We start from the raw sequence: 144,179 nt of genomic DNA, 5'->3' as shown, positions 1-144,179 counted from the left end.
TAATCGCATGTTACTATGCTGATGGGAAAGATCCAGTAGAGAGGGATTCAGGAGTGAGAGAGGACGATTACTAAAGCAATGTCTCAGTGAGTGCAAAGGGATGGGATCCAGAGCCCATGTGAACAGGCTGGATTGAGATGGGAGACCAGAGAAGAGAGAAGGAAGAACATAAGGACACAGGGGCAGATGGATTTTTACATGTGGTAGAAAAGCAAGTAGAAGGTCTCTTTATTGCTTCAATTTTCTTAGTGAAATAGGAATCAAGGTCCTTAGCAGAGAATTAGGATGAGGAAGGATGTGCTGGAGGTTTGAGGAAAAAGGAGGAGGTGGTGTGAAATATTCATCTAGGGAAGAGGGAGAGGGCAGAGACCAGGGAAACGCAGTAGAACTTCTGGGCAGCATTTAAGGGCTCTCTTAGGTTAGGGAACCTGAGTTTACAATGAGAGGAGTCAGCACACTTTACTGTTTTGTTCCAGCCCCATTCCACTGTGTGGGCGTAGGCAGATTGTAGGCAAAGTTGGATTTAATCTAGGGCTCGGCTTTGCCAGGTGACTGCAACAACGGACAAAGAGGTAAAAGACCTGAGTATGTATGGCAGGGCGTGAGTATAGTAGTTAGTAAGGGCATCCAGGGCAAGGGGGAATGTAAGAATGACAGGGGTGGAGACAGTGGATAGAGGGTAAAAATCAATTGACTGAAGGGGGTGGTAGTGTCAGAGATCGAGAGAGTGAACTGGAAAGACAGTGTTGGTCAGAGCTTGCAATCAAGATTATGGTGTACAATTCTTGGTAATGACAAAGTTTGGGGTGGAAAATGTGATCTCTGGAAGAGAAAAGGTATTGGGTTTTGGAAAGACCATTTAGTTCAATGTGAAACCACAAAAACTATGCAGGGAGTAGCACTGGAGGCAGTGAGAGTGAGCTGATAATAAAATCTTCAAAAAATGAGAGGGAGTGGTATTGGGAGTCTAAGGGCTGATAGCATGAGTTTCAAAACCAGGGGTTATTAGGGGAGAGAAGGAGATAAAGATCTGGAAGTATCAATGAGGAGCAGAAGGGACACTTTCTCCACCTCCAGCTGCCAGACTGTGTATAGGCTGGAGCTCAAGATACCCCATATCTTCAGTACTATCTGGGGAGCAGGCCTGGGCTGGGCCATGAGCGTGGAGTTTTTCCTTGGTCTGCACTTTGGAAAATTATGTCGGGGGCATTCAGAAACCCATGGTTGGTCTTTGGGCTGCTATTTCTTAAACTATGTGTACTCTGTCAACATCTAAGTAGTCTGCAAACTTTTATAATTCTACTGTTTGGCCCTACTAGTCTGATTCCTAGTCCAAAGCATTTGTTTTCATTGTTTTGTTTGGAAGGGGAAGGGACTTACAGCTAATTTAATTGAGTTCTTCTGAGACCTTCCTAAAATATCTCAGAAACTTCCATATAGGATTGCTGTCATGGAACAAGCTCTCTCTCAAATAAGGAGACCCAAAATATCTGGGGTTCCTTAGGTTAATGTATTCCCTCTAGGAATCTGCTCTGATTTCCTAGAGCTGCTTTGTTCCCAATGTCTGGAGTCACTGGATGTGACTGGGACCAGACCACAATTGCTCTAGGCCACCGTGTCATTTGCTGCATGTTCCATCACAGGGACAGCACTGAAAAATGACACTTTTTCTCTAGGCAAAGATGCTATTCTGCACCTGGCACTCCTATCTTTTAGAGTTAATTCCTTAGCAAGGGCAATTTTGATTTCTGGGGGTACACCCACATTAGCCTGTTAGAGGAAAATGAGTATTGGGGTAAGTGATGATGCAGAGTCTCTTATGTGGCTGGTAAATGGTCCTGGAAGTCATTTCCAAAAGAGGCTTTCCAAAAATTTTTGAGCAATCATTTCAATAAGATATAGGATCCCAAGGTAACTTCATTGAGGGACAACTCTCATTTGAATAAATAACATCTGGTATATTAAAAATATATCAGCCCCATTACTTTGTACTCAGCTTTTAATCCTTTAATTCTTTGAAATTTCTTAACTGATCAAAGAAAAGAGCTCTGCCTTAGTGGCAGTTGCTATTCACCATTATGAGATAATAGACAGCGTGTGTAGCTAGGATAGAAAATACTTCTGATTTGGTGGGTTTAGGATCAAATCCAATATGGCCTGTCTTGTAATTTAGCCGATGTTCAATTCAACTATTTGAGGCTTTTTTACATGCTAAATCAGAAATGTAAAGAGGAATGAAAGAATGAACTATTCATTTCTAACAATGCCAACATTTAAAATATTTGCATACTGTGCTTTACATCTAGGTGCAGGGTGCTAGCTAATGAAATGGCAATTCAAGAAAGCAGAAGTCTTTCTGTTTGGAAAGCTAGGACTTGATCTCCAGTCCCTATTTTTGCCACGGGGAAATTTTCAATGAAAAATATTAAAAAGAGGGGAAAACAGGAAGCTCCTTGAATGTGTGTTCTATGGCTTCTTTATTTCATAGTCTGACATAGGCACATAAGCCTAAGTGATGCCTTGGCTCCTATGGGAAAATCTAATTGATTGGCATACCTATTTCAAAGATATAACCTTTTGTAAGACTATACTAAGGGTGGCTCTTCCCCGGCTCTCTTTACCTAAATAACATGCATTTATATGGGAGGCTATCATGGATGTGCTTTGAATAAGGCCAAACTTACTAGCACCCAAGTAGGTAGAACATTTGTGATGATCTCATTGGTAACCCACACAAACCTACTGAGCTAACCAGTCATCTTAGCTTACAACAGAGCAGCTAGAAAAGCTATACAGGGGGCCAACATGGAGAGTGATTCTCAGCTCAACTCACCTACTTCTCTATGCTTTCATACCCTAATGTGGGAAGGTGGGGAAGGAAAGGTGTTAGTTCTGAAGAAGATTTGGGCAGGAGAAGACATGACCCAATCAAAAGAGGAGTCTGGACAGAAACTTCCCTACTCCTGGACCACTATTGCCTATCCACAGGGTTCCAGGCTACTACTCAAAAGGATAGCTGCACATTAAATTTCCCTGAATATGTTCTGTCTTAAGCTGAGTCATCTCCTTCGCCATACTCTAAGATGATTGGTCAACGTACTCTGCAATATGCAAGACATCAAGACATTGTACATAATGAAAGTATTAACATTGTAAAACGGTATGCTACAGTTTGGTTGGGTAGACAATACTTACACCCATTAAATATATTCACTTACAATATAGAAGAAACTGTCTTGCTTTTTAGGACATATTAGCTAAGAAATGGATCGTGGAGGGGTTTTTAACTGAATGGAATTAAACATCCAATCCTTTTTGTGCTCTTTTGCTTTATAATTCTCGAACATTCAGTCAATAAATTTTATTGAGTGCTGCCTGTTATGAGCAAGGCACTGTATTGGGCACAGGGAAAACATGGTAAGTGTGATGACATATCAAAGATATTAATATGATCAATAAATGCCCTCTCCCTGAAAAATATGATTTGGTGTGGAGCATTCTAAACAAATGGTTTTTAAAACATTTTTGGTTATTATCTTCCCTTTCTCTCCCTGCTGTGCTTTTTCAATCCTAGTATAAAAGTACTGAAAGTATTTTGGTGGAGTGGAGTACCAAAAAACCAAGTTTGTGGTGCAAAAGAATAAATGGAATTGGCACACTCTTCTGCCCCTGGAAACATGAGGACTCTCTGCCTGCTCTGGGTGTTCCTGTTCTTTTGCAAGCCCTCAGCTGGTCTTTAGCAGCAATGATGACATCAAGGAAAATTATATTCTGATGCAGAATTCAGTCCCTTCATCTTTCTCCTTTCTCTACAGCATGAAGCTAGGGGCCCATAGAGGATCTAATATCAAAAGGAAGAGGGTAATACCACTACATGGAGAGAAAAAAATAATAATTACCAAATTTCCTGAATAGTAAACAGCTTAAAAAAAGAAGAAAAAGCTGAAGCCTTTGATAGCTTGGCCCTTGGTCTGCCCGTGAATGCCTTAAGGATTATATCATCAGACTGACTCCAGCAGCCTGTGCTATTGTTTCAGAAAGAGGAAACTAGGAAGAAAGGGGGGAGGTGGAGGAGGAGGAGAGGAGGAGGAGGAGAGGAGGAGGAGGAGGACGAAGAGGAAAATGGAATGGGTGGGTGGGAGCATGTCTGCCTCTTGGGGAGGCGAGTTTGATTTTGAAAGTGCAGTTATCAAACGTTAATGGTAGTAAGGCTAGAAAGACAAATCGAACAAGTTCTCAGCGTCTATGGGCAGCAGGTTTCTCGGGGCCATTTCTCCTTTTCTTGTGGGATTAACGTAAACGTTTGGATTCAATAACTTTTCTACCACAGATGACATTGGCTCAAAGAGATAAAGCGACCTAAAAATGCCCAGAAATGTTATTGCTGAAAACCATCACCTGGGGGCAGTCTTGTGACTGCTAAATTTTCTCTGCCTCACTCTAGTACAGATTTTACTCCTTTTTTTTAAATCGATGTGCTCAGTTTCTTTATGTGCGGTTGAGGGGTGAGAAAAACGGGCAAAGGGGGAAGCCAGCTTAGGAACAGCCTTACACCCTCCTTCATCAGCTAGAGGCGATACCACGTGAATTCAAAGGAGGGTGTTGAACGGTCACAAAAGTTTTCCTTTGGATCTTTGAAATATGGAAAGCCTCGAAAGCTGAGTGGTCGTAGTCGGCAGGGTGGGGAGATGAGACGCCGGGGTTCCCTGAACCGGGCACTTACGGAGCCTCCTACCCTGAACCATGGCCCACACACGCCCCGGCCTCCCTGCCCCGCCGCGCAGGCCCAGCCCCTCCTGTCCCGGGACCCCCGGCTCCTGCCGGCGACCCCGCGGAGTCTTGTTAGCAAAGGGAGGAGGGGCTGTGGACCCTACGAGGCTGAGGACACGTCGGCCCTGGCTTCCAGGCCTGCCCCTAAAGTCTAGCCGCGGCCACGGAGACTTACATGTCTCGTTCACACGCGAGCGCGCTGCTTGGTTCGCTCCGGGTGCGTTTCCCGGCCCGAACCTGTCATCCAGGGCGGCCGTCTACCCTCAGGGCCCGGCCCGGGGCCGTGCCGCGCGCTGGGTCCCGCTCACCGACGCACCCGGCCCCGTCTGGGCCTGGAGACTATCCGAACCTTCCATGCTGTTTCCGATCCAAAGGGGTTAATGTCTTAGCATTAAGAGCCCGGGAGGCCTTCAAGTGCCAGACGACAAGCGCTGTGAGCGGGAAGCAGACAGTGGCTCTCGCTGGGCCGTGCGCGTGTGCGCAGCACGAGAACCGGCTGGGCGCGAGTGCGCCGGCCGTGCGAGCTCCACAGGGCCGGGGAACACCCCAGAGCACCGAGACCGAAACGAGGCCAGGTCCTCGCTCCACCAAAGCGGAGGTGGGAGCTCGCTCCTGACTCTGGGTTTGTGAGGGAAGACTTCTTGGAGGCCTTCCCGCTGCCCCCACAGGTCCGCCAGGTAAAAGAGGGCACCCTGAAAGTCAGGAAGAGGGCAGGTTTCCTGAGGGAGAAAATGTCAGACAGAGAGCTCAGAGCTCTTCAGAGGACTTAGCCGCGACCTTCCCCACCACCGCGTCCCGCAGGCCTCCTCGGGCCCGGCTCCGCACGCGCAGTCGGCAGGCTGCAGGCAACCCTCACGCGCCCGCCCGTTCCTCGGACGTGGTGCCCCGCGGGGTAGGTCCTTCCGGGAAGGAAGGGAAAGACGGTCGCCTTTCAAACTAGGGGAAAAATAGTAAAGTTCAAAACGGCATTCCCCGTCCCCCAGAAGACGGAGCAGAGGGCAATACTCAGGGTGGGATAGCCGGGGACAGACAGCCGTTCTTTATCTGTGAGCCCCTAGAAATAGGGCGAGGGCGCCGTTCTGCGCCCTCGCGGCCCGCTCACGTGGGGGGAGCGCGGCGGGGTTACGGAGGGGACGAGCCCGCGTTCGGAATCCTCGAGACAGGCCACCGGGCGCGGGGGCGTCCATCATCGAAGGCTCCTATGCACCCCCGAGCTTGTGAAATCGCTGGAAGCGGCGCGTCGGAAATAGCCCGCGGACGGAGCAGCGCGTCTGGGCGCGGAGCGAGCTTCTTAGAGGGCCCTGGCCCGGGGCTCGGCCCCGCCGCCCCGCGCCCCCAGCCCCACCGGGGCTCCGCGCGGAGGCTGCCCGCCCGGGACAAAGGCGGGCGCAGCAGCCTGATCTGCGTCTGAGGGTCGCGGCCGCGCGGCGGTAGCGTCTGGTGTCCTCCGCTTCGCTGGGTGCGGACGGAGCCTGACAGGTTCTACTGTCCTCCGAGACCGCTGCAAAGCGCAGAGCTGCGAAGTGTTCGCTTGGCACCGCGCGCTTCCTGTGCCGCACCGGCCGGCGGCCGGACTCCCTTTCCCTCCTAGCTCCGGCGCCGGCGCCGGGGGTGCGGCTCGAGCCAGCCAGCAGCCTTCCTGCCTCCCCACTGCGGGCCCTGCTGCTGACCTCTGGCCGGGGAGGGAAGCTTGCGGCCAGAGCTCTCGCTGAGTCGTAGCCTCCCGGATAGGTAATTTAGCGATCCGACGCTGCAGCTCTATGAGCCTGTCTCACCTGAACAGGTGCTTTGGAAATGATCGTACGCGTTTAAGTCCGAGGCTGCATTCCCAAAGGCTAGATGGAAAAATAGGAGCGATATTCAGAAAAGGAAAACCCGTTTGTTTCTCTAGTTTAAGGTGAAAGTGAAAATGTGTTCGGCTTGATAGAGGTGATGGTTTTTCTCAATCTACTTCACTAGACATAGGTAGGATGAAGGGACCATTAGATAGGTCATGTGCAGTTTATCATGTCCTCTTAATCCCTAAAAGGAAAATCTCCAGTTCTCAGTGCCCTCTCCTTTCTGCCTTCGCATTAGGAGAATTGTGTCTACTCGGCCGCTGGGGTGGGGTATACTTGAGTGCAGAGGCATCTGGATGAGTCTGGGTGACATTCAATCCCCACCCTCAACTTTGCCCTCAATCCCTCTAGTGGCACTATTTCCATTGCAGTTTGTAGCTGGCTTTCCTATCTTCTGGGTCGTTTTACCTTCCTTTCCACTCGTTTGCCCCCCCCCCCCCCCAATTAGACCAAACAATGCACTTTCAGACTGAATCCCTGTGTTGGTAGCTCTCTTTGCTTGGCTTGGGTCATAGAATTCAAAGTCACTGCCCAGGAATATGCTTGCACTTCCAGATGCCTATACCAAGGCTGCTGTGTCTTCTCCACTAGGCAGAAGGTCTGATCATTCCATACCAGGGAGTGTGGATTGGATTTTACTGACTATTCCATTAAGCCGCAGGCAACTGGCTCGTTTGCTGCTACAAGTGCAGGGGGATATCTGCTGGCCTGATTATGCACTGATAAAGCAGATAAATTGGTAAAGTTATACAAAAATAACTCTTAAAAAGCTAAGTGATTGGTCGAAGGATACTGATTTCAGTTACACAGGAGGAATACGTTTAAGAAATCTTTTGTACAAGTATTTTCACCACAAAAAATAAGTATGTGCGGTAATGTATGCTGATTAACTCAATTTAGCTATTCCACAATACACACATTTTCAAAAACAACATGTTGTACACAATAAGTATATACAATTTGTATTTGTCAAATAAATAAATAAAAGCTAAGTAGTATGTTGAGCCTATTTGTGGAGTTTCTGAATTTGAAAAGCAGAGAAAACTGAATCTATTCTCCTCCCATTTTGTATGGTTATGTGTGTACTCCTATGTACATGTGCCTGTGTGTACGTGCATGCTTTTGAAGTGTACACTTATGGAAATTGCTCTAGATCAATCTTTTCCCTTTGCCATATGCATTGAAAAGAAATTCATTGGTTGCAGGGTTTGTGATTCCCAAGCTCCTTAGAATGTTCCTGGAAGAGAAATGGAAGGCATCGTTTGAAAGGGATTCAACATATTCTGCTTCTCTGCATTACCCTGAAAGGTAGTAGGACTGGAAGTTGGAGCTCAGTGCTGTCCGTCCCCCACTTCTACAACTGCACAGGAGGGAAAGTGTGAACTCCTAGGGCACCAACAGACTTGTTACCACCTCTGGCAATGACCCAAAGTGTGTGTGTATCCTCAAATCTGAGCCCAATCAGTCTGAGATTTCAGAGCTGAAAATCTCACACACTTTCCATGAAGCCAAATATGAATTTGTTGGATAAATTTGTACACACACACATGCATACACATCTTTACAAAGGAGAACCTAGCCAAATGTCCTGTTCATGGTAGATATTCAATGATTATTTTGTTGAGTAAATGAAATACCTATTTTGTTGAAGGCAAGTTTGTTTTTTCTTTTAAAAACTAAATAAGCTTATATATTTATATGTAATATATATGTGACAAAGAATCATGTGCACAGAACACAGGAGGTTTTTTTTTTTTTTTTTTTTTTTTTATCTGTCCCTTTATGCTTTCCAGTTCTCCTGAAGAGTCCCTTTCCCAATTTCCCTGCCAGGGATGCAGGTCTCTGCAACCAGTTGGTAAACTTATCTGACCCCAGCCAAAACCTGTCAGTCAGCCAGTAGAAGCAAATACATTACTTTGCTCACGTCCTTACTTTCCTCACAGATTACACTCATGTTTCTGTAAAGGTTTTTCAGCTAATTTCATCCTGCACACCCCCACATTCCTTTACACTCTCCCTAGGAGGTAAACTGCTTGGGTTTCACAAGCCTGCATACAGGCAGGTCTCCTCTGTTAGCTGACCCCAGCCTCAGTCAGCATTTTCAGAGTGACTGAAGTTCTCAGGAAAGCTTAGGGTCTTAATTTGGGAGACAACTGCTAATTCCAGGAAGGAAAGAAGTGACTGTTCCCACTCTAGCTGAAACTAGTCTCATACTCTAAGTTTGTTTTACAGAAGCATGTATTTAATCATTATAGTGTGTGCCTTCAGAATTTACAAACCCAGCACCTTAGAGAAGAGAGCCCAGTGCCAGGACTTTAGAGTTCAGTGGGTCTCACTCTTGCCGTCCAGTGGATCCCAAGTCTTCATGCCTCTGAGGGAGCTGAAAGATCCTCTTCTATACCCCAACCGGGCCTGCTGCTATCTACAGGATGTTGATACCCTCTTCTTCCCACCTTCCCCAAAGCCTTTCTGAGGGATAGCAGACCAGATGGAGCAGCCAATCAGTACCCCAGTCACCCAGTCACTGAAGGGTAGGGAACGAGTTCATTTTTGCTCCCCTCAGAGCAGAATTATTCTGCCACAGCCTGAAGACCCAGGAAAACAAGTATAAAGACTCTTCCCTTTCCCTTTTCCCTCTCCTTTCCTTTCTTTTCCTTATCTCCCACTTCTCCTTATCTCCCACCTCAACTCTCATATTCTCCCTAGCATTTTAGAGTCCCCAGATGTCCATGAAGGGAGTTGTCTCCAAAGGCATTGACCTCAGAGAAGCTGCTGACTTAATTAGGAGGGTGGGGAATAGGAAAACTACACTTTAAAAAAAACTCCACTTAAAGCCAAAACTGCCAAAGAAACAGTGGCAGCTGTTGGGGCAACCTGGAATGCTTCAGACCCTATCCCCAGCCCCTGAGGAGGAACAATATGCCTTCTCTAAATGAGTTGAAACAATGATCAAGACTCAAAGTGGAGTTTAACGGTGGAGGGCAGTCTAACTTGTTTCTAACAGTAACAAAAATGTCAAAGTATGGTCAACTCTGGAGAAGCTTTGTGGTAAGCATCTTCTCTCCTCCCCAGAACAGTCCCTGTTAACCCCCAGGAAAGTGTTTCCGATGATCCACACAGGAAACAAGCTAGACCCAGAGCACAGCTCTCCCAGTGAGGCCCCCGATTTAGGGCAAGAAACCTGTGAGCCTAAAATTCCTCACCTGCTTGCCCCACTCACACCAGAGGCTAAGGCCCAGAGGGGCTTTGCCATTTGCTAGCATTTTACTATTTATAAAGAATGAAAGTGGTGACAACTTAAAGACGTCTATCGCAGGGACCTTGCAGCCTGCAGCCTGTTGCCTTCTTGAAGTTCCCCGGAGGCTGCTTTCTGAGTTGCCTTTAAAAAACGAAACCAAACCCCAACTCAACAATGTTGAATCAGCTGCTCACTCTACCTGGCCCGCCCCGATGTGATCTACAGCCGTGATTGCTAACAGTCATCTAGGGACAAATTATGGAATTGAAAATGCTGAGCTTGAGAAGTTGAATTCCTTACACTATCTGGGGTCGTTAATCACCCAGCAGAAGCAGCAAGTAGCGAAATAGCTGGAGGGACAGAAAGACAGTGTAGGTCTGTGCGCTGGTGTTAGCGGGGCTCACGTGGTGGGATTCAAATGTAGATGTGCACATTTGTCAGATGCGCGGAATGAGCGCCCAGGCTCACAGTCGATGGATTCCAGGAACCATTAGGCTGACCCCCTAGCCCCAATTTTACAAATGAGGAATGTGGACTCGGTAATCAAGAGACATGTGCAAGGTTAACTCGCAACTCAATGGTCCAATGGGTCTACACTCACACGTAGCTGTTTCCTAAAGGAAGGCAGCCGGATTCCTGTCCAGGATGATGAGATGAATAGAAGATTCGCGTTCAGAGAGTCCCTAATCCTCTCCAGAATCCATCCCCCTAAGCAGGGTAGGGTTAAGGGTGGTACCCACTGTTGGAAGTCGCCTACCAGGAAAAGTGGAACCCGTGATTTGCAGAGAGATAGGAAGGCAAATACGAGAGAGAGAGAGAGAGAGAGAGAGAGAGAGAGAGAGAGAGAGAGAGAGAGAGAGAGAGAGAGAGAGAGAGAGAGAGAGACTTTTGTGAGTGCAGACCCGGAAGGGGGAAGCTTCATCACTGGCCACCCTCTAGGGTGGGTGTTGTGACAAATTCAATCTCCTTGAAAGACAGGGAAACTTGGCGCTTGGGGAGGATAGGCTAGCATGGACCGTCCAAGGCAGACGCGCTCGTGCAGGTACCGGCCCCGGCCTGACTCCAACCCCTTCCACATTCAGAACCCAAGAGTCCAGGCCTGGACCCTCTGCTCCCAAGGCCTCGATGCGGGGTGCTCAGCTTTCTGACCTCTGCGCAGAGAGGCCCTAGGGCGCTGTGCTCATGCCTCCTCGTGGAGTCCTGACTGTGGAAGGCTTCCGGTCACACCTCGCGCAGGCAGGCTCCAGGCACAGGGCTCCACCAGAGCTTACCCAGGCCCGTTCTTCCCCGCAGCCCTATAGTTGTAAGGACAATTTGTTTAGTGAAGCTCCTCAGACAATGGAAAGTTCCAAGGTTTCCTGGACGTTGTGCTCGGGGAGGCGGGGCCGGGACCCGCTGACGGCTGTTCCCCCTCCCTGCCCCCTCAGCCACTGGGCAGCAGAAGGAGGCGGCCAGCCTACTCCTGCCTCTCGGCCGGACGACCTGCGGCTGCCGCGCCTGCCTCCGCTGCACCTGCCTGGCTGAGGTGAGCTGCCTGGCGCGCACGGTGAGGACGGTGCGCACAGGCCCGCGCCCGCCGAGCCGCTCGGGCTGTCCCGGATCGAAGATTTCGAATGACTGGCGGGAGAAGGGAGTGGGAGGCGAGCAGAATGATCCCTGGAGGGGGTCATTTAGGTGACCTAGGTAGGGGTCCTAACTTTCCAGCGCAGCAACCTGGGACTGTCGACAAAGTTGTAGGGACCTTGGATTGCTTATCTAGAAGCGAGAATAACACCATGTTTTCCCTTCTCTCCCAAGGGAGTGACAACTCTCTGGTCCGAGGTGCAGTCTGGTGGGAGGCTGGGGAGACATGGAACCCAGGACACGAGAGAGCAGACGTGCTCTCGGCTGTTTTAACCAATCCTGCTTTAGTGAAAAATCTAAAAGTTAAAACATCAGGAACGGCCACACAGGGACAATTCAGATCAAGTGCAATCGGGCTGACATTGCACAGTTGGTCTTTTAGGAAAGATTGCCGTGCGCTTTGGGAGAAGCCGAGTCCTCCCGCTCGCCCCAGGGCCCGCCCCAACGGGCGCAGGGAGCTCTGTAGGGACGTGGCGGTCCCCCTACGCGTCTTGCTCAGGAGGCCGTTTCCACAGAACGCAAGAGAAAGAGCCCTCATTTCTGCGCTTGGTTCCAACATAATCTCCCGGTGAAAGCGGAGAGGCGGCCGGCCCCTCCTGGGGACTCAGCCCAGCCTGGACTGAGCTTATTCCGCCGCCGTAGAAAACTCCCAAGCCCTTCGAAGTCGCCGCGCGTCTCTCACGGCTTCCGGCGCGGGCGCCTGGGCAGACTTCCGAGCCCTCCGCGTGGCCCGCGCCTACAATTAAGGAAAGCGAGTAGGGGCCCGACGGAACTCCGGCCTCATCGATCAGGCCCGCATAGACGCCCAATTAGCCGGGTCACATAAAAACAAATCCACAATCCAGAGCCCCTGGAGAGTCTAGGACTGACCCGGGTCCCCCGAATAATCCGAATCCTAACCTAGATCTCCCAGTCCTTCAAGTGGAGCAGCCAGCCTGAATGCAGGGAAAGCTGGCAAAGCCTCCAGCCTCTGGATGAGTAGGGACATGGCGACTTTGCGGCTTCTCCATGGTTTATTCAAGTGTTTGGTGATCGACAGTCTGGGACCATCCCTCCGCCCCCTTTCTCACCCTCACCACGCCCCCAGCGCCCTGGGAGAGTCAGTATCTCTCTGCAGAAGCCTCAGGGCCCTGAGTCCCAAGGGAGCACGCCGAGTTGGTCGGGGCAAGTGTTCTTAGGGGACCCAGAACCAGCGCAGCTAAGCGCTCCCCCGCTGCGCACCCTGTGAAGTTGAAGGGAAAGGGAATTTAAAATACAGTGGCCAAAATTCACTGTTGAGAACACTTTGAAGTCAGGCAACCCTGATTGCACTACTCCTCTCCCCACCTCCTCCCTCCCCATCTGCGCCCTCCTCCAGATGCACCAGAAAGCAGCACTTTGATCTTGCAAAGCAGCAATTTATATTTCTTTATTTCTTTTTCTATGAAAAGTTGATTGGACCGGGGAGAAAATAATGTAATTCCGCGGGCACAGGGCTGAGGAGCGGCTTTCTGAGCCGGGGGCGGTCGGGGGTGCCAAGCACATCTGTTTGCCGGGGTTTGCAGTGCATTCCTCTTCGCCAGAGCTTTTTCTTCCCCTCCCGGGGAGGACCGGTCGCCGTGATTCACCCCAGGCAGGAAACTTGGCTTTATTTGTCTTTGACCAAGAGATGCTGGGAAGGAAGGTGTGGAGAGGAGGAGGGAGTGCAGGAGGAAAATCTAAGTCTGAGGCTCCAGTTTGGGGAAGTGAATTGGAAGAGAAGGGAGGAGGAGTTCAGAGAGAAAACCACCTCCTGCCATCCAGAGAACTCGATGCCCACCATACTCTTCCTCAACGGTGCAGGGGTGGGGGCAGCTGCAGACTCAAGGGTGGAGGGCCAATATCAGCCAGATCTCATCTGTCTTCCCCACCAACCACTGAAAGCCTAGGGATTTACTGAAATAAGATCGACATGCAACCTTTCCCAGCACTTTGCCTAATAACCTCAAATTGGATTGAGTCAGGAAAGTATTAAACCATGTAAAGCATCAAATACCAGTGGCTTTCCACTTCACACCCAGCCCAAGGTTCTTTCCCCTTCTGCCTAGGCTAACCTAGCCAAACTTCTAGGTTCCGGGGCTGGGTCTGTCTAGGTTTCCCAATCCCTGGGGCCTTCAGCCCCTCAGCCCTTTTTCACCATAACTGCTTTTTATTTCTATTTTCCAACGGGGATCTCTTTCCTCTTCTGCTGCCCTTGATACAGGAGATTCTGAATCCAAAATATCAGTGTTTGAGGAAGGAGGGCAGGAGACCCGCCCATACCTGCCCTTCACTCTGCACACTGGTTCCCCTAGGCCACTCTGGATTCTGCAGGAGTCTACTTCTGCTAAGAACTCTTAGCCAAGGGCTTCAAAACCCAGGTCGTGGGCAACCCTGGCTCTGCTCTATATGGTATGACATGCTTGCTCAAAAGACAGGTTTCAGGACTCCTGGTCCTCTGCCCTTACACAACCCAAATCCTGACAGTGCCCTGCTGCCTGAGGAAGCTGGGTCAGGGTTGGAGGCACCAATGTTATGCCCCTGGTGTGGGTGGGGCTGGGGTCTCAGTAGTTGAGAGGCAGATCTGGCTTCTTTCCTTCTATTTTCCATTTCCTTTGCTTCCTTTTTCTTTTCTTTTTACTATTTTTCCTTTCCTCTATTTTCTTTCTTAAGTTCTGCCTTTTCTTTCCATTCCTTCTCATGCTTTTCTAGCTTTTACTTTCTTGAGCCTCTCAGCCCTAAAAGGCCACAATCCACGTTCCTCAGGCTCCAAAGAGTCGGCTTGTGGACCTGCCTTCTGCCACTAGACCAGGGGAGAACCCTCTAGGAGCAAAACAGAAGCTGCCTGGTGTTAGAGCCCTCAGGGGTATCCTCGGGCCCCAGGCCCAGGTGAGGGGCTAGAAAAGCCTCCCTGTCCCTGCATTTTTCTCTCCTTTGCTCATACTCACTTACCTCCCACCCACAGTCTTCCCCAGGAGATGCATGAGAGCTAGGCTTCCGGTCATACGGAAAAATTCAGGAAGAATAGATGGAAAGACGGCAAGCGGGAGTCCTGGGCTGGTAGGAAAGCTGGCGCAGTCGCTGGTTGTGTGAAACAATGCGTCGGCAGCACCGACAGAAGCTCCCCGGTGGGGAGGACACGGGCGACGCTTACGAGTGAGGGAACGAGGGGGTCGAGAAGCAGCAGGGAGCTCACGCGCGGGCGACACCCACATGAGGAAACCTGCACAACACTGCATGACCTCCACAGGAGTCTTCATGCAGCATTCGCGCAGAGCATGTCCGCCAGAGAGACTGGATTTGCTATCAAGGGGAGAGAAGTATAGCCCCCAAAGAGGCTGTCAACATTCCACTAAGAAAACCAAAATGAGAAAAAGGGGAAAAGAAGAGGGAGGTCTTTCTACCTTTCACTCTCCTTCTGGATGCCGTGGGAAGTGGCCGGTTGGGGCCAGGGCCCAGGGCCCAGGGCCATCCTAGGCACTGGCTTCGTCCGCCACCCCCTCATTCCCCAGTTTCCTTCACACCCGCAGCCCGGCCCCCCAGGCCAGCCCTCGCTGGGGATGTGGATGGGGTGGGAAGAGTTAGGCCTGCAGTTTCCGCGAAAGGAGCCAACCAGGCGTCCAAACAAGTCCAAACTCAGAGCCCCAACCAGAGCCCCCTCAGAGCCCTGAGGCCGCGCGGGACAGTGCGGCGTCGCTGCCGAGGTGCGCCCTTTGAGGGGTGGAGACTAGAGTGGCGAGTCTGTGTCCCCAGCGGCTGTCCTTGGACTGGTCTGTGGCTTCACAGGAGCCCTCCTTGGGCGCCGGGGTCTCCACTTTACTCCCCTTCATGCCAAAATAAGCCAACAGCTTTCTCTCCCTCCCGAGATTTTTCTTAGGAACTCCGGGGTTCTGCTCCCTTAAGCTCGGTCACAAGGACCTGAGGGTTTCTTTCCCTGTCCTCTCTCTCGCGACAAATCTGATACCTGAGTCCTCAGCCACTCTGAGAAATAAACAACCGATACGTTTAAGTGCCCAGAGACTCCAGACCCGTTCCTTACTTGCATTTCAAGTGAATCTGAGCTGGAAGAATGACGATTAAAATATACGGAGGACCCCCGAGTTGAACCCTTTGTATGTGTGCTGGGGGGAGGTGGCGGGAGGAGAGCTCAGTTTGAAAATATTTTAGGACCCATCATAGGCAGCAGTATCTCGCTAGTCCATGGTCTATGGAGTAGCGAGTATGGAGATAACAACTATGCCGGATTAACACACCTTGTCCTCAAGAAGCTACCAAACTGATGGCAGAGACGGCACTGGCTACCGTCCACTGTAGCGTGGACGAATTCCACTGGAGGCTGGCAGGTGCTTCGAACTGAGCTGGGGGCGCGGAAGATTTCCCGTGGCTTCCTAATCGCTCAGTTCCCAGCCCACAAGTGTGTAGGGGACCCGCAGCCCAGAGATTACTGGTGTGTGGGGCAGGGGGTCAGGAAGCCTTCAGGGAATAGGTGGCTTTGTGGTTGAGCCAATGGAGGGTCAGAGCCTTGGAAGGCAGAAGCTTCTAAGGTGAAAGCCCAGACCGGCTGGTTCCAGCGCTGCAAGGGGAGGCCAGGCGCAGATCTGAGGCGGGCGCCGCCGCAGAACCGAAGAAGAGCTTGGCGACACGATCTTAGTTGACTGAGCCCAACCAAGGCAACTGCCCCGGGGTTTCCTTCTCAGAAGCAACTGTGGCTCGTGCGTGACATCCGATATCCGTTCTGCTGACCAGCTTAGAGTAAAGATGGGTTGGAAGCCGCTGACCCCCTTTTTCCCTTGCTCGCAAGGATGCTTCATTAAAAGGTGGGAAGGCCTACCCTGTGTATTTTAGATCCGGACGGACATCCCCCCCCCCCCCCCCGGCCTGTATAAGACAATTCCATCTGTGCCCCCCATTCCCCGGAGACTTTGCCGGGGCCACCTGCAGCCAAACAGAACCTAGCTATGCAAGTTGCATGTGTGTACCTGTGCACAGAGAAAGGCTGGGAGGTTAGGGGTCAAGAATTCTGGCTCTAGAGCCAGATTACTTGCCCTAAAAGCTGTGAGAGCTCTGACAAGTTGAATAACTCCCCTAAACCTCAGTTTTCTGTGTGTAAAATGGGGCCAATAATAATAGTTTTGGGTTCATAGAACTTGAAGTGCGTGAAATAAACTGGTTCATGTAAAGCACTTAGCACAGAGCCTGGCACAGAATAAAAGCCTCAATAAATATTAGCTCTTCATAAGTGGTGCAGACCAGAAAGAGAGGAGATACAGAATAAGACTCAGTGGTAAGGGAGAAAAGCTATGGAAGTAAACACTAAGCTTTTTTCTCTCTGCTTTTCTTGCAAGGAGAAGGCCTCTGGATAGCATTGCCTTCTGCTGTTTTTGAGCTGGGTCAAGAGTTCTTGTTTCCAGTGCTAAAGGCAGCTAAGGGTACTGATATTGGGTGTTGGTGCAGTTCCACCCCACCCTAGTGCCATTGGCCCTTGATCCTCAGAGTACTCAAACCTCCTAGGCTTCTGGTGCCGCAGACACCATTGAGAAGTAGGAGAACATGGATTCATGGATTATTCCGTTTTGGGAATGCCTTCATTTGTCTGGATTTGTTGGCTGTCCTATGAAGTCCTTGGAAAGTATGTGAATTAAGTGAATATTTTTCCTGGTTAGGTATAGATAACTTTCCTCGCTCCTGGCTTTCTGGGCTGTGGGCCAGAGTGCCATGCCTCCTGTGGCTGAATGTGACCAGCTGCTGGACTGCCCTGCTTCCACCTCTTCCCCAGCAGCAGGACCGAGGACCGTCAATGTCTGCCTCTCCACAGATAGCCACATGTGTGTCTCTGATCTGAAAGGCTGTCCTGGTTATAAAACATTTAACAATTACATATATCAATCTATATATCAATATCTATCTATCTGCATCAACCATTTAGAGGGCTCATTTGTGCAGTGCAACCAGCCTCCTGATGCTGGTAATCATTCCCTTATCTTGGCTAGTTTTGGTGTCACCAGGGACACTATGCACATCACCAAAGAATTCCTTCCCACCCCCTTATTTGTTTTGCAGTCAAAGAGGTAGGCTGTGAATTACGGGAATTATGGTCAAAAGCCACAGAAAAGCCTCCCACGACCTAGCCCATACCCCTAGCTCCCCTACTTCCACCTGAGTCCCAGGGAAGAAGCTAGCACAAGACTGGCCACCCCAGCTGCCCTGACCTCCTCAGGTTGGAAGATCTAATTCCCCAGGCTCTCCTTGCAGCTGCAGGGTCGCTCCAGTATGGAGAGTTCTTTTCCATTCTCCTTGAATAATGAATAGTTCATTTTCCACTGATGAAGAGGGGGAGATTAATTGTAAGGAGGCTGTAAAAATCTATATGTCCACCTTTGCGGGTAATGGCTCAGGGCTGGTAGGCTCCCACAGTTCCACTGAGAAAATTTTGCTCCTAGATAGCTATTTTATTAGTGACGGTGAAATCCAACCACTCAGGCAAAAAGAAAAAAAAAAAAAAGAAGTCGTCATTACATCCAGGTAATGCCTCTAATCTATCGCCTTTAGCTGCTGGTCTGCTGGTCCCCTTGCCCTGCCAGGTTTCAGTGCTTGGTGCCCCTCTCCCCTGCCTCATTTCTGCCATCCTCAGCCTCCGCCCACCCCACAGGCACGCCGGGTACCCTCTTTATTTCCCAGGGTTGCTGCAGGGTAAGACTGCAGGGCCTGGCGCTTCGTCTCCTCGTCTCCCCTCTCTGCCTCCCATAAACTTTGGATAATTCTTCCCCTTAATGGAAAAACCAAAGGGAACTCTTTGCTTAGCCAAGCACCTGCAAACCCAGCAGGAATAGGGAAAGGGAGTCACATTTATACAGAGAACCTGGAAGAGCTGGGGATCCTGGGACCAGAAAGAACCCGAAGGAATTCTCTGTCTGGCTCCCGCGGTTTGGCTTTCTGGCCCAAGGCCCGCTGGCTGAAAGGCGGAAGGGGCTGCACGTGATTAAAAACGAAACAAGACAAAGCCCTGCTGCTCTCCCTTGGCCACACCATTTCTCTCTGTCCGGTTTGTCAGTCCCCACTGGGGATCCTGAGGCTTTGGGAAAAGTCCTGGTATTCTCCAGGCACTGGCACTTGAGTCTGGGTGCTCCTCACTTTTTCTTTTCTTTCTTTATTTACTCCGTCTCATTAGAGACCTTAACTACACGGGCAGCTCTGCGCAGATGAAGGAGAGGAGGTTACGGTCTGCCACATTATTAAGCTTTCCGGAGCCCAGGGAAAGCCCTAGGGAATTGTGGAGTGGGAGAAGAGATGCAGCAGGCGGAGTGCGTGTAGACTTCTGCAGACTTTGGGGGCAACTGAGGGTGTCGCTGGAATGTTTCCCCATATGACCGTGTGTAATGCTGGGTGCCCACGCATATGTTGTTTCCTCAATTCACGTTTGATTCTAGAAAGGCACCTAGTACACGCGTGCGGGTAAACAAATTGTATACATGCGCATATGTGTTGCCGGATAGATATGCCCAATAACTTTGTGCAGTCACGCAAGATACATGAACCTGTGCTTATAAGCTCCCATGGTACATGGTAGTTGCTGTATATAATAGTTGCTGATGTACCCACATTTATTTCGGGGTGCATTTTCGTGGCCTTAAAACCCGCTGATTTTGCATTGAGTTCTCCATGGTTACCAAGCAACCCAAGTTCCTGAGAGTGCGGAACGTTACCTACCAGCCCCACTCAAGCAAGGCGAAGGACAGGACTGGAGGGTCTCGCAGGAAGCCCGTTCGCATCGTCCCCCAGGCCCGCGGTGCCTTGGTGTCTGGAGGCAGACTCCTCCCTTGCGTTCAGAGGGCTCAGCTCGGGCTCCAAGTTTCGCTTCCTGCGAAGGCTGGCAGGGCCGGAGCTGGCGTCCGGCGCCGCGGGCGCACACCGAAAGCGAAGGTCGGCCTGCGGCGTTGAGCGAAACGCCGGGGGGGAAAGAGGAGCTGGGCCTGGGGGAACAGGATTTCCTCGCCTCTTGGGCGCGGCCGCTCTGGGCATGGCCACACAAGGCTTCCTTTGTGGAGGGGCCCTGCTCCTGCGCAGACCGAAGGCAGCGAACAATAGCGCAATGTTGCCGCCCGCCGGGCCCGGCTCTCCGTAGGCGAGGAAACCGGGTGGCGCTTTTTTATAGTCACAAATATAAAATCGGGGCTTTCCCCCCTTTGGCTCGCCTCTTGCCCCAACGCCGATAGAAAGCAGATAAATTTATGAAGGGCGAGCTAAGAGAATAATTACAGGGTGAAGGCCGTTAAATTTTATTTCCAGTCCCAAAGGCAAAACCTGCGATTTTATTGCAAACATCTGGAAGGACCGAGAGGCGGGCACGCTGCTGGTTTAAAATAAAAATAAAAGATTTTATTTCGCGAAAACAAAAAAACATCATTAAAGACCTTTCACCCCCACAGACCCTTATTTTTTAAAAGTGTGAGGCGGTAGCTGAATAGTCAAGGACGTACGACGGTCCCTCAGCGACCTGAACGAACTCTGGGCGACGCGAGACGCGGTCTCCAGGACTGGGCCCGCGCTGTCTCCGCGGAACTAGAGCTGGGAAGGCATTTCCAGAAATCGACTCCTTCCCACCACGCCTGAGGGCTCCAGGCCGGTTACGCGCCGATTTCATGCTCTTCTGTTGTTTTGGGGTGCCAACTTGGGAAAAGAAGTGAAAAGTGAGAGCGTTGGTCTCACTTTCCCGGAAGATTCGATCACAGCAATAATAAAACCTCTTTAGTTGTAAGGTATTTAGGACCCTTTCACCCTGAGGATAGGGAAACTGAGGCAAGGCATAGGCTGTTAATCGACTTACCTAAGGTCACACAATTTGGGGCTGATCCAGGCCTGGTCGCTAGGCTCCACCTCGCCTTGGAGTCCCTGTGGTTTCTTCCCACCCCATAGTCGCCTCATAACGTTTTATACCTACCTTGATGGCCGAATTCATTATAATTCCCTCGCCCCTACTGGGTGTCCTGCCCACGTGTTTAGAGGCAGCCTAACTTGTCCTGCTGGCCAACTATTTTTAACTTTGTTTTCAATTACTCACTCAAAACTCCAAAATCAAAGCCGGCTGGTGGGTCACCTTGGTATTGAAGCATTCACAGTGGTAGTGTATAAGGTGGTATTTGATGTGTGGTAATGGGAGGAAAAGACAGGTATGTGGAGGGTGTGGGGGCTCTATTTCTGGGAATGCCTGTTTGTGTTTATGGTTCTTGTCCCAATGCTGCAGAACTGTTTTTCCTGAAAAATCAAAATGTCTGGACAAGGTCAGTTTTAGGTGAGCAGTCACTATACTGCCCTTCCCTTCCTGGCTTTCTTCCTGCCAAGGCTAGGCCTGGGCCACCTCTTCCCCATATGCCCCTTCATGTGGTAAGAGACCCACAGAAATTCTTCTCTGACTTCCCATGTGCCCAACAACGTTCCCTTCCTCCTTGGGGTTCTGCAGGGCGTAGGGTGGAGGCCTTTAGCTTGATCCTTATTAATCAGCTTCAGGACTGAAATAGACCTAAAATGGACTCATCATCTCTGGGATCCACCCAGGGCACAAGGTTGGAGCCGATAGCTGGGAAACCTGGGGAGTGCCTAGGGGATTAGCTTTATATACTGGGCACCCCACTTTTATCCCTAACGGTTAAAGGAGAGAGAAAATGAGGTAGTGAGAGATTTTGAAAGCCCTTTGATGTAATCAGTGTAAGGAAAATGTACACCACATTTTAGATTCTTACATTTAATCCCTGAAACCCCCCAACAGTATACAATTATACACCTAAGTCACAGATACTAAACCATCTTGCTTAATGTTTCTGCAGACCTGCCTCTTCAGCACAAAGTCACACACCAAAGAAAGCATGTCCCTGGGAAAAAAGATGAGAGTCACAGAAAATTTCACTGCCTCTCCCATTTACCTAGAGGAAATCTCCTAGTTTCATGACTGTTCCAAACCACCCTGCCTTTTCTTGGGTCCGATTAGTTTGAATGGCCTAACCCACAATTTCAGGATATGCGTGTATGTGGAATAGGGGTGGGAGCAACCTATGTACAACCTAGAACTCTATGCAAAGTATGCAGGTGTGACTTGCAGATGCACGCCCTGAAGGTATTGCTCTTTCCTCTATGTAAGTCTCTCAGACACTTTATTCACAGACACGTACATCGTTCAGGCCTCTGACCCTGCATTCGGCTCAAGGGTAAACAAAAAGTCCTTTTTGAGACACTTTTGTGGCCTCAGGGTGGGTGCATGGCCTATGGTGTATCCGCTTCTCAGTCCAAACCAGGCCTATGAGAGAGTGTGAATGCAAAAGACTGCCAGGGGAGATGGGAGATGCAGATGTTGGGGTGGAGGGAAGAGCTGGGAAAACCTAGAGGCTGGCCCCATCACTAGGCCACCTTGCCTGGTCTGGGCATCTCCAGCCTCAAGTAGAGAACGCAGGGCAACACCAGAGTCAGGAGCAGTGAGCAAGTCGCCAGGGAAGGAAACTGCACTCTCCCTTTTCTCCAACTTCTCTGCTGAACTCCAGTAGCAATGAATGCATGGTCATTTTCGGTGATGGCTCCTGGAAGCAACATCGAGTGGTGACTGAGGTGGGAGACCCTGAGCCTCGCCACCTGGGCTCCTGGAGTCTGCTGGGCAGAGCGGCAGGAGACGCTGAGGGGCTCAGTCCCCAGCTTCCAGGTCCCCAAGGTTCTTGCAGTTTTCCTTGGGGACCTCCAAGCCTGAGATGTAGGCTCTGGGAAGGCCTGGGAGGCCAGGCCTAGCGGAATCATACTCATCCTCATCCGGTGGCTTTTCCATTATTCTTTTTTCATTTGCTGCGCCGCTAGCTTCCTCTTGTTAGTGTTGGAGCCCAATTTAAGGGGGGTCCAAAGTGGCCTTGTTTGCTCTCCTCCAAAGAGTCCCAAGGCGCATTCACAATAATCAGCACTTGCCTCCAGCACCAGAGCGTTTCCAACTATAATAGCAGGGACTGGATTTCCTCTGGCCCCTCGGCAGTCAGGCGGGGAATGTGGCGTTTCAGAGGCCGGTCAGGCAGTCCCTTCTCAGCCCAAGGTGGGAGGACGTGTGGGAGCTGATTTCTCAGGGGCCTGTAATATGCTGTTGCCCACACCCCTAGCTTGAACTTGCGGATTCGGACCCTGCTAAGGGCCTGGCTGTCTGCGTCTCTCCTCGGCCTCCAAGTCTGTCGCCTCCCCAGACAGGGCTCTTTTCGGCTTCTTCTAGCGGGGATAGAACCATCTCAACCAGGGAGTTCTGAGGGAAAGATCAGGCTGTGTCTAGGCCGCTGTCCGCGAAACCCGAGACGTGTTTTCCCAGCTTGGCAAGACCGACTTCGCGGCCAGTCTGAGATTGCTCCGTGCAAGGCTGCACTCACTCGGGGTCTTCTGCAGCTTTCTGCCGCCCGCGACGTGGAAGGGAGTGTGAGAAATAAGAATGGCCAGGAGTGTTGGATTTTAAGTTCCTTAGAAATTCCTGACGAACGCACTATCCTGAAAGATTAAACAAAGGGGGGGAGGATCAGCGGGGCGGGGAGAGCCAGGCTCTCAAGGCGACGGGATTTGAAGGGAATTTTTAAAAAGCTCCTTCTCCGCTGTCAAAGTTTTTAGCTACCCTTCCCGGGCACCCCTCCGAGGGTTCTCCGGAATAAGAGGCCAGAATAGGCAAAGCGCAGCCCAGCGTCTGCCCCGCAGGATAAGCGAGTATTTATTTGCAGCTTGCGGGCCCAGCCGGGATACGCCTGCCGAGCTTGCGGTAAGCCGGGCGCCTCACGGCCGGCCTAATGTTCTCGAGACGCCTGTGTCTCCTCCACCAGGTAGAGCTGAAAAGGGGAAGCAGTCTGAATTTTCAGTTACAAGACCCTGGATAGAATCGGGGCTGTTTTTGTTTGTTTGTTTCGTTTTGCCTTGACCATAGTTGCTTAGAAAACGTTTAACAGGGATGTAAGAACCGCGTGTGTGTCGAAATCCGGGAGGAACCAGCAGATCTGAAAGCACCTGGGTGCAGGCGCGAGATGATCAGAATCGTTTTCCTGCGTTTTGGACAGGTTAACATTTTGTCTGAGTCCCCAAATTCCGTATCTGCAACTAAAATGACTCGGGACTTGCAGAGCCTATGAGAACCAGCAGCTTTAGGAGGAAAACGTACGAATTTGGGATTTGCAGGAGTTTGTAACAGCGCAGATCAGACCTCGACCTTCGGATCCCCTTTCTCTCTCTCCCTTCTCAAATAACCCCTGGGGGACCGGAAAGCCAGGGGTTAAAGTCGGCCCAGGAGCATTCGGGAGACGACCGGCGCGCAGCCTTGGCCCGAGCCTCAGTCTCTCCTTTCCTTTCATTGGTCTGTGCTCTCAGGGTTTCTCCTGTTCCCTCCTCGCCATTGGTTGGGGGCTGGCTATTTTCCCCCTCCGTCTTTTTCTTCCTCCCCCCTCCCTCTCCCTCACCCCTCGGACAGGAGCGCACAGCCTGCCCCCTGTTCCTCGGGAAGGGAAGAGAGGAATTCAGAAAAAAACTTTTCCCAGAAGTTTGGATCAGAGGAAGGACGGGAAGACCGAGAGAGGAAGAGAGAGGGAGGAGAGAAAAGGGAGAGGGAGGAGAGAGAGAATTAAAAAAAAAAAAGAAAAAGATGAAGTCCAGTCTGCACAGCCTGTGAGCGCCTGCCCGGTGGGTGGGAAGCAGGACTCTAGCGCTCATGCAGCGAGCGGGCGGCGCTCCGGGCGCTCGATCCTAGAGGCTGGGGCAGCTGGGGGCGCCGGTCCGATCTGGCGGCGGAGGGCGGGGGAGGACGCAGGGGGAGGGTGCAAAGGACCCGCGGAGCCGCCGCTTCAGCCTCGGCCGCCGCGCCGCCGCCTCTCCCGGGCCCGGCCCGGCGGGCGCTCGGAGCGTGAGGGCGCGGGCTGCTCCCTCAGTAGCGGGGGCAAGTGGGGGCCGGGTTGCGGGCGGCTAAGATGAGTGAAAGGAGAAGATCTGCAGTCGCCCTGAGCTCTCGAGCACATGCCTTCTCCGTTGAAGCCTTGATCGGCTCAAATAAAAAGCGGAAACTGCGAGACTGGGAGGAGAAGGGGCTGGACCTGTCCATGGAGGCGCTGAGCCCCGCGGGCCCACTCGGAGACACGGAGGACACGGCCGCGCACGGCCTGGAGCCCCACCCGGGTGAGTGCGTTGTGGCGGACCGCGGGAGGCGGGAGGAGAGGGGACGCCGAACAGCCAGCCCACGGGTGAGGAGCGAGGCCCTGCCGCTGACGCCCTGCCTTGCCCCGACACGGGTTTCTTTTTCTCCGCGCAAAAGCCTTGAGCTTCCCTAAATTCGGCGGAACCAATTTGGGGGCTGGCCCGAGCCTTGCATTTTCGTCGCCAGCTTCCAGCAAGGAGGCCTGTTTGCTCATATTCCTTTCTCTTCTCGGAGCAGAGCGCAGCGTCCAGGGTGCCGGCAACTGAAGGGCAGCAGGCCCTTGGGGTTAGAGGGGCGAGGGTCGAAGGCAACAGCGGGAACTGAGATGAGCTTCTAAGAGCTCCGGAGGACTGGCGTGGTATTCTCGGGCCCTGATACCTCAGTCTCAGGGAATGCCCAGTTTGTCTCATTTAGCCTTCAACTTCGGCCCTCACATTTCTCCCATCAACTTTTCGATGGTGGAGCATAATTATATTTCTAATCCGTTGGCGTTTATGGAAACAGGACTGGGTGTTAGATCTCTTTCCCTGCACCCTGGGTCACTCTAGGGCCCACATCTTTGTGCATTTGGGAAACAGGGGTGCGATTAACTTGTGTCTCGGATCTGTGAGTATTCTATGCACATTATACGCACAGAACACGTAAAATGCAGGGCGGACGTAGATATCTGTATTTTAACAGAATCCTGGGGGTGGAGGTCGAGGACAACAACATTTTGTATTAAGTGCCAAGATTTCAACTGTTCAAAACAGCCCCGAGGAACAGCTGTTGTCAGAAGAATCTCACGCCCTTGAGCCCGTGCACACACTGAGAACACTCGCAGCTTGGTTTAGCAGCTTCAGAAACTTTCCAGCCTGGACTTCTAAAACCTTGCTGTCGATGCTCCTGCTGACCAGCCAGGTCTGAGGAGTAGACCCGAGTCCGCGCGCTGGCAGCCTCTGGGAGGGGGCGGTGGCCCGCACAGGGGTAGGGGCAGCCATGGAGCTGGGGATCCCGACCGGAAAGCTGGCCGGCCCGAGGAGGGACAGCTGTCGCTTACATTTTTTCTTCAGGCAGTGACAGTTCAATTTCCATGCTCCCGAGGCTAATAATAACGCGATTAGCGGGTGACCTGCAGAGACAGGGTTTTATGAATTCTCCGTGTTCTTGTGGTCCGTTACGGTATTTGGGTTTAGTGCTGGGGAATTATTTTTATTAGTCGATGAAAAGAAAATTAAAAGGAGATTTATTTCGTCCGTCCAAGTCTTTCCATCTATTTGGATGCGACTGCCGGTCCACGCGGACCCCTGCGTGGGCAATCCAGAAAGAAACGCGTGGCTAATGTGTGTTTTTCTTCTCTGGCCAGACCCTATTTCCTCACCTCATTTATCTGTTGTCAAAATCTCGCTTGGGCCTTCATGCAGCTGGTAAAAGTTCTTGAAGGCCTTATGACAACTCGCAATTTGGGAATTTCTTTTATTTTCCTGAGATGGAAAATGCAGAAGTTATTTAACTGCGCATGGCAGACGGCCTGTCCACGGGAATTTTCCTGTTGGGAGACCCCAGTTCACCGGGAGCCGGTCTAGGGTTGGATGTTCGAAAAGGCTAACATGTGGGATCATAATGAGGAGCTCAGCTCACAGTTTTCTCTTTCCACCATTCTCCTCAGCCAGAAATGAGGAGAGAAAAGTGAGGGGATCGAGGCAGAGAGAGACTATTGGAGAGGCATGAACGTGGCTTCTGGAATGCGGTTCACTCACGGGGTGGGGGTGAGGTGGAAGACCCAACATAGAACTAACTTTTTGTGACAAAGTTCAGTTGGTCAGTTCCCATTACTTTATCATGTAGTTTTTTATTTTAAAGAAAAAGATGGGCTTTTGGATTAGAGAAAACGAAGTATGTATTTGGGACGAGGGTCCAGGAGGAGGAAGTCAAAATCCGAGAGCACCCACGGGTCTTCTGCGGAGCCTGGCTACAGTCCGGACCTGGATTCGTGGTACGAGGGGATCCCCAAATTGGAGCCCTTGCGATAGCTAAGGCTTTCTTACGATCTGGATGTAGGACCAAAAAAGATCTTTTAGAGAAAGGGCGCGGTGGCGTGGAGACGCGGCTGTCCCGGGAGCGGAGGAGGCGGAGCTGCAGGCGCTGGACCCCGGCGGTAATGGAAGGCGAGACCAGTGCTTGGGGTCCTTTCTAGGCCTTTCTTTTCCTCTCTAATATTAACACCCTAACAGACACACTCAGGGACACATTGAAGGATGTGTATGTGGAAGAGCAGCAGCAGCAGCAGCAGTGCAGGAGACTATATTGTGCCCAGGGCAGCGTCTCTACTCGACTGGGCCTCACAGGTCTGTTTAAACTGTTTTCTCCCTGTTAGGGCCGAGAAGCTGCTGCGTGGCTCGCCGCCCTAGGCCGGTAACAAGCTAGGAACAGGAAAAAGCAACACACACACACACACACAGACACACACACACACACACACACGACACACACACACACACACACGACACACACGACACACACACACGAGACACACACACACACACACACACACACACACACACACACACACACACACACACACACACACGACACCCGCCCGGAGTGTCTATTTATCATTCTCACCATCTCCTCTTTCGGACTGGTACCATTGTTTTTAGTCCGCTCTATCTGAGCCTCAAAATCCCGGGATCTTCATACAACCCCAGGGTCAGATTTTAATGTTTAACTTTTATTCAAAGACGCGGCCTTTTGCTTTTTCACAGCCCCTTTTTTTTTTTTTTTTTTTTTTCCGCGTCTGGACAGAGGTGGCTTTAGTTGGCGCCCGAGCACCCGCAGAGGGGGCGCCAACCTGCAGCAGCGGGGGAACAGCCGGCCTGCGCGCTGTAGGCACTCACCAGTCAGAGGACACAGTATGTATTTCAAACATTTCCACCAAGCCTGGTGGCCCCGAAAAACCCCGAGGCCCGCCGGGCTTTGGAGGGGCCTGTGAGGTACTCTCTCTGTCCTACCCGTGCCGGCACTCGCAGTCTTTTGGAAAAGCCTCTAGGACTTAGCCACCACGGGCTGGAGAGGGTCTCAAGACCGGTCTCCGAGGAGCCTGTTGGCCGTCGCCTCCCTCCAAGCAGCGTGGAGGAAATTTGCGAGCCAGGATCCGCCAGAACAGCTGCTCAGGCTGCGGCCTTAAGAGTATATTTCAGGCGCACGGCAGCACCATCTGCGCTCGGACCCCAGCCCCGATCCCCTTCTCCCCCCCCCCCCCGCCCCCGCGCTTCTCCAGCTCTGGCTTGGTCCTTTCCCGCTCAAATCCTCACCGAGTGCGGCCGAGGCCGAGTCTCCCGCGGAGCGAAATAATTCAAACCTTCTGCGGAGGGAGTTCCTCCTTCCAGAGCCTGTGGCCTCGAGCCTAGCAGTCGCGGCGATCCTGGTGCCTGGAGAGGTGGCAGCGCACACGGGTGGGTACACATAGGCAGGCACACCCAAGGGCACGCGGGCAGACCCGCACTTCGCGCACACGTACGCACGTGTCAGGCGCTCGCATGCACCCACCCGTCTGCGCAACCCTTAGTGAAATGAGACAAAGCCCGCGCGGAAGCCTCTGCTGCTCCAGAGTATTTTCTTCTTCCGAGTTACCAATATCAACTGGTCACACGAATTAATCTGCCAGTTTATGGTTTGTTTGCTCAGAGTAAAAGTCCGAGATTTTAATCCTGACCTCACAGGAAGTGACTCTTCACTGACGTTTAAGTAACGGATAAAATGTGATGATTTTGAAGCCAATGGGTAGAACGTTTTCGTGTGGGGCAAGCACCAGCCAGGCACAGGCCGAGGCTCGAACCGCAGAGACAGGGCGTGCAGCGCTCTGGGTGAGAGTGGAGGTCTGAGCAAGGGACCCTGGTCCTTTGGTGCTGCTTGTACCCCTGCAGCGCGGTGCGTGCCTCGGGGGTGCCTGGCCCTGGAGCCGGGCGACGACCCCAGTGTGGGCCTGTTGGACGTAGGCAAGGCTCCCGCCCGTCAGGTCCAAACGGCCTTCAGCGGAGGCCACCCCTTTGGTAAGTGACCTTGCGTGAAGGAGAAGCGGGGCGGGGGGGGAAGGTAAGGTGAGAATTTGTAATCTGCCTGTGAGGGTGATTGTTTTCTGGATGACTGCCAAACGCCTCTTTCGCGCTCTAGTCAGACGATGGCTAAATCAGACGCCCTCTGGGAGCGCGGGGCAGGGACAGCGCACTGCAATGGCTTCCGTGCACTGGGAGGGTTATGGAGACATTGTATGTAAAACGCCGGCCCTGGCGCAGTGGCTCGATAGAAGCCAGTAGGGAAAGGGAGGTAATTCTCACCTCCTGCACCCCGAAGGAACGACCACAGCAAACTTCTCCAGGGCAGTGGGGAGGAGAGGGAACGGGGAAAACCCGGACTCCCAGAGTTTGGGCTGTGGTGGGGAGGAAGGTGGAGTGTGTTGTGGTCTGCACCTCCGAAGGGCCGCCCCACGCCCCCCGCCCTCGCCCTTCAGGAGCGGGTGTTATAAATAGGCCCGGGGTACGACAAGCGGGCGTGCGGGGGAAGGGCCTCTCCCTTCTCCGCCCCCAGGTGCAGGGAGTCCCTGTCACCCGCCTCCGCCGCCCACCTCCGCACCTCGGAGACCCGCCCCGGGAGCACAAACAATGTGCTGCGAAGGCTCTGCTAGACCGATCAGCACACGGCCTAGGAGCGCTGCAATTCTGAATTCGGGTCTTCCACACCCCACCCAACGCTATTTCTTATTAAATACTATATTGGGCTCCCTGCTGGCCACGTTGAGTTTCCTGATTTCCCAGATGAAATTCCCAGAAAGAAAAGCTCAGGGGACGACGTTCATTTCCTACCGTAGAGTTCGAACTGAAATTATATTGACACAGATCCGCTGCTGTTTTTCTGACGACTCCCGCTAATACCAATTACTTCTAATGGTATAAAAGTCTTTTAATTATGGAAGAAAATTAGCTTAAAATATCTTTAATACATACGGAATGTGAGGAGTGAAGAATGGCATAAAATGCCCAACCTGGGGGTCAAAACTGAAACTATTGGGCATTGGTGCTTTGTCTCCCCTATTTATCTGTATAGTTTCTTTTGCGTGTGTGGACGTGAGTTAATGGAAGCAAGTCGTCCATCACTAATCCTTCATCCTGGGCCACAAGGAGAGAGGGACAAATACGTTTTGGCTTAGAAGACCTAAACATTGTGTTCATCCCAGGATCTCCTAGGGCAAGCTATTATTAAAGAGTAAAATATTCCAGGTCCATCGCAATCGTTCTATTGTCAAAAAAAAAAAAAAAAAAAATTTAAGATAAGAGAACTTTTTTGAGATCCCGATTATAGACTTTGGTAGAACTTTATTTCTCACATTCAGGAGAAAAACAATTACATCTTAAATCTGTGAGTTCCTTCTCAGGATGGCTGTAAAATTTTTTTTGGTAGTTTTTTTTTTTTTAAGGCGGAACTGTTCAAATTCCACAGGAAAAAAGGGCTGATTGGCACGACACTTTGCTTTCTCCTTTCTGGAAGTGCAGAAATCCATTCAATAATTTTTCCAGGAGTATTGCTGGTTATTGCTTTCTTACTCTCAAAAGACAAAGTAGTTCAATAGGAGAGAATATTTAAGTGGTTTCTCATCTGAGGTTTATGTTTTGACCTTCTGCAATACTTTTTGCAAAAGGGAAAAGTAGGGAACTGCTGGAATGTAGAATCTCTTTCTCTTCCTGCTCTCATCTGTGTGGTTCTTTTTTCTTTTTTCTTTTTTCCTTCTGGTTTCTAGTAAGCCTGGAATTTTATTTGTGCATGACTGAGATACTCAGGGGGTCTGCACAGGGAACAGCAATTGGCAAATTTATAAATCAGGGTCTGTTTACACTTCTTTGGGGAAAGATAATCATTAGTGAATTTAAGTGAGGCCCTTGCTGTAAGTGTCAGGAGTGGAAAATGAGACTTGGTAGGGAGGACTTCCTGTGAGATTGGAAGAGGTGGAGAATTAAAGCAACTGGTGAGGACTAATCAACATTTATTTAGCACCATTAATGGCTTCACTTTGAAGCAGTATATTTTGCTGCCTACAAACTGGTGATGAGCTTTTGATACCAGAAGTGAAAACAGGCCTTGCAATAATTACTTTTTATTCTGTCCTTTTTATATTACCCAGTGTCTAGCTTTGTCCTTTATAGATAAGTGTATAAAAAAGTATATACACAAGTGTATGTATGTGTTTATATACAAATTTATGTGTGTGAAACCATATGAAAAACCACATGTGTGTGAAACCATGTGAAACACCACCAGAACGCTATATCCACAAAACAAAAGAAAACAAAAAAAACCCCAATTCTGAATGGGATACAGATAATATTTCAGAAACAAGAAACTAGCTCCCCCATTTTTTGGAGCCAGTTTAACAAATTGGAAACAACTAAAATTTGGGAGGCCCCCAAATTTAACACCTACGGGTACATCTACCAAATTCTTGAGAATCCCAGATTTGAAACTTCTGGGTACTGGGCATTTTTATTTAACTCTTAAATTAATTGGCCAAAGCCTAAAAGAAAACACAGAAAATGAGAATGTACACATGTGATTTAAAAGAACAGGGAGAGCAGAATTTTTTCCAATTAAATTAGGCATTTAATTTAGTGGAGAGTGCCATTTTCATTTTGCACGGGCAGAATGCTGCTTTTTTATTGTGAAGAGTAATTTTATGTTTTTCCCTAGAGAAAGTAAACGGAATGACTAGGATAAATCTGAGTAAAAGCAACTGTCTATAGGAATAATGAGAGAAACATCGCGATTTTGGGAAATTAATTTAAGAACACAAGAAATACACGTAAAAACTTGCCCCTATTTATTTTCTTATATTTTCTACACTATGGTTCCCGAGGATCAAACGAGCTGTTTCCAAAATGCCGCTATACACTTTAGAGGATTAAAAACCCCAAACACCACTGCAATTATTGGTCATTATACACCTAGCCGAAGAACCCTGGAGTTTTAGCGTCTAGGTCTCAACTGGGCCAACCGATTTTCTTAATCCCATGATCGCCGCCTTCTCTTTACTGTCCCACAGCAGGGAACGAATTGTTAGAGGCTCTTATAGGGGCTCGCAGAGCAGCGAACCCCCTGACTTTCCCCTCCCCGCCACGCACTTCCCCTTCCCCAACCTCCTCTACAAAAGTTGAAAGCGTCCATTTTTTCCCCCCTCTTAAAAAATTTCAGATGACGTTTCACCTAGGAAGGAACTGGGATTGCATCTCTTCCCATGAACCCATCCCTGGGAAAGCAGGGCAGTTTGGGTGACCTTCCCGAGTCAGAACTGGGCCGTGGCCGCGCCCGTCTGCTCTCCGCCCCTCGCGGGGCCTCGGCGGCGCGGCGGGGAAGGAGCGGCGGCCCGGCCTCGGTGCGGCGGCCCCGAGCTCCTGCTCTCGCGCCCTGGCTGCGTTCCTTGCACCGCGCCCGGGGGAATCCTGGAGAAATGTGGGGACTCGGGGGTAATCGGGAAGGGCTGGTAAAAGACAGACACCCGCCCCCCATCAGGAAACAAAACAAAACAAAAACAAACAAAAAACCCAACAACAAATAATAATAATTTAAAAAGCCAAACGGAATCCAAAGGGTTTTGCTTGCACCTCGCGCCCCGAGGGGAGTTTGAGCTTTTGCTTTCATCAGGCTGAACAAATTTCCGAGGAATCAAACTGACTTCAAACATTAGCAATTAGAAACCTAGAATCCCTCCGCCTGAAGAACTTTTAATCCCTAACCATTTCCAAATGGGTAATTCCAAGGTCAGTTAATATCCTAGCCAGTCTGTTAAAAGGAAAGTCATTCTGTGCGTTCGAGACGCAGAGGATCCCCAGTGCCAAAACAGAGATGCCCCCGTCCTGGAACCTGGCATTGCCCACCCAGACAAAGGGACAACAAACGATTGTCCTTAGTTCTGTTCTAGGGGGACTTAAAACAGTGACGTAATTATTTTCTTAAAAGGAAAAAGAAACACCCAACTTTACGAAGTAGGCTGAGAAGCGACTGCTAGTCACCGAGAAATAACTACGTTCTATAAGAAGCGGGCGGGAATGGTTTCCCTTCTAAAGCTTAGCCTTCGAGAGCAAAGGGAAGTCTTGCCCAAAGGCAAGCCTAGATCCAGAGCTTCAATCTCACCAGGGTGCGGGGCCCAGAATTGTAAGCCTAGGGGTTAGGTGACTTGGGTGGTGTAGGGCTTCCATTCGTACTCCTGAAAAATAAATAAATAATTTTCAGTGGGAAAGGGCAAGCATTTGTGTCAATAAGTGATGGTGAACACAACAAAGCTTTCCCTGGGTTCAACAAAGTGTTCTCAATTCAGAAATTAAATTAATAATTTGATTTTTTCTCCTTTTTTTTTTGGCTGCAAAGCGCGGGAGAGGCTATATATATATATATATGGGTTATATCTATGCACTATTTAGAAAAAAGTTTAGTTAGAAAATTAAAGACAAACAAGCACGCAGCGGAAAACTGAATTGTAAAACTTTCGGACACTTTGATTCCTCATGTGTATATCTGTGAGTCTTCACTATATGTCAAAGCTTTCAACACAGACCCTCATATTCTATATTATATCCATATATTATGGTAGCAAGAGGGCTGGATGAGTTTCAGATAGGACAACTAGATTCTAATGCTAGCTTTGCCATTAAGGCTGGGACCAGCAATATTTGTTTTAGAGGCAGACATATTAACGTTGAAAAATCTGTGTTCAAGTTGTTTCATAGCTACTGATGAGGCTTCAGTTCCTGGTTTGTGAAACGGGGGAGAATGGCTCAAATGACATGGGAGGCCCCTTTAGCTGTAAAATTCTGTGATTCTGTTAACTTTTGTTTTGTTTTTTAAATACTAACATTTTCTTCTAATGTGCCTGAGCTATTGCTTGACCCATCTCTTATTTTGTTAAGTGAGGGAAGTTTTACTGAACTTATAGAAAGTAACAGAAATAGCAACACAGACCAAAATATATAATATGTAATATATATATATATAAAGTTTTTAGAGCTATAATTAAGAGCTTTCATAAAGCTCTTGAAAAAAATTTTGTATTAATATCACATGTTCAGAAGTCCTGGATCAGTGATTTCCAGTCCTTTTTGTTTGATGAAACCTATTGTTGCTTGTATGAACTCTGGCACTAGTGAATTTAAAGGAAATGAAAGTTATTCATGCTTTGAAGATTTTCTGTGCCATTCCCAGAGATAACTAGAAAAAAAATCTGTGGCTTTGAAAAACGAGGATTGAAGAAAGCAATTTCATCATTGGTGAATAGAATTGGTGGGCCAAAAAACAAAAAGATCTGTTGCCCCCATTACTGTTTGAGCCTAATGGAAAGCGCTAGTAACTATTTTCCATGTCTAGTCTGCTAAGCCGAGATCTTGATCTGGCAGAGATGTGAGATTGCTAAAAGGATGACTTAGTAACAGACAAAATGCTTGTCAACAAGATAGATCAGAAGACAGCTTAGCATTCAAGACCTCTATTCATAGCTGCTGAACTTGAGGGCAGGGTCAGATGCAAAACTGGGCCCAGCACACACCTAGGAGGGTTCTCATGTTTCTTTCTTATGAGACAATTTTCCTTATAGACTTCTGCAGCTATGTTCAAATCCCAGTAACAGTACCCACTCTCATGTGATGTCCCCATTCTTCATAGACTGCTGTAATAATGGAGCCTGTGGATTTACTAGTCATCCTTTCTCACTACTACCTATAAACTGCTGTAAGGCAGGGACCTTGTCTTCATTGCTTTTGTATCACCAGAACTTAGCACAAATGACTGGCACATAGGAAGCACTAGTTACTAATAAAAATATAATGATAATGATAACACAATAACAACAGTGACAACGAACAGCAACATTTATTGAACATGTACTATGTGCCAGCCACTGTGCTATACACCACACACACACACACACACACACACACACACACACACATTTAGTGTACAATCAAAATAATTACATGAATTTATAACATATGTATATATCAAAACACTCTTATGAGATAGTTACTCTTATCTTATTATCATTTCTATTTGGTGCAATGAAAGAATGAATTATACACAGCATACTGGTTAAAAGCTCATGTTCTGCGGATTACACTGATTGTGTCTGAGCCCTGGTTCTAACAGTTGTTAGTGGTATGATTTTGGGCAAATTAGTTAATCTCTCTCAATCCCGGTTTCTGTGTCTGTGAAATTGGAATAATGAGTATGTTCATCAAAGGGTTGTTGTGAGAATTAAATGAAATAGCACACATAGGATTTAGCACACAAAGGATTTAGCACAGTGTCTATTATTTTTGTCAATTGAATTGATAGTGCTTACTCACGTTAGTGACCAGCTTGGATAAGAAATTGTTGCAAGTTGTAATCTATAGCAGCCGCCATTCCCCAACCCACCCTCATTCTTCTGCTTTAAATAGAATGTTTGGGACTTGGAGTGGGATTTACTTGGAGTGGGACTTTATTTATAGCCTGTGGTTAGAAACAGGGCCGAATCTGAATATGTATGGCTAACAATGTCAAATAGAACTTTGAGAGATGTTGCTATTCAATGTTCCTTGAGGCAAAAAGCCAGCACCTGAGTGAGCATCTGAGGGAGGGGGTGCTTCCATGGGTGGGGGTCAGCTGGCTGGCATACATGGTAAGAGGGAGTGGGCAGAGGGTGGGATTGGAAAGACTCAGCTTGACCAATGGGGCCTTTCTGGATGCAGGGAAGTGGAATCACACCCACCAGTTTCTCACTGTTTAGTTTCTGATATTTCTATCTGGAGTCCCCAAATCCCCCTAAGGTCAGGCTCTATCTAATAGGAAATAGTATGATTCATTCTTTGTTTGTAGAGCCATACTCTGAAGGACTCCCAGGATTTTGGGCAAAATGAACCATTTGCACCAATTAGTTAAGGCTGCAGTAAAGAATTAGTGGATGTCGTTTGATTGACTTAAACAAAAAGAGTAAAAGAGTAAGGAAACTAAATTAAAGGTAAATATATAGCTAAGCTGAATGTCAGGAAAGAAAAGACTGGGAAGTTTATTTTTTTAGAGAAACACGCAGAAGCTCCAGCCATTGCTTTAGAACCCACATCTGGCTGCCCTGCTTTCTTCCTTCCAGAAAACAGAAGCCTGGATTTGATCATTTACTATATATTTTTAAAAACTTGTTACACCCTAGAATTTGTTTGTTTCCCAGCAGTAGAGGAAGAAGGTGGCTTCCCTGGGGAAGAGGAACAAAGAAGAGATCCCTCCCCACCTGCCTCTTCAAGGAGCCCAGGGCCCTTCACCAGAAATGCTCTGGCCCTGACCCTCCAGAAAAAGAAGGGCGCTTACTCTTTTCTGCTGGAATCCAGGTCTCAGTCTTCAAAATAGATTCTCTGCCCCACATTTTATCTCTAAGACATGGTCCCACACTTCTTCAATCTTACAAGCATCATCTTAGCTCAGAGTACCCGCAAGTCTAACCAACAGCAGCTTTCATGGATTGAGGGCACACTCTATACCAGGCACTTCGCTGATGGTTTTACTCACATTCTGTCTGCATTCACTGAATAGTCCTCAAAGGGAGGTAATTATTTTTTCGTTTTACAAATGAGGAAATGGAGGCTCAACAGATTAAATAACTTACCCACAGTCACACAATTCTAGTCTATCTTAAGTGACCTGGCTAGAACTTAAACCCAGCCCTGTGTGGCTCCAGAGTCAATATCCTTAACCAGTTGACTATACTGCCTCCCCTGTAGAAGACGCTTAAGTGTTCTAGGGAGAATGTTGGAACTTTTGCAGATGGAAATTCATGCTTGCTGACTGTGTTGTTCCAAAACCAGAAATTGTTAAATTATAAATGAGAGAGAGCTTATTCACAGTTTCTGGGCTTCTAACTGCCTTGCTAATTGTTACTAGTACCTTTAGTCTTAAGGCGATTTCTCCATACTTGTTAGTAGAGGCCTCTGTGTGACAGCAATATACCATTGAGTTTCTAAGCCATGGTCTTTGGAATGAGACATGTGCAGTCTTCCCTATGTGACCTGCTTTTCTTTGACTTTAATGCACAGAAATCTCAGTTTCTGAAGCATAGTGGCTACATACTGAATTTGATCTAAAACCTCCCCATCCTAAATCCCTTCATGCAGTGAAATTCAGGGGAAACTTTAACTGCTCTGTTTTACCCATTGCCTTCTCCATTCACAACAGGATGGATGGAATCTTATTTGTAATTGATTCAAAATGGAACAGCTTAGAAACGTATCAATTGCAGTGACGGGCAATTCGTGCGTTTCTAAGTACCGTTGATTTTTTCAAACTCAGCAATCACAGCTGAAATCCCTTTGCCATGGATTGAATTTACAAAGGAAGAGATTCTGATTTCCACAGTGGCTTCTTTTTAATGCCCAAGGATTAGGAAACCGCCTTGAGGACCCACGGCAAGTACACCCGCTCTTAGAGTCACGGCTTTAACCTCTGAGTGACTGCTCTGATTCATTTATTTTGTAACAGCTCTATTTAGAGCAGCTTTGTTTGCTATGGGATCAGCTCTTTGCAGAAATCTCTCATACCAATAAACACTTACATCCCGTGCTCTATTACACTTTTAACGCTGTAAGCGGATGAGATGCCGGCAGTGAGTTTCAGAGAACTTAACAGCAGATTTCAGGTTTTTGGGGTCCACCTGTTCACTGTCTTTTCATCACTTTTCTTCCCACTCCAAGTAACTTTTTTTCTTTTAGGAAGTCTTATGTCTCCAGCAGGGATTTGGAGAAAATCTACACCCCCAATTTCAGAGTGTAGACTTTAGCATTAATGTGTTTTTTGGCTGTTTAATTGTACAGTCTGTAATATTCCTGTCTGTTGTGGCCAGTGATAGATGAGTGGCTTTTAGAAGCTAAAAAGAGAAAGATGTACTGTATTAAAGCTTTGCTTTCTCCTATCGCCAGTCCCACTCTGTGTAGGCAACTGATTGATGGGATTTGATATGCTCTTGCAGCAACAGAAGCATATGAGTATCTGGGCCCATTTCCTTTCCCAAGGAACCCATGTGGAGCCAAACTCTTGAAATATAGAGTGTGGCAGAGGATGAGATGAATGTTGCAATCTTGGGTGATTTATTGGACTTCACCATGAGATCTGTCCAGTGACAAATGTAGATTCTGCAAGGTATGCAACCAGCTAGGCGTTGACCATTTCAGTTTTCCTCTAGCATTTAGAGCACTAGTTGCATGACCAGCATTAATCCTGGGAATGTTAGATCCCATCTGGTGCAACTGTGCATTACCCAGATTAGACTGTGACATCACAGAGATTTAAAGCATCTCTGTGATATTCTGACTGGGTGGTAGGTACTGCAGGAGGTGCTTCCTACTTATACAAGCCAAGTTGACTGCTGTAGGGATGAGCAAAGAGAAGACAAGCGTCAGCAAGTATGTGTGTGTGCGCGTGCGCGCGTGCGCACGTGCGCGCGCGTGTGTGTGTGTGTGTGTGTGTGTGTGTGTGTAGGGGAGGATGGAGGGGTGCTGGGGAGTGTTGGGGAGAGCTGGGTGTAACAGTTCCCCAGCCTGTGTGGGTGAATTGGTTCCGGATGTTAACATTTTTTCCTTGGGGCTTGACTACATTCTTCTTTTTCTTTGCTTGTCTGTTTTCCTGCCCAAATTGTTAGGCCTCCACAGCTGTGTGGCTCACTGTGGGTGAGTGTTGAGACTGAGAAATTGGCTTTAATACAAGGGCAATTTTGGGGCATGTGTATAGGTATAGACTTTTGAGGGGTTTTCACCCAGCATCTTCTCTGAATTTTGAGGGCTTTTCAGGCAATCATTTTGTCAGCTCAGTACTAACCCTATAGTGCTCTGACCTCTGTTGTAAAATGAGTTTGAAGTATCATAGAAGGCAGGTAGTCCTTCATATCCTAGAAGCAGACAAAGCTGCCTGGTGTGGGAAACAAAGACAGCAGATGGAGGCCAAGAAAGCAGCATTGCACAGCAGAGGAATGTGGGCTTTGAGGTCAGGGAGACCTGGCTTGAGCATGTGTTTCTGGCTGTGTGGCCTTTGGCAGGAGACTTAGCCACCCTGTGCTTCGGTTGTGTACATGTAAAATGAAGATAGTAATACCTGTTTGGGGGCTGTTGTGAGAATAAGTGAGATAAATGTAAAGTGCTTTGCACAGTGCCTGGTACATAGAAAGTGCTCGATATTATCATCTGTCTACCTTGCTCATAATTATACTTTTGGTAAACCGAGAAAACTCAGAAACTCTTCAGTATTCTTATGAGAAGCCCTTTGAAGAGTGTTGGGCATGGAACCACTGCACACCACCCTCCCTTCCTCCTCTCTGCTCTGCCCGGTTCGTAACACCTCTCTTCACACAGGCTTTTTCTTATGCTCCCTGCCATCTCTTCTGCTCCTGCTTCTATCTAGGGCACTTTGCCTCTGATTCCCCCTTAAAACTTTTTCTGAAGAAAGTTTATTCTACTTTCAAGACCCATCTCAAGCCTCCAATATGATAGGAATATTCCAAGAGGGAGAATAGCAATTCAGTGTAAAATTTTTTGACAGCATGTATAAATTCAAACATTACGTAATGGCTTCGGAAAATTACATATGTCTATGCAGAGCTCACATGTTTTGGTGTTATCATAATGGAAGAAAGCTCTTGGATGCCATAAGTTTTATCTTCACTTGGAGTCTGCTATAGGGAACTCCTGTTTTGGGGGCCTCTCTTTGATTTCCCCTCAAAGTGGTGCCAGGGTGCTTCTGTGATTTTATGGTCACAAGGGAGTATTGCCTAGGTAATCTGTAACTCTCAAAGGTGTAGCCAAGATCATAGAAATGCAGGGGTCTCCCTTTGGCCACTTAAGGGAAACATCAGAAAGTTTCCCTTAAGAGGAGTTCTTCACCAAGCAATCTGACTAGACCATTTCTGAGCAAGGCTCCTGACCTGCCTTTGCTTCAAAGAACACCTGCAGGCTTCATACTACCAACAGTACCTTCCCTTGGGAGGGTACCTGCCTGTTCTGTTCTTTTTGCCCTATTACATTGGCCTTAACCTTTAGATTCTTGGGCAATTGATGTCTATACCCAAGGGGGTGTTGTCTTTGGCTGTCTCTCTTTGTTCTGAACTCATCTTTGTGCACATGCAAATACATATACACACTCACACAGTGCTTTTGATTGATCTTTACTACATTTTAGAATTGGTCACAAAAGAAGGGGTAACATAGAAGCCTATAAAAATTAATATTTTATAAATTTCTCATGACACTGAGAAAATTTTGTTTTGAACTATAACTTTTAAGAAAGCATGTTTATTTTACAAACCCCGACTAGATTGGAAAACCTTGGAGAGCACTGTGTCTTACCCATTTTTGAATCTCTATTAGCACTCAATGAACATTTGTAAAACTGAATTGGTAGTTGTCAAATTTCAGTGACGGGTTTTGTAGCTATTACAGCCACTTTGCAGATTACTTGGCTTCAAGATGGTCCTGGAGGCCCAGCATGAAGTGTTTGCCACTTGCCTCTAGGTGTGACCTCAGATGGGCCAGCTGATCTCTCTTTATTGAGTAAATAAGAAAGAATATCTAATTGTACTATTAGCAAGGCATTTTTGTAGACAGAAATTGCTGAATGCTCTCTGCGTGGAATACATTTTGGAGCTTTTGCCTGATGAGACATTAGCATTTAGAAGCACAACTAGTTTTGGGGAACATCTCTGCCCCATCTTTCCCTAATTGTTTCAGGCTTTATGTCCACAGCAGCTTCTGTTTTCTGCCTAGCAAGGTAGAAAAAGAAATAGAAATAGAATAAAAAGCAATCTGAAAATGCTCAGTGTTAAACAGAAGTGCAAAGAATATCTCCAAATGAAAGACAGATTGCATGTTTTTGCCTGAGAAAGCAGAGTAGGGTTAAGCTGAACCAGAATGGTATAATTCTTCTGGCTTTCCCTTCCCAGGAGCAGTGGGCAATATGTGAGTGAACTGACAGGAGGTTCCAGCTCAGGCCTCAGCTCTATGATGAGGGAGAAGGCAGATTGTCAGGAGAGGAAAGGAAAAAAACCCTCTGGAATACAAGGTAATCTTTGAGCAGATGGAGAGCTGAGGAATGTGAGGCAGCTCTGTGAGAATGCATTTCATAAACAGCACAAAGAGTCAGAGACAGAGACAGAGAGTGTCAGGTAATTTTTGGTCCCTGTCAAATCACATATAAAATCCTTAGTACTGTTCTGGGTCTGACTCAGATGGTCAAGGAGAAAAACGGACTCATTTTGTTATTTCCTTTTACCCTTTAAGTCTTATGACCTGACTTATCTGGAACTTGCTTTAGAAGAAAAGAGTCCCAAACTTGCTCTTGTTTGGGTTCTCAGCTACTATGCCCACAGTGGTGGCAGATTGCTGAGGCTGACCTGGTGACATTGTGGGTTCTGCAGTGCTGGTGGCTTCCAAGCCATTGCTATATTCTAAACACTGCAGAGTGGAGACAGCCTTGGAGAACCAAGCTTACACAAGGAGGTTGACAGACCTGGTGTGAGTTGATGCCTGGAGCTCCAAGTAATCAACTCTAATGCATGTCTTTTGGGAGTCCACCACTCCAACATGGTGCTTATAATGGATCCTTCATAGAAAGGGAATGTGACCCAGGGACTCACCGCTAGGAGGGGGCACATGACAACTCACCAAGATCTAGTTGTAGGTTGTGAAAGACCCAATTTGCACACCTCCAAGGGACAACAGGGCTCTTTAGATGCCAAAGCGCATTCCAAGGAGCATGTATTGCCCATAAAGTTTTGAAAGTTTGTTATTCACTCATCAGCATTATTCATTCATCAGATTCTTAACTAAATTATAGGCTTCCCTTCAGGACTGTCATGGTCCAGAAGGTCAGGATCAACAGCCACAGAGAGTAACCCAAGAAGGTCACCTCCTCGAGGCTCCTGTAACAATGACATAGATTGAGCTCCCTCTTTTCTGTTTAATAAAGATGTGGGACCTGTTGAGTGAGGGAGAAGATGGGATGAACCCGAGCTGTAGGATGTTGGGAGGGGCCTATCCTTCGAGCTGCACTGGGTACAGGGAGTTAGTACATTTGTCCAGGATGTGAAGGACCTTGGTACGGATACTCTGGGGAAAGAGATGCCCTGACCACTGTGCCAGTTGCCCTTCATGACTTGCAAGAGGGCTTCTCTTTAACCCAGAGATCTTGCTAATAGTTTATACTAGATGTCATATTGATTATGACATTGGGGCCATTCTGTCTTAGGAAAACCCCGAAACTAATTTTCTAATCCCACACACATTTATGCTCTTCGGAAAGGCTTGGAGTGCCTGGTACTCAAGATTGCGTTTGTGACCTGCTTTCTTTTATCTGGAAGGCCGTTTGGGCAAACAGGGTTATGCCCGGTGCCTAGTTTGATGACTGTGCTCACTGCAGACTGTAATATACAGCATCCACATCACAAGATTCTCTTTAGATGGGAAGTGTGGTACCAACACTCTGTTTTGGAAGCCCAAACCAGAACCACTGGACCTTCAGCCTAGATTCCACACCGAGAGATTCTGGACCTTTCCTTCTTCATCCAGTAGCACTGGCAAAGCAGCCTGCTTACCTACGAGTGCAAAATATTATCAGCGCCAGCTCTTCTGATATTCTGAGTTGTCTCTGTAAATAAATCTGTATTTTGTTTTAACTAGTGGGACTTGTAAATTAGGTGATGCTATACTTCACTTTTTGAAGTATGTGAATTTTCACCAAATGTGTAGATAGAATTTTGGGATAATAAACTTATTTTTTCAATGTACAGAGTATTTGTTATCTTTAGATGCTCTAGAGTGAAACGCTATGCAGGACAAAAAAAATCCATTGATAAAATGAATATAAATTCCTATTGCTCTGGTAAACCAGATTTTCATACACCAAATTTACTAAAAGCAAATCATCCTATAACGGATTCTGTATTTCACTTGGAGCTTGAAAATTGACCCATTTTGGGTACTTGATGTCTTGAATTTTACCTCCTACATTGTCAGGCTCACAGATTTAGTGTGTTTCTGCCTGAAAATAAAAGTGTCCAGTTTCGGGGATTTTCTTAAAAAAAAAATCCAAAATGCTTTACAGAGGTCAACATCTAAAACATTGCTTAAGTTATGGCTAAAGAAAATTTCCTAATTCCATTTTCAGAGTAGAATATGGAGTGAAAAGGCTCCTGTGAGGGAAAATGTCAGACATCTACTAGGAGCAGGAAACTGGCAATACAAGTGAATCATTTACCCTCTCTCGTCCTTATTTCTCCATGTAAATGGAGGAGAACGCAGCATGCCAACCAGCTGTCTTTTAGAGGCAGTAGAAAATAGCTTTGCATGGCATAGGTGGGCTGTAGTTATTATTATTGTTCTCTTTAAGACAATTAAAAAACGCATTTTATTATAAAATTTTCTAAACACAAAAGTACCACAAACCCTCATGAACCCATCATCCACCTTTAATGCCATCGATATTTTTGTCACACATCTCCCACCTCTCTTTTATCTTTTTTGCTGGAGTATTTTAAAGCAAACCTTAGACATGCCATTTCACCACTAACTACTTCAGTATTTGAGTAAACCTCAGAAATAGGTCATTTTCTGACAGAAACACAATGCCACCACCATACATAACACGATTAATACTAATCACTTGATATCATCTTAGTTAGTCCATACTCAAATTTCCCTGATTTGTTCAGAAACTATTGATCCCTCATTGCCACCAACTCTATCTTCTGACCTGCTTATGGTTCTTTCAAGGATGCCACATGCCGAGTGAGATTCCATCCTGGGTTGACTACCTAATATACCTGAGGGTAGGTTATCGATACAGCCTCTTCTCCAGAGACTCCTTTTAGGAGGTCAGACGGGGAGAAGGCATTGAAATGTGTGATTTAGAAAAGTCCTCAGGTGATTCTGATGGGCAGCTAGGTTTGGAAACCACTGTTCTATACCACTATCTTTTTTGTAGGAATGCCCAAGAAAAAAGGGACTGGAAAGCGTGTATTTGGCCTGTGGTAAAAGTGCTCCAGAACCTGTGTTTTTAAAGATATTGTAACAGTTCTACCAGAACCCAAATAAATGTCATAACTGAGAACATTCATTACTGTAGCAAGGTCAGAAAATTACTTTCTGTTTTAATAGGAATGACTTGTGGCTATTGTAATAACGTGGAGCAGTAAGTAATATCTGATTACAGGCTCCCTAGGCAAATGAGGCTCAGGATGTTTTTCTAGTTGTGGCAAATACAACTTATTATTTTATAGAGGTCGTGGAAAATGAAACTCCTTCAGGGTTTTAACATTGACAACAGAACAGTACTCTGAAAGTGAATTAAATTAGAATTAAATTTAATTTTATACAGGCTAACTCAGGGAGCTATGCCCAGCATTTGCAACTCTTAGAATGATATTTAGACCTGAATGAAACACCGAATTGAATGAAACACAAATTTAAAAGTGAAACATTTAGTTGAGCTTTTCTTTTGTCTGTGTGGCTTTAAATAACTGCTTTGACTGTTTTGTCTTCTACTTGTCCCTCCCCTTCACTTAACTGATGGATTGGATTCACTGACTCGGCAGATGAGCTGCTGTTTTGATGGAGTACAGCTATGTTTGTCAGTCACACAGAGAACATAAAACCTGAGCTTGATGGTGGTGAACACATTCTTTTAAATCATCTTGACTGAAATATTGTATAATAATGCTGCTACTTACAGATAATTTCTATAATTTTTATACAGTGTTCCTACCAGTGTGGAATCTAAAGTGACCACCAATTATGGAGTCATTTTAGTCCTTCAGTTTTGAAATTACTTGATTAGATGCTTGACTAAGTCAAAACAATACTAAACAAACATGTTGATTAGTTTCTTGTTACAAAAAGTTACTACCAATCACTTGCAGATTTCTCAACAGTAAATGTGCAGTTTGGAGAGCAATGTCATTCGTCTGCATAGCTTGATATCTGGTGAGTACATGTGTGAAGGTCAGTACTATAGGTATCACAGGGCCAACACTTTCCTTTTTCTCCTGTGGCATTGTGCTTGTACCTCTAACAGTACACTGTAGCAACAGCACTGGAGCGCAATTATTTGTTCACATCAATGCCCTTGACTGGACCAGGTATTTCCTATAGGTTAAGGGTCTGTATTTTCTATCTCTGTCCTCACACCATCCCTGGCTTGCAATAACTGCTTAATAAATATCTGTGGCAATTAATGAATTAATCATAGCTTTGGGTTTTGTTTGTGCCAGCCTATCAGACTGACTGTTTTGACTGAACCAACTGCTGAAAAATTCAAATTGCTGGCTTTTCACTGAAAAGGTTACTTGTGTAATACTGCTATTATTTTACATTTGTATAGCAGTTTATTTTCTCAAAGTATTGTCTGTCCCAGGATAGAAAATCAAGTTGGTAATTTCATTTGATTCTCGCAGAACCATATAAACTGAAGCTACTAGTGATCTTATCTTAGAAGTGGGAAAGTCAATGAAGACAACTTGATCAAGACCACAGACAGCATGAGTAGAGCTCTGGGAAAGATCTGTTGCTTTCCCACTAAAACCCTCAGCCTCAGTCCCCCCTCTTTTCCTTCCTCTGGGCTGTGCTGCAGGCAGGCAGAACACCATTTTACACTCTGAGGGTTCTGAATGTGCAATGCGTTTTCTCCTAGTTCCATAGGTGTCTGCTTGAAAGCTGGGCCTATAGGCACCTGGTAGTGATGTGGAGGGTTTCCTTCACTTTTTTGAGGAGCCAGTGTTCCTGTGCCCAGAATGTCTACCTGTATGTTTCCTCAGCTGCTGCCTAGGGGCACCTGTTTTGTACTGTTTTGTTAAATCCTTGCTTGGAGACCGTGATCATTAGGTACCTCCTTCTGGGGATGGGCCTCTGATTACCTGTTAATTCTCTGTCTGCTTGGTGAGTGTATTTGCAGGTTTTCCCTCAAAGACTGAATCAAAACCTCAAAATCACAAGATCGGTTCCGTTCTTTTTCTCTTAATGTACCATGCTCACCTCGGTGCCTTAGAAGATCATGCTGGCCTGCAAGTTTCCATTCTCTAATAGGCTGTGGTGGCAGTTGTTGCTTATTCTCCTCTTTTACTTATAAATAAATTTCTTTAAAAAACCCTCATACTTTGTACACATGAAAAAATTCAAATAGCCCCCCAAACAGTGAAAAACATAAAGTGAAAGGTAATCTTCCATCCCTAATCTCCTAGCTTAGCATCTCAGGATAACCACTGTTATGTTTCTTTTGAATCATTCCAGATAAATGTATGATGTGTATGAGTCATTATATGAATGATGCATGTGATTCATGATACACACACACACACACACACACACACACACACACACACACACAGACCTTTAAAATGAAAACACAAATTGTGGCATTATACATATAGGAATTTGGACTTTATGGTTTCAGTTTTGAGCTATTGTATTGGCGATTGTCAAATAGTTAAATTTGCAGGTCATTCCCTTCCCCTGTTTTAAAACTCACATAGTATTCCATTATGTGAATCTATCGTAACTTTTATTGAACTTATTTTAATGAACCATTAGGTTGTTTTCAGTCATTTGCTTCTTTAAATAAAGTGCCATGATTATTTTGGGGCACTCTTGTGATAGCATTTATAGAATAAATTCTAGAAGTAGACTTGTATAGTTGAAGTTATGGCATTTAAAATTTAGATTACCTTCTAAAGGGTTGTTTAATTTGCACTTCCACCCATGGTGTATGACAGCCTATTTTCCCACCCACTTGCCAATAATATATTAGAAAACATTTTTATCTTTGCTGATTAGTATCCTTGTCTTTGAAAAATGCTTGCAAATTGATTTTATTATAAATTCCCTTCAGTTCTCTCCCCTCCCTACTTCCCCATTTTCTCTTACAAAGGTTAAGTTTATAGACCTGTAGGGCAATTCCCTCTTCCCTTTAAACACGCACAGAGTTTTGTTTAATCTCTCAGGCTTCCCTATTCCTCCATTTATTACCAATCATTACTTTAACTTATTCTTTTAGTATCCTGGGGTGCAGGTCTTCAGTGCCGGAGGCTTTCAAGGTGTAGAATAAATAAGAAATGGCAGCAAATATTTCTTATTAGTGAGGAAGAAAATAAAAGGCATGTCACTCAGGGTTTCTGGGTGCAACTTTGGTTCAATTATCTTCAGATGTTTAAAATCAAGGCTGTTTCCAGACCATTTCAAAGAAGGGCAGTGCAACCTGCTGAGGCCTGTGTGAAATGAACACCCTGTTACAACTAATTAGTGTTACTGTTTTCCTTGCAGTTGGGGGTGAGAGGAAATATATGAAGGGTGTTTATCTCTTCCTGTAGTAGGAAAGAATTGGAACCATTGGAAAAGCCTGGAGGGGCACCCAGACTATGACTCTGACTGTCTCTTCCCACTTTTCTCCACAGAAAGGCTTTGAGCAGTTATGAGCCATGTTGCTTATTTGACCCCAAAGCTTTATCTTCTTTGACCCATGCACATTGCTTCTGGTTTTTACAAGAGGCCTAAGACAAATAGTCCATTCATTTAAATTCAACAACTACTTAATGAACACTTACAGTATGCAGATGAGTAAGGAATAGTATCTGCCTTAAGGACCTGAAAATCTAGAAACCAAGGATAATCAAGTAGGTATTTGGAGCCACTGCAAATTTGTGAGGAAGACAGTGGTTACTTGTGTAGGCTAGGTTTGAATTGTGACTCTTTCCCTTCCTAGCTCTGAAAATGAGTGCTGATTGCTTAACTTTTCTTGACCTCAATTTCCTTACCTATAAAGGTTTGTTGTAAGAATTACATAAAATCATCCATAGTGATCAATTAATGTTAGTAAGATTATGTAATCAGGACTGTGCCTTAGGAAGATTCATGTGACAGTAGTAGGTAAGATGGTGCCTTCGTCATAAAGCACGAAATGGGGAAAGATAGGAAATGGGGAGATCAGAGTTTTCTCGGGAGAGGTTAGGCCTCATTGCAGTGACAAATAAACCCTGAGATCTTAGGGGCTTAATAAATGCAAATTTATTTTTTGCTCACTGTTTCAGTTACCAGTTTCTGAACTTAATGCTTTAAAACCACCGTTTTATTTGCTCCCAATTCTGTGGGTCAGGTATTCACAGCACATCAGGATGGTTCATCTATGCTCTGTTGTGGTATCTGGAGCTTCAGCTGGGGTGGCTCAAATGTCTGGCTGAGATGGCATGACAGGGGACATATGTCTACAGTCTCTGTTTTGGCCTTTGGATTGTCTTCTCAGTTCTCCTCCATGTGGCTTCTCTATGTTGGACTTCCTCACTGCATGGCGGTAGGACTCTAAGAGCATGTGTTCCAAGAGGACAAGCTCCACTGTGCAAACACATATCAAGTCTTGCATCATGCTTACAAGAGCCCTGTTGGCTAAAGCAAGTCACATAGCCAAACCCAGAGCCAGTGTGGGAGATACTGTACAAGGGTACAGATGCTGGGAAGTGGAATTCCTTGATTAGGAGCCACTGATATAACAGCCTACAATGCCGAGAGAGGTCTAGACATCCTCCAGCATGGCTCTCTTCTGAGTGGTGACTCAGGGACCCAGTCTGCTTCCATTTTGTAGCTCCACCATCTCAACAAATGGCTTCCAGAGTTTCCATGGCCAGGGAAGGAGGTTTCACTGGGGCCTCAGCCTGCAAATTAAATATGTCACAGTCCTTTAGCAAAAGTTGATCATAGCCCTGACTAAGTGCAGAGGGCCTAGGTAGAATAGTCTGGTGCTCATGAGGAGAGGAGAAAAAATAAGAATGAAACTAGGAATCTCTCCCACAGTCCCTTAGGAGGATGCCTTTGGTAGTCTAGGTAAGGGGTAATGCAAGTCTCAAATAAAATATTTGAAGAGATAATACAAAGGAGAGAATTGATTCAGTGAAAAGAGCCTTCAAATGCATGGTTAGTAATAGTTTAGGTAAAATAAATATCCATCTAGAAGATTTTGAGTCCTTGAGACAAAGTATCATTGTCATTTAATGCAGAAGTTGATTGCTTCTGGCCAGAGACAAGAGTAGTAGCCTGGTTCACTTTAAGAGGGAGTGATGAAGTTACCCTTCTCATCATCAGCTAATTTGTCATTGTGCATTGAAGGTATGTAGGTACCATTTGAGATCACAGAACTTCAAAGCTGTTTCCAGGCTTTACCTAAAAAAGCTAAATTGGAACAAATCGTAAGCTCACTTAGCCAAAATATAGCAGTAGTGGTCAGTAATAATTGTCCCTTATGCAGTCTTCCTTAGAGTTTTGTGAAAAATGAATGTGCCTTCTGTACAACTCTGACCTCAAAGAAGAAAGAAATTTTGTCTGGTGGGATTTGGATTTAATGTATTAGAATTTTTTGAAAATTGGCATATCCCCATGATATAAATGGTAACCCTACCTTAGTCCTTACAGCCCTTCCGTAAAAACAGAAGTTGACTGTAACTGAAAAAGTTCTCACCTAACTGTCCAACATATTGGCTTGTAGGAGTGCCAAAGCTGTTACAGTCTGCTTCAGCACAGGTACCATAGTCTGCCTGGATTGCTGGAGCAAGTCTTGTCTCAGCACTTAGACTCTCTATACCTTGAGGGTAGGGATCATGCCTTCACCATCTTTTCATCCCTCTCAGAGCTCAGCAAAGGGTCTCCCATGTGGCAAATACCCAGGAGATGTTCCCGGACGTGACTCAGCTTATCACGAGAAAAAACTGGACTGGACAGGGTCTATTTCCAGCCCTGAGGAGAGATTTTGAGAAAAACCTTTTTCTTCCCTAGTCCTCAGAATTCTCACATGTAGAATAAGAGGATTTAGTGAGATGAAACTTCTGGTCCCTTTTAGGCCTCTATCATCACGTTTCTGTTTCAGAGAGTCAGAGGGAGGGCCCAGAATTCTGACTTTCAAATAGTCATCGGGTATTCCTCTGACACCTTCCTTCCCTGCATGCTCTTGGAGTAATGCTGCTCAGCCTCAGGGCGGACGGTGGCCTTATCCCAATGAGTGCTGTGCAAACATTGAAACGGATGCATAGCACGACCCTTCTGCTCAGTTTCAGTGGAGAGAATGAATCATGCTTTCATCACAGCGATAGTTCATTCACTCATTCAACAAACAGGGTACCAGGCCCTGGGAGGCACAAAGATGAATAAACACAGTCCCTGCTCTTAAGAAGACAGACATGTAGGTAGGCAAATGTAATACAGGGTGAGAGATGAGTGCCCCGATGGGGTATGGACAGAGTCCGCCGTAGCACAGAGCCTGGACTGGGAAGGGGGAGTCAGTAAATCTTTTTAGTCTGATTCCTACCAGGTTTCCCTGCATCAGGGCCTAGATGAAGAAAGACCTTGCATGAACTCCCAGTCCGTGGGGGCCACCCCTCTCCTGCTGCCCCTGCAGCGCAGTGTGACTGCTATCCCCCTTCTTCTCCCCAACCTCTCCCACTACTGCTGCCTGCAGATCTCTGGCTGTGATTGCCCAGTGCCGATGACAGCAGAAATAAAAAATTGCTCCTCCCTCGCACCAAGAGGATGGGTTGGGCCAAGGCCAGGATGATTAAATTGTGCTTCGAGCCACTGCTATGTTGAACAGACCTCGGTTTCTGTCCTCCCTCATCCCTTCAAAGCAACAAGTAGCAAACATTTGCGATGACTGAGTCAGAGTGGCCACTTGTCCCTATTTCCTCATGCCCACTTGACTTGGGAAAACGAAGCCGGCTCACTCAATAGCCTGCTTGGGAGGCTGTGTCATCTTCTATAAATTACAACCTTGTGCTTTCTGCCCTGGCATGTGCTTTCTCTGCAGCCCTTCCCCTCGTTCTCCAATTTGGCCTCCTGGTCACCCTCTGTGTTGTGCAAACTTGGGTGCTTTTTGGGACCGGCTCTCTTTTCTGGGGTCCTGGGAAACTGGCAGCTATGGACATCAAAGCCTGGAGAAGCTCAGTTGAGTCTAGCCACTCGAGTCAGTCACTTCAAAGGTTAGATAAGAGAGCTGGTGGCAAGGATGAGGGCGCAAGTGCAGCAGAGAGCTGCAGGTGTTCTCTCGGTCAGATTTGCATCCAGTTGTTTCCATTCAGCTGCAAAAATGCATGGGGCTCTTGAAACCAGAGCTTCCTGGTGTGAATCAGATGAAACCTGAACTGGGCGGATGGTGGTGAGTTTTCCAGTGCAGGCCTAGTGGGTGTACTTGGGTGGAAAGACACGTCAGGCCCATAAACACAGCAAGATGGAGAGGTCGCCAAAAGCGGAGGCAGAAATAGCCGGGGGGTCCCCCCATCCTGTCTCACTGAAATCACCAGCTCCTGCCAGACATTCTTTTCTCTTGCTCTGCCTTCCCTCTTTCTCTTCTTTCTTTTTCTCTTTCTCTCTCCAAGTTTTGTTTTGCTCCAGGGACTCTTCATCTGGCCCTGCAGTTGTCTTGCCAATCTCCAAGTTGCTGGACCTTTTCTTGGAGTGCAGGAGAGATTCAGAGAAGCTGGTCTCTGTCAAGGGCTTCTTCTCTTTGGGAAGCTGCAGGAAACGTGCCTCTCAGCTCCACCACAAGGCAATATATTCCAGGTGTCTGTACAAGGAGGAGAAGTTGGCTCCCAACTCCAATTTTAATCAGAGTGTTTTTGAATGTGTTGAATTTATTGCAGATATCCATGCTTCTTCTGGTTTTGAGGTCAGATTTCATCTCTTTTTCTTGGGGTCTACATGTAGCTCTCATTGCTCTCTGAACTGAGTTCACTCACTATTTAATAATGATGAATTAGGGGGCTGGGGTAGGACTGACACTGTTCTGGAAACAAATTTTTATGTTTTGCTATTGGTCAGAATGTTAAGGTGATTTTAGGAGACGGGTAAAACACAGTAGTGATCAAACAGGTGCTGCAGCGACAGTAAGTCCAGTGCGTGCTCATCTCAGCTTGGCAGAGATGGTGTGGTTTTTTTTCAGCTACAGTGACTGGAGACCCTGTAGTACTGATGGAAGTCAGGTAATGGAAATATCAAGGACCATCATCTCTCAGGCACTGGCCTGAGACACCTCATACATTGCATGTTCAGAAGCAGAAGCCTTGAACACCTGGCAGAACACAGTTTTCTGCCTTCCAAAGGAGAGCCGATGGGCTCTCTTGCAGATATCTATAAATACATGCTCTTATTTGCCTGAAAGCTTTCTGGCATAGGGACAGAGTGTATTCTCCACAGCCCAGCACTGAGAGTTGGGAGGATTCAGTGAGGTAATGTGGGAAGCATCTAGCAAAGATCCCGGTGCAGAGGAGGCAAGTAATTGTTGAACTTTCTCCCTCTATTCCACACTCATTTTTTCCCCTTATTCCAACCTTTTCTCACAAGGAAAGTTACCAGCACATGCATTTAATTTCACATTACACATATATATCTAATAGAAGATGTTATACCCTTTGTTGACTGGTAAGATGACATCTCTCAAAGGCAGAGAGCCTCCCTATTAATTAATATTTATAATACTAGGACACTAATCATGGTCTTCTACCCATTTTTAATCAATCTTCCCTCTTGCTTATTATTCCAACCTCTATCTTCACTTCTCCTAAGGTGAGACAGCTGTTCAATGTTTTCTTTCTTTGGGACCGGGCCATTGGAAAGCAGAGGCAGCAGGACTGGCCAGGTGGAGTTGGCAGGGAGTTGGTGAGCACCTCAGCATGGCCTAACGAGACAAGACATTGGTGAAATGTAGGTTACAAAATGTGGGGATTTGGCTGCTTCTCTGTGGGAAGAGGGGCTGGTGGGGACATACAAAGATATTGTGGTAGGAGCAGAGTTAAGCCCTAGACTGTGTTCCTCAGGGCAGGGCCACGATTAGGGTGAGGCAAACCTCACCTCACTAGTCAAGATAAATAATATTTTAGTGCAGTATTTTAAAAACTCAAAATTAACATAAGAAAATCCATGATGAACTAAATATCAAATTATTGGAGTGATAGTGGAGCCTGAGGCAAAAGGAAAAGCCAGTAATACCAATCTTGTCTGTGTTAGTCTGCTCAGTCCATAACAAAATGCCACAGACTGGGTGGTCTAACCACAGAAATTTATTTTCTCATTGTTCTGGAGGCTGGGAAGTCCCAGATTAAGGCCCAGCAGGGTTGGTTTCTGGTGAGGGCTCTCTTCCTGACATGCAGATGGCCACCTTCTTGCTGTGTCTCACATGATGGAGAGAGAGAGAACAAGCTCTCCGGTGTCTCTTCTTATAGGGGCACTAATCCCATTGGACCAGAGCCCCACCCTCATGACTTCATTTAACCTTAATTGCCTCCCCAAAGCCCCATCTCCAGAAACTGTCACATTGGGTATTGAATCATATAAATTTTGTGAGATACAAACATTCAGTCCATAGCACTGTCTTTATTTTACTTAATAGATTGATAATTTTGTTAATCACAGATTTTTATATTAATTTTGATTTTTAAAAATATTTCATCAAACTGTCATTTATCTTGATTACTGAATTTTTTGCTGTCCCCTTAAATTTTGTACTCTAAGCCAGTGCCTTACTTACCTTACCCTAGTCCTAGTTCTCCCCTAGGGAAACCCCAACTCCTGAATTTGGGTTGGGGGCAGTGGGCCAAGGCATCAGTCTGAGCTAAAAGGGCAAGGTCTGACCACTCATTGGATTGGTTCAAAGCTGACCAAATCCTTCATTTCATTTTTCATCCTCAATTATTGTCAAGTGCATGGTTGCATTTTCAGTGCTTAATTATTTTCATTGTTCCACAGTAGTTTGCAATTTTCCCAATGTTGCAATAATTAGTTAAATGCAATATTCAATAACCAAGTCTAATTTCATAAATTTCTCATATGAATGGAGGAGGCAGGAACCAGAGAACCCATTCTGAATCTTCAGCTTTGTCAGGCAATCTTTTGTTGTGATTTCTGTAATGTTAGATTTAATCTAATTTTAAAGACTATGAATGTATTTCAGCTGTCTATTGATGTGGTTATTTTTTCAATATCTTTTGGATTTTTCCAAAATGGTTAAACATTTTTTTAACTTTTATTTTTTATATAATTTTAAATTTATGGAAAAGTTACAGGAATTATACAAGGAACTCCTGTCTGTATACCCTTTACCCAATTTCACTAATAGTTTATATTTTGCTCCATTTTCTTTCTTTGTGAGTGTGTGTATGTGTACATATATCATTTTTTTCTGAATCATTTGTTAGTAAATTGGAGTTCTTATGCATCAATACAATCTGTTATCTAATTCAGTCTGCATTTAAATTTCACCATTTGTCCTAATATTCATTACCAATATTCTTTTTTCCTGATCCAAGTTTGAACACAAGATCATTGCCTTAGTCCGTTCAGACTACTGTAGCAAAAATACAATGGACTGGGTAGCTTATAAACAGAAGTTTATTTCTTATAGTTTTGGAGGTTGGGAAGTCCAAGATCAAGGCACTGGAAGGTTTGTTGTCTGGCAGGGGCTGATTTCCTGGTTCCTAGATGGCTCCTTCTAGCTGTGTCCTCACATGGAAGATGGGGCAAGGCAGATCTAATCACCTTCCAAAAGCCCCACTTCCTAATACTATCACATTGGTGATTAGGCTTCAACATATGAATTTTGGGGGGACACAGATAATCAGACCATAGCAATCATGCATTACATTAGGTAGTCAAATTCCTTTAAAATCCTTTAATCTAGAACAGATCTTCAGCCTTTCTTTGTCTTTAATGACCTTGTTATTTTTTGAAGTGCACAAATGAGTTATTTTGTAGACTGTCCCTCATTCTGGGTTTGTCTGATGTTTTTTCATGTTAGATTCACATCATAAATTTTGGCAGAAATAGCACAGAAGTGTTATTGCACATGATGATATATTGCACGTGACAAGTGCACATGATGTTAGTTTATCTTCATTTTGGCATTGCTAATTTTGATCACTTGGTCAAGGTGGTGTCAACCAGTTCTCTCCACTGTAACATTTATTACATTTTGATATTAATAAGTAATTTATGGGGAGATAATTTGAAACTATGTAGGCACCTTATTCCTAATCAAATTTTCATTAATTTGTTTTAGTATCCATTTACGCTTTTTTAGCTCCATCATTTTGTCTATATTTATTAGCAGCCCTTCCACTGTAAGTAAGTGCTTTTCCTTTTTATTCATTCATTCATTCACTCACTCATTACTTTAGTGTGGACTCATGGGTCCCTATTATATTTAATGAATTGTAATGTTACTATAATTATTTATTTTGATACTCAAATAGTCCCTGACTTGGCCAGTGGGAGTTCTTTCAAATGAGCTCTTGTATGCTCAGTCGTGACATGCCACCATTATTCTTTGAGCACTTTCTGGTGCAGCAAGATGTTCTAAGCTCACCTTTACTTTTCTTGCCCCAGTAAAATTAAGTTTTAATTTATTAACTATTGTCTTTTCATGGGAGGCTATTCTAGCTGAGTATGGGGTTTGAATTCTATGTGGAAAGTCTACTGTCTGGATGTTACTTGTCTTGCTGTACTGTGCAACATATTCTCCATGTGATGTCCTCAGCCTTTACCTTGAATGGATGTTGTCAGTGAGCCTAGAATGTAGTCATGGAGTTGAAGCAGGAGAATACGACCTCATGTGATTTTCTGCCTTTTTTCACTCCCTCATTGCCCTAGAGCAGGGAGTTCTTCTCTTTGTAAAATTGCTCTGAGAGCTGTGCTTCCAGACACTAGCAGAAGGAATATTGCCTAGCAGAAAAGCGTGCCAGGGGTTCCTGGCCCAACAGTTTTATATTTCCATACTGTCTACACATTAGATTACAAATGCCTTGGGGGCAGGGCGCTACATTATACTTATTTACATTCCCCATTGTATCTGCTCACTAACTATTCATTGATTGATTAGTTTTCTGGAACAATACCAACTGCTTTGAGATGTTTGAGATGGGAGATATAGTGAGATTTGTTGACTTGAGTAAGTAAAAAGTTTTTTCTGTGTTAGCTTAACCTTGTGGCCCTGGGTAGGTCTGGACTTTCCCTTATAAAAAGCAAAATTGCTTAGCAATTCCAGACCTCACTTTTTCTCAACATCTCTCTCCCTCTCTTTTTAAATTTAAATTAAATTTTTTTTTTTACTACCTTTTCCCTGTTTAAAAGGCAGATAGCCTTTGGAAAGAAGGAGACCTCTATGTATTCAAAAAGTCCTTTTTAAATGAAAATAAAACCATGGCCCACATGATCTCCAGTGGTGAGTTGTAGGCAAACTTAGAGCAAGGAAGGCCCTTCTGGCAACCTTAAAATGACACCATGTAGGTGTCTCCTATGCTGCCCATGAAGATGGATTCTGGAATGATGGCTTACCTTCTCCAAATTCTCTTCTTGGGCCTCTTAGGTTTGTTGAAGCCTGAAGCTTTATATCTTCTAATTCTTCCACCCAAGGAAGTGCTTGGCAAGTGCTCCTTATGGTGCAGGTAGGTTCTGGTGGAACTTGAAGGCTGTACTGAAAACAGACCTATCAAATCCTGCAGTGCTCCCAGCCGAGATGCCTGTGTGCATTAATGGTGGAAACCAGCAGTTGCATTAGGGAAATCCCCCAACCTGAAATGAATATTGGCTTGCGTTATTAATCCCAGAAATATTTCCTGCCTTTGAGATTTGCTGGTAGGCCATGCTTGCCTTAAGTTAAAGGATCAGATTTTGTTGTAAGCGCTTGAGCTCTCTTACTATTTTGGGTAATCACCTCTCTACACACATATGCTTAAATCAGGAGCTGGAGCACAGTGATTTCATTGACTTTTTCCTGTGCCTACATTGGGATCTCTTCCTTGGTCAAGTGGATGCTTTTGATGAGTTTGCCCCCTTCTGTGACCATGTTGTAGGGCTTTTGATTAGACAGTGCTGTATGTCATCCACCTCTATGTTGACAGGTGTTCCTCCAAGTGAGGACAAGATCTGTCCCATGGTGGATGGCAACTCTGCCCCTGGGATCTCCTGCAGACAGACTGTGCTTTTAGAACTGCCTTGTGCTTTGATCTTAATTTACCTGTTGTTTTCAATATCACTGGAAGCCAGGAAGAGGCCAAATACCTGATGTCCATTCCAGGGTTGTGATATTGCACCTACTCCAAGCTTCCTTTGGTCCTTGCTTTGGCAAGCCCAGCAGGGACACTCCTTGGCTTTCCTTGGTCTTCAAGGGTTCATCTAACTTTGGTGATTTGTGACATTTAGTCTTCCTATTATGGTTTGATTTGATTTCAGGTTTGGGGAAAAAGAAGGCTCTGACAGCCCACTGGAAGGTAGCTGATCAGACTGATGCTCTTCCATGTGTTCACATGAAGATCAGTGTTCTCCCAGTCACTGCCTGGCTATCATGTGGCAATCCTTGAGGTATAGACCCTTGGCCTTACTTGGTCTTCCTGGTTATGAGAACATAGAAGAGTGGGCAAAAGCCACTATAGATAGCTTATGGTATTCGTAAGTCCGTTTCCACTCCTAATAAAGACAATTCCTTGGTCTTGTCAATTTTAGACCTTTATTTAGATCTGCTGAAATAATGTCTACTTTAGTAGGGGGTAAGAAAAGATTCATCAAAAAAATTTCACGTAGTGAAAACTATTGTTGACCTTCTTGAGAGTGAAGACTAATAAACTTAAAAGAAAAAAGGAAATTTGAAACAACCCCGTATATAAAATGTTAACATTGGTTTAGGAAGACATGGGTTTCAGATAATTCCTGTATGTGTAACATCATACATATTATGTACGGCTTTTCTTGTTTATCTTCTATTTTCATCTGAAATCTTATTGAGTGAGCTGTGAAATAATGAAATTTTATTTTAAAATGTGCTTTATGATTAGAATTGTGAGTAAGTCACCTTTGCTATTCTTTCTAGTTGGAGTGAGGTACTGAGGGTTGCAAGAGCATGGGGGTGGGATGTTGGGAATGAGTGAGATGGTATGGACCCCATATTTCTATTGGGAGTGTGGAGGAGTTGGAATTCACCCAGATACTATTTTATATCTTCTTATTTTTATATTCTACTTTACATTTATACGATATCTGGTATTATATATTTGGTTGGCTGGCTGACTCAGGTGTCATAGGAATTAAAACAAAGAGGAGCATTCAGAATGAATTAAATTCCAGTGGCTCATTTATGAGGGTGAAGTAAAGAGGACAACCAAAAACTCACTAGTCTAAAAAAATATCAGTGGCCTTAATGAATTTAGTTACAAAATCAAATCTTAAAGAGTATTCTCTTAGCTGGCCACAGGTTTTTCTTAGAAATCAGTTTCTGGCAATATGGAAAAATGTCAGTATGAGGTCTGTATATTTACAAAAAGGAAAGAAATGCCTCCCTTTCCTCCAGCCTTCTTTTGTGGCTGGTTTCCCTATTTCTAAAGTGCTGTAAGAAGCCTGAGCTGAGGGTGGATCTAAATATGGGATGCTCCATTTCTTCAAGTGCTGAAGGCCTTTGACTGATGATAGTTGATGGAGTTTGGATGTGTTGTCCCCTCCAAAACTCATGTGGAAGTTTGATCCCCAGTGTGGCAGTGTTGGAAACTGATAGAGTCATGGGGGCGGATCCCTCATGAATGGATTAATGCATTCCCTGGGGGAGGGGAGATTAATGAGTGAGTTCTTGCTCTATTAGTTCCCGTGAGAGCTGGTTTTTAAATAGACCCTGGCACCTCCTCTCTCTCTCTCTCTTGCTTCCTCTCACCATGTGATCTGCTGGTACCTGCCACTTACTGCCATGAGTAGAAGCAGCCTGAGGCCCATGCCAGATGCAGCTGTCCCAGAATTGTAAGCCAAATAAAACTCTGTTCTTTATAAGTTACCCAGTCTTAGGTAATTCTGTTACAGCAACACAAATGGACTAATACAATAGTCCTTCCTGGTGGTTTTCTGTGCCTCATATTCTGAGATAGCAGAATTTCAAGTAAAAGAAGCACTTGATTTCTGTCTTTTGTGGATCCTAGCGCAGGTTGTTGGCCAAGGAAAAAGCACTTGTTAGCTTTCTGAGCAGAGTGTCTATTCTACTTGCCGAGCCTCCTGGGGCTCACCCACTTGAGAAGTTCAGCTATACTTCATGTGGGTGCCCAGTCTGGGCATCTGTGGATGTTTAGGGCTACATTAGGGCAAGACTGCCCAAGAGAAAGAGGGCTTAAATACCTGGAACTGATGGTTGGGCCCAGGATTGTAATAAGTCTTATGAAAAGAGTGGACCTTTCAGAGAGGGATGAGAACTCACACTTAAAATAATTGAGAACTGAGAATCTTGCTTTCAATCTGAAGACGTGTTTGGTTTTAAGCACAGAAAATCATTTTTTAAAAAATTGCACTCCTGTAGTGTACTTGTGTCATCTTCCACTGCGGCCCTACATTCCTGCGAGCTGAAGGCACTGATAGAGGGTCACATTCAGATTTCTAACACTGGTGGGGACAGGGCCCTCTCAGGCTTGCAGCAGGGATGGCATAGGGAAGAGACATAACCTTGTCAGGGCTGTAGGAGTGGTGAAACAGTGAGGCCCATATAGGGACAGGGGCACTGACATCCAGTTAATGACCTCTGCAGTGTGTGGTGCAAATTGGCAGGGATGAGAGCAGGAAACAATTTTGGCTGTGGTTTCTCGTGACCTTTAGGTTTTGCCACCTGGAATGAGGAACAATGGGGTGTTGTAACCAAGGCCATGAGGCAACGCAGGAAAAAGGCACCTGTGGTTGCAGCAGGTGAACTTTAATGACTGCCAAGGAGAGCTCAAGAGCCATTTGGAGACCCTGCTTGCCCAAGGGGGAGGACCAGGGCCTGGGATTCCACAGATCTCATGCCCTGGGCTCAGAGCCAATGGCTGTTGTTATTGTTACTCAAAACCCTTCTAGTGGCCTTTCTCCAGCTGAGAGAAGTAAGGGTGGCATAAGTTACCCCTATTCCCTAGCAGAGAGTTATCCCTGCTTCTTTTTCTCGGGAACTGAATGTTACTTGTGTGTGGAACCCCACAGAACTGAATGTAGGATTATTCTAAGAATTTAGAACATCAGGCCAATTGGAGAAGGTATTGCCTATTGTTGGGAGATAAACTTCTTCTCCATTATGTTGTTATCCTTATGACAGTTGGAATCAGTACATTTTTAGTCCCTGGGTAAGGAGAACCTTTTCTCTCCTGTCAGGGAAATTTATTCCAAACTAGGTGTTTTATGACATTACAGATGTAGTCATACTTTGTGGTTTCTAGTCATTTGCTTTCTGGAATCTTCTGCTTTTATTACATGTAGCCACATAGCATATAAATTGTGTAATGATTCTGTTTGTTCTTAAAAGTTTAAATTTGTTGCATTATGAAGATTGGTCATGTGTGTTGCATTTTGGGGGCCATAGATGCCAGCACCTTTTCAGAGTGCCCCAGTGGCACGCTGGACTTTCCTGTGTTTGCTGCCTCCTTTGGCAAGGAACCAAGCTCACATGCTGATGTTTAGGCTGACCCACCTGCTCCCCCAATGAGAAATGTGAGGCATATTGGGCTTTTATACCAGCAAGCTTTGAGAAGCTGAAGCTGTTCTTTTGCCTTATTTATCTTGGTGATGGCCTTTGAACTATGTCTGGCATTCTGAGTAGAGCTTTCCTGCTGGAGAATGGTGAAGAAAAGCCCATACTTATCAGGTATGAATATCAGATCTTCATTTGAAAAACAAAATATTAACAACAAAATCACATCAGAGGTCATTCAGCTCAGGCTGGCGCCACTTAAACGGGCTTCTCTGGGAAAGCCTCAGCCAGGCCCTGTATTTGGAGTGTGCTCTGAGGGAAGGTGCTTACATAATTTTTTCTGCTGCTATTGGCAGATACTTTAATGGTCCAACATGGCTCTTGTCCTCATTTAAACTATGTTTAAGGCCAGAAATGAGACTGCATCATGTGTCCTTCTGCTCCGAGGATGCATGAAGAAAGAGGTCCTCTCTATGCTGGTGAGTCTCGGCTCTGCATTAGGTGGCTTCATCTTGGGTCCTTCATCCTCAATCCTTTCTCTATCTCCTTTCGGAGGAGAACAAGTCAGACATGGGAGGAAGCCACAGGCCTCAAATCAGCAGAGAATCTCTTCTTCATGATCCATGCATTCCTAGACCCCAAGGCTGTGTGATTGTTACTGTGAAGGAATACCTTCTATCCCTGAAGTGCCGTCCTGGAAAAATTGTGTTGAAGTTGTAACACTTCTTCCTTCACACTCTCTATCTACTCCTCTGAGTTGTGCCACATGGCCAGAATTTTACCAAGTTTAAAGCAAAGTATTTATTGTGTACTCGTGCTAGTGGCTAGTTTTTCAAGCTAGATGTATGGAGTTACATTATTTTCAATGCAAATGTATCTTGAGGACCATAGAATGGAAATTAGAACTGTTTTGGAGAATCTGGGTTGGGTGACGTCTACAATGATGGGTCATATAAAAGAGTTTAAGACCATTCTTGCCTTGAGACTTTGTGAAACTCATTGAGAGATCTGGAGACAGCCTGAACTGTGGATCACAAGTTCAAAGCATCTGTGTTTTCCTCCCACCTGCTCCCAGTTCTCGGGGTCCTGTCCATCTGGACCACCTTGAGCCACTGAACCAGTGCTGACAGAGAGGCAGACAAAGTAACAGCTGCTTCAGTTACCCACAGACTTGAGGCCTCAGCTAAGGGCATCATAGCCAGGTCTCTGCCAAGGCCTTTGGCTTTCTTGAATGACTTGATCACACACTGATGTTTCAAGGCTGGGTGCTCCCCAGCTGGAGCCTTAAGAATGCTTGCGTGGCATCCCTAGAGAAGAAAACTAACTTGAAAGAAACTCCCACAAAGTAAATCACCAGGACCGGATGGTTTTCATCCAAGAGTTGGGGAGGAAATGAAGTGTGAAATAGCACAGATACTGATGAAGACATTAGTTCTCCATTAAAACCACAACTGTGTCAGAGCAGAGGAAGTTTGCTAACATGATGACCTTATTGCTAGAGAGAGATTAGTGGCCTCTCTGAAGTCTCTGGAAAACCTGGACCACTTGGAAAGGATAACTTAAAATATAAATAGTGGCACAATAGCCTCTATTCTCTGAAAGCAGGTAAGAAGGAATATTGTGACAATTTATGCATGGCAGAATTTTGGTAGAAACTTTGGAAGGAATATGATAGTGAATATGTAACATGTATGCTATTTTCTATTCCTGTGTCCATGGCAGACATCACTAATCAATCCTGTACTCGTCTCCCTAAGCTTGGATTGAGACTCATGCTGCTCAATGTCATGCTCTCAGCTGTTACTATCAGATGACCAGAGTTGACATATATGTTGAAACTCATTTGCCCTCCCCAGAGAGGATGTATTTTTATCATGGATCATATTGGCTCATAATTAAATTGTAATTAATGAAAAGAAGAAAGTCTTTCACAGGTAGTTCAGGAGCATTACAAGAAACATGTCACATTCTTTCTTCTAAGGATTGAGTCATCGGAACATCTATCTCTAGGGATAAATAGTTTTGTGAGAACTGAATTGAGATATGTAACCTCAACCTAAGCCATGGTAGGGTCTTTCTGGAGAGAAGAGAAGTCAATTTCTCTGAGGCAACAAGCAGCATGTTTCAGAAGGTCCTTTTGACAAATGAGAATCAACAGTAACATCTTTTATCAGGCATCTTCTTGTGGAGTTGAAAGAAAGTTGTAAATGCTGAGTCCTGACATAACAGTGACTCTGTGGGCAAAGGAGAAGTGAAGTACTCTTAGACAGAAGAGCTACATCGAGGCACAGATGAGAAAAGAGACCGGAATGTTGGACCATGGAGAAACTGAGTAACTTTGTGGAAAACCAGAGGATTCACTGGGACTGGCTTTCATTTCACACGAAGGGAGCAAAAGACCATCTGTGCCACAGGTCTGGAATCCCATGAGGCCTGTCCATGGAACACTTTGCCATTGGATTGAGCAAAGCCTCCTGTCACTGATAAGATTAAAGCAATTTGGTTATAATAATCATCCTGCAGCCTAGTGATGTCCATATAAAAGGTATGTGATAGCCAGTCTCCTGGAGTGGATTGTAATCTGACCATTTAAAGAAGGTATCTCCTGCACTTCCATGTTCATCACAGCTCTGTTCACAATAACCAAGACATGGAACCAACCTAAATGTCCACCGATGGATGATTGGATAAGGAAAATGTGGTATATATACGCCATGGAATACCACTCTGCCATAAAAAAGAAAAATTTTCCCATTTGCAAAAACATGGATGAGCTTGGAGAAACTTATGTTGAGTGAAATAAGCAAAGCACAGAGGGATAAATACTGTATGTACTCACTCATAAGTGGGAGCTAAGAGAGAAAGAAGGAAGGAAAGAAAGACTACAGAGGTGCATTGGACTTGCAGAGGGAGAGAATATATCTAGGGATACAAAGTGGAGTGGGAAAAGGGGGATGGGGAGGGAGGTCAGGGATAATTGGGGGGATAATTGGGTGGGGGACACAGGCTATAATCAGTTTGTAGTAATGGGCATGCTGCCAGCATGCATCTGGCCATCACATCTTAGGCAAGAGTGGTGACAATTTTCTTTGTACCTCATGAATATTCATAACCAATAAAAAAAATTAAAGAAGGTATCGGCCTGCCCCCATTAGGGGAATGGGATAATTTGCTTGATCAGTGAAAAGTTGCTACATCTGTTAATTAACAGAGAATCGGAGTATAGGAAAATGCACTTAGCATGAGAGAGACCCTACCTCTGTGATTTCTCATTAAGTCTCCACTGGGGATATAGGGCAGGTGATGTGGTTCAGAGACCACAGAAACAGTGAAATGATGGGGCCCATTGGTCAGCTAACCTGGCTACTAGTCCCCACTCCATCACAAGATAACCCATGACCTTTCTCACATCACAGAATCATAGGTGATGGAACGAGCCTCTGGGGAGGTCGTTTTATCTAGATCTTTGCCTCAAGGGAGCAAGTGATTATCATCTCCATTTTAAAGATGAGGCAATAGTTGCTCAGCAAGAGTAAATGAAGTATCAACCTGGGGGGTTGGGCATGGATGAGTGACAGGAGAGAATCCAGGCTCCCCACAGACAGGTCTTTTCACTTCAACACTCAGCCTCTCTGAGTCTCAGTTTCTTTTCTCTAATGGGCACTGCAGGGATTTAGCAAGTTTGAATTTAGCATGCTGTTTAGATCAAATCGAGAAATCTCCTTGGGTTAAATGATTAAAGGTAGTGCTGATAACTTACATTTCTAAGGCACTTTATAGTTTACAAAGTGCTTTCTTTCATCTGCGTTATTTCCCTCTTTTAGTGACTCATGGAGTTAGGTAGGCAGTAGGATTCCTTATCCACTTTTCACAGATGGGTTGCTAAATGGCTCCTCACGTTCATGTCTCTACAAAGAGTCAGAACCAGGGCTCACATTCCTGCCTTCTGATTCTGAATCCAGGGTTCCTTTTGCCATAGAATGACAAATAATGCAGAGTTGACTCTATTTATCATTCGCTTTAATGACAGCAGAGAGTCTTCAGCGTCACTGTGTGGTAAAAATAGACGTTTAACTGTGAGGGCAAGGAGGTTCTTGGTAGCAAACAAACAGCTCACCAAAATGTTCTCTCTGGCAGGCTCAGGCACACAGCATTTAGGAAAGCCTTGGCAGGACTGTGTGGGCAGCTCCCTATGCCACGATGCTTTTCTGAGGGACAGGGGGAAGGGGAGAGAGAGAGTGTGAAAGAGTAAAAGCAATAAGGTCAAAGGAAAAGCCCCATTTTCATTCACTTAAAAATATTTATAATCCACTTATTTCCCTAAAAGATTTGAAATGGATTGTAATTTACTTCACTTATATATACATGTATGTGTGGCTAAAGTAAAGATAAATGGGAAATAAGAAAAGATACAGAGATAGTGAGGTGGTCTCACGTGACCATTTAACACTAACCACTACACAGAGAAACAACCACTTCATCTTCACAAGGGAGACAAAAAATATTTTTATTAGGATGCACCACTAATATTCTGTGTTGCATTCTTTTGAATATTTCTCCCATTGTAAATATCTGGCTGAGGGGAAACATTTTACAGCAGAAAAGAGCTTGGAAAAATGAATGTTTGTCCCATTTGAAGAAAACCTACAAACCAGTGGTCCTTGGCCTTTTAAAGTCATAGACTCCTTTGAGAACGTTATGAATCCCATGCATTCTCTTCCCAGAAAAATGTAAGCCGTCACAAATTCAACTTATGATTTTAGATGACTTATAGACCCTGAAAGCCTATCAATTAACTTTAGATTAATAACCTCTTTATTTAAATAATTAATAATTAATATCTTAATAATTATAAAGGAATTTCTATAAAGGAATAATTTTTCCTTTATAGGAAGATTCACTGCATTCATTTGAGACGACTGTAGTTAAAATGTAGGTGTATGGCCAGTGTCACACAAAATATTCTGATTTCTATGAAATTTCTAGCCTATAACAATTGCATTTTATATATGTACTCATTGCACATTCACTTATAATTTTACCTTAGTCTTTTATTGTTTTTTTAAAAAAATGCTAGGTGTAACATGAACTCCATTGTAATTTGAATATGAGAATACTTGTGTAATACTTGGTATAATAAGGAAAATCTGCCTTCACTGTTAAATTAATTTTGATTATATGTAGAATATGGTATACAAAGTAATACTCTAGTATATACAATAGTTCATACGCCATCAATAAAATCTCATCCTCCAGACTTGTGAATTCTTGGAAAAAATTACTTCCATATGTTTCTAAGTTTTTTGACTGGTTGGTGGTGGTCCATTGATTCTAAATATCTGACCTGTCAAAATGCCATCTTTAAACTCTAGTGATGCATAGAGGCTTGGAATTAGCTGGGGCTGAATTTATTATAGAACAAAGAGAGGTGATGATTAACACGCCCATCTGAGCAGTAGGGGGGAAAATAATCCTTGAATGGATTAGATGCCATGATCCTAAAACCACATTCTCTGAGTGTTGGGTTCTTGCCCAGAAATGGGGAGAGGCCAAACATTGATGCCTTTTAAATGACAGGATGTCTCCATGGGACTCTGGTGGTCAGGGACACTGGGGCAGAGAGTTGGGAATCAATTGGGAAAGAGCTTTTCTTTGTCCTGTGATTTGTCAGAGTTGAGGACCTAGACCCACTTTGCGTGCAGTAACCCTCAAAACTGACAGCTTTCCGATTAGTGTTATACAATATCAGTCTGCATGTCTGAGTGGAGATTATATTAAAGTGTAAGTAAACGGGACTTAATTTTTTAGCCACTAACCAGAATTAACTTAATTTTTGAGGGACTCTAGTAGGTTTCTTTCAAGACTGGCATAGAGGCTGAAGAAGATGAAGTGAACTATTATATACTGTGCCACTAAGTTGACTCATAGACAGGCATAGACATAGATATTCACTGGCAATATCTGGTAGATTCTGAGAGCTCCCAGGGTGTATTTCCAGGAAAATTTATCTTTGTAACAATAGTCCGTGAACAGAGCACTAAACTCATTTTCTGATTGATTTTTCCATTATCCTCTCTTTCCTCTGCCATGTATTGTAAACTTTATAGAAAGTATGGATTTTAAAAATAGCATTATGTAACAGCATTGATGGAGATTGACTCTCTGAGAAGAGGCCTTCAGCGAAAGGATTGTTGGGAAAAATCATTTTGACCCCCCCTTCCCTGGGAGGAGGAGTGCTTGACTCACAAGCCCAGGTGCTCAGGAAATCTCCTGTCACTCTGAGATGGGCTGGAACACAGTGCCATGTCCGAAGCTTCTAAATACAGTTCAGGCTGGGTCATCATGACAGATGCTGAACTGGCACCACTATGGGAACTGAAGTGGGGACTTTGACAGTGCTTAAATGCCATGGCCCCTGAGCTCAAAGTCTTCCTGGGCTTGGAGAGGGGGAGGTAGTGCAGAGCCTTCTGGGGAGGAGGGCAGGAGCAGCCTTGGCAAGGAAATCCTGTTGCCTCGGCGGCACTGTCCCTCCTGCAGAAGGCAACAGACGCCCAACAACACACCAGCTATTTTAGAAGCTGTCAGTTTCTGAACTGCTGACACACTTGGAGGACACTGTCTCTTCAAGGGTCATTCCACCCTTCAAGGTAGGTAGGCCTTGGGGAAAAACAGAGTCATGCTATGGCCAAGCTGTTGAATGAAGGAGTGGAATTAAGTGACTTGGTCAAGATGACTCAAGGAGTCAGGAATGGAATTAGGAATAACATGTTGACTTTGAGATTCCCAAATCAGCCTTCTACATAGAAGACAGTGTTTGGCAATTCTTTACCTCACCCCACCCTCTCCATTTTGGTCGTCACTAAGGGGTCAGCATCCTTTGATGATTTATTCTCTTCTGGGAAGGGTTTTAGAGGGGGTAAAAAAACCTCAGAAGAGACTGGGCGGGGGGGGGGTTTCCTAGAGGGTCTAGAGACTTGAGATATGAAGATGGGATTTTAAGTTTTGCAAGTGTCTGAGGTGGGAATTGGTGAGTTGTAAATATAAAGACTGATATTAATACAATTAATCCAGGATATTTCTTTCATTTTCAATGTTTGTCCCATGCCCCAAAGTGGGCTTCATTCTGCTGTCAAAGCATTTGATTTTAGGGTTTTTGAAGATGGTGTGGGTTGATGGTTAAGTTCAAGTTTTGGAGTGAGAAAGACCCGGGTCCTTTTCTTCTCTCTAATACTTCTGGGTGGGTGGCACTGGGCACATTACCTTGTCTAAATCTATTAATCTCACTTGAAAATAGAGTTATAATGCCCAACTCTAAGGCATCTCCCCCATGCTACTGAGGAGCCTCACTTGGGCACTAGATCTTTCCTGCCTCCCTGGTGTATGTTTTCCCTGTCTTGAGCCAGAGGAAGAATGCTCTTGATCAGGTTGTCAATCTGGAGGCAGGGCTTCCTGCAGCCTCCCAGCTCTCTCCGTCTTTCCCACCCCTCATGGAACAGTGCCCTTGGGCTGCTGTCTGCTTCTCTGTTCAAGGTTAGAGTTTGCTTCTTTGGCTCCTTTTCCTTACTTAAGATCCAACACACATCTTTTCTCAGCCGTCTGTCCTTCTCTGTCTTCTTTCAGATCTGGTCATCTACCTTGTCAAGTAATGCGGCAGCTGTGGTAGACCACGACAGCATCACTCAAGGAGACCTACACAAAAACAGGCTTTCTTATTTGGAATTTTCATTGTTTCTTTGCTTTTCCTCGTTCTGCCCTTCCGCCATTTCTCCTAACACCAATCAGTTTTGATAGTTTTTGCTCCAGGCCCTGAAATATTTTCTTCACCTTGTGGTTGTTTCCCATTCTACATTTTACCTTTTCTTCGTCAGGATTTATTTTTCTCATTTGAAAGAACATGAACCTTCTTTCTCCCTCTCAGATATGGTCTTGGAAGTAATTATGAAAAGATTTAACCCTTATGGTCCCCTCCCTTTCTAAATGATGGAAGGAATGAACGTTTAATATACACCTACTGTGTGCCAGGGGCTTTATTGACAGCCATTGACATCTCTTTATTACTCCCATTTTAGATGAGGAAATTAGCTTAGGAAGGTTAAGTTGCTTGCCCAGTCATACATCGGGGTGTTTGTGATTCTAAAGGCAGCCTGTGATCTTTCCTTCATCTTACAGCATCTCTGGAAACTCCTCTTCACTGCAGACAGCAAGACGCTGGATGTGTGGGGCATCTGGTAGGTTCAGCAGCCATCTGTGCAGGAGTCATTCTGTTCTTGAAGGAGGAGGATATTTCTGCTTCTCTACCTCTTCCTCAGTATCACTAGCTTTAGCATTTGTAGATCTTAATCCTTTCCCCATTTTATTTTCATAGCTCTAAGCACCTTCTTGGGTTCATGCGTGAGAGTGGTACCTGAGTATTTTCTAGGTGCTTGACTATAACTGATACTTACAGAAGTGACTGAACTCATTTTAATCCTCCGAATGATTTTAGGTCAGACCTTGCCAGTCAGTTCAACACAGCTCGCAGTCATGGAAGAAAAAATCCAGTAGGATTCCAATAGTTCAGGTTATGTTATGAGGAGGTGACCTTGGATTTTAATAGGGATTTCTTTGGGAACCTGGCATGCACTTAAGATACCTCATTACTAAGGATATATTTGTCTCTTAGAAGATCAGAAGAATGGCATTCAAGATTCTTCACCTGGCTCCAGCCTACACTCCCAGCTCTTCTCTGGCTATATCTCTTTTCTTGCTTTGCTAAACATACACCATTTCATTCATTCATTTATCAAAAAAACACCAACATTTTACTGAGTACATGATAGGTGCCAGACACTCTTCCATGTGCTGAGGATACAAAAGGAATAACAGAGGTGTGTTCTGAATTACACAGACTGGTTTCTCTGAACATGTCTGGTAGATTTTACTGCCATGCTTCTGCTACAAAATTCCCTTTTCCTGAAAGATCCTCCTTTCCCAGCTCTGCCTTTGCATCTTGCAGAAATCTTTTCATTAGGCTCAGAAAAGATCCCTGAGCTGGAAGAGATTCCTCTTACCTCTAAACTCCATAGCATTTGTTGCTATTTCTTTTAGATAATAATACGTGAAAATTAGCATTCATATACCTGGATCTTTTTTACTGATAAAGTATTTATGTAAATACACATACACTTTGTTAGCAATTCATAAAAGTTTCACAAGGTAAGTACTAATAATATCCTCATTTTACAAATGATAAATCTAAAGGCCAAAGAGGTTAAGTGACTTGCTCAAGGGTAGACAGTTGGAAAGTGAGCTCTATGACTCAGCCTTTTGGACCCCAAGCCCCAGCATACTGTGTGCTGTGCTGTGTTTTACCTACTCTACTTTTATTAGACTTACTTATGGACCTATCCTAGCTTTCTACAGGAATTTGTAAGCTTCTGAAGACATAGATCACATCTTATTCAATTCTTTGCTCCTCACAGCACTTAGCACATTGCCAGGCCCAGGCAAGATAATCAATAATTTTTTGTTGAATAAATAAATGATTGACTGAATGGATGAATTTCAGAAGATTACTGGAGAGATTGTTATATAGTTGTCAGCCATGTACCTCTTACGTTCACTAAACAGGATGGTTCTCTATGTTTGCATGGTGGACTGGGTGGATTTTAAACTTGATACAGCTGGTGGGCTCCTGAAGGACATTGTATATTCCTGGCTGTGCTGAAATGTCTGTTATACTTACGTGTTTGAAATTGCCACCTCCAAGGGCACTGTCTCCAGAAGTCATAGTTAAATCACTCTTGTTGCTTAGAAATTGGCTGCTTAATTCTTCCCTTTTAGCACATCAGGATGAATTTGTTTGTTTATTGGTGTTCAGCGAGAACATTCTAACAAGGCATAAGTCAAGTGCTTCTATGGCCTCTGGAAGAAGGCCTACTTTTCACTTCACAGAAATTAAAAGACCATAATGGCCGATGTATAATGGTGCTATGACCGTAGTTCATGTTGCAGGTGGTGGTGGGAGGTTGTAAGTAGTGGTTGCAAAGAGCAAATAAGCACTGGCTTGGGAATGAATTAATGTGTTTCTTCATCTAGGAAAAATGCCAAGAGCCTCAGGAAGGGGACTTTGTTGACAGTTGCTGGCCTAAAATTGACTGGTAAATCTTGAAGACCACCCAGTTATCAGAATCAACTTTTGGGGGACCTCTGGTGCAAGAGGTATTTAGATTGGATATTGCCATGTGGCTTGTGATCAATTTTTGATTATTCTATCTATGCATTCTCTATGTATTCATCACAAATATTTTCTGAATGAAAAATTGGGCTCACAAATATTAATGTTATGGAAAGTATAAAATAAAATATTTGAAATTAGGACTGTTTTAGAAAATCCAAACCCATATTTGTGCCTTATTTTTTCTTGGTCTTCATGATGTGCTTGATCATTGTCATAGAATCTTATGTGTTAATTTGACACTTTATTGTTTATAAACATTATAAACACTAATATAATACATTATCATCAGCTGAATTCTCAGCTGATAATATATCATATTATTATCAGCTGAATTCTCAGGCACAAATTTCCTTTTAGGGCTGACAAAAACTTTAGGCTGAACCTGACCTGAGTTAAGCCTAAATAAACCAAATTCTGCACAAGTAGAAATGACTTCAGCTGCCTTTTCCTGTCTTTCAATGCTGTCATTAAAATTTTCTAAAGCCCAAACATCTTCCAAATACCTTCTAATTTTATTTTGCATGTCGGTCTAGGCTAAAGCAAAAGGGTGATCTGACATTGACAATGATCTTTAGTGTCCCTGACATTTGGATCTTTCATTCAGGTCGGACTGGGGATAGGAAATGAAATGCAACAAAAGAGTCTCTTTACACTTGTACTTACTTATTAAATAAGTAATACTTACTTATTGTACTTACTTACTTGTTAAGTTGCTGAAGAGACCTTTTAAAATACTCCTGAACATAACCGCCCTGGTACTGAGAAAGGAAAATTTCCATCTGACCTTGCTTTGAATTTTCTCTTCTCCCAAAAGAACCTACAATGTTTTAGTTTTCATAGAGCTATCTTCTGACTGAGCAGACAGGGCATTAACCCTGCATTTCTGTTTAGAGTAGGAAGTACAAAGCTCTGCAGTTCTAGTTCTGAAAAATGGGCATCAGTGGATAGTGGATACAGCATCGACTCTAGTGTTAACACTAACTCAAATCCCACTCTGACACCTCCTAGTTACATAATGTGAGAAAAGCCTTTATTCATGCAAAGCCTCAATTCCTCATTTGTAAAATGGCAGCAATAATGCCTACTACATAGGGTTTCTGTGAAAATTACATGAGATAACATACATAAAGTGCTAGTGCAGTGCTCGCTACTGCTCCTTTTTTTTTTTTTTTTGCTTCCACCTTCAAAGCAGGCTGGAGCACTAGAGGTTGAACATTTAATGGCCTTGAGGTTTGTCTGATCAACAAGAAGCCATAAAAAAGAATGAAATACTTCTATTTGCAACAACATGGATGAGCCTGGAGAAACTTATGTTGAGTGAAATAAGCAAAGCACAGAGGGATAAATACCGCATATACTCACTCATATGTGGGAGCTAAGAGAGAAAGAAGGAAGGAAAGAAAGACCACAGTAGTGCGTTGGTTTTGCAGAGGGAGAGAACATTCCTTGGGCTACAAAGTGGAGTGGGGGAGAAAGGGGGAGGAGAGGGGCAGGGAGGTGGGGATAATTGGGTGGGGGACACGAGGTACAATAGCAATTTCTGGTAATGGGTATGCTGCCAGTATGAATCTGGCCCTCACATCAAGCCACTAGGGATGACAATCAGCATTGTATCTCATGGATATTCATAATAAATAAAAATAAAAATAAAGAAATAGATATAACAAATTAATGCTGCCTCTTCTTTGCAAAGCTTCTTTAAAAACCTTAGATCTCAGGGATAACTTCGGGTCCTTGCTATGGTGCTGTGTATCACAGACAGAGGTGATGGTTGTTAGGCGGAGAGTGCTTTAGGCAGCTGGAGAGATACGTGCTCTTATCTCTTTAATTGGCTTATTGGCAGGGGAATCACAGGCTTCAGGTTACCTCCCCCTTTTTCCCAAATAGAACTTGGAAGGCCTGGAGAGCTCAGAGACTCCATTTCATTACTGAAACCATCTAGCAGGCTTATTGGAGTGTTTGCTATCACCATGATTTTAGTTTAATCCATCCTGGGTTATAGTTCATTCCCTTGAAGCTCTGGACTGAGTATCAAATTTGGGCTCAGTCCGTACTCAGATCAGTGCCAAAGGCTCTGCTTCTGCCACATTTAGAATTACTCTGTGAAAAGTTTCATCACCAGCTTTTTCTAAGCTACCTGATAAAATCTGGCATCCCAGAACCAATTTCCACTGCAGTGGTCCTCTGGAAATAGGAGTTTACTTTGCCTGGTACAGAGAGTGTTTCCAGGGTTATAAGATTTTGATATCTGCCCTGGTATGAATGGGAGCCCTGAGATGGCCACAGAATTCTTGGTTTTACAGACTTTGGGACTTAGGAACCAGACCAAGGAGTGGTTGTCTTATCAATATCAGATAGGAAATACCACTCAATGTGTTGTGTACAGTATTTGGCAGAAAAAAAAAAAAAAGAATCTGATGATGTGTTTAATTTTCATCTGGGTTGGATCTTTCTCTTTTAATTATTTCAAGCTATTTTCTTCCTTGGGGAAAAAATGACAGCCGAGGTCCAGTTTTATCAAAGTGGCCCTGTGCATCTAATCTTAGAAAATTCTACGTGTCTTATGTGACTCTACACTTGTCTTCTATCTCCCATTTTCCACATTGAAACCAGGCTATCATATAGCAGATGTGGCAAAGCATTAAACTCAGCTTATGGAATCCATAGCTTTGAAAGGGGACAGAGCTATCATTACCTTCAAGTAAAGGAAAACCTCAATATGCAGAGAATAAAGTCTAAACACCACATTCTGATACCTAAGATTCTTCTGGAAAGTACACTCCATGTGCCCAGGAATTTTTGTTTGTTCCTTGATGTCCCAAGAGTCTAAAACAGTGACTGGCACATAGGAATATTCAATAAATAGTCACTTAGTTGAATTGACCCTTACTTTTCACCTTCACCTTTTATCTTTCCCACTTCCCCTTACATGCGCTAAACTCTAGCTATACCAGTTTGCTTGTAATTATCAAAAAATGCTAAATCTTTACTCATGTTATTCCCACTACCTGAAATTCTTTCCCTCTTATTTCTTTGTTCGTTGATATTGAACTTATATTTCAAGTTCATCCTCGAATGTCACCTCATGAAGTCTTCTCAATCCTCCTATCATTGGCTTGCTTCTTCAAAGCTCCTTCACAGTTTGTTCCTACCTCTGTTGGATCATGGGTCACAGTCAGTCTTTCTTTAATAGTTTTTGTCTTTCCTACCAGATCATGAGCTCCTTCAGAGCAACAAACTTTTATCTGTCTTGGTCCATTAATATAGTCTATATAAAGCAGAAATTTTATTTGGTGAAATAAAAATGGAATTAAATGTAGTCTTGTATGCCTGAAATCTTTAGGCGGTAGAACTGATATAATCTGGACTTTGGCATCAATAATGTATAAAATGGAGATAATAATAACTCTTACTTTTTTTGTACTAAATGATGCTATACATGTAAAGTCTTACCAGAGCTCCCGACACGTAGTAAGAACTCAATAGATGTTGACCATTAATTCTTTGGAATAGTTCTTGTGAGCTCTTCTTTATCTCACTGTTCAAAGTCAATAATATTATAAACACAATTATTAAATTACATTTTCTCGTAATGATATAAATATAATTTTTTGGAGCAGGAATACGTCTTCTACCCACAACCCCTAATAGTAATGATAAGAAAACTTAGGCCCAGTGAACTGAAGAGACTTTCAGAAATCCCACTGCTGGTAAGTAGCAGAGCCACAAGACTAAGAGTGCTTTGTGCACTGTAGCAATGAGTGATTCCTCAGAATTATCTGTTAAGCAGAAATGCAAATCACCTGGCAGAGGGTAAACTATGTTTTAGTAACCTCTAATTTTGACATTAAGGGTTCATTAAAATCAAAGTTATACAATTTAGGCATTTTCTATATATAGTAATCAAATCAACTTATTTCGGTTGGTTTGCTGTTGTTAGTCTTCATGGTTTCTAAGCTGCATTACTAATCCATCCTTAAACACTAGCATTAAAAGGGGCTTTATAGCATCTTTAATTAAATGTGCATGTACAGTGCTATAAAGATTGAGGAAATTAGGGACCAAAATAGTTATGTGATTTGGCGAAGATCGAACATGTTTATGCCATTTCAGTGTGGGGGTGGTTAAAATAGTTGAGGGGTGCTATAGAATTGTCAGCTGCTTTGGCAAGGTTTGAGCATAGTATGATCTTGGGGAGATCTGATCATTGGATTAGGAGGCAGAAGGCCTATGTTCTTGTCCATGTGTATTTTCAATTTCTCTTAGTTTCAATTTCCTCATCCACAAAATGGGCATAAAAATAAATGCTATATCTACCTCATAAATTGGAAGAATATATTAGGTAATGGGTAAAATATAAATAAAGAAACTATTTTATTATTGCTACCATTATCCATGAATTGAGAATTGAACTCACTCTAAGTTAAACTCAACTTTCTGTGGGGACTTGGCATTATAGTATCCATTTCAGCAAAGTGAAATAGGTCAGAGACAGGAGGTGATTGATACTATGAACTGATGGCTAGAATCTCTTTTTTAAAGGATTTTTGGTGGATGGGAATAGATATGTTGGTTTGACTCTATCAGTCAAACCAGTTATGTGTAACGGGCTCAGTGCTGGTTCCCCAAGTTTTTTCCTTTAACTGCCTTGATTATGTGTAACTTTATCATTTATATTCCTGATTTACTACAATGTTCCTTGTTGAAATACTATTCAAAAGAGACAAGAAATCTTTCCAGATCATTCAAATGAGTTCCTAATGGTTATTTTTTGAAGACAGGAAGTCACAAATTGCCAAGAATAAAAGAACTTGAAAATACAAAGGTGTTTTTTGATCTTCAATGGACTGACTTTATTTCTGAATGGATGATCTGATTTAATTAAAATAACCATCTCTGTCTTCCTTATATTCATGATGTAGATAGCTTGTTTATATATTATAATGAATAGGTAAAATTATCAACCTGGTTACCCTAAATATTTATATAACTATGATTTAGAAATGTATTTTAAAAGGGTTGAACTTTATTTACTTTATTTTTACCTAGGCTGTTGGTTTTGACTGTAAGATTACTATTTTATAGGTATTGTAGGATAGCTTACATCATAGGTGGCCCTAATACATCTAGAAGTTTTTTTAAAAACTATATAAAGTATAACATTAATTTTATTTCCAAATTATGATAAGAAACAATCGAGAATGAAAAATCGCATGGTGCACTCATGCAAATGTGGGCTGGTGCCTACATTCCAGGGAGTGAGAATCTAGGAGTTCAGAGTATTTCCAGGCAAGCAAATAATAGTTTCTGAAAATCCTCTTCACAGGCAAATGCTGCCTGTGCCTTCACAGACTTGTCCATTTCCTTTCAAGTAACCATGGGTTCCCCAGGACTCTTAGATCTGTCTCTCTTCTGGACTCTTGAGACATATGAGGTAATATGTAATGGTGTGGACAACTGTGTGTCTGTCATTCTTTACGAATGCTCCCAGTCTTCATTGTACTATTGTAAATACCTTGAAGAGGAGTCCCATCGTGTACTTTGGTATTTCCCAGAATCTAGCACAGTGCTGGCACATAGTAAGTACTCAATAAACACATAATTAATCAACACTAAGTGGGAAACTCCTCAAAGTCTGGGATTTTGTTTGTAATTATCTACATGGTACTTCATCTAGGACCATATGCTGACCGGTGCTTATGGATTCATTTGATTGAAACTATAAACCCTTAGAGAATACCCACTCAATTCTTTAACTCTTGTGATAATGTATATCTGGGCCCCCAGTATTTTTCCTCACTCAACTTGTCTTACCCAAACAGTTTTAAATTTGATGCTTCTAATTGAGGTTTCTTGGGTTACCCCTTGCATTGGAGAGGATTCTTACATTTGTCAAGTCATTAGAGGTGGAAGAGATTCTAAAAGTTTTCAGTTCAATCCTTTTCAAAGCACTATAAGAAAATAGGCTCCTTGTAGTTGAGTGGCTTGTCTAAGATCATTTGTTAATCTATTTAATGTTACATTTTGAATTCCTATTTCATTCCAGATGACATAATGAGTTAAGAATACCCCACATGTATGTATAATAAAAAATTAAAAAAAGAATAGAGTCTCTTATTTCTTAATTCTCCAGCCATAGTCCCCATTCCAATCTCAAACTCAACTTGGCTGCCATTAAGTATTTATCACTAAGTGCAGTGATACCTTTTTCTCCCCTTCCCTTCCTAAACATACGTTGGGGAAATCATATGTCCTAACTTCTGCTGTGCTCTACTTAGGGTGTCTATTTCCAACTTTTTCACAATTGTGACACTCTGTAGTAAGGAGATTTCATAACACTTGGCTCCCAAAGGTAAAACAAGGCTATATTCTTTAAATCTTGTTTTGAGAAATTTTTAAAACATTTAGAATTTTCGTGACAAGTGAGGAGCTCTTTGGATATCACAGAGAAAAAAATGAGATTTGGGAATCCATCTCATGGGGGATCTGAATTACTGTGTTTGGCTGAGTGTGTGATGATACAATGGCTTTGCTACTGAAAGGATGTGGTATAAGTCTGGGATGGAGCTTTGTTACTCAGCAGCAGCTCTCATCTTAGATAAGTAGTTCTTTTTGAAGGAAACAAAATATAGATCCTGCTTAGTCCAGGGTATAAAAATATATGCTCAGACATGTAAAACTAGTTATAAAACTTTTTAGTTTAGTTTCTTTCTTTGTTTCTTTTCTTTTCTGTTCTTTTTTTTGCATGAAGATAATGACTGGACTAGTGATTATAGATAAACTAAAGTTTTTGGTCAGCAACTTCCCCTTTACTTAGGAGTTTGATTCAGTTCTGCAGCAACCTGAATATCTTCAGAAGTGATGGGTTAGGAATTGGGGAAGATGGAGAGGAATGGTCCTTTTCTTCCTGTGGGCACTTTATTCCTGTGGACTTTGGCAAAGCTGTGGAATAGTCTTGTTAAAGAAGCTGCCTGGGTTTGAGAGAGAAACAAGTCAGGGCTAAAAATAAAGGAACCATGGTATGTGTTGTTATCCAGTCTAAAAACCTACTATAGGTATGAGGGTACTTCACAGAGTTTGTGGAAAAATAGAATTAAAAGATAATACAAATCTTTCTATGAACTTTTTGAAATACTTTTGTAAGTGAAGATGGCAGCAAATGGTCTGGTATTCTGTCCTATCCTTCTTACTAGTGTCAAGGACTAATATCCAAGAACACCTGACACTTGACAGCCATGAAAAATCATGTGTCAGGGTAAGACACTGGTGTTTCCCACCTATACTCATGTATATATTTATTTACGAGGAAAGCAATCAGAATTCTAGACGTAAAGGGTGGTAGGTTCTTGTAACTTGCAGTATAATTTGACCTAAAATTAAAATATAGATAATGTGAATTTGGAAAATCTTAGGACATACAATTTTTGGCATCAGGCTCCTAAAAGTAAATTTTAAAAATTCCAGAAGATTCTTCTCTGGTAAATCAGATTCCAGTCTTCTCCATCAGTCTACTTCCCCTGTTCCCCCCAACCCACTTCTGTTCATAAGTACAGAAGACACAGGAAAGGACCATCTGGCCCAGCATGCCAGCTTTTTATTTGGTTGCTCTCAATCCCACCTTCCTGTTTGGATCACCCTTCCCCTCTGCCCATACTTCAGAAACCAATCAAGGTGTCTCCTGAACTCATTTATTCCCTTTGTTTCAACCACCTTCTTGGGTAACTTTTTCCATATGCTTATATCTTTGGCTCACAACAGAGGTTTTTTACCCCCACCTAAAATGGCCTGATCTTACTCTTAGGAAAAACCATTTACTTAGATATATGACAAGTGCTTCTAAAGATCCCAAGCAACTTTTCATTACTTTTGATGACCAGGGCATATATAAGTGGAGGAAAAATTGCCGTGTTTAAAAATAACTAACTAATGGGCAATGATGTTGAGTGGTATGAAATTAAAGAATAGAATAGTCTAATCTAGATTTGGAGCTATAGCCTGTAATTATTATTTTACCTTAATTTGGCATTTATTTTGTTTCTCCGGTTTGGCCTCATACTCTTCAACATGGTGACATTAGTACTATTTATATTGCCTGCTGTGGACCAATTTTGTTCAGCTGTTGCTAAAACTTAGTAAAATGCCAGATGTCATGTTGGAAACACGAAACCTAAAAGAAGGTCGTAAATCACAAAAACAAACCATAAAAAAAATAATAAAATGCCCTGAATGCTGTGCTCTGGAGCTTCCCAGCTTTAAGTCTCCTTTTGTTTACCTCTTTTTCCCACTCCACCACATCCCCAGTCCCCATTTTTTAGGGCCAGAATTAGGGGGTCTCACAGCAGTTTCTCACCTAAGGCTTGATTGTTTATGTTGCAGATTCTGAGCAGAGCACTGGTTCGGACTCTGAGGTGCTCACTGAGCGGACTTCCTGCTCCTTCAGCACCCACCCTGACCTGGCCTCTGGGGCTGCAGGCCCTGTGCCTGCTGCCATGTCTTCCATGGAGGAGATTCAGGTGGAGCTGCAATGTGCTGACCTCTGGAAGAGGTTCCATGACATTGGAACTGAAATGATCATTACCAAAGCAGGCAGGTAAGGAAAAGTGCCTTTAACATTGGAACCAAAATGATCATCGCCAAAGCAGGCAGGTAAGGACAAGTGCCTTTAACATTGGAACCAAAATGATCATCGCCAAAGCAGGCAGGTGAGGACAAATGCCTTTGAGTGGCCAGCTTTGAAGAATCCACTGAAGTGGGAGCCCTTACGTTCTCCCCCAGTTATCTGTGGTAACATCAGCGAAGCTGAAGCAACTTGCACTCACTTTTCTGCATCTGGACATCCTGTAAAGTGGTCCTGTTGTGTTTACTGTGATTTTGCTGTTTTCTTCCCAGGGCCACTCAAATCTAAACCATCTTTACCCTCACAAACATTTTCCACCTACAAATGTATTTTGGCTAATACTGGAGGTTCATGGTATCTTAACAACCAAAAGATAGATTTCCAAAGTAAGTGTTTACTTCCCCTCTAATGTTTTCAAGAAGTTTGCTCCCTGAGCAATAGCTTGTATCTTCTAAGGCATTTAAAGCAAACAGATATTTGCGTTAAAAAAGTTTTTTTTCCACAAGAATTGGGCATGGTGCATTTTCTGAACCCTGCTGTTTATCCACTGTGTTTCACTGTTGTCTTGAAATTATTACAAACTTTTAATGGTGATCTGTGGATTCTCTTGCAAAACTTCTTGTTTAGGATGTTAAAAGTTTTAAACACACAGTATCTCTTGAAACAGACACTTTTAGTTAAGCTTCTCTTTTGTTAGTATCTTTCAATTTCCCATAGTCGTTTAAACTTCACAGGAATTCTATGAGGTAGGATATGGTTATCCCATGTCTGGATAAGGATACAAAGGCTGAAAGAGGTTAATTAACCTGACTAAGGCATAGAAGTACTAAGGGGAAGCTCCAGGATTCTACATAAATCTGCATGGCTCTAAAACGATAGTCTTAACTATTTATAACTTTGCACTATTACAAAATGATTGCAGTTCTTGCCCCCTGAATTCAAAATGAAAATGATTTAGATAAAACTAAATTTGGACTAAGCTTTGAGTATATAAGAATAGTTAATTGAAATTAAGCAAAACAATCATGCTACTTTGACATTTGCAAAGCCAATTTACGTAGTTTCACATGTCATGGGGACCAAAAAGATCTACCTCATTGCTTGTAAGCTGTATTTAAAGTAAAAGAATATTTTGATTGGTCCAGTTCCCCTATATGCTTATAGAGGACCCTCCCAATACAATAAGACATCACAAAAACATGAGGTTTAAATGATCCTGAAATCTTCCCCTCCCAACCCCGAGAGAAGTCAGCTGACTATTGCTTTTGGGGATGGGGGGCTCAGGAGCTCTTGGTAGGGCGGCTGCTTCCTCTTCAACATCACAGGCTTCTGGCTGCGCAGGACGGCGCTGGCTCTGCGGATGGCGGCTCTGCACAGATCAGGGCGGTCCTGATTCTCGCGGACCATGTGCCCAATTCTGTTGAGGGTGGCCTGGGCGTTCTTGTTGGTGATCCGTACGTAGGGGGTAGCAAGCTTTCTCTGGCCGGATCTCCGCTTCATGACCACCAAGACACCTCTGCTGTCGGCTGCCGGCTGCCGGCTGCACGCCCACAGTCTTACGATGCCTCAGCCCATCGCAGCAGGAGTTGCGGGCTCTCAGGTTACGGCGCTCGGTGCTGCTTGTCTGCTTATTCCTCGTGATCAGGAAACTGGAGCAGTTCTGCACGACCATCGTTGCAGATGCACGGACACGGCGGCCGCACACGCAAAGAGGCTGCACCTGAAATCTTGTTCTCCTTCCAAGGAGAATTACTTTTAATGCCATCCCTTTGTTGTTGCTTGGGGTTCAGTGTACTCCTGTTCTATATTCTGTGGTGTTAAGGCTTGGAAGAGAACAAAACAATTCAAGGAAAAACTTTTTATTTTATTTTATTTTATTTTTCAGGTTTTAGCAGAGAGGTTGGTTTGGAGAGAGGGGAAATATTACAATTGCTTTTTGTCTATAAGATTTTTCAGTGTTAATTTTGGGTTTTTCACCGTACTGCTGTTCGGTCTGTGTATTCCATTTACTCTTGCTCCTGATACTGTTCCCTCATTCCCTGCACTTCAGTGTGGTCAGTTCATCTAAGCACCTTCTTAATAACTCTCTGACTCATTTCATGATTTCTTTTGCAGCGTCTTCTTTTTTACATCTTTGTTTTCACAGCGTTAGTTTGACCCATGAATTCTTCCCCGTATTCCCTAGCACAGACACAGTTTGTTCTTCAGTCGCTTTGAAGTCCTTTGTTCAGGTTTAGAGCTGCATTTTTTGCTTCTGTGTTGAGTTGCCTCAGCTGTTGCAGTTGCTACCTGTTACTCTGCTCAATCATTCTGGAATAATGCAGAAACATACAAAGAAGGCTTTTTCTTCTGTGAATTCCTTTTCAATTTTAATTCCGATTTTCATTTTCTTAGTTATGTTAGTTGTGCATGAATCTCTGTGCTTTTTTCCCCACTCAGAAGGTCTTCGTCGCCATCTCCCTTTTTTCAGACCCCAAACTGTAATTCTGTTGATTCAGAACTACTGTGATGTACAGAGTCGACTATCTTTGAATGTACCCACACAATCTGAACAATCAGCACCACGGACAGAGGTGCTTGTAGGGATTAATAGGTTTGGAAGAAAAATAACTGGTCTAAATTTAGCCATAACATTAAAAACAAATATATCTTATTTTGTGAAATATGAAAGATTAATTTTTCTCCGGAGTGTGTGACTTCATTTGATATTCTGTGCTAAAATACTGACAAAAAGAAAAGGCAATGCTTGCAACGTTTTAAAGAGAATTTAAACATAGTCATAGAATTTTAAAGCAGGAGGACACCTTAGAGATTATCTAGTCCCTTTCCTTTGTTTTATAGGTGATGGAGCTAAGTGATTTATCCAAAGTCACACAGCCATTGATTTTAGAACTTTAGTACTAGCAAGAGATGGGTGGCTTTCCCACTCAAGGTCATGTAACTGTTTGAGAAAAAACAGGTATTGAATTAGAAAACAACAAAACCATTTTCCTGAAGTCATCAGGAAAAGAAATCCATCTCTTTCAAAGTAATATAGACTCTGTAGGTGGCTGAGAGAAACCACATTTTCTAATCTCAGGTAGTAAGTGAGAGGACTTTCTCCCTATCCCTGGCAAGATGCCCTTCAATCATTTATACATGAGGGTACTTCAAAAAGTTCATGGAAAGATTCATACTATCTTTTAATTCTATTTTTCCATGAACTTTTTGTAGTACCCTCATAAATCATTATTATTAAGAAGAAAATTAGTGATCTACATTTAAATGTAGATCATTTGGAAAGAATTAATGTGGATCAAAGTGCCTAACCTATAGATTCAGTCATTATGAGTAGCCCACCATCAAATTTCATTATCCCATGATAAGACTAAAATATAAGACTTTCTGATTAAACTTGTGAGGGTAGGAGTAGAAAATCTAAAATGATATACCAACAGAGGCTTATGAAAACTAATAAAGTGGGAAAGAAAAAATGGTTATATATTATTCTTTGGAACTATTTAAGAATTAGCCATTATTCCTATTCAAGGTCTATGGTCCTTCTTGTACTTTGCCTTGAACATGATTATGATGTCACTGACCTACTGCCAGAGGGCAGCTACCTTTTGGGTTGCTTTCCCTGGATGAGAAGTGAGTGTGTGACTAGCACAGGCAGCCTCTCATGTAACCCACCCGTACACATATGCAAGATGCTGTCTGTGGCCGTGAAATGGAGCAAAGCCAATTAGGCCGTATGTGGATCAAGTCTGTGACCTTGACCTCGTTAGCACTGTGCTCTGCCCAGCTCGACTAACTAGCCCCAGATGCTTAAGCTTAGTGCAGCATTTTGTGTACAAGTACTCTAGAGCACATTCAAGGCAACCCAAATTTTTGAACTGAGCACTTTTTATGTCTGGCTTGATACAAAAGAGCTCGATACTTTTCTTCTTTCTTATGATTAAAGAAGAATAGTGAACTTTATTCTAGACTCATTGAAACTCAATCCTTTTTGGGCTTCTCCCTCTCCTCCTCTCTTCAATTATGAGAGAAGTTGTAAAGTGCTATATCCTGACCTTACTTGCTTTGGCAAGTTTAACAAGCCATTGTGGTAGAAGCAAGGTATTACCCAGAGGCCACTAGAATTCATTTGATATTTGTTCCCTATTCCACAGGGTCCTTCCCCTGACACACACATTGACAGCCTGAGAAGTTGCAGAATTTTTCTACAGTTTTATGAACTAAAAGTAACTTTGGTGGACCTTTGTTTGGGGACTGGTAGCACCTTCATTTTTTCCTTCTTTTCTGAGAGACTATTTTTAGAGTGGTCATTTCAAATAAACTCAGGCAGTCAAAAAACATTTTATGATGACCTGTAATAAACTGTGATAAGCTTCTTGGGTAATAAGAAAAGCATAATGATAAGAAAAGTATAATTATGTCTACCTTTAAGAAGATTATAGCTAAGGAAATGTGTGTGTGGCTACACACACACACACATATCTACACATACATATATATCACATTAAAGATTAACTAAAAATATAAAACAGAGCATGGTATGAGCCCTTTGAGTGTATAAATCATTAAATACGTCAATTTAAGTTAAGAAGAGATGCTATTTCAGCAATATAAGTCCCCAGCATGTTTTATTGTGATAATTTCCAAAGTGAAAAATAATCAGCCAGCTTTGAAAGTTAGAGGACACTGAACTTTGATGTGCTTAGAGTACCTAATAAAAAGACACTCTTTAAGTTTTTACTCCTGCTACTTCTCCCCCTCTGATTGCTGAGCTTGCTACAATATTCTCCTTCACAGGAGAATGTTTCCTGCCATGAGAGTGAAAATCACTGGCCTGGACCCACACCAGCAGTACTATATAGCAATGGACATTGTGCCTGTGGACAACAAAAGATACAGGTAATAATGACTCTGGGATGTGGAATTGTGGGCATCACCAGCATTCCACGACGGTTCTTTAAACTCATTAGATAAAGCATTTTAGCAAGGTATAGTGTGAAGGGAACAAGGAGTAGAGGATATGCCAATGGCCTGTGGCAGTTTACCAAGCAGGAAACAGTAACAAGTAGGAAATCAGGGCTCAGTAACAATTTTGTCTGGAGTCCTCCCTATGTCTCTGGACAGAATGGATTGTATAGTGTCTCCCTGGGTAGCAAAAATCATCAAATGGATCTTAAGTCTAAAATTAACTTAATTAACATTTAAAGTGATTAACATATTAAATGATTTGGTTTGGGCAATGCTAAATGAGTTGGGATGATTTATTTTGAAGAGGGGAAGGAGAGTGGACCAGTCTGTGTATTCAATCATATATCTGATAGATCACCCTGTAGATGATGGAGAGGAAGATAGGAGAATTGGGTAAGACTTCAAGAAGAACACATAGTTAGGGAGAATTATTGTTCATTAATATGAGTTGTAAGAGAGTTTGTGAGATAACTTTCCCTTAAAGTCATTAAAAGCCGACATAGTTTTTATGTCTCTTGGATGATTTATATGTAGCTCTTGTCAGAAAAAGGTTGTGGAATTGGTAAAGGGACATGAAACTCAACTACACTGTATATTGATTTAAAAAAAAAATTTAAAAAAAGAAAAAAGTTAGGGCTTATTCGATCTCTTGAGATCTCAATTTCATCAGTGAATCATGGCTCCTTTCTGAAATATTTAAAGTCTTAGAACTTGGCCCTAAACCCATGAATTTGGAGGTCAGAGATGAACTGGGGAGGTCACAACTAGTATGGCAGGGAGAGAGAAATGGCCAAGAGAGATGTGGTCTGGGTGGCAAAACTTAGGAGAGAAGATGCTTCCAGTCTGTTTTAGAACTCCTTGGGAGTTGTGATTTGGACTGAGTGCCTCTGCGTGCCAGGGTCCTGGTCCCATGTGGTCTTTTAGAACTGAGAAGCAGGGAAGTGCTAGATCCATAGAGACAGCTCTTCAGAACTATGGAAAATTGGCAAAGTCCAGAAAACTGACTTCCTTTGCTACCAACAACATCCCATTTCCAGTGTCTTTGTGGGAAAATAATCTGGAAGATAATGAAGTTCAAAACTAGGTTCATCAGAGAAAACAGTAACTGGGAAGATTTGGTGGTGTTTCTGAGAATGTCTGTACTAAGGCAAAGGTCCTCCATTATCATAAAAATGCCTCAAAATTCATACTCTTAGCAAGGAAATGGTTAACAAGTGAGAGGCCTGGAGGGTCTCTGCACATGGCTGCATTTTATAGGACAATATGGAAGATGTTTTTAATAAGGAACAAAATCCTGAACAAGTGGCCAAGGGATTATATGGTTTGCATTTGAAAGGTGAAAGGTTGCAGTAAAATACCTTTTCCATAGCTAGACACGTGGGCTCAGGATGCCTGCACACACACAGGGGTGCATGGCAGGAGAGAGAGAAGAAAGAACAAGGACTGCAAGAATGCTTTCCTCGTGGAGCTGTAGCTTTGATCATTAACCACAACACTTCTCTGCCCTCCCCCCACTCCATTCACTGTCCATTTCCATCTCTACTTCATTTTCCCTGGATATCTGCTCTTCTCTTTTTCCTCTTTGTATTTTCTGTTTTACTCCTATTACTTCTCCATTTTTGTCTTTGTTTGTCTCTCCTCTTTTCCATCTCTACTTGTTTCCTGGGCCTCTATCCCCTCTCTGCATCTGTCTTTGAATTCTCTCCCCCTCTCTGTCTCAGATATGTGTATCATAGTTCCAAGTGGATGGTGGCTGGCAACGCTGACTCTCCTGTGCCCCCGAGAGTTTATATCCACCCTGATTCTCTAGCTTCTGGAGACACCTGGATGAGACAGGTGGTCAGTTTCGACAAACTCAAGCTGACCAACAATGAATTGGATGATCAAGGACATGTGAGTCAAAGAATTCCATCTCCCCTTTCCTCCCTTCCTCCTCCCCTTTTTTCTTTAGAGCTGACTAACTCCACACTTTTCCAAATAGGTAAAGTAAGAATCTCTATGGCACTTTAAGTCATTTTAAGTAAATATGCATAAATTTTTTTCCTCCAGTTAAATTCCATTTATTACAAATCTAACACTTAGCAAACATCTGTTATGCATCAGGTTGTGTTTATCAAAGTCTTTGTGCTCCAGGGACTTACAACCTAATCAGGGAGGCAAGACAGAAACATAAGACAAATTAAACAGTGGTAAAAGAAATCACAACATTCAGTAGACTAACTCACAAGGCAATAAACTACGGGAAACAAGTGAATGACAGTTTTGGCTGATTTGTCAAGAAATTTATGAATTTTTAAGAGAAGAGTAGGTCTTAAGGCTTTGCAGATATATTTGGAGCACCTGATGTTATTAATTTATCTTTGGCAGTAAAACATGTACTGAATTTTCCCTGAATACCATGGACTATACTGAGTGCTATAGGAAGATTGAAGAAGCTAACTCCATGGCCCCTATCTTCAAGGAAATAACAATTTTCTGAGGCAGTGAGAACACACATACACCATTCACTCTCACATAACATAAAAGAATGTCCATAAATTCAATAATGAGTGAAAATAATAGTGTGTAAAATTTAAAGACAGTATGAACTCATGCTGAAAATTTGAAACTGGAGAGAACAATCTGTCACATGGCAGAGATTCTGAGACCTTTTAGTGGTGGCGTCTACTGGTACTAACACAGTCATTCAGCATTGATCCAATGAAAGCAGACCTATTACATCTACCATCCATGATAAGGATATCCTGCTATATGGTACCATGTGATTTTCAGTTTCCTGTATGTCCCACCCCCAATCTGTGCTCTTACAATGCTTCTATCCTGTGATTTATTTTGCACAAGAGCTTGAAAAGATGTAGACCTTAAAGCCAAGTCTGTTATAATGTTTTCTCTTCTTATTTCAGATCATTCTGCATTCTATGCACAAATACCAGCCTCGAGTTCATGTGATTCGCAAGGATTTCAGCAGCGACCTTTCGCCTACCAAACCTGTTCCTGTGGGTGATGGAGTAAAAACATTCAACTTTCCCGAGACCGTGTTCACAACAGTCACGGCTTATCAGAACCAGCAGGTAAGCAGTTGCACTTGAGAGTCTCTTGATGCATTTGCTTTAAAAGGAGCTTATTCTTGCTTTTGGTAAGAAATGCTTAGTCCTTCTTCATAGCACTGAAGAGCTGGAAGGAGAGACGCCAGTCTTGTAGTGCACACAGGGCATTGGTGATGACAATATAGTAATGCCTGGTAACAGCTGGCATACTTTAGGTTTTGATCAGACAAGATTTTTGACTAAGAGGACTAAACCTCCTAAGTTATTTTCATGTCTCTCTCTACTGTGCCTATGTTTATGGTCTACTACACCCTGGCAAATAAACCTCATCATTTGGAATTCCTTTGCAAGGTTTGGTTCATGACTACACTCTTATCTGCAGGTTTCTGTGTATCCTTCTACCAGGCTGTGTCAAAATTATCAAGCTTCTCAAACTCTGTTCAAATCCCACCACTTCCGTTTACACTCTGTGTGATCATCAGTCACATCCTAAGATCTGTAAGATTTTTTATGTCTGTAATATGCTCATTCATCCTATAGGTATTTATTGAGAACTTACTATGTTCCAGGCTTACTAGAGAAATAGAGCTGATTAAGATGTGTTTTTCCCTTTTAAAAAAGAAGGATTTTAGTTGAGTGAAAAATGCTTAACTACTTAATAATAATACAGTGGAAAATTTCAAAGACAGATACGTGGATTGGTTTGGGGAATAAGGGACGTTTTCCTGGAAGAATTAACGTTCTTTCTGATGTTGACACACATGTGTGAACTAGGAAGATGAATGCAGGAGATATGTGGAATGAGGAGGGGAGGAAGGAGGAGAAGCCAAGTCTGGAATTATTGTGGTCATTCTAAACATCGTTCTTTTTTTAAAGGAGGGTGGCTAGATGGATTTACAGGTGGTCTCACTTATGCAATTTTCTAAAAGTTGTATGTGAATCCCATTTTTGTAAATTGGATTGTATTTGATCTTTTGACAAATTGTCTAATTAAAAGAACCCTGCAGTGAACCTTTTTTGAAACAAAGAGATTTTTGTTTATCTTGCTTGAAAATCTGTATATTTTTAGTTGGGGCCTGCTTGAAGCAAAATTAAATTATACTATTATACTCAATCCCTTTTGTATTGGATACTCCACTTTGTGCTCTGACAGTGAAAGCAATAGAGGAAAACGTTCATCCAATAATTATTTACTTAGTACTTACTATGTGCCAGGCAGGTGAAGGTGAGTTATACATCTTTGGCCTCATATAGCAAGGATATTTCTATCTTTCATGGTGCATCTGGATAAGATTCCTTAGGTATTCTTTACCCTTAGAGGAATTTGATATACAACAGCCCTTTAGTCCAGTAAATGTTAAGTACTATATGGTTGTCAGACTTTCTCAGCTGCCATAAGTGTTTCCAACTTGAGATCCCCAGATGTGGATGCCACATTTGAACTAAGGTAGAGGAAGAGCTTTAGTTTGCTTTGGGTGCTATTTAAAAACTGTTAAGCCCTCTCAAATTCCTTAGATAGTAAAATTACGGAGGCCATGGAGGGTCCATATAGAAAACTTTAATAATATTTTTCAGGCTCTGATAGAAAATATAGCAGTAATGCAGACATGGCCTTTGGAACAACTGGAACCTTAGGATTAGCTCTAGCTCAGAAGAGGAGGAATAAGAGTAAAAATTCTTTGGATAATTGATTGCATTTTTCCAAGGCTATCCCAGTACCATTTTTAATCATTAGTTTCCATGAAGGCAATGATATGACAATAAATATTTCATCTTTAGAATTTAGTTTGTAGGAAAAGCTAGAACACTGAAAAATGAACATTCTATTGCCTCATCAAGATCAGTTCAGAGGCCAGCAGAGCCATTTCTGTAACTCGAGTCGAAGCTAGAAGGCTACAACTCACCTTGACAGTGAAAGAAGACCAAACATGGGTACCTGAAATTCCTTTCACTTCTACCTTCTCTTCATACACAGTGTCTGAGTACATTCTACTCATATAAATATTCTGTCTATATCTGGCCTGGGGTTGGGGCAGGATCCTATGGTTAAGATCATGGGATTTGGCAGCAGATATACCTGGTCTGATTTCTGACCTTTCCATTGACAAATTGTATGATCTTGAGCAAGTTTGTTAACCCCTCTCAACTTTTTTCTTTGTCTGAAAATGTGCCTGACTCAGAGTTATGAGGCCTAGAGGACAGAACACACATCAACTCACCAACACAAATTTGGCATCCAATTGATAGTAGTCAGCCTACATTGCTCCATGGCTGGGGCTGCACAGGTGCTCAGGAGAGTGGGGAGGAGAGACATTTGTAAAGAATAAATTGCTCATTAAGGAAAATGTGGATTGTTGGGAATTAGAGGAGCTGCATTGGCTCTTGAAGGGAGTATAGTCAATAGGTAACTACTTTGATCTCTCTGTCCTCATGTCACGTTGGTGAATTCATGATGTGCTGACATTTAGAATATGAATGGTACTCGATTCTTCCCATTTGGGATCAAGATAACAGCTTTTGCCTGTTTAACAGGTCCCCTATCCCTGGATAAATCAACAACCATGATTGTTTAACATCCCCTTTAGCTGTGTAGATATGATTTAATATAATATAGTACCTTCTAATAATGCAAAATAACCTCTGGCTTTTCCCCCAGGAATCTTGAAATCTTCCTTCTGTAGGTCAGCACTGTTACCTAACTATAATTTTCAGACTTGTCCTGAAGATGCTGGGTAGCATAAATTGTTCTCTTTTGTGAAGAATTTTATGCTCTTATATTCACCTATTACTGTATTTTTATTCCCCTTGACATTCTAGAATGAGAACAATTAATATGGCAAAATTGTTTACTCCATTTATTTCTTTTTAAAAGAATGGCTAGGAGGGGACCAGCCCCGTGGCTCACTCGGGAGAGTGCGGCGCTGGTAGTGCCGAGGTCCCGGGTTCGGATCCTATATAGGGATGGCCGGTGCTCTCACTGGTTGAGCATGGTGCAGACCACACCCTGCACTGCTGAGGGTTGCGATCCCCTTACCAGTCAAAAAAAAAAAAAAAAAAAGAATGGCTAGGAGGTATACGCGCAAGTAAAGAGGAAAAACGTCAGCGGTAGGTCCTCGGTGTTCTCAAGAACTTGTTTGGAGGAACACAATGAAGAAAAGACAATAGAGGGAATGGAACTGAAATAAAATGTTGCCCAGTCTTCCTAAGGAAAAGCAGTGTCTCGTTCCATGCACAACAATGGCTAGACATTTGGAGACCTGCGTTTTAGTCCTAAGTTTTCCACTAGCTACCTTCATCTCTCTGAGCAAGTTATTGTGTCTTTCCGGGCTTCAATTTCTTTCTCTCGAAATGAGGAATTGGCCTGTGCTTTCCAAGATCCCTGATAGCTCTGGAATTCAAATTTATCCCCCCTCCTTTTTTTGCATGATTTTTAATGAGGATTGGGAGCAATTTATTGTCATCAAACCCAGGCAATCAACACGATTTTCAAATATTGAAAATAACTAGAGCATTCATGTGTGTTAACTTTTCTTTTTATCCACACAGTATTCTAGACCAATACATTGTTAGCAAGTCCACATTTGAGAGGTTGGAACATGTTTTGTTGCTCTTAACAAAATTTTCCGAACTATTCTATTCATTGTGACTTTGCCCAATCCTCCCTGTTGTTGAAGCCTGTGTTCCTGCTGACTTCCATCTTGTCAGCTAGGCTGGACACCTGACTCTCCCCACATCCGGTCTGCCACTAAACTCTGCTGCTTCTACTAACAGAATATTTTCTTCTTTCTAATCTCATTGCTTCTGCCCTTGTTCTGGCCCTTCCCTCCCCCGACCTTGGGCTCTTATGTTAGCTTCCAATTAGTTCACCTGGACTGCAAGCTTAATGTCTCACGTGCCATCCTATACATCACTGCTAGATGGGTCTCGCTAAAGCACAGCACTGATTGTATCATTTCACTGTAAAAAACTGTCAATGACTCCTCGGTGTCTAGGGTGTAAAGTCTAGGATCCCAAGTCTTTCCATTGAGGCCCACCGTGGCTAATCACCAACTACATTTCTACGCTCATTTTCTTTTATTCCCCATCACACACCCACAAGAGTACATCAATCTAGTTAGATTTTTACTGTTGCCTGAACTTTGTAGCCATCTTGCTTTTGCAGGTACTATTTTCTTTTCCAGGAATGCTCTTTCTCTTCATCATTATTGGACTAGATTCCTTCTACTTTTCACCTTTGGTGAAAATATTATCCCTTACAACCTTCTTTGCTTTTTCAGCTGCAAATGAACTCTTTCTCCCTAGAACTATTAGAGCACTGTCCATCTCTTGTGGCCTTTACCACATTCTAAGTTTAGTGGTTATGTATCCAATCTTCCTCTCAATATTTTGAGATTTTGAAAGAAAAAGATTGTGCCTTTTACAAAAAACAGCGTGATATGATAGAAAACACCAGTTGAGAGTTAAAAGACTTGAGTACTAGATCCAACTCTGCAGCTGACCGACTGTACTGCCTTTGACAAATCCACCTCAATATTCTCATTTGAAGACTGATGGTTTGGTCTGAATCAGTGCCAGTCTATGGAAAAATTTTTTATGGTCCTCTGAAAAATGAGAAAAATAAAGGCATTTTTAAATAGATGTAAAGATTCAACTTAATAGACTGTACATTATTCCATTTTGTCCTTTCTACTTTTTTGATACAAAAATGTAATTTCTTTTATGAATTAATGATGGCAGAAAAGAGTAGATAGATGTTAACGCTCTTCACTGGGTAGAATAAAAAATTGGGATATAAATGTTGATCTCTCAAATGTTGGGGAAGGGGTTAGAATTGCCCTATTAAATTCTGAAGCCCAGAAACCATGAGTTAAGATGAAGACACTTCCATCTTAATAATTCTAAGATATTTGTGTCTGTCCCATAGTGCATAGCACTAACTATATGTTTGGTAAATGACAATAGCTGAATGAATGACAAGCCAGCACACCTCTACTACAGATTTTCTTATATATCTATGGTTCTGCTTCTTTGGCAGCTGGCCGGTAAGGGGATCTGAACCCCTGATCTTGGTGTTATGACACCGTGGTCTAACCAGCTGAGCTAACTGGCCAGCCCTATGCTTCTCTGGATGCAAGTAGTAGTGAAGTGTGAAGAGAGTGTTTCTATTTTCATGGAATATTTTATGCTTTTTTCCCCCTTTTTCCATTCCTCCTCCCACCCCTGATGACTGACCTATAGACTTCCAGGGCTCCTAGCATACTGAAGTTATTATTAGTAGTATTTGCTCTCAGCATGCCAACTTGGCAGGTCTATGGCAGAGAGGAAGGTACGCCATGCCCACAATCGCATCATGGAGAATAAGGTGGTAGAAGTGGAGTAAAGGTGACTCTACACTCCATGCTTTTTCTTAGAAGAAGCTAATGCCAATATGTCCAAATAGAATGAGCAGGAAATTTCCATTGCAAAGTCTCTGTCTTCTCTAAGAGGAAAAGACTGCATTGATTTTTTTTTTTTTAACCGAAACAGGAAACTAGATTTCAAAAAGATATAGCCCTGTTCTCCCCAGGTAACATAGACTTATTTCTTGATGAGAATTGGCTACATGAACCAGATAGGAAGTCTGAAACCACAGCCAGGTTTGTGGAAACAAATCCAAAAGGATTTCTGAGCCACTCGTTATATCTTAAACTACTGAGCCTGATTTGATTTTCAGTCAAATCAGTGCAGAATTTTTATTTTATTTTATTTTTTCATACTGGCTAAGGTTTTTTTGTTTTGTTTTTTTTCTTTCCCCCTATGGAAAAGCAATGTGATAGAAAATAACTAAGAGAGTGTTAATAAGAGAAGGCCCTTTCAGCCTGCATACTATAACATCTTACTCAGGATGTTCAAGTTTCATTTCCTCTGCAGGTTGTGTTTGCACTGTGCACCGTGAGGTATGCCTCACATATTAACTATCTCTATTTACTGGGCAAAAAAGTTAATGACGATGATTAAAGTTAATGGTGGCAAGCCAGCAAACATCCCTTATGTGCCAACTCAGACTACACAAATCAGTGTAAGGTGATGGAAATAAAAGCAGTGAAGAGAATGCTTCCATAACCTCTGTCTTTTCCATGTATCCTCATTATCTCAGGACCAAGTTTGAAAATAGCTTTAGCTGCACAGGAAGTTACTAATGGACCTAATCTGACTGGACAGACATTAAAGATTTTTGTCTGTAATACCTGCAGTGAAAGCCAGTAAAACTGAGACAGTTACTTGGTCTGGATTCTCTAAAGCTTATCATGGCTTTGGACTGGTGATCCCTGGTTCCCATATCATCATTAATTCATTCACTCACTAATTAATTCATTCATTGAATAACTATTCATTGAGCTCAAAGAGTGTGTCATACTAGGTTCTGCTTAATAAAATGATTCTTACCTGTAGTCCAGTGGGAGAGACATACAGTAAACATGTAAACAAAAAATAAATATGTAATTACTAATTGGGTTAAGAACAAAGATGGAATTAAAGAGGGTGCAGTTAAAGAGAGTAGCAGGTATCCTATTTTGGAGCAATGATTAGGGATGATCTCTCTTGGGAGATAATGTTTAGACTAAGACTTAGAATGAGGAGTCAGCTATGTAAAAAGTAGAGAAAAGAGCATTTTTAAAATCTAAAGGTAGAACAAGTGTAAGAGGCCTGAGCAGGGAAAGAGCTTGGCATATGCCGGCACTGAGAACAGCTCAGTTAGGCTGGAGTCTGTGGACCAGTGCAGAGGAGCACAGTTGCATTTGGAGAGAAGGGCTGAGCCAGGGCGTGCTGCCCCTGCATGGCTGGGTAAGGAGCCGGGGTGAATTCTGAGCAGTGGTAGTCACTAAGGAGAATGACATGATCCAGTTATGTGTTAACAAGTGTCACCTGGTCTGCTGTGTAGAGAAGAGATTGGACAGGGACAGGAACAGGAGAAGGGAGATCATTTCAAAGGCCATTTAAAGTAGTTTAGTCAAGAGATGATGGCCACCTGGTCTAAAGTTGGGAGGTGGATGTAGACAACCATATTTGAGTCTAACTGATAAACATAATTGTGGGGTAGGGTTGAAAATTAGCTACTCAAATGTGTCAAATATATTTATTATATTATTATACATGTGTAATTTTCTATAGCTGATTTTCCTAGAAAGCCCTGGCCCCTGTATTGGGGTAGGGTAGGGAGGAATGTAAACTCTCTAAATCTACTTTGGGTTAAATATCCCTTCATGTAATTTGATTTATTTTGGACAAATGTTGAATTTTTGTCTTTTGCCCCCTCCCTGATAGCCTCTAGATGTACAGTGCATACACAGGGGTGGAGGTGAGAGGCTTGTATGCCCTCGTCGTGGTTACTTGTGGGTCCCTGTGCTGTTCGCCAGGCTCACTGGCCTCAGCTGTGGGGCATCTGGGCTGGTCTGTCCCTGGGTCCCTGGTGCTGATATGCTGTACTGATAGAGGCTGCTGAAATTGCGCTTGTTTTCTTGCCTCAGTTGGGGCCTTGTGGGTCTCCCTTGGGGGCCCAGCCTCACCTCAGGTCTCACTTAGGTAATCTGGCTTTTGACTAGGCTGTAGCACATCTAGTCACCCTGCCTTCCCTGTCATGGCATGTGAGGACTTCTGAGTCCCTCACCCACCACAGAAGGGCCACAGGAGGCTAGAGATACAAACTCAGGCCTCTTCCTGTTTATTCAGATCAGGTGGCATTTTTACATTGATACAGCCACTCCAGTGTATGTGTGGAGGTCACTCTGCCAGTTTCCCCTGAGTCTCCCCAACCCCACCCCTAGATTTTGGTTTGAATGGGGGAGCCAAGGCACTTGAAGTCTAACTGCTTGCTTCCGCTTTGTCCGCCTACTGCAGTGGAGTATGAGACAGGGAGGATTTTTAACTTCTTTTTCTACCTGATGAGAACTCCGTACATCCTGTCCTTGTTTTTCTCAGAACAGTGAGAAGGCTTATGGCCGAGCTGTCATTTGTGTCCCTGTCTTTACTATGGAAGACACTCATTAGATCTGAGTCAAACAGGCTGCCTCTTGATATGGGACCATGGGACTAAACAAAGGATTATTAAGGTTAAAAGCCATTTGTTTAGTCCTCTGAAATACTGTCCCTATTACCATTGGTATTTGTAGACATAGCCCAAGTTGTCAGCATAAGCATTAACTGGGATCATGACTTGTTTTATATACCTAAAATTGCTCTCTTCTGCCTGTTGAGTAATCTAAGTGCCTGGGTGGGGTAATAAAGGCTTTCCACGATGTGGCCTCAAGCCAGCCGCTCTAGCTAGCCTTCTCTCTCATATTCTTCTTCCCATAGCCCGGGCTCTGGTCACATCCGACTCCTCAGTGTTTCTTGAATATGCGTCATTCTTTTCCATTTCACAGGCTCACATAGGACCTTTCTTACAAAATGCTTCCCTTGTTCCTTTTCTGCCTCTTGTGTTTCTCTTTAAAATACTACACACCCTTCAAGGCCTGGCTCATGTGTTACCTCTAACATGAAACCTCAGCGTCCTTCAACTTGGAGGAATTGCTACTTCCTCTAAGTCTGCATGGCACTTTGCTCTTATTGTGAACCTTTTCTATTTTTATATTGTAATTGTTAGTGTGCATAGCTGCTTTTCCCCTTTAGATTGTAAGCTTCTTGGGGGAAAGATGGAGTATCCACAGCTATATCTAAGGGTACTTCAAAAAGTTCATGGAATGATTCGTATTATCTTTTAATTCTATTTATTTTGAAGTACCCTCATATCCTGTTGACTGTACGTCACTATGTATCACCTGTGTTGCCTGTCACACTGCATTGCGCACCAAAGACACTTGACAATAAATAAACAGTGAGCGGAACAACCAAACTCTTCATAAAACTCTCTAAATCTCACATTAAAAGCTTTGAAACAAGTGTAGAGGTGTTACTTTTCCTAGCATTTGATGGTATTCAACTATTCAATTTCCATACAGATCCCATGGCCTGGGCTCCAATAAGCTGTGGGAAATAGGTTTTCAACCATTTCTCCCAGGCCCGTGAAGTAGAATGTCATTATATTTACAGGGATCTGTGGAGGCTCCCAAAACACGGCACACAATCATACATCAGAAACCTCTATCATAAATGCGTTGGACAGGATAAGCCAACTTGAAAGAGAAAATAAAATATTATAACCCCAACTTGAAAAGAAAATATGGTGTGTGGTTTATTGCTGTGGATTATGGAGGAAGAAAGGACTGATTTTAAGTCAGACAAAGAAAAGCAGTGACACTCTTTAAACTCAATACAGTATTCACATGGCAGACACTGGACTTCAGAAAGCCAAACCTTCAGGCTCCTGCTCTGGTCTATAAAATAGATGTAAAATTGCCTTTGCTGCATTATTAGTGCTGCATTATTAGTGTGCCGTTCTAGAGGCAAGAAATGTTTAAGGAGAAAAATAGCCTTGAAGCCAGTATGGTTCTTTCAAGTCAGGTCTGTTTGTCAAAATCTCACATTGCATTTTAAAGACCTTTAAAGACTGTGGCTTTGGGAAATTCCACTCTGATGAAATGAGATGGAAGGGGGAATATGAAAGATTTGCAAGATAGAAAACAAATTTAGCTGTCTTAGTGATAAGTTCTGCAATTATCAGAAATATGAAGATAGTGTTAAATAATGAGATTTCCTTCTTTCTAGAATTACTTTCCATCGAGAGTGCCTTTCCTTCTTTTCTGAGCTTCCTAGCTCCTGCCCCTTAGTCTCTATTGCTTGAATTTAGTGAGTCATTAACATCTGGTTCAGACACAAAGGTATCAAAATGCCTCTCGTGACCACAGCTGAAAGTGGAAACACTAGAGTGCATATGGAATATGTTGGTCAGGCTTGTTCTAGTCTAGAGGTACAAGTGTAATATATACAAACATGGCAGGGTTTGCTGGGGCTGAGATAGGATGCAATGGAGGGGGACTTACGCATTGAGTGAAAGTTGAGTCAGATGGCCCCTGAGGACCTGTCCAACTTGTGTGACACAGTAAGATGTGCAGGGTTTGCTCAGCCTTATGAGCTGCCTCTTTGTTTCTTCTGATTTGCTTGTGAGTCTTGCAGACGGTATAAGACATGCTACATCCTGCCCCATTCAGACTCCCATCCCTACACTTTCCTTTGGGTAAAACACTGGCAAGAGCCTGGCTACTTTTTGTGACTTTTATAGAAATATTTCAGGTTATTAAATGAACAATTCCTAGTGGCCTGAAAGGCACGACTTACGTGAAATGGAAAATGCAGTCTATAACAAGGATCTCTCAGGCCGAGGCAGTTTGTCTGGTGGTCTAATTCCACCTGACTGAGTTGACCAAATCCATTCATTCTGTCTAGACAAGTGATTTATCATCACTTTGGGGCAAGGAAGATGACTAGAAGAGTTTACAGAGTCATATACTGGACAAATCTTGGCTTTTAGAGAGAAGTGAGTCAGGTGGTCCCACATCTGTGTGCCAGGCCCTAGTCCTATCTCAAGCTTCAATTTAAATCTAAAACTAAATGAAACTAAATAAAAACGACAGCTGTTATTAATAGAGTGATTTTTGTTAATCTTCTAGGAGTAACAAAAAAAGATAAAAAAATATATAAAAACAATTCATACTTATTTGTTTGTTTCTAGATCACCAGATTAAAAATTGACCGAAACCCTTTTGCTAAAGGATTCAGAGATTCTGGAAGAAACAGGTAAGAATAATAGGGGAAGAGACCCACTGATATTTTTTTATTTTGCTTTTTTATGTGGCATTTCACATCAGTGGCTCTTGGCTTTTAATTTTTGGAAAACACCTGAATGCTCTGCCACTGTGCTGACTCAGGCAAAGAGAAATGGACAGCTGTTGCAAGAATCAAAAAGCTGCCTCCCAAAAGGCTGAATTTTCCAAATTCTTTGTTAAATCAATCTAAATCACCAGATCAAATCCCTTATGCTGTTTTTTCCCCTATATCATACTGAATTGTAACTTAATAAAAATTTTATGGTGATTTATTATCCTCAAAGGATTGTTGTTTTTTTCCTGATAAGCATCATAGGTGGCTATAGCACCTGTAGTGATATCTCATAGATTTTGCATTATCAGAAAATAAGGAGTTGTTTTCTAAAAAATAATTTGTTTTAGAAAATTATTACCTTTAAGAGTTAACCATTTTTCTTTTAGGAAATAGTTACAAAATACATTATATATTTCCTGCTTTAGTAAAGAGAGTTTGTAGAACACCACCTTTCTTGATTAACATCATTATTATGACTAGGTTGTTATAAAGTGGAACTCATAGGAATTGCTGAAGTTTATAGGACTATTTGCTTCTGTAGTAAATAGCCTTAGAGACTGTGTTGTTTTTTGTTTGATACTTCTTTCTTCCCTCTAAATTCTTTCTATTTTACCCCCCCCCTACATAAAATTAAAATCTGTTATCAATGGAAAGTTGGGAGAGAACTGAAATGGTTAGGGAAACCAGATACAAGTGTATCTAAGGTTATTCAATGAAAAAATGTTATCTTATACAGACAGTATTGAATCAGCAAATGGGGCCCCTTTGTCTTATAAAAGGCAAAGGCTTCACAACACTATTAACTTTAATGGTGAGACATTTTTCATAATTTGGGGGCATTCTTTACAACTGAATGACAGATTGTCAGGAGTTGTCTTTGGTGTTCTCTCTGCAATAGTTTTTGGATAAACTGAAAACTTAAATTTGGAACCACTTTGTGAAATATGTTGTGCATTATATTAGAACCCAGCTTTATGCTGAAAGTCTGTCCCAATCATTTTGAAAGGAAAATGCTGAAAGTCTGTCTCGATCACTTTCTTTACAAAATGATTTATGAAAGCACTGATTTATCAAACTCATTATATATTTCGAATACATTTAGAATTCTATAAAATTTCATTTATCTCAGAATTTTTCAAGGTCACATTGAGAAAAGTAAAATTCCTTTAAACTTTTGGTTTGCAGATAACAAAATTCAGCAATATGGTCTAAGTTAAACAACTGGTTAGTGACAGAGCACATGCAACTCAGGCATGTGGATTCCAGAACAAATGCTTTCCTGTTTGATGAATCTTTGTTTAAAATAAGACAGAGGCCTTTATTTTCAAATTTTAGCCAATGAAGAATGACTGCTTGTTCCTTCCATTTCAGATGGGCCATCCTCTTCCTCCCCATTAGCTTATGTTTCATGTCCGGGTCACCAGAATATGCCCTTGAGCTGTTTCCTATTGCTTCCTTTTCAAGGTTCTGCACTCTGGGCTTACTGAGGACCTTGTCAGTGATAAGGAAGTCAAAACTAGAAGCTGTCCTTTCATAAAGAAGCCTCTAGACCTCTAAACCTGGAGACTCTTTGGGTCAGAATATTCATGATAGGCTATTTCCAAAGGTAGGCTATGTGTGGCAAGGGCATTTAAGATCTTTAGCTTAGAGTCCATGGCTGGATTTCAGGGGTTCTGTGAACTCCCAGATATTGTAAGTAAAATTATGTGTGGATGAGCAGTCGCTCATTTTTCTGGAGAGAGTGTATAGCTTTCTTTGGATTTTCAAAAATGTCTATAACCAAAAGTTAAGAACTGCTGCTTTAGATACAACTATCTGTCTCCAGGGGCATGACCTATTGCTATAGTTGTTATTCAACCACTTCTTTCTTCTTCCTTCCTTTTTTAAATCTCCAGCAACATTTAGTATTTGCTTATTTTCTTTCTGGCTCGTGAAATATTGATTTTTGTCTTTTTCTTTGCCTTTTTATCACATTGGAGTCCTTGTTTTTCGAAGTTTTTTGGTCACTTTTTTAAGGTTGAATTTGATTCCTCAATAAATGCTTTCCTATTAATAGGTACTGTATCCTTGGAAATTGCTGTCCGGATGTACTTTGATCATTTGTTGTCTGTATTACATAGGTATCAAGAAATATATATGTCAATTATTGATAGGTGCTAACAAGAAAAATAAATCAGGCTAGGAGGTAGAGTGAGAGTGGGAACCACTTTTATAGGATGGCGAGGGGTGCCAAGTATAGTCTTCCTGATAAGATGCCATGAAAGCTGCCAGGTATGTACTCCAGGCAGAGGAAACAGCAATTGCAAAGACAGACACGTGCTAGGTGAGTTTGTGCAACAACAAGGAGGTCCTGTGGCTACAGAGCATGGTCCCTGCCCAGGAATGTGGCGAGCAGCGTAAGAATGGAGGTGCAGAGGCATGACTCAGAACAGAAAATTGGAAGAGACAGGCTGTGTTGACCAGCATTAGACCCATTAAGCTCTAGGAATTGGAACCACCCTTTAACTTTGAAAATAAAACCATTGCATCTTGAAGGATTTGCCATTGGTCAGGAAGTTGTGATTGCATCTCAGTTCAAGTGCTGAGGTCCTCTGCTGTCCTCACCAGGCTAGAAGAGACCTTGGCATTGGCCTGTGCCTGCCTGAAGACTGCTGAATGTCTTATTGCTCAGGGAGGACAGTTATTTGTCTGTCCTGTCTAGTGGGTTGCTCTTCTTCCAGAGGGCTCCAGGAAAACAGAACTATGGATCCTCATTAGCCAACTTCAATGCTTTATTTATTTTTTAACTTATTCGGATAGCATGCAAATTCATTATGTCCCACCAAAACCTACAGGCTACTTTAAGTACTATCAGTAATTATATCAGTTAACTGTGATCGAACACTTAACTGTGTTCCAGACCCTTTACTTATGTTCTCTCTAAACTTCAAAACAACCTGTATTTTACAAATGAGGAAACTGAGATTCAGAGAGGTTAAGCAGCTTTCCTATTGTCACACAGTAAAGTTGGAGCAGGAATTAAAATCTGAGTCTGCCTGACTTCAAAGCCTGTGCACTTTGTGCTCCATCATGTTAACAGTTTACACTTGACTTACTTTATCTTCAACAGATGTTGAGAACAGAATCCTTCCTCTAAAAACCCTTCATCTACTTAAAAAAACTATGCAAGCCACCCAGAACCTTCTCTTTTCCAAATAAAACAACCTGTATATTCTCAGCCTGTCTTTGTAGACAACTCTCACGATTTTGTCAGTCTACTGGCCCCTGTAAACAAGGGTCTACTTAGCAGAAGCCGGGAAGCCCGGCCGCACTTCCCTAGCAGATGAAACTGTGATATAATGACACTGAAGCCACGTGTCTCACAGTGGGACAAGGATGAATTATTAAAGGTAGAAGCCATTTTTGTCCTCCAGCGTTCTAGGAAGCTGGATTAAAATAAACTTGTTGGGGTAAGTACAGGGGCTCTTGTATTTTTCTCTTTAAAAAGCTCAAAATTACCTGATAAACACACTTTCTCACTAGCTGTCTACTGGATCTGATGAGGGCAAGCATTATTAATGCAATTTTGCAGATGGGAAAGATTGATGGGTGAGGATATAGAGAATTATCTGCCAGTCTTCTGGGAACTGGTGGTTCTGTTCCAGCACTGAGGACCCAGTTTACCCCTTCCAACCAGTTCCTTATCTGTCGTCTTTCTTATGCTAACAGAGTTCTTATAAATCTAAGATTCTCCCCCTGCATTTTAGACATCAAGTGACTCATGCAGGGGAGCATGGTTTGATGAGCTGCATATAAATGTACCCAAAACATACGGATTACATTTCTTTTAAAAACACATGGGCTTAAAAATTAGGGAGGAAAGAGCTTGGCCAATGTTTTTTGGTTTTTCAGAACACAAAACATTTGTGGAATACTTTGGAGTTACAGAGTTTGCCAAACCTCAAACCAAAACATGTTCAGGTTTGTCAATCTCAATCCATCCCAGCGATCCAGAGGCTCAAGAGGGGAGGAGTGTGAGAGGAGAGATGGCAGGACACAACCACTCCCTGGGCTCTCTTCAGATGCCTCATGTGCGTTTCTCATGCCACGAAAGAGCAGTCCCCAGCCAATAGCTGTGTCCTCTGAAGTGCAGAGACGAGTGTGAGGGACTGTGGCTGAGGTCGCTGGCCTCCCCTCTTTTGTATTTTCATGTAAAGAGGTATCCATGGAGAAGCACTCCTGGCTTCTAGCCCCATCCTTCTCCTTCTTCTCAGTGGGAACCTGAGGGACTGAGCTGATTGCTGACTCTGGGAGAAGGAACCCTTCAGGACCTGCTTGCCCACAGAGAACACACATTCCAGGCTGTCTTTCCATTGTGTAATAAGCCTAGCAGAGGAGGCCTGCAGTTTTGGGGAGTAAGCTTATCTCAGGGGAGTTCTAGCCAGCGCATTCAGCTTTCACACCTATGCCATAGTCTCCAGAGAACTTATCAATAGTAAAATTGGTATTTTGAGCTCCATTACATAAGGCTGTTGTCTTATTCTCAGAATTGATTCTGACCTTGGTTGAAGAAAAGAGGTGATATTCACTAAACTGTCTAAAACCCCAATAGGAGCCCCAGTAAGCCCACATTATCAGTCCTGTGGTGTCATCATTGTCAGAATCTGTCTTATTTGTCTCGGCTTCTTTAGAAAGTATCAGGCATACACTTCAGTGTGAGAAAGTCTCCACCCTTCAAATTTTACTTACGGAGCTGCTACTGTCCATTCTCATGTAATTACGCCCCTGATTAGAAGTCTTCACTGGGAGCCTGTTTGTGCATATGTGTGTGATTGTGTGTCATGTAAATATATATGTCTAAGTTGATTATCACTTATCTGAAATGCTTGGAATGATGAGTATTTGGATTTCAGAGTATTTGCACTAATTTAACTGTTCAGCACCCCTAATCTGAAAATCCAAAATTCCCAAAATTTTCTGCTGAGCATTTCCTTTGAGTGTCATGTCAGTGCTCAAAAAGTTTCAGATTTTGGAGCATTTCAGGTTTGGGATTTTCAGATTAAGGATACCCAACCTGTATATATGTGTGTGTGTGTGTGCGTGTGCATGTGCGTGTGCGTGTGCGTGTGAGAGAGAGAGAGAGAGAGAGAGAGTATATGTGTATGTTCATGCTATGGGGAAGAGTGGTAGATAGCCATTCCTTTTGAGTAGAGACATTGACAGATTTTGCTTCCAGGCATTGTTTCTGCAATAAGAGGGATATTGTATTTACTTCTCAGTTGTTACTAGTTCTAGATTTCTCAGAAATTGTGTGGCCCAAATCTGGTTTTGGGTGGGGTCAATATATGTTCGCCTTTAATCAGGCCTAGCCCCAGGATTGCCTCTGGGAGATTTCTCCTACCAGGGGGACAACAACACCCTTATGTTTCTGGGGGAAAATAGATTTCATCTGTTTGAGATTATTTTTGTCCTATGGTCTGTGTACGCCACTAGAATGTAAGCTCCTGGAAGACTGGGACTGTACCTTTTTTAGGTTTCTGCTTTTAGAGTTTTTCCCCCATAGCTCCAGGAGTATAGAATAAAATAATTGTTCATTTAGTTATAAAACAATAAACAGTATTGATGAGTGACAGAGAAATCACAATCGGGAACTCTAGAGTGAGAAAGCCTTATCCCAACCACGGGTGAATCAGGGAGCAGCAGCAGGGAGCTAGTTTTGGACACCAAATAAGAAGAGAAGAAAGGATGAATCTAGAAACAATATTTTGAAATTTAAAAAAATATTTTGAAAGACTAACGGCAGTTTTGATTCAATCTGAGGCTGTAACACACTGATTTAGCCTAATTGTAGGTTAGACACGCACACCTTGAGACCCTCTGATCTGGCTCAGGATAGTGGGGGCATAGCTGTGCTTCCTGGCTCCCTGGAGAAGGACATCTAGCAGTGTTCAGGGTCTGTGAGCCTTAGATAAAAAGGAGTTCCTAGAGACTGAGCTAAAACAGAATGAGGTTTGATTGAGAAAGGTCATCCAATAGAGAACTGAGAGGTAAAATTATGTCTTTGGGGGTGGCCACCCCAAAGTGGAGCCTGTACAAAGAGAAGACATGGTTCAGGAAGCTGAAGAGAAAGAAGAGTCTTTACAGTCTCCTTGTCAAAGCAGCAGCTTTGGAAGGTATATCTACCCACATGCCCGAGGGTGCACTGTGCTCAGCTAGAGGGAGTATGACAACTGTCAAGACCCTGCACAGTAAAGAGGTAGCCAGAGGCATAGAAGGAAAGAGGGCTCTGTGGGTCTCTCTGCACACATCTGATGTGAAAGACTTGTTTCTGTTAGGGAAGATTTTACAGAAAACCCAAGTCACCTTGAAATTTTACATATTTCTCAGGGACTTTCTCCAAAGCAAACACACACATAAAAAGGAGAGTGTTAAAATTATGATCTGTTTGGGGAGTGAGGGGTTCTATGGACTTGTCTTAAAAGTGCTATGGAGTGAAAGACTCTGGGTTCTCCTCTGTCTGTGACCTTCATCCTGTCTTTGACCTTGGGCTTTACCTTACTCCCAGCTCCACTGCATTGCAGGCAACTGCAGGGGTGTCTGTCCTGTATGACATTGTTTCTTCCAGATACTCCCAGCTGGCATGGTGCCCCGGAAGCCACTGCTCTTGGTCCCATGTGGAGTGCTTCAGTAGCTCAAAGAATTAGTGCAGGCTTTTAGGAGGGTATGTTTTTTTTCTGTGGAATCCACCATTGGAGGCCTAAGCCAGAACACTCAAATTCCATAACTCAAGAACTGTCAGAAAGGAGCCAGTGGCAGGCCCTGTGTCATGGGGAGGTTGGTTTATATGGGTAAGTAGTTTTAATGGGTTGCTCCTCAGAAAGAAGCAAAAAGAGCCTGCAGGATGAGGTACAAGAAGAAATCTGAGTCTGAGCTCATTCTCAGAGCATTTACAACCAACCCTGCTGTTTGCTGGGAATGTGGCTGGCAGCAGTCCTTCTCAGTGCCTAGTGTCCCTTTGCATAACACTGCAGAGGACAGTGATCTAAAAATGGAGCCATTCACTGCATTACGGGAATGGATATATTTGCTTGTCCAAAGAGGATGTTTAATGAGGTTAATACTTAACCTGAGGGAAGGAATTACTCCTAATGGTGGTGGGGAAAATATTTGGGAGTAAAGAATTTTTCTGTGACCCCCTCTTAAGCAGCTGCTGTCCCAAGGCCATGTTTATAGAGTGAAGGACGACCTCCCAGGCACAAACAGGAACTCCCTGTTACAGGCCCAGCCCCTCCGCACAACACCCAATAGAAAGAGGAGTGTGAGATGAGGAATCACAGTGCCTAATGCTAACAGAAGGAGAAGAGACAAGGAAAAGTCATCTAGAAATTAATGTCAGGGCCAGTTAATCTTTGCTTAAATCTGAAACTTTCTTGGGGGGATGGGGGGAGGAAGTTTGCTGATGAATCTCAGTTAAAATCTGTTTGTAGAGGGTTTTTTTGTACCTAGATTACTCAAATATTTTCTACACCTTTGTCTATTTATTAAGCTAAATATAGGAAATTACTATATTTATAGGTCAAAAAATGGCAAAATACCAGCAATTTCAAGTTTAACCTCATATACAGTCATGTGTTGCTTAACTACAGGGATATATTCTGAGAAATGCATTATTAGGTAATTTTGTCATTGTGCAAACATCAAAGAGTGTACCTACACAAACTTAGGTGGTTTAGCTTACTACATGCCTAGGCTATCTGGTATAGCAATTACAATCTTATGATACCACCATCATATATGCATTCCATGGTTGAGTGAAATGTTGTTATAGTGCATGACTGTATTTATTTCTAGCCATTCAAATCGTAAGTATACAAGTAATAGTAATAATTATTTCATCTGGTGTCTGTAGTCCAAGTTGTCCATTTTTACCTCTGAGTTGGGCTCAGTGCAGTATTTCCTATTTTACTAATGGTAAAACTGAGTACGATGAGGTACTAGCTTTCAGAATTTGCAAATCCAGCCAGTGACAGCATCCAGAGAATGATTTCACTCTCTTCTATTAGGCACAGTGTGCCAGGCAGCAGAAACCATGCCCTTGTCCACCTCTAGCTCCCTGCCGCTCCTGAAGGCTCATGTAGCAAGCTTAGAGCCAATGAGCTGACCACTTGCCTTTTTTCACACAGCATGACATGCCAAGTGTCTCCCTCACTTTCAATTTCCATATTTTGGTTTGTCCTCCCTAGAGTCACTGGCTGCATTTTTCCAGCCAATCCCATGCCGCTCTTTCCAGGCAATCTTACCAGCACCCCTAGGTTTTGCATATTCTTTTGTTATCCCTGGCATGGCTGGCTTCTGCCATTTAGCAGTTCTATGGAAACAATCAGTGCTGGACTCCCTTTCAGGCACTGCTGCATCCACAATTCGAGGTAGCTGGCCTTGTATTGGGTGCTGGCAGCTGGACTCCTCCTATGCATCCAGGCCATAGCTGTTTATCATGTCCCCTGGCTTGTGGTCTCTTAGCCAGTATTTAACATTTTTTTCCCGCCTTGTTATTTGTTTTGCCTTCCCTGACGTGAGCTTTTTCCACCATTGTCCTCTTGGCCATGTGGCTTTGCCGGGGAAAGTTGGCAATTGTTTTATTATCTATGGCTCTTGCCCAGAGATGGTGTCATTGAACAGAGTGACGTCTTTTTAATGGCTAACATATTGGAGTCTGAAATATCTGCAAGATAATGAGGACTACAGAGGCTAGAGGGACACAATTTGGGTTCTATGAAGAGAGAATGAGAAATGGAATTAGGTAAAACAGAACTCTCTCCACGTTTAATACAGAGCAAGAGGGCTGACAAAGCTTTGAATTCTAGTGAAGTAAGAATGTATTCTCCTATTACAGGTCCCAACCTGAGCAGAACAGTGGGATTTCTTGAGATAGACCATATATATTTTGTCTTTAATCAATCTGAATTTATTAAGTAATAATTAGGAGGAGGTGTAATCATTATCTCCATTTACAGATAGGGAGACTTAGGCATGAAGAAATCATATAACTTGGACAAGGTTGCACTAATGAGCAGCACGGTTGCAATTTGAACCCAGGTGATCAGGCTCCAGATGCTATTCTTTAACCATGATGCTAATCTGTCCCTCATGTGATTTTCGTTAAAGTTAGACCATTCCAGTTAAATGTAAATAAACTTAATATTTTAGTTAACTTACTTTGTGTTATCCTGGATTTTTATTATACTTCTTGAGGCAGTGAAAACTCTTTATGGACTGCCATTACTACCTATTCAGACTCCAATGGGGAAAGGGTTCCCAAGGTGAAAATCACTGGGTGAGGAACAATTTTAACTCAACTCCAAGCATCTGTTCGTTGGACATCTGTTCTTCCAAGCCATTATAAGGCACATCAATGACAGCTACTTCACCATGTAGATATACTTATTGTACTATCTAAAGCCAAGTTTTGAATTATGGTTTGATTTTAATCAATTTGTAGACCTCTTTTGGGAGGCCTTTTAGCATATTCCTGGACAACTGTAATTAAAAAAAAAAAAAAAAAAGAATATCCTCAGACACCAAATATCGTGAGTAAACTGGATACTTGATTTGAGTAATCCAATTTCAGATCCAGTGACTGAGAAGGGAGTGGAGAAGGTTTGACCTTACCTCAATGGAGTAAGGGCAGTCTACGAATGTTGAGATATGGTAATTAGATCTGAAAGAGCAGTATGTTCTGGTTCTGTGTCTCCAAATATTGGAAGAGGAAGAGAAAGGAAAGATCAGGGGCACAGCATCACCCATGGAATAAATCTAAGCATCTAACATGGAATAAAAGTCCATGGTGTCTACTCCCCTCCTTGCACCCAAGCTCCAGCCACCTTGAACTATTTTCAGTTCCCAGAACATGCCTTCTCTTCCATACCTCCAAGACTTTCCACCTAATGTTAACTCTACTAAGAAAGCCCTTTCTTTCTCTTGACTGCATGAAAAACTGCTGATTACCCTTTAATGTTAAGCTTAAGTAATTAACCTTTCGTGGAAACTTCAGTGTAGCATTTATCGCGTAATTCAGAAACTAGTCATCTACATGTTGCTCCCTCTTTTTTGAACACAGGACACTGTGTCTTTTTTGCCTTTATATCTTCTGAACTTAGTACATAATTTTTTTCCTGATTGGATAACTCTTTTATGACTTCAACACTCCTATCTCAGTAGTTTTCCCTTATCCCTTGACTGTCTTCTATTGAGAGATGACCAGTGAATGGCCTTATCAACCATAGTGTACGTTCCTTTTGTTACCAGTATCACCAGCAAATAGAATGGGGAAGGGTCAAAATTAAAATGTCAGAACTAAAAAGAAAAATAAAGAGACATAAAAACCAACTTCCTATCTCAAGATAAATGAAAAGAACAAACTACACAATAGTGTACTACCTAATAGGGTTATGGATGTTTTTATAATTGTTGTTGTATGCTGAGCTTCCAAGGAATGATACTGCCTTTTTAAACTTTTTTGAATGCAAAGATTGGAAGGATGTTTCTTTATAGTCTGGCTATTTTTCCAAATCAGTTGATCTCAAGACATCATCAGTTTGCAAAATTGCTCTTTGACTTGCTTCCTCTCCTTCCTCTTTCCCCTCCACTTAAGCACATTCTGTTGGTTTGGCCAGTGAGCAGACTGAAAAGTCTAAAGAGAAGAGGCCTGGAAATCAGAGAACTGATAGCAGCCAAAGGACTAAACAAATGGGGGTTTGGATATAACCTCTGTTGTCACTGGAGCTAACAGGGAAAAGTAAGCTAGAGGGGGATACTTGCCAATTTGATCATCACTGATTGGAAACCTCAGAGATGATGTCAGGTCTCTGGTGTGCAGCAGATCCAGAGAGGCCCACCATGTGGAACACGTTAATGACATGCGGTTACCTAAGACCACTTTTTTCATCTTTTAGACAATGAATTCACTTTTAAAAACCTGGAGATAAAATTTTACAAAACTAGGGTACAGTGATGATGAATAAATAATGTGTAGGACAGGATAAACTTTGAATAGACATCCAAGTGGCTGAAGATGTTGTTGCATAGTTGGCAAGAATTCGTATAAGAGAAGGTGAGGGGTAGAAATGACTGGCCTGTGCTAGGGGACTTAGACTGTTGAAGGTCAGAAATTCCACAGCTGGAACAGAAGAAACCAAAGGAAAATTGATACCTCCTCGAGGCTGAAATCAATAAAGGCACTAACACAATCAGCTATAGAAACGATTCCCAAATCTCCAAAACTGGAAGATTTCTTCTGTCTTCACAGACTTTATTTGGCACTAAGTTGTTTTCCTAAGTTTTAGGCGTAGAAAAATGAATGTTGGGCAAATTTTATAAAATAATGACTCAGTAATAAAACATTCATTCCTCTACTTATTAATTCAGTGCGTGTCAATTGAGATCTCACCATGTACCAGGCTCTGTGCTAGGCACTGGGGCATAGAAAAACCGTGGGATCCAAAGCCCTTGAGGTGCATATATGCTAGTGGTGGAGAGAGGCAAATTGTATCATCTTGCCATGGCACTACACAAAATCCTGATATATAGAACTAATACTTTTTATACTTGATCTTAGCCAAAAGGCTGAGAAGCGATAGAACTAATATTTTCTAACAATTAGACCTATCCAGTGAATCTTAATAGAGTTTGAGGACAAATAAAAGATGTGGTATACAGTAAACAAATAGGTCTAACTTTTCTAAAAAGAGATATATTCTGAATACATCAATAGATTCAGTAATATCCTATGGAGGATTATATAGATCATAGGATAATTTATATTCTATCCTATGCAGAATATATTTATGAGAGATGGATCCACAGCACATTAGAAACATGTGGTTAGGAATGTGTGGTCTTAGCTATTATTTTTTTGGAGTCATAACCCATTTCCCCCAACTCCACCACCAAAATGACCCTTGTTGTGACAAACCCCTGCATGAACTATGGGTGCGCCCATATGTCACATGTCACACATTACATTCTTAAGCTAAGGAAGGTCTCCCTGATAAGGATGTGGCAGATGGACTCCTTGTGAGAAATGTCTGGCACTATCACTATTTAGCTATTGGTAATGGAACCAAAGAGTGAAAGTTACATCAGAGATTTCAGCCAAATGTTGGGAAGAACTCTAACAGATCTATACAAAAACTGAATATTTTTCTGGGGAAATATGACAACAGAGGCTGGATAACCATCCAAGATGGTATCATAAGAGGTAGAATAGGTGACACCCAAGAGCCTTCCCAAAACTATGATTCTATAACTTAGTCTTTTAGTTAGATTTTGGATTTGGATAAATGGTCACTATCCTATATAGAATTAGCTGCTTAAATAAAAAGCTTAATACCTTTGCCACAGGCTTTTTGCCTGTTATGAAAATGAAACCAAAGTTCATTTTCTGTGTATTCAATAAATAAAATACTGGCAGAATATTAGTGTATTATAGCAACTTTACAGTCTTTTAGCATCTTATTACGAAATGAGAAGGGACGTTCTTTGTCCTTGAGCTAATATTTTGTCCTCCTCATTGGTACATGTTCCTGCAAAGAATGAAATAGGAGGTGGAACAATAAAGACCTTGCCATTTGCAGTGAGCCTCCTGTGCCATTAAAGGAATCCTAGGATGTTCTGGTGGGTGGCCAACATTCCAGAACAAAGCAGTCAGATCTAAGCCTGGCCTATCTATTTCTTCTATCCACCAGGGCTCAGCATGGCTTTATCTGTCTATCCCCTTATTATTCTGAACTCCCTAATTGCCTGGGCTCTTTCTCTCCACAAATAGTTTCATGTACTGTATTCAGCATTAATGTAGAGTGACTATGTGGAGATGTCTTCTATTCCTACTTCTAACAGATTAACAGCTAATAAACACCATGCGACACTCTCTCCTCTGAACCGCTTCTTAAAATACAGAGTTTGGTTTGCCAACATTGGTATATTTAAAGCCTCCAAGATTCCAGGGAAGACTTTAGAAAGTGAACTGTGCAAGTAAGGCCTATTCAGAGAGGATATTTTCCAACACAAAGAGCCAATCGGTGTATCAGCAGCACATCTGAGAAGAACCTCAGGGGATCCTATGGCCATTTATAAGGAGAGGATATTTTTTCTTACTTAAAATAAAACTTCTCACTTTATTCTGGGTATGTCAGACTGAAGAGAACTCTGGAAATGTATTACCTATGGAGAAGGACAATCAGTATAAGTTTCATCTTAAAAGGGAAAGCTTTTCTGTCCCAGGAAGAGACTCCACAGCGCCTTCCAGTAACTTTGCAATGAAAGGTCTTATGCCGTCTGTTCCCCCCACTTCCGTTCTCTCACCTGCCTGTAGCCCTGTAGCCCTGCACTTCTCGCTTCCTCCACTTAGATAGAAGTGAAGCAGTTAGTCTTAAAGAAAAGTCAACAACCAGAAGCCGTCTTCAAAGTTTTAAACAAAGCACCAACCAATACTCTGTTTAGGGGATATGGAATATCAGCAAGAATATGTCTGAGATATCCTGGGTAATTATGGGAAAGTGATGTATATCAGCACTTCATATACATAGTAGAGACATAATTCATTGAAGGGTAGAGTGGGCAGTGTGCACATTGTCCAACTTACGCAATTTCTAATACCAGTGAACCAGAAGCCTTAAACAATTTGTAAGATATTGGGTATTTCCTGAAGTCTGACAGTTTCTAACTCTCAAAGACCAGCTTAATTATTAGAGTATAAAAATACAGATAAGTATTTGGAGAAATGCATTGGTCTTTTTGCCTGAGGTATACTTTCTGGGACCAAGCCCTTTCCTTACCTTCAGATGGGTGTTTCTTGTTGCAACAGAAACTCAAGTGTGTTTGATTTCTTGCCTCTCCTTTTATTTCTGTTGTCCTGCTTGTCTTTGTTGATTTAAGAAGCCTTTAAAGCCACAGCAGTTTGACAGTTTCTTTGACTCTTCACATAACTGAGGTGTGGAGTTGATTCTGGGAGGGGCTGCATCTGCACTGTGGTAATGATGGTGCCCTCGTCCCACGCTGGAGAAACAGTCAATGCTCCTCTCTGTTCAACTGTGCTCATGGTATTAGTGGTCTTGACCTCTAAAACTTAACATGCTTTTCTTCTTGCAGACCAAGCCTCTTTTGAAGAAAGGTCAGAGTGAAATTCCATCATAGTTATAGATTTGCTTGCAAATAATCTGAATTGGGTTAATTTATTCTTCCTCCTGCAATCTAGCAACATCTGTACCTTGTGCTTTTCCAGAATAGTTTACTTTGATTGGAATATCTCTCAGTGCCTATGAATATACCACTTGTCAGTCAAACCACCTCTGGATCTTTAAAAAGTCAGTGGATTTCTTGGGATTATTCACAACTTCCTTTGCTGGCTTTTCTTTCTCCAGAACTGGACTTGAAGCCATCATGGAGACATATGCATTCTGGAGACCTCCTGTGCGCACGCTCACCTTTGAAGATTTCACCACCATGCAAAAGCAGCAAGGTAAAGTCATGGTCAAGACCTCTGCTTAGGAATAGGGCTGGGGAAGGGGTGGGAGCTGGACTGAACATGGCACATCTGGCTTCAGGCAAAGACATGTGTTATGCCAATTCTCTTGGAAGGAGGAGAATCTAGTAGCTCCATAAATAACCAAAGCATCATTCTTTGTGCAAACAAGCTGGTTCCAGAGGCAGCATTTAATTTGGCACTCAAAATTCTCTCTTCTTAAAAGCATTGTTATATATTTATGTTATGACAGTGATGAAATTATTACTATTACTGAGCATTGGCATAGGCCTTGGTATTTGAAGAGATCTTCGAAATAACTTCATTTATTCCTCATGGCAACCTTATCAGTTTTCTTATTCTCGTTTTGTGGATGAACAACAACTTAGCTCTGGACAATGGAAATGAATTGCATCAGGTCTCACAGTGAGGAGTGGGATGCTGTGAGCCCATCTGAACCTTGCAACTTGTGCTCTCTCTCTTTTTGCTTATCTGAAACAACATCCCTCTCAACTTGGGGCTGCGTGGACTTTCCTGCCCACTGCTTTGTGTTTTCTATCCAATTTATAATCTCCCTTCTCTTTGAGCTTAGGTTGGGAAACCTGTGGCCATGAGTACAGATGGTCTGTGGGCCAATTTTAACTCCTTTTCTCAGTCCAGTCTATGATTTTCCCTGGTGCAGCATCTATTCACCTGGGTACCTGAGTGAAAGCTTTCCGAAGTCTAGGTGACACTGGATAAAACTTACAGGCTGAGCTCATTCCATTCCGTCAAATGGCTGACATAAATAGAAACCTAATTTTTGAATTTGTGGTTCTGCCATTTGGAAGCCATTCTAGGACTTGATAATGTGATTACATTACATTCCTTTTTCAGGAGGGGCTAGCACTTTGCACACTGAGTTAGGTTTGCAACCCAAACTGCTGAAATCTCTCAGGTTCTAAGATAAATATAGTGATTAGAAGCATAGACTTTGGGGTTGGAAGACCTGGGTTAGGCTCTTATCACTGTCCTTTCCTAGCTTTCTGACTTTGGTCAAGTCCCTCAACCTTTCTAATACCCGGTTTTTGCTTCTGCATTATTTGGGAGAATATAATAGAATTCTTGTGAGGGTTAAATGAGGTAATGCATTTAAAATCATAGTGAACACTCAACACATGCTAGTTACTGTTGTCTTTGTCATCACCATCATGATCGTCTTCATCCCCTTATGTCCTTGGACATAGAAACCTAAGAGGAAGATGTGTCAGAGACAGGAAATATTGCCTTTTTGATGATTAATGATTCAAAACATAATTAGACTATTCATCTTCACAGGGATCTGATGAGGTGAATGATGCAGAATTTTCATCTCTTGTTTATAGGTGGGAGAAAAATGGAAGTCCTTCATATGAAGTGACTTGCTCCCCACAAAGCTGTGACTAGGAGCGGGATCAATAACTACTCAGGTTATTACTACCGCTTTGAAGCAGAGGTTTTATGCGAGTCAGGAAAATCTGGGCCCTCACTTCTGATGGTCACTAACTCTTTATGTAACCTTGGGCAAGTTACTTCCATGCTGAGTGCCAGTTTCCTTACCTACAAAAGAGGGATAATTTTTTGTGAGGCAATTTATATAAACATGCTATATAAATGAAAATGTGTCATACAGAGACACTTACTTGATTCTATTTGTTTCTGAGGCGGCTTCTTTGCTTATCTGCTCTTGCTTTACTCATTGACTTTCCAAGCTTTAGCTGAGCAGGAGTTTGTATTATGCAGGCTGGTAAGAGAAGGTTGGCAGGGATATTGCCAGTTCCTGAGAGCAGGCATTGAGGGCTACACTTGTGTTCACTGCTGTGTCCCCAAGATCTACCATAGGGCCTGGCACCAGAAAGTATCTACTGAATGGTGAATGAGATCACTTGGTGTCACTGTGGCTCAGGAAGATGAGTTCCATCTTGGAGCACAGCCACCTAGTACCTGTGTGGACACGGATATGGAGTGATCATTGGGAATGGCAACCTGCAGGGCAATAGCATGGAGCCACTTGGGGCAGGCACAGGCACAGGGAACTGCATGAGTTGCTCAGGTGTGCAACATAGAGGGCTTCATGGTACTTCTGCTGAAAATCTATTAATATGAAGGCTTGTTATTGACACTTTGAAAACAACGATTTAAGAGAAACCGAACTTTCAAAGCATAACGTCACAATCACTTCAGTGACCGCCTTTTTTTACTGAGTGAGAATGAGCTTGAATTATTGGATACATATGGTGGTGGGATAGGGCTAGAGGAAAAGCCAAGACTCTATTAAAAGTTTAATTGGAATTTATTTTTGAACTAAACACTGAACTTGATCCAGATTCTCATTATTAAAAAATATGTGGCTTGGTTTCTTGATGTTAACAAAGGATGTAAAAGCAAAAACACCCCTTTCCCTCTTTCCTTAAGAACTAAGAGTTCCAGTAACTCTGGACAGTACCATTCATAAGATAAAGAAAAGAGACATGGCCATCTGTGCTGAACTGCTTTGTGTCTTAGAAAGAATAGAGAGTGATGAACTTCTAGTGGAAACTTCAGTGGCAGACTGATTTTACAGTAATTCCCTTTTAGCGAGGGGAGTATTGGCAGTGCTGGCACTGAACATAGGATCCAAACAATGACTGACTCAGCCACGTGCCCATATGACCTCACTGCTTCCAACACAATCTGGCATGTCAAATAGCACCCCTTGGACAGTTCTGCACTGCTACTGATGGAGGCTGGAAAATCCTTTCTGCTGGGTGAGCTTTTCATCCTGCCTGTGCTGTCATTTTTATTTTTCTTTTATTAAAACTCATCTGCTGATAAGACTTCAAGGAAAGCACTTAGGTGAATTTGCCAAAGTTTTGCAAAAATTCCAATCCTTCTATGTTTAAAAACATATTGAATGGAGTGTTCTAAATAGTTGTTTTCTGTTATGGAGAAGAATGCATGGGATTAATTATCCTCTGCCTTTGGCACAAAAAAGAAACTGAGGCATAAAGCAGTCTAGTAACATATCTACATGTAAGTGGTGGCATAACTGAGTTGAGAACGCCAACATGGATCTCCTATTTGACAGGGCAGTTTCCTTTCTACCAGACCACATTATTTTTCTTCATTCTTACTAGAGATTTAATTTCCCAAATAATTTAGTTTACTCTTCCTATTGATGGTCTGTTATTCAACAACTTGAGCATTAATTCTAAATAGTTTTGTATTTCATTTTTTTAAATGAAGTCAAGTGTATCTTATCTTTGGATGTCTTCTTTTAGAATCAGCAAGCATGTTTATATGTTTGGAGAGTCTGGAGGGAGAAATCTTATTTCACAAATGGCTTCTGTTTTAACACAGTTAGTAACAGGGAGGAAATGAACTAACCAAGTACATTTTTCCTGGGAAAGGTGACTAAGGCAATACAGACACAGAAAGAAAAAAATAAGAGCCTGAGTCGGTTATAGCCAAGTGCAATGCAATCCTATTGTTCTGATGAATACCCCTGAATAAAATTTGTGCCTCAATTACTTCATATCTACAATGGAGCTATTTGTATGGTCAAAACTGAAAAAGATTTTATGAGCAGTGATTCCACATGATTTGACAACTGTTGTGCTAAAAGGAACCATTCTGGACCCGTGGCACCAGAGCTGGCAATACGTCTCCCTCTGTAGAAACCAGAGAATTGCCGCCTACAGAAGCCCTCCCTTCTCCGCATTTGCTAGCAGACATTGCTACATATCTCAACACCATTGCATATTCTAGTGGAGTTAAAGAGTTAGGATTATGAGGATCTCTGTTGGTGAATGGATTTTCATTGGTTTGATTTGTATTGGTTAGTGGTTGGTCAGTGAGAGGGACCAGATACTGAGCAGTCATACTAGTAAAATATTGGGAAAGAAGGACAATTCGATGGACCCTAGCCTTTGAACTGTGAGGTTACTGTAATGATTCAGAGATAGCCAATTTATATAGATCTCATTTATCACTGAGATGAGCAATAATTCTGCAGCATGGCTTGTGCTATGAGAATGAGGGACTCCTCACAGAGGATGGAGAGCATCTCAGTTCAATCCAGTAAAACAAGCAGTAATTGATTACATATTCTATTTTGTCCCCAAAGTCCCTTATGCCCAGTATGTCCAGAACTGAGTCCATCATCCACCTTACAGACCTGATGCCCTCTCCTTGGGGAAGGATACCACCCTCTCCTCCACATCCTGGATGTTTTCCTCCCTTGCTGGGTCCTTGAATACATCCCCGTCTCTAATCTCTTTGCTACCACCCCACTCCAGGGTGACATCATCTCTCACCTGGATGACTATGATGTCCTCCATAGCTTCTATTTTTTCCTTCAAGCCATTCTCCAGGCAGCAGTCAATCATTTTTTTTCTTGCCTAAAACCCTTCAGTGGCCACAATTTACTTTCATTTATGAAAGACATATTCCTTAACATACCCTCCTAGACCCTGTATATTCTGGCTTTTGCTGCCTCAACTCTAAAATGGAGATAGTGACAATGAGAATTAAATAAGATAATAGTGCTTATAAAAGTGTCCAGGACTAAGTATTCAATCAATGTTCCCTGTTATTACCCTGATTATTACTGTCATTACTACTCTAGTTTAAGCCTACACCACTTCCCCTCTTTCTCTCTGTGGTTCCAGCATCATCCATCTAACTTCCATTTTTCAGACATGCCGTGCTCTTCCCTGTCACATGTTGTTCCTTTTGCCTGTAAAGCTTCTTCCCCACTTGCCTTCTTAGTTAGTGCTACCTATCTTTGAGATCTCAGCTTAAATATCACTTCCTTGGGGAAAATTTCTCTGCCATACAGAGTAGGCTAAGTCCCCTTAGGGTATGCTTTTTTTATTTGTGTCTTTCTTTCATTGCTATCTCTCTCTCCTTCACATTTTTCTCACCATTTTTTTTCCTCATGATTAAATCCCTGGGTCAAGGTCTGTTACCCAGTGCATATGTCATATTCAAATAGTGATTGAATGAGTGAATAAGCTCTCCTAGGTTCTTTGGCAGAAATTCACCAAATTGGGACAACTACAGGCTAAAACTGGAAGGGTAGGGAGATTAGGAAAGAAAAGGAAAAAAAGAACCGAAAAGCAGACATCAGGAAGAAAAGTTTTATAAAGGATAGTGAAAAAAATGCTCAAAAAATTTTAAGTGAAAATAACAAGATAGCAAGTTAGAAACAATTACTCATACTTCAGTGGATATGACATGGGGAGTAGGTAAGATGACCTTGAAGTTTTAACACTCAGAAGCGAGTAAGGGTCACCTATTCACCCATCTAGTCAACTAATATTAATGTTTCTTGTGCTGTCATAGGTAATGTTAAGTCTTCATGGGACAGAAATAATGATGAGAATAAATAATTAAAATGATATACCTTGTTTGAGAGAAATAAATCCAGCAGGAGGAAGAAGAACATAGTTATCATTGTTAAAGAAATCTACAAACTTAATTAATTTGGGGCTTCCTATTGTTATACTCACAAGATCATGTCACTGTTTATTCTGACTTTATTTACATGTACCTTCCTTGTATCTTATCTAACTGTATTTCAAGAAACCCATCAGAGAATAGCCACTTTGATATCTTCCGAGGCTCTTTTATCTTTTTACCATTTGTGGAGTTGTGCTTGGTTTTTGGAATCACCTTCTTATTTAGATTATCTGTCAACGTATTTGTGCACTTTTCTTCCTGAACTTTTAGAAATCTTTTTTAAAAACACAGCAGTTGTTGTTTTTCTGTTCTCTACATTACATTCCTTATTTGTTATGAGTGCTAATAAGAAAAATTATTTTTCAAGTTGTCAATATTTTCACTTCACGGTGAACCTGTTCTTACTGATCAGGGTGAGGTCAGAGTAGCAGCTCCTCCTATTTCCTCAACTGTTTAAGAGATTATATATTTTTGAAATTAAAGTCAATTATCTTATCATATATTCCTTTTTGCAGAGCCAGAAATCCATCAGGCATTCGGATAGCTGAAATACCTTGTTACTGCTTGTAGGGGACTTATATTTTAGGAAGGTATTGTCCACAGCTTCCGTCTGACAAAGTGATCCACTGTCTATTCCTGTCACTCTCACTTCCGTTTCTTCCTCCTCCAGCTTTATCCTGATATTCTCAGTCCTTCAGATTCACAGTGGAATTATCTGTAGAAATGAAGATCTGTATTAATTAGAATTCTTAGTGTTGTAAGTAAAATAAAAACCAATGGCAAAACAAAACAAAACAAAAAAACTCATTGGCTCACAAAAGTGAAAGAATTCAAATAGCTGACTTTAGGCAGAACCCGATCCAGGGGCTCAAACAAAATCACCCAGGCCAGGTCTTGCCCCATCTCTTAACTTTTCTCTCCTCCATGTTGACTTCATTCTCAGGCTCCCCATGGTGTTAACATGGCTGCCAGTGTCCCTCACCCAATACCTTTTTAGATTTAAATCTTATGGGAAGTGGCATGTGCCTCTCTCCTAAGATCTCTAGTACAATCTCCCTGAGTCTCGTAGACTAACTAAGTCACCTTTGAGCCAGGTACTGTGGTGGGGGGAATCTGATGCTTTGATCGTCCACCCTGCATCACATGCCTTCCCTGGAGGAAGGGGTGAAGGGGGGAGTGTGGGAGGGAGGGGGTTTCCCAGATGGAAAACTGGGTACTGTTGCCAGGAGAGAGGCAGATTGATTCTAAATGATGACAACAACAGATGTACACTGCAGCAAGGAAGGCAGTTAAATCTGTAGCAGAGAAGGTGAACAAGTGAGCGGAACATGAAGAAATGGGGACAGTCCACCTAGAGAATGTGGTTGGTGTGAAATAGGACCATCTAAGAAGCAGAGACTCAGGACCCAGATGACCAATGTGAAAAATGAGAATTAAGGTGAATATATTAAAAGCTATTTTAAAGGGAAGGAATTTGGATCTATGCATGCCTTTACATTTTATGGAGGATGCACAGGAGTTTTTCTAAGACTGAAACCACACAGTTCTCATGAGCACTGTAATGTTTGCATTTGCATTATGAGAAGAGCACACATTTCAACTAAGTGTAAGTCCTTAGCTGAAATGAACAGGGTTGTGCTTATTAAACTTTATGGCCTTTGGGTTTATTCCCTGGGATCAGTCCATAGGGTGCTGATATTTTACCTCTTATCTGTTTGAAAACCTTCTCAAGGATACAGTGAGTTCAGCACTCCTCAGGGACAGATGCCATTGAGTTATAGGAGAAGCAGTCTGGCTTGTGGAACCAAGTAATTAAATGGAAATTTATTCTTCACTAGCCCAGGTGGAGTTTTATCTTACTGTTTTTCGATTTTGGGTGAAAAAAAACACAACAAAATAAACCCAGAAGGAAACTGTATGTGAAAGCCCCCATATTACAATCTGGAAGTGATCAATTTAAAGATGCAAAAGTCAGCAGGTTTGGTATTCAGGATTTTCACGGTCACATTTAACTTGTCTTCATGGTACACCAGTATATTCTAGGTTATTGTCCTCGTATGGGATCACCGCTAAACATGTATTCTTTTAGGTTGTTTTGGCTGCTGGCCTTCAATATTGGAGCAAGTAAATGTCATGTATGAATTTTAATGTGTACCTGCTCTCTTTGGTCCATGGGTAAAATAGAATGCAGTGAGCTGGGGTCTTGGGAGATTGGTCTTGGAATGCCTGAGAGTTTTAAGCTACTCAGGGCATTACATTTTAATCACCTCAGAAGTGGATTAAGATCTCTGAGGACAGTGAGAAAGACTCCAATTTACCTACCACCCTACACCATCTAATTTGTGTTATGTCAGGTCCACTCTGCTTGATCTGAGAAAAGATGGAGCCATCGGGCAGCCCATTTTCATCCTGGGCTGGGCCTAGGGAGAGAGGTAGCAGAGTTAGCTTAGCCTTTGGGAATATGGCCCAGGTGGGCCCAACGCTGTCACTTGGCCCAGTGCTCTGTCATTCACAGCCATGGAGGCCTATCTAGCCCGTGACAATGAGGCAGGTAACTGTTGTGACATAAAGCTGGTCAGCATGTGGAGAGGCCAAGATGCTCAGCTGCATGGACAGAGGCCAGCACCTGAGAGCCATCCCCATTAGAACCCAAATTCCCCAAGATTCCTTTCTCCTCCTTCCGTTCTTCTCTCATAGAAGAGAATATTCAATGCCTATGTGCCAAGTACTGTTTTGAGCACTTTGTAATATATATCATCTCACCTATTTCTCAAAACATCCTAAAAGTGGATATTAGTAACTCCATTTATATGATTAAGGAACCTGAGGCTTGAGAAGCTGACTTGCTAAGGTCCCATAATCAGTAAGACATCTGGGATCAGAACCTGATTTGTCTGACTCTATAGTCTATGATTGTTCATTAAATAAAATTTATGTCAAGGCTCTTAAGATTACTCAGGACCTGGCAGGTACAGAGGGGACGAGGGCAAAGGGAAGAGAACACTCTACAGGGGAGGAAGGCAAGCTTTTCTTGGAGAGGCAGCTCTGACCCTCTGTATTAGCCTGGCCTCCCACTCTGCCCTGGCTTTCCTGTGATGAGAGGTCTCCAGGCAATCAAGTGTTGAAATGCACAGGGAGGGTGGGCTGCCTCCTTGTGCTTCTTTAGCACTTGCCTGGCACTCCCAATCTTGTTTAACAGCTGACAAGCTGTTAGATGATAAGACAATAAAGACTTTTCAGTATCTCAATTTGCTTCTCTGCAAAATGAATACCATAGTCTTCTCTTTCTATGTGGACTTTGAAAAATAGCTGTTATCTTTATTGAGTACTTTAAGTGCGTAAGAACATTTCTTCAAAGTGAATGGAAGCAATGTGGCTGTCTCTTGGAAAGGCTTGCTCCCCGCTTTAAAGACTAGTTCATATGGAGACTACCACCCTCTGAAGCTTAGCAGGCCACCAAGTCTCATTTCCAGTGAATGTCATCTAAAAGCCAAAGCAAGCTGACTACAAACTTTTTACCATGTGCCTCTCATCTGCTCAGCAGAAATCCCTGTAACTTGTTAATAGTTCTCTTCTTATTTTTTTGTAGTGAAACCAGTTAAGGCCTTAAATCAGTACCATTCGTTCCATCTTCAGCCATCTGAGAAAACCATTTAGAGTTGTACAAAGTCATCTGCTCCATCTTACACTTCCTGCTGCAGGGCTCGGGCCAGTGCCTGATGGAGCATACCTGTAACAGGACAGTACAACACGCTGAACAGGTGGTCTATCCGGGGAGCACATAAACACCAGATCATGGAGAACAAGAACGGACTTTCAAAGAGAGGAGACCAGATAAATATCCCGTAAAACACAAATCTCTTTACAGCTGGAGTCAAGTTTCTCCATTTGTGCCATAGCAATTATTTCAGAGAAGCTCATGGCATTTAGGGTGGAAAAGGAGGAAAATGTGTAGGATGTCTCAAAAAGGAACCACACGCTTGCAGAAAATGAATCCCTGAGCTTTCTGTAAGGCACAGTAGGCTAAGTCATTCAGTCGCACAAAAGCAAGAAGCATGAGGTGTTCTTTCTCCTCCTGGAAACTTCCTCTTCCAGAATTCCTTCATTATATTAAAATGACTCCTTGGAAAGTGCTTGTAGTTGACCATCCACACTTTATATGACTTTAATCCTCAGACACGATGCTGAGAAGGACAGAACCTGAGGCCCATTAGTGCAAAGCTCATCAAACTCCTAAGACTCCGTTTACAGTCTTTGTTCCAGTCTCTGAGGCTGCACAGGCTCCTGTAAAGGGAGATCAGTAGGGGCTCTGGATCATGCTGATTTTGTCTTGGATTAGCCATGCTCTGATCTAACCTGACTCTTAGAATTGTGCTCATCATGTCTTTCATATGACAGAACTTCAATCTCATACCCCAGTCCCCGCTACCTGGGCCCCTCTGCTGTGCCTTCCCAGCCCTCAGTACTGACTTGGCACAATGTCCCATTTCCTCCAAGATTAGGGTCTTGCTTTGGTATCCTGTGTTTTTGGCTGGAAGACTAAAAAGTGGTAAAATAGGCAACAGACCCTGGTTAAAACACATATTTAATGCATTTCCATTGAGAATGGGAAAAGTTGAGTTAGTAGATTTTAATGCTGATCACTAGAGGTCTTATTATAAAGTGAATTTGATGGTAAGAAATGGCAAGGTTAATAATGGAAGGTTGACTATTTTTAAAATAGAACTTACTAAAGCACTCACAGAGATAAACAAACAAAAGAGTTTAGTGTTCTTTTTTGTCACTCTCTTTGTCCTCTTTTTGGAGTGTGTGTGTGCATGCCTGTGTATGTGTGCACAGGTGGAATCACTTAGCCTAAGTCTGCTGAGTTAAGAGAAAGCAATAGTTCTATAAAAATCAGCTCATCTTGGATTTTTGAAGGCACCTCCTGTATGGCTTGCATTTGGTGTAATCAGACTCATCTTAAAAGCCTTCTGTCTCAATGGTATTTGTGTTTTATTTTTCAGGGGGCAGCACAGGCACTTCCCCAACCACCTCCAGCACTGGGACACCATCTCCTTCGGCTTCGTCTCATCTTTTATCTCCATCCTGTTCTCCTCCAACTTTTCATCTGGCCCCCAACACTTTTAACGTGGGCTGTCGAGAAAGCCAGCTGTGTAATCTAAATCTCTCTGATTATCCACCATGTGCCCGAAGCAACATGGCTGCCTTGCAGAGCTACCCAGGGCTGAGTGACAGTGGCTACAACAGGCTCCAGAGTGGCACCGCTTCAGCTAGCCAGCCCTCCGAAACCTTCATGCCTCAGAGGACTCCATCCCTGATCTCAGGAATACCAACTCCTCCTTCCTTGCCTAGCAACAGCAAGATGGAAGCCTATGGTGGCCAGCTGGGGTCCTTCCCCACTTCTCAGTTTCAGTATGTCATGCAGGCAGGCAATGCCGCCTCCAGCTCCTCATCACCACACATGTTTGGGGGCAGCCACATGCAGCAGAGCTCCTACAATGCCTTCTCCCTGCACAATCCCTACAATCTGTATGGATACAATTTCCCCACCTCCCCTAGGCTAGCTGCAAGCCCAGAGAAACTGAGCGCCTCTCAAAGCACTTTACTCTGTTCATCTCCTTCCAACGGGGCCTTTGGAGAGAGGCAGTACCTGCCCACGGGGATGGAGCACGGCATGCACATGATCAGCCCCTCACCCAGCAATCAGCAGGCAACCAACACCTGTGATGGCCGGCAGTATGGGGCAGTCCCAGGCTCCTCCTCCCAGATGTCCGTACACATGGTTTAAAGGCCACTCCAAACACCATGGAGCCTACGGCAGTCAAGGGCCCAGAGACTCCGTGGACATATCTTCCTCCTGGAAGCCCAATGCCTTTGGAAAACAGAAACTGTGTATTATTTTTCTGGAAGAGGAAAACGCATACCCAAGAACAGCAAGGGACACTTTTAAGCCACTGAAGGATACTGCAGTAGAATCATCCATGATTCAGTGGCCAATCTCCTGCCTTCCCAAACCTTAGTTTTATAAAGCATTGTCTACTCCAGAGTGGCCTTTGAAGAGACTGAATAAACATTTTATAATATTGTTAAGGGAAATGCTAGCATGTAGCAGCCATAAAAAGTTACACACGCACATACAGACCTACCTATACACACACACAAACACACATATTCATGCACAAGCTCATACATACAAAACATACCTGCACACTGACTTTGAACTGGGCGAACTCTGTGAAGGGAGGCCCACAATGGGTGCTTTCACCAAGAATTTGTCTATGTACAACACTAGATGGACTGCGACAGCGGTAGCTGCCAGCCTTTCTTGCCCGCAGCTTACCCTGTTCCTGGAATGAAATGTGTATTCTGGAACCCCTCCCTGTCGATGAGGGTGGAAAGACATCAGTACTACGACTGGACGTGGCTTCCTGGAAAAGATTGCTTTAACTTTGGCCGTCTTCACTCAGTGTGCTACTATTGATGTTCCCAGTGGTGCCTGTGAAAAGAGGGAGTAAGAGCAGCTGAATGGAAGAGAGAGAAAGAGAAAGAACGGAGAGCAGGAGAGAGACGGAGAGCAAGACTGAGAAAGAAAGTGTGATCAGTGATGAGAGTTTAATTCACCAAGGAAATTTGTTTTTGGTTTGTTTCCCCCACTACAGGTTATAGAAGGAATCATGGTGTTACTGAGGCATAAACCTCTCTGGACACTGCATGGTCAGGGCACTGGTGAGAGGGACTGGGCAAGGAATGCACCTTTATCCCATAGCTCTGACCACTGTGATTCAGAAGAGAGCTGGACCACATGGGAATGCTGACTCTGCAGCATGCAGCCTGTCAGGGGAAGGGAAATAGAAGGATTGTGAAGAAGGAAGAGTTTTGTAATCCCAGCAGATGATTCCAAGAGCAGAGGAGACACATAGAGCCTGGCCTGTGCATGCCAGATCCAGACACCTGACCTGGATCACCTGCCCACTAGCTCCGGTGGCAGGAGAAATCCTGTCACGTTCCAGGCAATTACAGATGGATCTTCTATACCCTTCCATTTCCCTTAGGATCTCAATTCTTATCTAATAGTTCATTGCATTTTGAAGTTTTGGTTTTTTTCCTTCATCTTTCCTTTTCTCTTCAAATCCTTTAATGGTAATAAAGCAAGTGAAGCTTGGTGCAAGGTAAAATTTTTAAATGGTGTGGAAATGCAAATAATACCAAGTAAAATAATACAGATATTATTAAGATTTTGGTTTTGAGGTGTTGTAGATAAATGTATTTATGTGCCTAGTGGGGAATCCAATATTATGAATATTAAAAAAGGGGGCAATATAAGGGTATGTAAAATATGTATGAAGAAAAGTTGTATAAAAATTTGCCCTTATGCACGGAATTCTGTTTCTAAGTGCCAAGCACAGAAAGCCGCTAAATAAAATCTTTGCAATTGTTTTCTGAGTGTTTATTCATACAGAAATAACAGCCTTGTGCATTTGCATTCTGCTTTGCAAATGAGCACAGCACTTTCATATATACTAACCTAAGTGATCTTTATACAGACCTCCTGAAGTAAATATCGCCATCCTCATTTCATGATTAGCAGCTGAGCTCCAGCAAGATTGACTGAATTATCTAGGATCATACAGCCTGTCAGAGAGGGAATAGGACTTGAAACCAGGTCTTCTGACTCTATGTATGCTTGCTTTCATGTTAGCTTCACAAACCTGTGGGAGTCTAACAGTAATTCTCATGGTTGCAATGTGCAGACACTAAACCATGTGTTTTACATGATTATCTCATCCTCCCATGATTCTGTGAGATAAGTATTTTAATCATCATTTTAAAGATCCCAAAACAAGCTGAAAAGATTAAATACTTGACCAAGGCCTTCAGGTAGCAAGTGATGGACCTTAGGGTCTGTGCAATTAGCACTATGTCATTCTGCCAGAGCCCCAGCAGTCCCACGAGGCACTTGGACAATTAGGAAAGAAGACATATTCTCAGCGGCTGGGGGAAGAGCGCCTCTGAGGCTTGATTTTGCTTGGTATGTTTAGCCGTAAATATATACTCTCCCCGTTGAATGTATCACTGCAGCATGGAAGGAGTGGTTTTGAGTTGCCATGCAGCAAGTGACAACTTAGGACAGACTGATAAAGTGCCGAGGGCTATGCCAGTTACAAACACTTCCGTGTATTATCTCATTTGAGCGTCTCAATAATCATGAAAAGTAGACAGGCCAGGAAGTATTGTTTTGAAAATGGGGTGGTGGGTAAAATATAAAAGCTGTGACTTGCCCAAACTTATGTGTCTGGGAAGCAGCAGGGCCAGGACTTGAAACCTCATGCTCTTATCCCAACCCCAGGCTGTTTCCCGGTAGACGTTACTCTGCTTGCTCACTGAGCCATGTACCACGGGGACTCCGGTTGCTGACTGCCACACACATTTACTAGAAATGGAGCTTGGTTAGAGGGAGCAAAAACCATACTTAGTCATTGCTTTGGTTTTATAAAGAACTTCAAAGAGTGGCATGCCAGTTAATTACATTAGCCGTCAGATTATTGCCAAAATAGCTGGGACAATAACTGAGTACCTCCCTGGATTGTAGGCTCTCTGGATATGGCATAACACAAAACTTAAAAAGACACTCCTGTTTGGAAACCTTGAGATCACCCTTTGGCTTCATAATGATAGACCAAAACCAACTACATTAATTGGAAATTTGGTCTCTAAGCCTATGACCAGCTTCACTAATTCACTGGTTCAATTCAATAAAAATTTATTTAATGCTCTGTGTCAAGCAATGCTCTGGGCACTGAGAACGTAGCAGTGAACAATCAGACAGGTTCTTGCCTTCAAGAAGCTCATGGTCTGGTGGGAGACTGCTATTGAATACACTAGCAAATAAATAACATGATTTCAGATTGCAGTAATTACATCAAGGAAATTAAAAATAATAGGATGATAGAGAGTGGTGGGGAAATGAGGATGAAGGTTTATTTAGACAGAGAGGTCTGGAAGACTGCTCTAAGCAGGGGAAGTTTGAGCTAGTACAAATGCAAACATTATCTTAGAATCTGGTTACTCTAACTCATGCTGAGAGCAGCCATATCCTCTGGAAGATGTGTTCTGTCTGTCTTGCATCAACTGAGGCCAGGCATTTTTGTCCTTACAACGGCGTTGTGGAATTTATACTTATTTTCTGAAGCCTTCTGGGACTGAAGCTGTTTAGAGATTTCTCAAGTCTAAGTCTTCTACATGGTCCCAGTAAAGTCATGTTTTCATGATTTTCTTAGCAGAAAATGACAGGCATCCCTTTCATCTGACTTTGGTAAAAGGTTAAAATTAATGATCAAACAATTAATAATGATAATTGAATTAATAATAAACAATTATTAGTCAGCAAAAACATTAAATATGGCTCAACATTCTGTACTGTTCTCAGAACTGTTCTGTGTAATATAAGGACATAGAAAATTTCTGTCTGCAAGGAGATTTCAGCCTGGTTGAGGAGTCAAGAGATATGCATATAAAACTGAACAATAAAAGTATTAAATTGGTGGTAAAGACTACACATGCTGTAGAATTTCAGAAGGAAACTAATTTTTATTGGGTGTTTATTACACATTACACATTATGCAAGGTAATATCCTGTAATCTTGTAACCACCCTACAGGATTTGTATTTCAATCCCTATTTTATAGAAGGGGAAACTGAAATTTACGGAGATTAGTAATGTGCACAGAATCACAGAGCTCGCAAGTAACGAACACATGGCTCCAACCCAGGCCCTTCTACTACAATATTTTTCCAAAACTATGATTTATAGGGACTATAATAGAAAGATGGGCTCATGGAGAAAGTCGGACTTGCATCATCATGGAAACTGCATAAACTGAGGCAAAAGGAGGGTGTCCCAGTGTGAGGATGGGGAGCAGCACAGTAAAGGCACACATCCTCCATGTGGGACAATAAGCGATGGCAGTGGGTTGAGGGGGGATGTTCGCTGTCTTATGTCAAGTCTCATGATGTTCTCCTTGCCGCTCCTGGCACCGTGACTCTGGATCCCTTTTCCTGTGTGAGGTGTCCTGGCTGTGTAACTGGCAATTCAGGTTTTCCTCCAGTGTCTCAGTGGGAACCTTCAGCTGGAAAGGATCAGTGGGGGCTGGGAGGTGATTGAAGAGTTCAAGCTACATGCTCCCCATCACCTCCAGTCCATCCCATCCCCATCCAGGGCCCCAGGGATAGGCTCAGCTGCCATACAGGCTGAGTCAGGCTCTGCACAGAGCCCCTTGCTTTCCCTAGCCAGGCAGTGCTCCGTGGGATGGGGAAAGGGGTCCTTGCTGCCTAAAGCTGAGAAAGCATTCATCATGTTTTCCTTCTTAGCTCATTTTACTGCTCACAGCACTCATCTTTTATGGGCCAGCCTACAGGCATTTCCCACTTCAGATGCTTCCTACTCACACTTTCTGCTTTTATTAGACTTTACTGCAGACTCTGCAGAGGCACAGCAAACCAAAAGGGTTTTGAATCATTTTTAGTATTTTCACCCAGTGAATACCATGTGGACAAAGGGGGCTGCCAAAGGATTGCCAAGTCAACCCCCAGCAGTTCTCATTCTAGGGGAAGTTTTTGGACTCCATGAAGGGGATTTTTGGTGTTCTCCCCATCTTGCCACAGTGCACATCCTTCCTCTACCCATGGACAGGTACCCCCTTAAGCTGTTTCTACATGATGTAAAAACTCCAAATATTAACATAATAATGTTCATTTCTCACTCATCTCACAATCCAACATGAGGTTCCTCTCTATGTGGCTCTTCTCCAAGCAGTGATTCAGGAAACCAGTTTCCTTCCATTTCATGGCTCCACTGTCTCCAACACATAGGTCGGTACCTCTCCATTTAGCTGGCAGATGGAGAAAGAATGAAAACATGAACATGGGAGATATTCCTAAGCCATGTCTGGAATTGGTTACATGACTTCCTCCCCATTCTAATGGTTAGAAGTCCAATGGCCACACCTAAATGCAAGAAAGTTGGGAAATGCAGTCTAGCTGAATGCCTAAGGTAAAAAGGAAACAGACTTGTTAAGCATTTGGGAGTCTCTGCCAGCCTCTGAGCCAATATAGCCCGAGCCAATCTTCATCTGCTTTTTCTATAAACCCTGCAGGTAAAGGGTAAGGTTAACTTCTAGTTCTAACTTCTCAGCTGCTTTGCAAAACAATCTGGAAGAGGTGACTTTATTCCAGTGGGAGATCAGTTCATCTGTAAGATATATCTTTCAGTAGGAGTTTCTTCCTATTCTAAAACATCTTGAGGATTCATAAAAATGTAGAGTGAGTTTTTCACAAGTGGTAATAACTGTAAAACAAGAAACATTTATCAAGTGCTTATTACATGCCAGCTAAGTGCTTTACATAATCATCTTATTTAATTCTCAGGAACAACCTTATGAAATTGATATTATTATTATACCCACATTATAGGTGAAAGAAAAAATACAGTGAGTTGAAGAATCTTGCCAAAGATCACACTCAGACCATATGACTTAAGTGTCTGCACTATTAATTAATACGTAATAACTAAGTTAGTATGGCAGACTTTTAAAAAATATTTCTTTACTTGGGCAAAATGCTGAGAATTCTATGTGTAAGTCAAGTTCCCTACCTAAGAAGAGCTTATAGTATAACAAGAATTGCCTCTTATTTGGTTTCATCCAGAAAGAGCCCAAGAATAACATGCATATAGAAGTCATCTCAAGAGTGTCAGGATCTCTCTACTCAGCCTATAGTTTTTGCATGTTTTTGGACAACACCTCCTACCCCAAGACATGAGATGGAAAGCCTTGTCATGTAATGTGATTTGCAATCCCCTAAGATCCAGTCACTTAGACTGGATTTCTGGAATTAGACTTTGTCTAACACTGTGCTGGTGCCCAGGCCTTTGACATCAGGATGTTGCTGGTGGTGATCCTTAGAGAGGAAGCCCACAGCTCTACAACAAAGCAACAACCATCTTGGGTCCTCTCACCAATTGGTCTTCTTTTCAGAAGAAAACTATCCCTTCATTCAGAATGGTTCCCAGTAACATGTAGGCAATCTGCTACAGGTTCCATTTCCCATTTCCAGAGTCTCTGGTCTGAGAAGGGTTTTGTGATTTATCAATACAGCCTTTTTCCTAAATGCTGGTTTGTCGTTTTGCAACACAGGCTTACATATGTTGTCTCATTGAGGCTTTCCAAGCCTCACTCTAACAAGGGTTCATTGTCCTGAAACATGGCCAGGGAAGGGCTTCCTTAACTGTTCAGAATTAGAGAAGATTGAGGCCCTAGTAAAATAATCAGGGCAAAGGCCAGAGGATCTTGATTGGAAAAACTCAGTTTTTTTCTCAAATCACCAGGATGCATGACTGCCCAAGACTTAATCACTCAGGGACATTTTCCATTATGTAACTGAACAGAATTGTCCGAAAGTGTTGAGATTGGTAAAGATTATCTCTGGGGCTCCCAATCTTTATCTAAGACAGGAGCATGCTTTTGTTCTGGGGGAAGTGGGGAGAGAGAGTTGAGACAGAGGGTGAAGGGTCCATATATCATATCAGACAGTTTGGTCTGATAATGTCTATGAAGCCCTAAATAGACTTTGAGAAGAATTTAAGAAAGACACTGCCTGAGAATATTAAGCTATACATCAAACCAAAGTCCAATCCAAATGGCTGTTACATTCCTTGTTTACTACAAGGTGAAAGCATAGGAGAAGTCAGTCACCCCCCTCAACATGGCCCCTCACAAGTCATGGTAAGTAAAGTTACCTTTTGAGAGTTAAACTAATTAGCTTTTCTGCAGTGACAGCTCTAGATGGATGTATGTCCTTCTATCTGCATGTCAACAAAGCCATACTTAATATTTCATGACAAAGTAATACTGGTAATAGAGAGAATTTCTGGAGAATTAATTCACAGGCCTGGAAATGATTTTCACTCTAACCCATTCAACTAACCTTCAACAATGTATTGGACATCTATTTTGTGCAGAACATAGTGCTAAGTTTTCGTAAAATACAGAAAAATGAGAGCTGGTCCATACAATTTAGGAGCTCACAGTCTAGTGTGGAGACAGACCAGAAACAGAAACAATTATCGAAGTGAGAAAATGCTATGACAGTGTAAAAATGGGTGCTCTAGGAGCAGATGGGTCAATCCAGAGTTCAGGGAAGGCTTCCTGGAGATGGTGGCGGATAGTTGAAAGTGAGACTGCTTCACAACGACATGGTATAAGCCAAGGACCCATGATTATAATTAGGATGGCCTGTAGTAATGTTCCAAGGAAATGCAGAAGACCGCTGCCACATGATGTGGTATGCCTGTGGAATTTTGGAAATTTCATATCAGAGGAAATTGCTCTGGAATACTAGAAAATGACAACACATGCTCCAAGATTCAGGGTCTGAGGGACTAGGCACAATTAGATATGTGTATAAAAAGTGCCATGCTGCTCAAGGGGCTACAAGAAGTAGCATCATGTAGACATGTAGGACATGCATCACCTTGCTGTATGTCCTTTTATCCATAATTATCCCAGAAAGTATTTCAGGGGCCCAAGCAGAACTTCCATCTCTCCTGCATATCCAGAGAGCAATACCTTGTAAGACCACGTCATCTTCACACCAGGAATCTGGTGACACGAATGTGTGCAGACACTTAACCCACCTCAGGAAAGCCAAGCACAGAGTGAAAAGGTCACTTATGGGAAGGTGTGAGATGTGTGGGGAAAGCCAAATCACAGAAGAGTTACCCATGCAGGGGCCAAGTCAAGCAAGATGCAGCAGGGGCCGTCTTGCCTGTTCAGGCATTTCATAAGCCCACACTCAATGGTGCTAGCAGGACCCAGAGATCCAAAATTATGAGTTATTTAACTTGGCCTTCAGCATGACTAGCTCTTTTGTGACTTGGCCGTTCTTAGGGATGTCACACCTTGATTCTATTGGGCTGTACTGAAGAATATTTTTTTAGGTGCATTTTATGCTTTCAATGACATAGTTCTTTCTGTTTAGAGAAATAATTAAAGGAGAACCAGTAGTAGGGGATATATTCATTCCAGCTCATTATCTCAGGGGAAATGCTGCTTTGCAAAAGGCTGTACTAGAGGAACACAAGTTCCAGCGCGATCTGCTGTTGCAAACAAAACTATCCTGCCCCGCCCCTCTCCAACGAACTGTATTAAGCAGTAGACTCTGATCAGAACTAGGTGATATCAAGAGGGAGGTGGGAGATGGTAAAGTAACCCTTAGACTTAAATAAGCATCTATTTTTGGCTTTAGCTTTCCTAAATGCTCACCACGAGAAACTCAGAGAATGAAGATTATAGGATTTTTAAGCCTGAGGCCTATCGTCTGTTCCAAGGGAGCATAGATTTCACAGACCATCCAAGCACAGAATGGAGTGCTGCTGTGATTAGAGGAAACCAGGAAGCTGGCCTGAAGACAAGATCCAGAAATCTGGAACAATGAGGAATGAGCAGAGACTCCTGAAGGCCTGGAAGCAGTGACTCTCCAGGAGTCTAGTCTTCTAACGCGGTTTTATAGGTCAGGAGATGACAGAATGAAATGCACTCTTATAGAATTTCTATTGACTTCCCCTGGAAGCGGAGGTTTTATTAGCATGTTTTGCTTCTAAAGAAGCTACAGTCTTTGAACCAAATCCAGTGGTTTTTTGGCTACACGATGGAAGGCAGCACACAGGGAAAGAGCCCTAGACCTACTAAAAAAATGCCTGGGTTTGAGCCTTTGGTTCCAATCATAATGTATCTTCTAGATTGTTAAAAATAATGTTAAGGTAATGCAACCAAAAGCCCTAATCTCAGGGAGGGCCATATAATAGGTATTTGAGGATGAGGAATGCTAGTTTGATGTTTCACTGGTTCATTCATAAGGATGAGCATGACATGGATGGGCTGAAAGAGCAGTAGATTCAGGCCCCAGCTATGCCACAAATCTGCTATTATGACAGTCTTCAGGTCTTTCTGGGCCTCAGTTTCCTATCTTTAAAATAGAGGTGTCACAAAGGGATTTCTAAGGTCTTTGCCATCTCTGCTGCTCCATGAATGAGAGCTGGGTCTTGTCCATGATTTTTGGCTAATCTTTGGAATAGGTTTTGTTTAAAGAAGTAACTGAAAAGAAAGATCAGTAATAAACTGACAAATCTCACTAGAGTGGAGAATTAAACTTGAAAACCTAGAATCTGATTTCTGCTCAAGTACTTTTAAATGCCTTTTTTAAATTTTCAAATTTATAAGGAAAAGAGGTTTATCTGGCTCATGATTCTGGGGCGACTACATCTGGCAAGGGCACCAGGCTGCTTCCACTCATGGCAGAAAGTGGACGGAGAGCGGGTGTGTGCATAGAGATCACATGGCCAGCTAAATGCTCCTAATAAGATTTTATTGAAATAGATTTTTCTCTTCACAGCAATGACATTTTGAGAAATACGAAATCCCAAAGAAGACATTGACCTTTCAGCATTCAGTAGTGAAGCTCCTGGATTTAGAATTAGAATCCAGTTCCTTCACTTGCTGGCTCTGAGCTTCACTGAATGTCCATTGCCCCCATCTGTAAAATAGAAATAATGATAGATATCTTTTACTTACAAAAGGAGAAGGACTTGATTACTTGGGTTTGAAAAGTATTTATGAACTATACATAAGCTCTCCTAGTGGATTAGGATACTTAAGGACAGGAGTTTTTTCTTTTAGATCCTTGAGAGCCTGTTTGGAGTTCTAGCCGGGGAGTGCAGCTACTTGTATACCCTCGACAGAAGAATGGGCCTCTCCTCTACTGGGGAAGGTCGTCCTCTTCTACTGAGTGTGTGTACCTTTGGGAGGGACACACCTGGGGTGGTGAGGGAGGATGGGGACATCCACCTAACCAGCCAGAGCAGCTGAATCAAAGTGATGATGATGTCTCATCAGATTGCCCTCACGTGCTCTTTGATATTCTTGATAGTATATAGACAGTATTGGAGTCACAACAGGTGCTAAATTAATGAGCTGTCTTGATTTCATAAGGACTAGATATTTTCTTTACAGATTCACTTTTTTAAAATTTACAAAATTGCTTCTTGCTTGTTGTTACAATTTGAATTGCCAAAGGGGATTCAATAACAGCAAAACATTTAACCTGACATATTATTGTTAATTGTTTGGTATGTATCTTTCCAGATGTTTTTCTCTAAGCCTATTCAGCCCACATGTTCACATATAGATTCACACTGACACATACATTTGCATAGGTTTTCATTTCTTTCCTTCCTTTTCTTTATCTGTTTTAACCAAAAAGTGATAATATTGTACACATTGTTCTACAGATAGCCTTTAAAAAATTAATTTAATTTATCATATAGCTGGTTGCATACTATTCCATAGCATGAATGTATCATAATTTTTATCCAGTTCTCTCAGATAAACGTTTAGATTACTTTTATTTTATTTATTTTCAATACAAATGATACTGAAATAAATTTTTAAAATACATATTTGACCACTTGCAGGCATTAAATCTTAACCCTAGTTCTAACTCTTTATGAATAAAATCTGCTGGGAAATAATACTGGATCTCAAAGATAGACTTGGCTCTTAATGACTTATCAAGGCTTCTTCAGATCTCTCATAATCCTAAAATGAGCAAGACTTGCCCAACAGCTGCCACCAGCCTGTTTCCCCAAATGGGTCACTTTGTGGGCTCCAGCAAACTTGACCATGAACACACTGGATGGTGGCTGCAATAACCTCCGCCTCTCTTCAGCAGATACATAAGTCAGAGGTGGGGTTCTCCCTGCTTCTAACCATACATAGGCAATTTTAGCAACTGCTTTCCTGGCATCTGTTTCGCCAGGTTCTTAATCTCACTACCATTAGTAATTGACACCATAAATAAGATCACTGGTGAGTGGCTGGAATCTTGGGATGGGCCAGGAATTTGACCTGCAGATTCTGGGGGATCTGACAAGAGCAGTCTTGTGGTAAACTAATATCTATCTGTGGCAGAAAAAGGGCGACTCTAGCACATAGCTGACTGGACACTCAGGTTTTCCAGCCTGGAAGTGCTTCATAAATAAGATAAAGTTTCCTGACCTATCTCTGATATTATTTGTTGTCATGGTTACAGCATGTGATAGCTACAAATCCAATCTGTGACTAGGGGAATAGGGCTTCAGATTTAAGGCTTTAAGCCAGAGGTTGCAAACTGGTGGTATGTGGTCAGTAAACATATAAAATGCTAAATATTTAGAAACTAACTTGCCAAGACTTAAAAATTGGTACCTTTTTCATAAAAGTCCAGATTTCTGATATCTCTTGGGAAAAAGGCAAAGGAAGATTTGGTAATTTCAAGGACACACTTTTATATGGATGCCGAGTAGGGCTGCCTTCTTCAGAAAGGTCACGAGCTCTCCAGTTTGACAGTCTTCATCTGGTCTGCTTCACTGGCATTTGAGTTTGCAGACTCTGACTTGGATGTGACGACATTTATGACCCAGAAATCCTGTTGCTGTCTATTGCTGAGCAGAAGAGGTAACCACTTGTATGGTCTGAATTTAGTGGCAACCTCCAGAGTTCGAATCCTCATTTCTCCTTTCATTTACCAGAGGACAAAAATGCCAACATTAAGATTCACTTGATAAGTAAAAGCCAACATTTGTCCTAGCAGAATCATCATGCCCATCCTACAATAAATAAACTGAGGTTAAGCATATTGCCCAAGTTCACTAGAGTAGTAGGTGGTAGAATCAATATTTGGACCCAGGCAGTTTCTCTGCAGAAGTAATTCTTGGAATCACTGTATCTCACTTCATCAGCCCCTTCCAAAGATTAAAATGACTCCAGGTAAAGGGAGACTTGGACTGTTCATCAGCTGATACCAAAAATTAGTTAGTTGACAGCTGTATCTTTAGCTTACAATTCTACTAGGATATAGAATGAGACTAAAGGAGGGTGAGTGGGACACGGAGAAGAATCTTCTAGTTAAAGATCAGGACTGTGCATTAAGAAGAGCATGAGAAGAGCCCTGATGTTTAGCGGAATGCATTTCAAAGAACAATGTTGGTAGAAGAAAGATAATCTTCAGATAACGAACAGAATGCACATCCCAAGGACCCAAAAGAACCAAGGCTCATCAACATGACTAAGTGGATTTTAGGCTAAATACATAAGGTGAGGTTGGGGTCAAAATAAAAATACAGGATGAGTAGAAGTTTATGAAAAAATGAGACAACTTCTTTTGCTAGAACATGCTCCATTACTTGGTGAATAATTGTAATACATGACGGACATGAGAGGGGTGAGCAAAGCACCTAAGTATCTGACAAGTTCCCATTTTCTTCACCAAGAAGTGTCTAATACTGGAAAGTGTGGAACAGAAAAATTGAGAAGGAATTGAAGCCCAAGGTAGGTGAGAAGACAGTACGAGGGCCTTACTAAGAAGGTAAGCATGACTAGTAAGAAGATAGGAGAAACTAAGTTTTGGAGTTGGAAAGACCCGCTTGACTCCTGACTCAGCTCGACTCTAGTTGTGTAACCTTGGTCACCTTTCTTCTGTGAACCTCAGCTTTCATAGGATTGTGGTTAGTATTAAATAAGTTATATGTGTTAAATGCCTGGCACATAGCAGACCCTCAGCACATAGATGAGTGGACATGCAAGTTTCCCAGCCTGGAGGTGCTCCATAAATAAGATAAAGTTTCCTGACCTATTTCTGGGATTATTTGTAGTCACAGTTACAGTATTTGGTAGCTGCAGTGCTTTCTGTGACTAAGGGATCAGGGCTTCATACTTCATTAAATTCAAATTTTTAGCTTCAGATGAATAATACCCTGGGTACTTGAGGAATTTACATATGAGATGAAGAAACCATTGTTGGTAATGGTCAAGAAATCATGAACACTGAGAGAGGTCCTGGAAAAACTGGAGAAGGGCAAATGCCATTATTTTAAAAAAGGAGTTGAGAGGAAGAGACTTTAAACACTATAAACTTGACATCAAACCCAGGCAATATTCTGGAATATACTAATAAGCCGATGACTTGAGAGTGCTTAGTTTTAAAAGATAGCAATGATTACTAAGAATCAACCCAGGATTGTTAAGAAAAAGTCTTTCCAGGCAAACCCCATTTTACCTTTTTGTCAAAATTACTAAACTAATTGATTAGGAGAATGCTATGGAATAGCTCATCACACTATCAATGTGATGTGACAAAGATTTCAAGACATTTTGTGGACAAGTTGGTAAGACATAGATTGAAAGACAGTGCAGTCCAAGCTTGTAAAACTCAGACACTGTTAATGAGGACACTGATCTAAATTCTTGAGGGAGCCCCCCGAGCTACACCACAGGATCTGTACTTAGCCTTATCTTCAGTGACATCTTCATCAGCAATTTGGATGAAAATAAATCACATATGAGAAATATCTGTAGCTTAAATAGAAAGTGAGAGAGGAAAATAATACACTGTACCAGAGAAGCAAGATTCAAAACTATATTAACAGTCTCAAAAGTGGGTCAATAATTAAAATCAGCAAACTTAACAGAGATGTGTATTTATTCCTACTTTTAAATTCCAAGACTTTCAGCTTTTGAAAGTATAGAAAGGGGGAGAACTATGTTGAAAAAAGCACATGCGAATAAAGATCTGTTTTTCTCTTTCCTTTTGGAGTTGCTGACTCCAAAATATGAGTCAAAGTATGTTGTGACTCCTAAAATGATGGGTTCAATCCTGGGCCTAGACTAAGTGAGATTATACACTGGACTTCAGTCAGACTATGTCTGAGGCAGCAGTAGTAATAGAGATGCTGTTAGCACTAATGGCAGCTGTTATGTACTGAGCACTTCTCTAGACCTAGCACTGTTTTTACATAACAGTATTAGCCTAATATACATAGCAGTATTAAGCTAACGGCTGCAATGTGACTTAATGTAGTAAAATTTTATTCTTGCCTAGGTTGCATACCAGCAGGATCAGGGGAGAGATGGGGGAGAGGATGCAGTCATGCAGAGACTCAGGCTCCCTCTATCTTGTGGCTCCACCCTCCTCCAGGTTTTTGGAGTTGTTTCCTTTAAGCAGGCAGATGGAGAAAGAGAGAGAGGACCACACACAAGAAATTTGGGGTGGGGCGAGATAATAGGTCTGAAAGTGGTATGTATCACTTCTGCCCACCTTCCATTGCGTAGACAAAGTCACATGGCCTCGTAACTACAAGGGGGACTGGAACACACACTCCAGCTGTGTGTCCAATATGTATGGACAGTAAGAGTTAACAGTCTGGATTATTTCTTTTAATATCCAACAAATACCCATGAGACAGATAATACTATTAACCCCATTTGAAGAAGGGAAACCAGATTTCAGTGGTGGCTCGGTTCAGATCTGTGTACTGCACTTAAAGAAAAATAAAGACAAGTTTCATGTGTCAAAGAAATGAGACCTTTATAGATGTCACATGGGATCTCTAAATATGAAATGAATTTCTGTAAAACACTTTGACAGAACTGTATAACCTGGAAAGTGTAAGATGAACGGATACTATGATAACTACCTTACAAAGAGTTGAAGAGTTGATTTCAACTTGATGTAAAGAAATGATTTTCTAGAAGTTGAAGGCATTCTGTAAAAAGCTATGATTCTGGCATTGCTGAAAGATCTTTGTCTAAGAGTTCCTGTGGAGGCAGAAGGAGTATCTGAACAATATTGTTGAAGGGACTCCCAATTTGGGTAGAAACTATGGTTCTGTGATTTTTGTGTGATAAATCGACACTATGCCTCTTTTAAATTTTTACCATGGGCCTCCACTTTCTTACTTGGCATCACAGATGGAAACAAGGCTTCTACAAATTTACCATGCAAACACAGTAAAATTTCTTTAATTTAGATCAACTGGGCAGGGTGTGTATGTGTGAAGTTGTTGGGGTGGTGGTAAAAAGGCAGTAGGATATAACAAGCTGGTCTGAATTAGGTATTAAGAATCAATAAAATAATATTAAAAAAAAGAAATTTGGTTTTATTCTATTACTTACAACCAGATTAATCTAACCTCTTTTTAGATCTACTTTTAGTGAACAAGCCTGACTTATTGTGTGTGTGTTTTCTTGGTAAATAAATCAATGCTTCTAAGTAGGAAACGGGCTGCTGTTTTTCATTCAAGTGGGTTAATGGCAAATTTTCACATATTCTTGTTTTCTCCCTCCACTAATTGTTACAGTCCATCTTTTAAAATATGTATTAGAAATGCAAAATAAGCTTCAGGCCCTGTTCTAAGCATTCAAAACTCTGACATTTGAGGGAATGAGAAATATATATTATAAATCATTTTTGTTTTTTATGGAAAATCTTTGAGGAATTTCTAGTAATACTTCATTTAGGTGAAAACAAAACAGTAAAATTGAATTTACTTTTGAAACATCCCTTTATTTAGGTTCATTCCTAATTAGACTAGATTTGTTTCTTATTCCCTCCTTCCCTTTCTTCTCTGCCTACCATCTGCTTACTCTGGATTAAGTTTGACTGCTTTTTTGTGATCTTCCTTTCGCCTTCCCATAAATGTTGGCAGTGATTATACACCCTGGGCTCTAGAGCCACGAGAAAGCTTGGTGGAAGTACATGGAGCCAGGGGAGGGCACTGAGCTGCCAGAATAACAATTTGCTAAAATGACTAACATTTTCTACGATTCAATTGAAGGACTTCCCTGGTGTTGTGTAGACCCAGTCCTACTGGAGGAGGGCAGAAGGCGTGGGCTGGAGCTCCATCTCTGCCATTCGTGAACTGCAAAAACTTGAGAAAGTAGTTTAAATTTCCTGAATCTCAGTTTCAACATTTAAAAAATGGGAATAATAAGATCACCTGCCCTGTCCTCACCTACTTTTCGGAGTAATGTATCGACATTGTCTTGTATGTGAAAGTTCTTTGAAAGAAAGAAGCTGCTGCCCACCTCTTTCACCTCCCCCTCCCCCTTTCTTTCTTTTCTTTACAAATTATTTCATGGACGGTTACAGCCAAAAGATACCTAACTTTTGTACATATTCCCCTGAATCACCCTTAACGTCTTATAGGATGGGGCTTATGGAAAGGGTTATGTCTCCAGGACTGAATGAGTCTCGTTGCCTGGGCTCCAAAGACCCAGTAGAGTGTAGGTGAGCAGGGATAGAAGTATTCTGCGTAAATACTTCACTTTTGCAGGACAAAGGCATCTTTGACAGAGACAGGACAAAGGTATCTTCAGCAGACAAACCCTCTGTGTCCAGAGCCAGGTAGAATGCCAATTCCAACAAAACACTCTTCAGCTTTTTGAGAAAACAATGGCTTGAGAACAACTTCCTTCACATTACGGGAAGATGCTGCACTAATTGAATTTCTTGAAGGTAAGTGTCAAGGGTGGATTTGGTTTTGTAACCAACTCAATCTGAAGTGTAATGTGGTGGCCATGAAAACGCACCTTATAGATCTCCAAATATAGGAAGAATAGTTGACCAAGGGCAGGCCTGGTTGCTGTTCCCTGAAGTCCACAGCCTCCCTTGTGCTGAGGGCCCACCTTCCTCCATGAGCTGCTCCAGACAGTGACTGAGTGCGGCTGGGATACTAAGGCAAGACCATTCCTGAGAGATGTGGGACTCCTCTGAGACCTGACTCTGGCTGGTTTCCCAAATGGCCCTGCCAAATCTTCCTCAGATGGCACAAAAGTCTAGGACAACCATCCCTCACTCTCTCCTTCACTCAGGTCAGACTTCCCATTCCTGGTCTGATGACTCTTCATCTTTTCCCTGTGACTCCCACACAGGCATTTCCTCTAATAAAATCTTTACAGATTTAATCCCAGCTTGAGTTCTGATTTTCATAGGACCCAGAATAACACACTTGGCAGATCATCTAAACATCTCAGTTTCAATTATTATATCTTTCAATTGGGAGAGTTGGCAAACAGAGAGAGGAACTAGAAGAAAAGAGGGGAACTGAGATTTATTCAGTGTCTATCATGTGCTGGGTATTGTCACATACATTATGTCACAAAACTTTAATGTGGCAGGTAGTTTTGTAATTATACAGAAGAGGAAGCTGATGATCAGAGAAATTAAATAACTGGCCCAAGGTTACATAACTAATCACACAGAGCCTGGATTGGAACCCAGGTCTCTCCTACCTTCAAGGTTTTATCTTCTCTACCACTTTCTCTACACCTCTGGCTGTCTTATTTTGAGGATCAAATAAGTGAACGAATTTGAATGCCTTTTGAAAATGTCAAAAAGTGTTGCTCCAAAGCCAGAGGCAACTATTTCTGTTGGTTGCAGTCAGGACCACTACATAATATGTACAGCAAAATGAAAATGTGGGGCTCCCTGTTCAAATTCATTGAGAATTTCAAGATGGCAACAGCAGAGCATGAAGCCAGCCATGGTAGCTGCAGAATAGTCAGTACAGGGGCAATCATATTATGCTTATTAGAAATTTTCTAAAAGAACAAATAAAAATATCATCATTCAGAGAATAACATAGAAAAGAAAGCCCTAGAGCCTCAAGACTCTCACTGAATCAGAAATGATCTCTGGCTACCTTTAGGACAAGTCACCAAACATGTCAGTCAAAAACAGAGACTTTTGAGCTACAGGGATCCAATAATGTTTATGAGAAAGCACGGAGCAAAGGTCAGGATGGCCTGTGGCAGTTCCTTACCATCCCCAGCATTTCTGGTGCTGGATGCCTAGGCTTCCTCTAAAGACATCCGGGGGCCTGTGCTCCAAGCCTTAGCTCATGGAAAAGCACAGGCTCTGCTGCCTTCCCCACTGAGCTATATAAAGCCTGCTAAAATCGTTCTGGGCTCAGTTTTCAGGGCAGCCTGCTCTCTTGAGGGCAGTGCTGCTGTCTTCAAGTATGGGGCAAATGCTAATCTTGGCCCAGCAGAAACCCACACCCAGTTCAACTTAACCAGATGGATGGCACCACGGTTCTGTGGAGGCTTCAGATCCAAGCAGTCTCATTAAGGGTGCCTAGACGTAGTATGATTAAGCCACACAAAAGACCAGTATGATTCCTGCCATGGCTGGGGCATCCTTGGTTGGGTCAAATATCTACTTGTTTGGAAAAACCTGCCTGAGCCTCTTTGTAAAGCAGCACAGGTACTATGCACATTATCCTGGCCCTTGGTGCAGCTAGTTTCCAGTAAGCATAAGGATCCCCTTAAACTGGGAAGGGAAATCCATCAGCATTGTCCTCATTCCTGCTTGGGTCTGACCTTCCACTTTGAGCTCTTGACATGGTTAATAAGAGCTACTTTATCATTTCATGGCATAAAAGCTGGTGACAGCCTGGAGGAAAATGGTCATGAATCTTAGTTATTGAATGGTGGGGCCTCAGTTGTCCACCCCTGTGCCTTTGGGCAATCTCGCACCAGCCTCATCTCTCACCACTTCCTCATTTGTTCTTTGTGCTAACTAATTCCATACTGTTTTACACTTGTTCACTTTGGGGAGATCATTTACTCAGCCTGGAATGCCCTTGTCTGCCTTGTTCATACGAGGAAATGCTATTTCTTTTTCTTCTTTTTTTTTCAGGGATGATATATAATTGTATTTATTTGTTTATTTATAATTGACACACATTGTACATATTTATGGGGTAGAGAGTTATATTTCAATACATGTATACTATACATGATGATCAAATCAGGGTAATTAGCATACCCATCATCAGAAAAATTCATCATTTCTTTGTGATGAGAACATTTGAGTTCCTCTCTTTTAGCCATTTGAGAATATGCAATACGTTACTGTTAATTATACATGTCTAGCACTACTGTAGACCACTAGAACTTATTTTTCCTAATTTTAATTTTGTATCCATTAACCAACCTCTTCCTATGTCCCTGGCCCCCTCTCCTTCCCTTCCTACCCTCTAGCAATCGTAATCACTACTCTTCTATAAGTTCAACATTTTTATTTATTGTTGAAATAAAGTATTTTTATTTTTTTATTTTACTTCTCAATATACATTGTAGTTGATTTTCATGCCCCTCTATATAACTTCAACTTTTTTTTTACCTCCCTCATATAAGTGAAAGCATGTGGTATTTATCTTTCTGTGCCTAACTTATTTCACTTAATGTAATGTCATCCATCTTGCCACAAATGACAAGATTTCATTACTTTTTATGCCTGAGTAATATTCCATTGTGTATACATACCACATTTTCTTTATCCATTCATCTGTCAATGGACACCTAGAATGATTTCATAACTTGGCTATTGTGAATAGTGCTGTGATAAACATAGGGGTGCAGATATCTCTTTGAAATATGGATTTCTTTTCCTTTGGATAAATACCCAATAGTGGAATTGCAAATCATATGGTAGTTCTATTTTTAGTTTTTTGAGGAACCTCCATACTGTTTTCCATAATGGCTGTGCTAATTTACATTCCCGCCAACAGAATATGAGAATTCCCTTTTCTCTTCATCCTTGCCAGCATTTTTTTTTTTTTTTGTCTTTTACATTATCGCCATTCTAACTAGGGTCAGATGATAACTCATTGTGGTTTTGATTTGCATTTCTCTGATGATTAGTGATGTTGAATATTTTTTCACATATCTGTTGGTCATTTGCATGTTTTCTTTTGAGAAATATCTATTCAGGTCATTTACCCATTTTTAATTGGATTATTATTTTTTTGCTATTAAGTTCCTTTATATTATGAATGTTAATCCCTCGTCAGATGAACAGTTTGTAAATATTTTTTCCCATTCTGCCAGATGCATCTTCACTCTGTTGATTGTTTCCTTCACTGTACAGAAGACTTTTAGTTTGATGTAGTCCCATTTGTCTATTTTTGCTTTTCTTGCCTGTGCTTTAGAAGTCTGCTCCATAAAATTTTTGCCCAGACCAAAGTCTTGAAGTATTTCCCAAATGTTTTCTTCTGGTAGTTTTATAGTTTTAGGTCTTACATTTAAGTCTTTAATCCATTTTGAGTTGATTTTGGAATATGATGAGAGATCAGGGTCTAGTTTCTTTCTTCTGCACATGGATATCCAGTTTCCCCAGCACAATTTATTGAAGAGGCTATCCTTTCATCAATGTATTTCTTGGCATCTTTGTCAAAAATAAGTTGGCTGTAGATACATGGATTTATTTCTGGGTACTCTGTTGTGTTCTATTGGTCCATGTGTCTGTTTTTATGCCAGTAACATGCTGTTTTGATTATTATAGCTTTGTAGTATATTTGAAGTCAGGTAGTGTGATGCCTCCAGTTTTGTTCTTTTTGCTTAGGATTGCTTTGGCTATTTGGGGTCTTTTGTGGTTCTATATGAATTTTAGGATTTTTTTTTCTATTTCTGTGAAAAATGTCCTTGGTATTTTGATAGAAATTGCATTGAGTCTGTAGGTCACTTTGGGTAGTATCCTACTTCTTTAAAATGCTGCTCAGAAATGTCAAT

At 42.8% G+C, this 144,179-nt stretch overlaps 1 protein-coding gene and 1 pseudogene across 4 annotated transcripts; one reads left to right on the top strand and one right to left on the bottom strand.

The window, feature by feature from the left end:
• The first annotated feature begins 24,265 nt into the window (after window positions 1-24,265).
• TBX15 (T-box transcription factor 15) lies at window positions 24,266-125,174 on the top strand. Of its 4 annotated transcripts, none has more exons than XM_063105270.1 (9): window positions 24,508-24,621; window positions 27,425-27,531; window positions 78,729-78,942; window positions 83,764-83,865; window positions 85,656-85,827; window positions 86,838-87,005; window positions 97,630-97,694; window positions 112,175-112,272; window positions 122,742-125,174. In XM_063105270.1, exons 3-9 carry the CDS (start codon window positions 78,842-78,844, stop codon window positions 123,524-123,526), a joined length of 1,491 nt encoding a protein of 496 aa, XP_062961340.1. In that variant the 5' UTR covers window positions 24,508-24,621; window positions 27,425-27,531; window positions 78,729-78,841; the 3' UTR covers window positions 123,527-125,174. The 4 variants fall into 4 exon arrangements, with proteins under 4 accessions (XP_062961336.1, XP_062961340.1, XP_062961339.1 ...); XM_063105269.1 differs by lacking the exons at window positions 24,508-24,621; window positions 27,425-27,531 and adding exons at window positions 66,556-66,780; window positions 70,211-70,333; XM_063105266.1 differs by lacking the exon at window positions 27,425-27,531 and having other exon boundaries at window positions 24,266-24,621.
• Window positions 80,250-80,641, bottom strand: LOC134385118 (large ribosomal subunit protein eL28-like; annotated as a pseudogene).
• Window positions 125,175-144,179: the final 19,005 nt, after the last annotated feature.

The sequence above is a fragment of the Cynocephalus volans genome, chromosome 8, assembly GCF_027409185.1.
Source record: "Cynocephalus volans isolate mCynVol1 chromosome 8, mCynVol1.pri, whole genome shotgun sequence".
NCBI lineage: Eukaryota > Metazoa > Chordata > Mammalia > Dermoptera > Cynocephalidae > Cynocephalus > Cynocephalus volans.
This window is presented reverse-complemented; position numbering and strand designations above follow the sequence as displayed.

Excerpts from the sequence above, each read along its gene's own strand:
- TBX15 (XM_063105266.1), top strand. The coding sequence starts at position 24,417 with ATGAGTGAAAGGAGAAGATCTGCAGTCGCCCTGAGCTCTCGAGCACAT. Across the intron at positions 24,622-78,728 it reads CGGCCTGGAGCCCCACCCGG|ATTCTGAGCAGAGCACTGGT; the intron begins GTGAGTGCGTTG and ends TTTATGTTGCAG. Across the intron at positions 78,943-83,763 it reads ATCATTACCAAAGCAGGCAG|GAGAATGTTTCCTGCCATGA; the intron begins GTAAGGAAAAGT and ends TCTCCTTCACAG.